This window comes from Pinus tabuliformis, chromosome Q, assembly GCF_031772625.1.
Source record: "Pinus tabuliformis cultivar Carrire ecotype Pingquan chromosome Q, CPIR1, whole genome shotgun sequence".
In the NCBI taxonomy this organism is placed as follows: domain Eukaryota; kingdom Viridiplantae; phylum Streptophyta; class Pinopsida; order Pinales; family Pinaceae; genus Pinus; species Pinus tabuliformis.
Genome location: NC_142296.1, coordinates 480,800,504 through 480,944,682, shown reverse-complemented (window position 1 = coordinate 480,944,682; position 144,179 = coordinate 480,800,504). Strand labels below are relative to the sequence as shown.

The following is a 144,179-nucleotide window of genomic DNA, read 5'->3' as shown; positions in this document are numbered from 1 at the left end:
AGGGCTCGGTCGCCCCAGAATTCCAAAAAAACGTCGTTTAGGGCCTCAAAACGGCTCCGGAAGTTCAGGACCCGAAAAACTGCTAAAAATAGTAAATTGTGCTACAATTAAGGAAACTGAAAATGCTGAGAAAGACAATGGTGGGGGTCCAGGTGGACCTGGCAGGTGGCCACCAATATCCACCTGGATCATTCCTCCCCCCTTAGGAAGCAATGGTCCCCATTGCGTTGAGCTCCTCCATGAGATGAGGAAACCTCTGCTGAACTTGTTCCCTGGTGAGCCACTTGCCCTGCTGAAGGAGTTGGCCTGCTTTGACAACTCGATACAGTTGGATATGCTGTTGGCGAGTGTTCTTGATCTGTGTGTCCATGATCCGATCAGTTGCAGCTTGTTCCATGCAATCGGGATTTAATTCTGTGGGTTTGAGCTGTTCTGCAATGTCGGATGTGTCTAGCAATGGTGGAAAGTATGGCCGAAGGCGGTCCACATTGAACACTGGGTGCAGGCCAAGGAATGGGGGAATGCTGAGCTCAAATGCATTGTCTCCCATAGCCTTAGTAATGGTGTAAGGACCATATCAAAGTGGTCTCAATTTCCGATAGGCTCCAGTAAGGCGTTCCTTTTGCAAATGCAACCAGACTTTGTCGCCCACCTGAAACTTGTGTGGCACCCGGTGTTGATCATGTCGCTGCTTGTACTTGGCATTTGATTTCTCAAGAATGTCATGGACCTGCTGGCGAATATGTTGGATGCGCTCAATGAAGCTGGTGGCCTTATCTGTTTCGGACTGGACATGAGCTGAATTCATGTGAGTAGCTGCAAGTGGCATGGCCACATCAATGGGGCATAGTGGCTGGAATCCTAAACCCACCTGAAAAGGGCTATGGCCAGTGGAGCTGTGAAGAGCTCGGTTGTAGCTGTGCTGAACATAGGGGAGGCTCTCGTCCCATGTGCGTGGATGCTTTGAGTTATACATGCGCAGAATGTGCACAATCATCCTGTTGACAACCTCTGTCTGGCCATCAGTTTGAGGATGGAAGGCTGTGGACTTCGTGAGTTTGGTGTCCAGCATTGACCAGAGACTGGACCAAAATGTGCTGAGAAACCGACTGTCCCGATCTGAGATGATAGACTGTGGGATCCCAAAGTGCACCCACACTCGTTCAAAGAAGAGTTTAGCAGTGGCTTCTGCTGTGATATTCTTCTTGCAGGCCATCATAATGGCCATCTTTGAGAACCTGTCGACGACCACAAAAACACAGTCATTTCCATGCTTAGTGGAAGGAAGGCCTGACATGTAATCCATGGAGATGGATTCCCAAGGTCGACTAGGGGTAGGCAATGGGGTATAGAGGCCTTGCTTCTTAATGGTCGGTTTGGCAATGGCACAGGCAGTACATGATCGGATGTACTTCCCAACATCCTGTCGAAGATTCGGCCAATAGAAATAGTTTTGCAGTATTGCCACTGTTTTCTCGACCCCGAAATGCCCAGCAGCCCGACTGTAGTGTGCTTCCCAAATCATCTTGGCACGCTCGCTTGAAGGAACACAAAGGTGACCGAGGTGGCATAATAGGGCATCCTGGAGGTGAAAATCTGCAACCTGCCGACCCTCCAAGAGTGTCTGGTATGTGTGGCCGAATTCTGGGTCGCTTTTGTAGAGAAGTGGCCAATCAGAAGTCTCGTGCCCGCAAGAGTTGAGCACGGTGGTTAGCGCCATGATCGGTGGTCGACTGAGGCAATCTGCAACATTATTGGTGCTGCCCTTTTTATACTTGATATTCAAGTGAAACTGTTGCAGGTATGTAGACCACTTCTGATGGCGATCATTCTGCAATTTCCCTTGGGTCTGTATGAATTGCAGAGGTCGGTGGTCTGTGTGGATGACCGTTTCCTTCCCCAAAATGTAATGCTTCCATTGTCGGCAGGCCTGTACAATGGAATACATCTCTTTATCATAAGTGGGGTACTTCCGGACTGTGTCTGAAAGTGTTTCACTGTGATATGCCACTGGATGTCCATGTTGAGTAAGGACTGCCCCAATAGCATAGTCAGAGGCATCTGTCTCGACCTCAAATGGTTGTTGTAAATCTGGTAACGCGAGCACTGGTGCCGTGCAGAGGCGATCCTTCAACTCCCTGAATGCCTTCTGTTGAGATTCAGACCAAAAGAATTTTGCTTTCGCCCCGCCCTTGGTGACTTGACTCAAGGGCCAAGAAATATGAGAAAATCCCAACACAAACCTGCGGTAGAAGTTGGCAAGACCTAGAAAGCTGCGGAGCTCTGTTAGAGTGGTTGGAGAGGGCCAATCCCGAATGACTTGGACCTTGGCTGGATCGACATGCACCCCCTGTTCATCAATGATGTATCCCAGATACTGGACCTCGGTCATGCCAAAAGTGCATTTCTCCAAATTGGCACATAGCTTGTGTTGCCGCAGTGTTTGGAGAACCTGTCGGATGTGGTGGAGGTGCTCTTCCCAACTCTGGCTGAAGATCAGAATGTCATCCAAGTATACTACTACAAAGGAGTTGGTGAATGGCCGCAAGATGTCATCCATTAGCCTCATAAAGGTTGCAGGAGCATTCGTCAATCCGAAAGGCATGACCAACCATTCGAAGAGGCCCTCCTTGGATTTGAAGGCAGTCTTCCACACATCTGAGGGTTCAATTGGTACCTGGTGATATCCTGACTTCAGATCGATCTTGCTGAAATATTTCGCCCCCTTTAGTTGGTCTAGGAGGTCATCAATCCGCGGGATCGGGTACCTATTACGGACAGTGATCTTGTTCAGCGCCCGATAGTCAATACAGAGTCTCCACGTCCCATCCTTCTTCTGTACCAACACTATCGGGCTCCCACAGGGCGAAGAACTCGGACGGATGTGACCTTTCTGTAGGAGCTCCTGAATCTGCCTCTTGATTTCATTGTTCTCCAGAAAGGAGCGCCGATAAATTGGTCCATTGGGTAGCGGCGCACCTGGGGTCAGATCAATGGAGTGCTTGACTTGACAGTGCAGAGGAACCCCTGCCGGGGAGGTGAAGATGTCTTTGTACTCCTCCACAATCTTGTCCATTTGTAGCTGCCGTGCAGAGGGACCTCGTTTGGAGGCCGCGGCCACTGTCTTCTTCTTCCCTTGAGGGCGTATCATCAGGAAAACAAATTTCCTGGTTTTGGAAATGATCTTACTGCATTGTTTTGCAGTAATCAAAGAGATGGCGGCAGGTGGTGGTACCTCTGGTATCCTGAACAACTTATTTCCCAATGTAATAATAACAGCACGGGGCCTTGATTCATACACAGCATGTCGCTTCCACAAGTATGGTTGTCCTAGTAATACATCACAAACTTCAAGGGGAGCAATGTCACACAATACCTCATCCGTGAAGGGCTTGATGTTGTATGGAAGGCGACACTGCTGGCTCACGCGAAGATCTCGCCCTTGGTAAAGCCACCCAATGGTGTATGGTTGTGGATGTGCTGTGGTCGGTAAGCCCAACCGCTTCACGACCTCTGCCGAAATGAGGTTCTTTTGACTCCCACTATCAACAATGAACTGTATCGGGGAGCCCTTGACCCACATCTGGGAGTGGAAGAGACGCTCCTCCTCCTCTGGATCTTCGGGTTCATTTTTCTGGATCTTTGCGGTAGCAACAGTGGCGCTGGGATCCGCATCAATGATCTGCTTCCCTTTTTCATACCCCTTATCGGGTTCTGACTCAGAGTCGGAACATGCATCTGATTCTGAAACCTTTAGCTCAGCCACCAGTGACTGTTTGGCCCGACACTCACTTGTGTTGTGAGTGGAGCTCTTATGGAACTCGCACCATTTTCCAGTGTCCTTTCTCGGCTTCGCGGCATTGCTCTTTGCTTGCAGCTTCAGCTGGTTGTCTTGGGCTGTCCCGCCTTGGCTTTGTCCTTTGTTCTGTGGTTTAGGGGCACCTTTCCCCTGCTTTGGATTCGCAGATCCAAAGTCTCGCTTCTTTTGTTTAAACTTCTGCTCGACCTTGACGGCATACCGGTATGCTGCGCCGAGCGAGGGGATGTTTAGGAACTGTATTTCTTCCTGGATGTACTTGTGCAGGCAGCCACGGTATTTGAGTATCAAATGTTGCTCCGAATCCTTGATACCCAACTTTGTGCGAAGGGTATGGAAAAGATTGGTGAACTCCGGCACATCTTGGTCCCTTCCCTGCCGCAGCGTGGTCCACTTTATGTATTCATCCTCATAGCTTCCGACAGGGTAGTACTGCTCCTTGATGGCATCCCGGAACGAATCCCAGGTGGGTGCGGCTGAAAATAGTGAGCCAGTACTTTCATCCTTCTGCTCGCAGTAGGTTTCCCACCAGTCCTTGACGTGGGGGGCTGCTTTGAGAAGAGCAAAAACAATCTTTTCCCGACTCGAAAATTCATGAACAGAAAAATAACCCTCTAGCAGATTTAACCATTTATCTACGGCATCGGTGTCTATCTGACCCTCGAATATGGGGATTTCAAAATTAACTTGTACCTTAAAGGGTGTGGCGTTTCCAGAGGAGCTGCTGGAAGCCGATGCGCCGCTTCTGGGTAGCCGCTGAAGGATCTGCGCAAAGCTGTCCATCATCGCGTTCCGTTGTCGCTCGAGCGCTTCTTCGAGCAAGATTTTGATGGGATCTCCTGCCCCCTCGTCTTTCTTCTCGTCCGCCATGGGAGGCCGTCGGGATTTGCGAGGCTGGTCTTGCAAAGGTTCAACCAGTTCAAGCCCTAACTCCTTATATCCCGACCTTGTTGGGGACATGCAAAGAAAAACAGAGAAAAAGCAGACCGCTCTGATACCACTGATCCAGATTTAAACAGGAACGCAACAAATTACAGAGATAACCATATACAAAAAGATGCAGCGGAAATAATACTTCATTTCATTAATGGAAAATACTGACATATGCTTACAAACAGAAATGGCAATAAACTAGCTAGGGCGATGGTAGCTTATCTCTGAGAAGAGATGTGATGGCTACATGCCTCTGAATTGTTCTGAACTGTATTACAATGAGGCTCGAAGGCCTATTTATTGTTGAGAAACAATGGAAAACCCTTCACATACCGAAACCTAACCCTAGAAGATGAAACGCCAAATTGTGGGCCCCGTTTGGGTAAATTGGTACATCAATTTCCCGGGGTCGTAACTTTGGCATACGATCTCCGTTTGACGCGTACGATAGCTCGTTAGAAAGATCTATCCGAGTACTACCACTTTGGGAGTCAACATAGGGCTCGGTCGCCCCAGAATTCCAAAAAAACGTCGTTTAGGGCCTCAAAACGGCTCCGGAAGTTCAGGACCCGAAAAACTGCTAAAAATAGTAAACTGTGCTATAATTAAGGAAACTGAAAATGCTGAGAAAGACAATGGTGGGGGTCCAGGTGGACCTGGCAGGTGGCCACCAATATCCACCTGGATCAGCTTGGGTCAAAATTGCGGCATAGGATTTCTCTGAGGCAAAAGTGTATAAGATGAAAGATTCTGAAAAATTTGGGGTGGCCAAAGATGGAGCATTGATGATAGCTTGTTTGATTAAGTTAAATGCTTCGTGCTCATCTAGACCCCATTTGAAAGTTGAATTCTTTTTTATCATATTTTGTAAGGGAGAAATAATACGTGAAAAATCCGGGACAAATCTTTTGACAAAATTGATCTGTCCAAGGAAGGATTGCATGGCTTTCTTGTTATGCGGTATGGATATTTCGGAAATTTCCTTGATTCTGTCGGGTTCTATGTGAATACCGGATTTCGACACTATGAATCCGAGCAATTTCCCTTCGCTTAACGCAAAGAAAGATTTCTTTGGGTTGAGCGAAATCCCATACCTCAAGCATCTTTGAAAGATTTGCTTCAAATCTTTGAGGTGGTTGTTTCGATTTTTGGAGTACACTGTTATATCATCCAGGTAAATCACTACTGATTTATTGACTAACCCTTTAAACGCGATGTCCATGGCTCTCTGAAAGGTAGCTCCGACATTGATCAGACCAAATCGCATCTTCCGATATGCATAAGTGCCCCATTTGGTTCGGAACGTAGTCTTTAACTGATCATCGGGATGCACCAGTACTTGATTGTATCCTGAGAATCCATCCAGGAATGACATTAATTCTGAGCCTACTACTGCCTGTAGAATTTGCTCCATAGGTGGGAGGGGAAAGTTATCTTTCTGACAGGCTTTGTTGAGATTTCGGAAATCAATACAGATTCTAATGTCTCCGTTTTTCTTCCTAACGGGCACCATATTGGATACCCATCTAGAATGCCTGACGGGGAAGATTATTCTAGCTCTCAACAACTTATTAAGCTCAGTTTTTATCTGATTTTCTAGGTTAGGGTGTATTTTTCTGAGCTTCTGCTGGACAGGTTTTTCATTGTCAATCATAGGGATAACATGTTGAATGATAGAAGTGTTGCAAGTCTTCAGCTCATCGTAATTCTAGGCAAAAACGTTTTTGTATTGTCTCAGAAGACGGATATATGCTGATTTTTCTTCAGGGGCTAGGCCCTGGCCTAGGTTAACGTTCTGTGGCTTCTGATCGGTCCCTAGGTTTACTAATTCATAGTTTAGGGTAGAACTGCAAAGTTTAGCATTGGCGGACCTTTTAAACCGACTTTTCAAATCATATAGATCTTCTAGCTTGACCACCGATTTCGGTATAGCATTGTCAGAGCTATTTTGTTGTATTTGATGATCATGATGGTCTTCGTTGATTATCTGATTTGAGTAGGATCCTTCAGAAGTAAGGAAATTTACGATGTCAGGATCGTCGTTGAACACTCTCCAATTGGTGATATTGTCAAGGATGGATGGTTTAAAGATCAATTCTATTGAAAACCTATCAGGACTAAAATCTTCAGAAGGGATAAGTCTAGAGGCTATGTTAGCTAACAGGTCTGCGCTCGCGTTTTGAATTCTTGGAATTGACGAGATGTTGAATGCTACGAAATGTACAGTGAGATCTTGAACTAATGATTGATAATGCTTTAAATGACTTGACAGGCAATGTATGGTGTTACGTACCTGTTTTACAACGATCTCCGAATCTCCAAAGACTTGAAGATACTTAACGTTCAATCTGATTGCTTTGTATAGGCCTTGAACCAAGGCTTCGTACTCCGCTGTGTTGTTCGTGCAATCGAACTCAAGTCTGCATGTGAGCATAATCTTGTTCCCGTCTGGGTTAATCAGAACGCATCCTGCTCCTGCTCCTGCTCCCTCATTTGATTTAGATCCGTCAAAATATAATTTCCAAAATAAAGATGTATTTACAGAATTATCTAAAAAACTAAAACATTTTGAGTCATCAGTTTGTGAGAAATTTTGAACTTGGGATAAAACTGAATTCTCTAAGTATGGTGAAATATGAGCATTGAAATTACCTAGGAAAGAATCTATTACGTAATTGCCTACAATGCTGCTATTGTACGTTATGGCCTCATTTTCTCCTTCCAGTTCTGTCACTATGTATTTTTGGTGCAACTCTCGTTCAACCTTTATCTGATTTGGTTTACCATTGTATGGTAACCACATGTGCGACCAATCGGTTGAAAAATATCCGTGGAGTTTTTCCGACCAATCCCTGCTAAGAATCAAACCATAGAACTCAGGGATATCAGCTACTAGAATGTCGATAACCTGACACACTTTCGGGTTAGACGACAATCTTATGGTCACCTGATTGAGTTCACCAATCACTTCGACTTGGGATCGATCAAGTTGAACTATGCGTACTGCGGATTTTTGAGGTTGCACATTCAATTTAGCACATATTGACCTGGGTAAAATATTCGTTGAAGCACCAGAATCGACCAAGCAATTGTGCACGTTTTTGTTGAAGATTTCATATGTGAGAAGAAAAGGAGGAGTATGAGATCTTGATCTTCCTCCAATCAAGGCGATGTCATTTGGATCAATTTTAATGATCGTGTTGGTTGGAGGCCTTCCCAGATTGTGGGAAGCTACCGCTGTAGGTAAAGATGTAGTAGGCACAGCATGTAATTCTTTCATCATTATTTTCTGCTGGTGTTTCAATTTACTCAATTCATACAAAGTGATATTAGCCCTAGTCTTCTTCATGCCATCAATGATGTTATACTCCATTTCATCCGACACTATTAGTGTTCTTGATGGAGGCGTTTGATCAGATTGGACTGGGCTAATCTGGGTCGCTTTAGTAGTTGTCTTTTTTGTTGCGACCTTTTCTTTTGTTGCAGGGCTTGCGCCCTTTTGTTTTGGGGTAGTTATGGGAGGATCAAGTTGATTTTTGCTTCTCGTGCTAACAGGAAATGCTTCTTGATCCTCTTCTTGTGGGAGGATGAAGTCCCACATTCCTTGTAGTTCTACGATCTCTTCCTCGTCGGTCTGCCCTTCAGTGGTATTCTCTTCTTCTTCGTCTTCTTCAGATTCAACGTTTGAGACAACACTAGGTGGTCTTACCTCCACGAGAGGATTTCTTTTAAAAGTCCTAAAGGGCTTTTTCGAAGAAGTCTCTGCTACTTGTTTCTTAATATCAATCATCTCATTTGACATGGCTTTCAACACTTTTTGTAATCCTTCCAAATCGAAAGGATCTTTCGTTTGCTTCTTCTTGGTGTCTTCTTTGAAAGAGATCTTCTTAGATTTGTGTTCTTCTATAGCAGATCTCTTTTCTAGGGCTACCACGCGTTTTTCCACTGCTAACGCTTCTGTCAAGTTGTCGACTAAGGTGGTCTTGTTTTCCCTATCTACGAAGATAGCCAAGTTTGGAGGTAAAGCCGTGATGTACCATTCACATCTTACTTCCTCGCTGGGTTGTGAGGTGGCGGGGATTTTGTTGAGGATCTTAATGAACCGTAAGTTAAAATCTTTAATGGGTTCTCTAGCCTCAGCCTTAAGATTAGATAGGTCACTGATCAATGTCGCCGTGGATCTGTCATCACCAAACTTGGTGAGGAACTGACTTTGAAAAATGTCCCAGCTAGTGATGGATCCGGAAGGTAACGAAAAGTACCATGACCCGGCTGTTCCTTGCAATGTATAAGGGAACAGCCGGACAACAGCGTCTTCGTTAGTGACTCCATTGAGATTAACAGAAAGCATGAAATTATCGATATGTTCCTCGGCTAGCATGCCTGCTTCCGGATTGAATTTAGGCAGCCATTTCTCAGGATGGGCCGGTATAGGGCTCAGGGGTGGAGGCATTAAAACCGCCCCAGGATTGTTCCATGGAGACTGGGCCATCGTTGAGCTACTAGTTAATGGAAGTGTAGAAGATGAATTCTGATGCTGAGAAGATGAAGATATTAAGATCTTTGATGTTTGAAGAGGAAGGTTTGTAGAAGATGGGTGAGTGAGTTGGAATGAAAGAGTGGGTGGTTGACTTCACGGTGAGGGAGTTGATATGGACGAAGTGGATGAAGGAGTCTGACTGTCAGACTCTGGTGGTGTTTTCCTTGCTCTTTTCCTGGTAGGGAGAGGGAGTTCACTTGGTTGTATGCCAAATTTTTCACTCTTTGATCTGGTAAGGGGATGAGCAGGGTTATACTGCGAAGTCACTTGCTTTTAGATTTATCAGACTTCTGGTTAAAAATAGAAAATCCCCGGAGTTTACGAATCAAAGTCCGAATTTCAGGGGGTTCAATGATAGATTGGTCTGATATATTCGAATATGTAGCAGTGGTAGATACTCGAGCGACTTCAAATTCCGGGTTTAACTGTGTTGGAGAAGTCGAGGGAGTTGATGAGGGTGTATTACTCTCAGAATGGTATTTAGATATTTCTTTAGGTGCCATTCATAGTTCGGGTCCTCCTTCTAGCACCAAATATGTTGAGGGCCCTGAAATCGGGTCAACAACAAGGGGGATACCCACCCGGTCGGGAACCTGGTTGGCGGCTCTGTGCCCGTTTGGTGTAGCGGGTCTGACTGGGGATAACGGGACCAGCTTCCCGTTCTAAGGGGGTGTGTGTGTGTAGAGTTTGGTGATGTGTGTGTGTGTAGAATATGATAATGAAAATATGGAATTATTTCTAAGCTAATCTAGTTCTGAACTCTGAGAGTGAATTTTATACTACTTTAATCTACAAAGAATAACACATCTAATCTATGCTAACCCGGGATAGAACTTTTTCCATTATGCGATCTAGAAAGGTTTCACACAATAACTGGTAATGAAGATTATTCAGCTATTATGAGAATATAAATCAATTAAGATGAACCATCCTGCATAAAAAGTTAAGTAGAACGATTGTGAACAACATATCGCATAATCAGTTATTCATGTATTAAGCACAAATCAATGACTCCACCGTACAAAAGTGCCAAATGGTAGTCCACTCATTCATACGTTAACATATAAACAACATCAGCTATATATTACTCTAAGAATGCAAGAAGAAACTCGTCAAGAGATAAAAGTACCATTTATGACTGACTTTATACTCACAGACCTGAAGCAATAATGATATATTTATACTTACTTCTAATGCCTACTAAGAGTACAGAAGTGCAACATCAGTAGCAGGTATTAAAATGCAAACATAAATAAATCTTGATCCGTCCATTCATCAAAAACCCCCTCCGAGGGTGCAAAAGTGCATGTTCTGAGGACACGTTTTTTGACAAATTTCCGGACCCTTCTCCAATGCAACGAGAAGGGTTAAATACTACTAACCGGCTAATTTTAATTACACAAATTGAGGGAACGGCTTCAAATGACCGCCCTTTTACTAAAAGCAAATTTATTTCTAAAAATCAAATCTAATTTCTAACCATTTCTGTATCTGTTCTTTAGTGCTATAAGCAATGCGCTGTTCGCCCTGAAAGAGTCGGCTGGTTGTCCTTTCCTTTTGTTCGAGCTTGATAATTAGAAATAACAAGAGCTGGCACCTCTTTCTGATAGGCTAGAAGATATTTTCGAAAACCTTTCTCTGGCTGGGTGTATTCGCTGTGCGCACACTTAGTACAACCCAGTTTCTTTTCGAACTGATTTTGTTGTTACTATTTCGGTTTCTGGTCATGCGAATGACTCAATGAGTTAGAAGTCGCGTTGTATGGACAATCCCCTGTTTCGAGAATTGTTTCCGTTCTTTGTTCCAGGCCTTTCTGGAGCGTCTTCCTTCTCTTGCGCTTCTTTCTCTGCTTTACCAAGTCTGAGCTTCAGGACCTTTTGTAAACACGCTGCTTTTGTGCGCCTTTGACTCTGAGTCTTGGACAGTCTATTTTCATCAGTGCCTGTTGGGCGATACTCTGGAATCCGCGGTTCTGCTGCATGCGGCATCCAATTGCGGAGGCATCTTCTCTCTGTTGTCTTATTGGCGCTCTTCCCTTAGATGTTTCCTGCATATAGATTTATATCAGTCGCATGTCTTGCAGTTTACGCAAAGAAGAAGGGAAATGACGAAAAGATTGACATGAAAGCATTAAATTCTAATGAATGCGTAATTCTGACATTCATCATGACTTGACTCTTCGATAAATGCGATGCAATCATTTCTGGATACTCAAGCATGCGGTCATTAATTTCCCGTAAGGTGAGCGCCTAATTTTGGGCTCACAGATCATGCTGAGGAATGCCTGCGATGAATGATTTCTGTGATCTACATCGCAGTCTTGAAAATTGCGATGTAAATAGGTGGCGTCGCAGCAATTGACAGTCTCATTCGTCGCAAACCATAGATCGCAGATCGTAGCTTTGCATGGTCGCAGATCGCATATCGCAATATCACAAGATCGCAAGGTTTTCGCTTTGTCACTTTGTGCTGCTCATGCGACATTGCCACGTGCGACGTCGTATATCGACCGTCGGCATTTCTTCAGGTTTTCCCTTTTCAAGTGCTTTTAATGCTCGCGATGCGATGTGTTCTCGCGTTGCTCGTTTTCAGCGCGTTTATGCGCTTTGGGCAAGCGCTCCTTTTTCCATTCGATGCGATATAGCTCTTAGGTAGTTGATACAAAAGATTTTTTCAAACAAAAATATTTTTTTGGATTTTTGGCTAAGGGTCCCCCTTTGCTTGATGTTATTACTAATATCAAACGAAGAGGGGGGTTGTTGATGACCACAACAGATGCTAGTACATTTTATTGTGTACATACATGTACTTTAGTGTGTTGTGTGTGTGTGTCAGTTTTCAAGACATAGCTACCACTTATTGTGTTTTTCGCTTCTTGTGCAGATGTCGGATGAACCTTATGTTGGTTTTGTTGATGGTGCCTGCCGCAGTACTCGCGATTTGTCCTCTGCGGCATGGGTGATCTACGATCCTCATGGCGAGCTAATAGATTGTCAGGGTGTGTGTTTAGGTCGTACTACTAACAATGTCGCCGAATACTGTGCTGTAATCGAGCTACTTGCTAAAGCAATTAATTTCGGCATTCGCGCATTGGTAGTGAACCTGGACTCTCAACTTGTTGTCCACCAGCTCAACGGGCAATATTCTGTCAGAAACCATCATATTCTAAGGTTGTATTTACGTGTAAGATTGTTAGAAAGGAATTTTGATTTTATCACATATCAACATGTTCCAAGACAATTAAACACATTATCTGATGCATTGGCCAATCATGTATTAAATAGACATTTGCATAATTTGTAATCAAAACAGTATATAAGCAAACACATGAAAACGCAATAATAAACCATAGAAATATGTATATATATACGTGTGTGTCATAATGTTTGCGCCACGCGCATTACATAACCCAAAAAATAATACATGTCCAAGTCCCATACAGCCGCTGATAACATGTCTCTCAAAAATATGCAAAAATGAAACCTAGGCGTCTAAGCACGGTGATGCTCATGATAGCATGTCACCGCCCGCACCAAATGTCTCAACAGACGATGGACGCGAGTAGATACTCCCACCGTGTGCCTCTGGTACGCTCTAGGCACGTTGGCCAATCTGCCATAATCTGGAATTGCTCGAGTAAGTGCCTCAAGGTTCTGAACTAGATCGTCATCACCCTCTACCGGAGGGTCTGCTGCAGGTTGTGCTCTCCGTACGTTATGAGGCAAGTCAGCTGGTCGCTCTGTACCAACATCTGCATACATATAGATGCTGTAAGAAACAAGCATGTATTATACAAAAAAAAAAAAAAAAAAACTGAAATACATAAAAAACGTTAAAAACACAAAGAGTTCTTACCTAGCTCCTCGTCCCACTCCTCTCCTGCAGGCAGTGGGAGATTGGGATCTCTAGTGAAATCCGTGCCCGCATAGGGCCAGTCCTCTATGACGATCATCTGGTGACGGAGCCAGATAAAGAACTCTGGCCTCCAGGCCATCTGCTGGCCCCCTCCTCCTCTGGGCATGAGTTCTGCCCATCGATTCAACCTCGGCTCCCGTGGCACTGGATCTGCCACTATACCCCCCTGTACCCGGAATATCGGCAGTCGCTCCAGGAAGAAAGTCACTATGATAGATCCGTAGCCGAACTGTTTGTTCCCATCACGCTTACACTTGGTAAGCTGCCTTTTGATGTTTGTTGTCACTGCCGTGGCCCAATCAAACAATGTAGGATTCAGACACTCAGTTGCCAGCAGCAAGTGATTCTTGCTGGCCTCGTGGGGTGCCTGTACCCCAGCCGTCCGAGTGATAGTGAATAGTACCACTCGTAGCACCAAGTCCAGAATAGTGACAATATCTACCTTGGCACTGTTGGATCCAGTCTGTGCCCCAGGACAAACTCTTGCCATCACCTCTCCCATCTTTTCCCCGGAAGGCCTGCTTCCAGTCAAGATGGGTCGTGCACCCCGCCGTGATAGTCCAGTAATAAAGTAGACATCGGAGACATCCAACTCCAATGTCTGGTCCTTCAGGCGGAATACCTGATCTTCCGTGTCCCAAGCATCCACAATAAATCTCAGTAACTCAAGTTGTGCACGCAAATATGAGGTAAGGAAGAATTTCTTCAAGCCGCAATCTCTCAAAGCATCCATGCATGCATCATCCTCCAATGCCATGGCATCTATGGCCTCATGTTCCCTTTCTCTCCATTCTATAGCCATTCTGACCAAACCCTGCAACCAAAGAGTCGAAAATGTCATCATTAGATCAATGGTGAAGACAAAAACCAGGAAAAATTGCAAATTCAACGGTCAAAATCGTGTGCAAAATTGGTTCGCGCGATTGGCGCGACTGTTTTCAAAACAGTCGCGAAAATGTCGCGCCTCCTTTTAGGAAAATATCCCATTGGCGCGAACCCGCGCAGGAAACTCGCGCCAATGGGCGCAACCCTAGTTTTTGCAATCCCCCTTGCAGAGGATCATTCTGTGGATGGAAAACTGAATAAATGGAATGAAAATAAAGCTAAGGATGAGGCCTCTTACCTGCTTCAGACGGCGGCTCGAATGGTTTCCTAGATTGATCGCAATCAACACTTAAACTTTGCACCCAAAACCCTCCAATGGTAAACTCACAAGGTAAAAAGTGAAAAGTAAATTTATTTTTTACCATTTCACTATTTATAGCATTTTTGACCTAAAAATACATTAAAAATGATATTTTTTGAGTATTTTTGGAATATATTTATGTCAAAGTGGGTTTTACGCTGTTCTTTGTATGATGACAGGGGTTGGTGCAACTCAAGCAACAAAACGAGCTCATTTTCCTACTTTTTCAGGCTCAGTAAAATAAATGAAAAGGTTACTCTAAGGTCTGCTTTCAGCTCTTTTTCTGACCGTTTAAAAAGGAAAAGATTGCCGAGTTACTCCTCTTGACTCGTTAAACGTTAATAAGGGGCGGTCGTTTTAAGTTCTTTTTATCGACCGTTAAAACATAAAAAGATTACCGGGTTTTGTCATTTCAAACTCGTTAATGGTCATGAAACGACGTGATTTCGACCACTTTTTTACTTTTTCAAGTCGGAATCACTATTTATGAAAAGTACTCCTCGATCGTAATGGTCGGGCGGTTCTTTCGAGCATTGTTTTATACTTTTTCGGGCTCGAGAGACACAACTTTACGAAAAAAGACACCCCTGGAGTTTCCTTTTCTCCTGTCTTTTCAAACTCTCTAAACATGAAAAGACGCCGAGTTCTTCCTTTGTCAGACTCGTTAAAACCTGATGACATCGGATTTTGTCGAAATGACACACCACAAGCATATGCTATCCCCATCAAGCTTGTTAAAAATAATCGGGGTACTCGCCAGAAATGGCGGGGGAAAAGAAAATTTTGGAACCATAATTATTGTCGTGTCGGCAGTATGTCGCTCTTGAACATGGCACTTTTCTGCTTTCGTGTCTGGGTGGGGATATCTCATCTCATTTTTCACTGGCCTCCATGGATTTGGGTAATCCTATTTGACCTCTCATCTGCTCATTGCCTCGTCATCATGACCTCTGATCCATTGATGTCAAATACTGCCAATTCCACTGCCGTGCCGCCGATATGTTCAAGAGAAGTTGACCTCTGAAAAGAAACAACCTCCATATGATAATTCACATGATCTTGATTCACAACATTATCTCTCTGTCTCGTGTCGATGATGTGGGAAACGTTATGGCCCACCTTCGATCAAGGTCACTTCCTGTCGACTTCAGCTCATTATCCAGGAAGCTGATCTAGAGACTCCCTTCCGGTGCCTTGGAGCCTGCATGCCTCAATGGCAGGTTCTTCGTGTTCGACGTGAGGTTTTCATCATTGGCCTCCGATCGAATGATTCTACGGGTGTTCGACGTCAGCTCATTAATTCACACACTGTAGATTGTACCTATAGTACCTTGAGGGCCATTGTCATTATTGGTGGTACCTCTCGTGTCTGTTAACAGTTTCCATTATTGGCTGGTAATCAGACGATGTTCATGCATGTTCGACTTCAGCTCATATATTAGCATGCTTGAACTTGTACTCTTGTTCGGGTCGAGATGGAGCGCAAGACACTGGATTGTGTCTATTGTAATCCAGGCGTGATTCTTGATACATGACTCATTCACTGGATGATTGCGACCATACCTGAGTCAATTCATTGATCCTAACCAGATGGCTGCATCCATACTATGGATCCAGATTATTTATGTACTCTCTTATGGATGGCTGCGACCATACCATGTACATCATGTAATTGAACTATCAGTCGTTCCTCTCAATGCAGATCCTCGGCGGCAGCTATATGTGTTCTTGTAAAGCATTTCACCCCTCTCTCCCTCTCGGGCCTCATGCTTTGGGGGGCATCTGTTACACAGTAATTTGTCACCATTGGTCACCGTCCCTATCGCCCCATTTCCGTACATTGGAGGACGCATTTCGGGACCTGTGAGCAGTGACATAACCCAAAAATACTTGCATTATGTTCCCCTGAGTATGTACTTCATGTTCCCTGAAGACACCTTCTGCAAATTATCCCTGAAAAGTGCTCTTTTTCCATTGGCGCAGGTCCACAGTGTCCTACCTGCGCCAATCACTGAGATCCTCAAAAGGGGGTGCGACCATTGGCGCTCTGTCACAGAACAACACCTGCGCCAACCCAGTTTGGTAATGATTTTTGACAAACGCGCGCCCATATGTTTTTTCCCTTCAGATCACGAAGTCTTTTGAGGGTAAAATCCATCGGATAGAGGTCGAGAGTCATCATCTATCCTTGACATCTATCCTTTCAGAGATAATGCCAATCCACAATGGGTGTCCTGGTTCATTGAATCTTCCTCCCTTCTCCATCTATAAATGTCTGTCCTCATGCATTAGACAAGCTAGTTTTTGAGTAATGCTAGTTGTGATTATGCTTGTCGTGAGTGATAGTGAAGCATAGAGAGGTTATGCTGCCGGAGAGGAGGTATATTGCAAGACACACATAGCTGCTCGCCCAGCCAGAGGAGAGGTTCAACGTCAGAACCTTGGTTGTAACTTTTCCCGTCTATTATTCATTAATGAACGACTGCTGTTATGGTTCCAATCTCATTATCTACTATAATGATGTTTGATTTATTTCCTTTCCGACTGAAATATAGTTGTACTTTGGTGGATTTTATGCTTGTATCTGTTTCTTCCTTTGCATGTGCAGGTGTCCGTTCGCGAGGATCGCAAGGATTGTGACCTGCTGGAGCAAGGGAGCGGGAATCTCAACTCTACTTCAACATTAGCGTTGGACTCCAGGTTGGTCTTCTTAATTCACCTTCGATGTACAACTAGGAACTTGCGTAGCAGCGTGAATTGATTGTGGCTAGTTCTGTTTTAGGCTAGTGGGATCACCTCTGTCCGCAGAGGGGATTTACCTATCCAACAGTCATTCGATGGTCAAAAAGTGGAGATTGGAGATTTGAAGCTCACGGTGACCGAAACAACAGTAACAGCTGCCACAGGCTTACCTCAGGAAGGTGAGAGATAGTTCAAAAATAAAAGCGTGGATGAATATGCATGGAGAATTATGCTAAGAAACCCAGGTATGGACACCACTGTGTTTACTAAAGGAATTCCTATTCATGCATTGAAGGAAGAATGGGCTAGTCTGCTGTTAGTTATCCAAAAATTTGTCAGTTGTGAAGGACGCTTTGGTTCGATGTACATGTACCATGCTAGACTGTTGATGAATTTCTTAGAGAATCAGACTCTTAATTTGTCTTATTTCTTACTCTTGAGTTTGAAGAAGATGAGCATTACAGTCCAAAAACACATAGGCAATATAGACCCTCATCTATACCATCATGGACTTATAAAAATTCTTATTGAAGACCAACTAAAGAAAAACAAAGATACATGGGAACAATTCTTGATAAGAAACTACTTCCAAGAGCCATCTGAGGCCTCTGAAAGTAGCACACCAAAGAAACCAAGAAAAAGTAGGAGAAGAGAAAAGAGCACCACAGTCCAAGACACCCCTACTATAGAAACTCAAGAAATTGGTCAAAAAGAAGAAGAAGACAGAACTAAAGACAAGAAACAGAAGAAAGAAAAAGGCAAAAGGACCATCCAAGAAGTCTACCAATCACCTGAGCAATCCATAGAGGAGTATTGTCAACCACTATCAGAAAGATTAGTACATCTTCAGACTGTTGCTATAGCAAAGAAAAAGGCAAAAGGAAAACAGAGTATACAAGAAAAGAGTACTAGTCCACAATACTTAAGGAGAAGCACAATGTTAAGAGGAAAAGGGAGTAAAACACAAATAAAACGACCCCACTTCATTGACTTGGGTGGAGAGACACCTAAGAAAAATCTAGTTGGACGTAGTCCACCTTGTCCTCAGCCAAGCATTGAAATCAGTCCTCCACATGATGAAATCCCTTCTCGGCCAGAGCTAGAGAGCAGTCCTCCTCCTCCACCAGATTTTGAACTCAGTCCAAGAAAGACACCTGAAGTAGACCCCAATCAACAGGAAGTATATGACTACTTGGAATCATTAGAAAAATCAGCTGCAGGTCCAAGTACCACTCTGCCACTAGATGCACAAGTTCAGTCCTTAAAACAGGAGGTATTTGAATTAGAGGTCCTAACCATGCATATCAAGCAGGAAAATGAATCACTCAAAGAGCAGAGCAAAGTAGATAAAATTATTCATGATAACACTATGCTTCATTTAGGACTATGGCAAAAGAAAAACAAGAAACTGAAGAAAAAGTGCAAAGAGTTAAGCAGAGCATTGATCAATCTCAAGTTCAGGTGTCTAATAAGGAAACCAAGAATGGTGGTAGCACCAAAGAAGAAGAAAAGAGGGCTAGATGTCCTAGCAGAAGCATCAGAACATATGGATTAGAGAGGAGTGACTAAATTTTGGTTGCATGAGGACATGCAACACCTTCACAGTGGGGGTATGTTAAGTCCCAAACCTGCACTTCCTTATATACCCTTTCAGCCTTCTTTTTCCATTTACTTCATCCACCAAGCTGTCAAATCGTTGCATATTAGTCTAAAAATAGCTTATGAAATGGTTTCCTAACTATGTTTATGACTGTTGTTTGATTGAGATTTTTGTTCAAGCAGCTGCGAAAACTTGTCACTTTCCGCAGCTAGCCAAAGTTTCCGCAGCCATTTTGTTAAAGGCTATGCTACATGTGTCCAATGGAGAAATCGACCACATGGGTAAGCTGCAAGTGACGTGTACATGGAGTGTGTCCCCTTAGATCAACCAAATCACTCGTAAACGGTCGTGGTCAACGATGGTCAAAGGAAGGGCCAAACGAGGAGTTTTGCGGTGGCACGGCTTTGTTTTGCCCACATGAAGGTTTGTGTGGCACGATCCTTAGTTTTCGGAGGTACTGGCACACCTGGAGAGCAGCCTGTGCACTGAATCAAGCAGCCACCACTCCATGGATTCAACTGTCATGATGAACATCACGCTAGATCTCGGGTCAAGGAGATTTACGTGTCTCTTGGCAACATAAAATCTAGGAATTAGTTGCAGCACCTTTACTTATAAATAACGCGTTGAGATATGCTGAATAGTTAGCTTTTGAAATGTAATTTTGACTATTGTCATCAGCCCACTGTACTGTGTTTCACTTCCTTTTATTACTACACTTTAAATACATGAGAAGACAACTTTCCTAAATCTGATTTGTGACTAAGTGATTGACTGGCCGAGGTTGCAGAGGGCCCCTATACACCAAAGCTTTGTATAGTTTCTTACTTGCTTTCATTTACTGTTTTTAAATCATTGTTTGTATATATATTGTGCTGTTCTGATGTTCATTCCCTCCATGTTTCCTTTATGTTTTCCTTTATAACTGTTAGCTGATTAGTGCTTCTTTTACAGGTTTTGTTGTAGGTAGCCCGAGCAGATTTACATTTTTTTTTTGATAACTACTGACATGAGATCATCTTGTCCTTTCTGCTGATTTTCATTTCCTGAGTTCAATTCCAGCACTGTCATTTTTCAAATTTCATTTTGCTTATTTACTTTTCTGCTACTTAGACATCATATTACTCATCTGTTTATGATTTCCTTTCTATAGTCAAGTGACTCTATTAGTAAGGAATCAGAATATTACTTATTGTGGTATGATTTAGTTTTCTTTCCTGCAAGTTAGAGATTGAATTATTTATGTCATTTTCAAGAGTTGAAATATGAATGAGTAGTTAAATCTTAGTTTCCTTTTATGCAATTTAATTTCCTGCAATTTAGATATCATATTACTCAACTTGTTTATGATTACTTCCTATAGACAGATTGAGTTGAAAGGTGAAGTGTCAGAACGGGGGTTGAATTAGTGTGATTTAGTTGCTTTGCTTTCAATTTTTGAGTTGCTTTAAGTTTAGTTTTTACTTTCTTTTTCATACAGCAGTAAGGATACTGGGCCATTGTCACTAGTTCACTGTTTTGTTACATTTACTTCCTTTTGAGAATTGATTTCATTACAGTCAGTTTGGAGCTTTCTTTTTGAAACTTTTAAGTTTGGAAAATCACTGTAGAAATCACCATTACCATCCATACTTAACTTTCAATCTCGCCATCACACACTAGGGAATCCATAGAAGATAAACCCAAAAACAAACTAAAAAAACTCAAAAACGACAAAAGACTAAGAAAATGGTTGTCTTGTACATATAGTACACCTTACTTCATCAGTTTACGAATCCCGGATTGACATTTTAATTAGAAATTTAGAACACACTAAATTGACCCAAACAAAAGGAGCAGAAGGGTTAGAGGAAAATGAAAAAGGATTGAAAGAAAAAATCAAACAGAAAAATTACCAGTCATGTAGAGGCTGAGTTTCCTGGAGAAGGGACCAAGAACCTATCAGAACACCAACCCAAGAAAATACATTAACCAGCAGATACATGAAATTGAATAACAGCTCGAAAGCAGTAAGGTCAAAGTGACGGTAGAAGTAAAACAATTACCCAATGCGAGGTTAAAGGTTGCAGGGAGCAATGTAGCCACCGGAGGGCTGAAGCCAAAATCTATTTTGCATGCTTGAAACCAGAGAACAAAGTATAGGCACAAGGATGAAGTTCTGCCCCCATAGCCTCACCAGAGCGACAACGAATACCAACATTGAAAATCACAAAACCCTATGTCTAATTTTCGTCAATGAACTTTTGAATTGTAACTTAAGCCTTCGATTTTGAGCACAAGGTCACATTGGAAATGATTTGATAAGGCTTAGGATTTTAGAGTTATATTAACAAGCTTTTAAATACAATTGCATATTGTAAGTGCAAGTACTTAAGGTTTCACATCCCACGGTCCCACCATGAGCACTTTGACTATAGTTGTCCATGTTCACTATGTTTAAACATCGATTACTATGAATGACTATGGTTAATGATCATATGAATATGGTTAACCATGGTTTGACTATGGTTGATCATGATTGACTATGGTTGAACATGGTTTAACTATGATTGGCCAACATTTGATCATGGTTTGACTATGTTCAACCACAGTTGAATATGATTGACTATAACTGACCATGGTTTGAATACGGTTTGACTATGGTTGACCATATTTTGACTATGGTTTGTCTATTGTTGATCATGATTTGATTATAATTACCATTGCAATGGTGGTTTTTTATAGTTATGGTTAACCTTAGCCATCCACTTTAGGCCTCCATAGTTAACACTTGGCAATAGGTTTTGAAACTGAAAAGTATTGTAGGTTCACACAAATTGGAGACCATTAAAAACTATAGTGGAAACATATTATTATTAAGATGTTTTCAATATTAATGTGAATTTTGTTGTTTTTTTTATTATTATAATTAATTTTTTAACATAAAAGAGTGAAGTTTCTATTAAAACCTTATTCCCAAATGCAACCAATACACGGGAAATATGGTACAATATTTCTTCTTGCAGAGGATCCTCCTAGGAGAGACTAACAAGAGAAACAAGAAGACTAAACTAAAAAGTAATTGCTACAAAACACTAACATACATAGACATTACAAAATTGGCCAAGTAGAAAAACACATTTACAATAAGAGATCATCATAGATAAGGAGAGAGAACTTCTACCGGAGTCTTGTAGAGATCAAACTACAATTTAGTAATGTGGTAGCTAGATGTTGTACTTGTGGAATTCTAGTTTTCATTTGTCTTAATCAACAATTTCAAGTCGTCCAGGTAACTATGCAGTGGATAAAATTCATGGTCTTGGTGAGATATTTTATCTTTAAGGGATTGGATCTCCTCCATAAGAGAGATGGAGATTGTCCAACTATGCACAAATAACCATGCTTCTCCCTTCAAATCAAACACAAAGTTGCTCTCCTCCTTGAACGAAGAACGCAGCCACTAGTTTGTTTCCTTAGCAACAGATGCATTCATCGATTTATTTTTATTTTTTAATTGGTGCAGTGAAGCCAACGTGAGAGTCGTGCCAGCCAGGGATGTTGAAAAGAAAATCTCTGATACCATGATAAAATTTGATATTGTCTTTATCTCCTTAATAAAATGCAATTACATATATGCATGCATACACAATCTATTGGTTGAGAGAATATCTCAACCACACACCAATGTAGGAAATATATCCTAACTACTAGGAACAGATTCCTTTACTTATTAAGAATCACAACTAGAAACAAGTAGGAATTAGATATTCCAACAATTCGACCCCTCATGCATGTGTATTGTGCCCATGCACTTTGCAAAAAAAAGCAGCAACCAAAAACATCCCATAATTAAATTGCTCTGGTTACATTTAAGAAAAAAGGACACATTTATTACCTATTTTATTACATATTTTCACATGAGGATAGCAAGAACAAGGTAAAAAAAACCCTTGGGGTTAACCCCAAAAAGGAAAATGGATAAGTGATTCCTTATTACAAGTCTTCTATAAAATGAGCTATTCATACATAGATATAAATAGATTCCTTCACAAAATTTCCAAAACGTTTATCCCGTCTTAAATGTTGTACTTTCGAGATCAACTTTCCTCTCATTTTCTGTTGCCTTCTTTTAAGAAGATTACACCAAATATCTGCTACTCAACAATGGTTAAAAACACTAGCGAGCCTATTAATCCAAACCTCATCAACAATAACTAGCTGGTCATCCTGGTTACGGTGCAATGCCCAATGTTCATGTATTGCATTGTCTATCACAAATTCACTGTGTCTAAAACTTGCTTCACGAAATAATGACAAAGGAGATTTCGGATCCAAGTAAATGTTCTCATTTCACAAAAATATTTAACTAGCATTTTCACCACATGTTGCAAAAGAAACGTTGTAAGGCAATGGCATAAGAAACATTAGAAATTTTGTTTCTTTTTATCATATGTTATGTTTTAGGGAGATTCCAACTAGGATATGTTCAAAGTGAAGGTAATGAAGAACACTTCACTTGAAAGGATTTATGAAAATTCTCTTCATTAAGATTCTAGAACTGTTATAAGTAAATGTTTTAAATTAAACATTTCATAACAAAGCAATATCATATCACCTTAATTCACAAGGCAATGGATAATAATTTTTGTTGATTAAAAATTGGCCTAATTTTCCGAGGAAAACTTAATAGAAAGGCTTTAGTAGTAAGGGGAACATTAATAAACTCCCTCATTATTTGTTATATAATGTTGTTAATTTGGCTACTTGTTGCTTCTTATCCTTATTTCAGTCATGTAATATGTGAAAACTATAAAATAATGGTATTATTTATTCTCTTTGGACCATTGTATTATTACTTGTTATTGATTCATGAAATTTTGTATCCTCTCTTTTTGTTCTTTTAATTTGTGTCATCCCAAAAAAATGTTTCTCCAATAACCTATATTATTGCTATCTTAGCAGTGACATTGCCATTAAGTTTGCACAACTAAGTTTGTAGTTTCAATTGCAAATTTAATGCCTCCATTTTTGCTATATATGAAATTGATATTCATATAAATTGATTAATATAGATCTTCAAATAATTTATTTAAATAACATGTTAAAATATTTTTGAGAAATATAAGGTTTAAACATCTTACTCACATCAACTCATGTCTACAGATTCTAGCAACATTTTGTAGTTACAATTTCTTATTTTATAGAAAATTCTATTTCAACTATTAAGACAACAAGTACACTTTTCAACTCAATATTATAAAATAACATCTATACCAAACAATAAACAAACAACCATAAAGTTTATAAAGTGATAACTTTGTATTTCTATTTTATTTCATGTTTGTATCACACTAATAAACATGTGTATTTTTTAAAGAAATTATTTGTATTAACACATGTATCTAACAGATTTGAAAGTATAAGAAGCGAGCCAACAACGTGGTGGATGTGAAATTTTTCTTTAGTTTGTTGTACACAGTTTTTCCCTCTATCATTATCACACCTGCTCATTATCACACCGGCTCACGCAAGGAATTGTCATCATAATTTAATTCATAATATAGTATTTGAAAAAAATATTCATAGATTGGAAATTTCAACGAACATGGCATACGCTGAATATTAAAATTTGAATGCGCTGAAGCTCATATTCTATTAACGAGAGACATATAAAAAGCCTTTTAAGTTGAAATTAGCAAAGTATAAAATAAACGGTTAATTCACTGATAATACTCTTTATCTTCTTCGTGCTGAAATTCAAGTACAATACTTTCATCCTCATCATTATCAATGTTTCCCTCATCTTTCAAGCAACGTGACGATCCCAATCCATTTTATTGGATTTGAATAGCTTTATCATCGTCTTTGATATTCTCCTTAACAATGGGCAATGTTTCCCTCATCTTTCAAGCAATGTGACGATCCCAATCCATTTTATTGGATTTGAATAGCTTTATCATCATCTTTGATATTCTCCTTAACAATGGGCAATTACGTATGGTTACATTTTCAAGTTTTGATATTGCCTTTTCCTTCCACACACCATTTGACGATATGATGCTCTGTAAGTGCTCTAAAGACCATTCCTTTAACATTGGAAAATCACCATTTCCAATGTCCAACTCTTTTAAGCCATGACAACTCCGTATGTGTAATACCTGTAAACTAGGTAGCCACATTCCCGATAGCAATGGCAATTTCAGCAATTTCATCAACACTCGGCAACAATACATGGTCAACTTTTGGAGTTTGGACATGGATTTTTTATTACACACGTTTGATGTTCTTGAAAGACTCTCGAACTAGATTTATGACTATATTACCATAAAAGTTAATACAATGTCAGCATTGATTATAAAATACCACACCAATTTATGACCTACCCAACCAATCTCAACGCCCACTGACCCAAAATAGAAAAATAAAAAATATAATTACTCTTTCATTACGATTCTTATTAGTCCCTGTTGTCCAGGCATGGACTATAGTAATCGAAAATGAGCACTTTAGCATTATTACTGCTGCTTTTACTCCTCACTTATCAACTATAAATGAAGTTTGCAGCCCTATCAACTATAAACAAAGTTTGTAGAGACATATTGATAAATCATGTTATTTGGACTTTTCCCAAGGACCGAAGCTAATCCCGAAGCTAAAGCATAAGTTATATTTGTGTTTGCATGATATTTTCAAACTGGTAAAAATACCAACTAATCTAATGTTGGCATTAGTTCGACGGCACTAAATGTTAGCTCCGTTATTTTAGATTTCCATGGGCTTCATGGTATAATAGAGTAACAGAGGCTCCATTAAGGAACTATCAGCCCTGCTTGTACGCCAGGGTACACCTTCCAGTTTCTACGCCTGCCACTCCTGCCTGCCACAACTTCCAAGTGCCATCTCTTATGTTTGCATGTAAGGAGGTGTCCATAAGGTGTCCATTGAATGGATGAAGACATTTAATGGATTATGCGTGGGCTTAGCATTAGCGTTCCTGAGTTTCTCAGAGGCTATCGATGCAACTTCCTTCATGGCGCTTTCTTCATTGGTAGCTATGTCCTTGGTATTCCTACTATCCATTTCTTCCAATTCAACATTTCTTTTCTGTCTCTTATTTTTTTCCTTTTCTTCTAAGTCTAGGCACCAGTCACATACATTTAAGCTATCTGATTTCAGCTGATCAGAGTACAATTTGCTACAATATCTACAAGAGTGATGGCATATGCACAAACAAGAAAAACAGTGTATCATATCCATGTAGAGAAAAGAATATTAGACACTATGATTCTTGAAATTGTTGTGGAACAGAGACTCACATATGTGTTGAAATCGAAATTGCTGTGAAACAGAGACTCACGGGTTGAATTCAGTGGTTGCATCTTTGGAATCATGATGGAGTTTCCTCTGTCGGTTTGATCTGGTGTAATGCATCTGGTGCAGGTTGGTTGTTCTTATGGTCTTACCCAGCGGATTTCGGAGCCTGCTCGGCGTAGGACTAGCTTAGTATTTGAAAGAGAAATCCGTGTTCAAATTTCCCAATAATGACTCTATTGTTTCTTGTATTTGAAAATATCAACAACAGCTCGACTTGGTGGCAAACTATTTCGGCCATAACATATTAGTAAAGTGAAAAATACTTCCCTGGACTCGACAAGCGATCTCTCAGAATTAGGCTCCTGTCCCCAGTGCATGCAAAGTGGAAGTGTCTTTAACTCAAGCTCCCCCTCTGCGGTGAGATAAAATGAACAAGGTGAGACTTCAAACCTCAATGTTGAGGGCAAGTGTAATACATGCAACAGATTTTAATAAGTGTTATCTATCCTATCAAAATGGCCAGGTTATTAGTCGAGCTCAGATTTCGCAGAACACCTGCTAACCTGTAAGTGTTATACCTGCCATGTAACCTGCCTTATATTCCACCTCATTTCTCTACTGCTCTTCGACCTAGCTTGGCTAGCTCTTCTGCCCTGCATCTGGTTTCCATCCTTCTATAAGTGCAATTTCCCAATACGCATGCAAATTAATTGAGGGATCTTCTGCCCTGCATCTAGTTTCCAGCCTTTTTGTAATTGAGAGCAAATTACTTGAGGGATCTCAAATTTTTTTAGCAAACAGATGCCCAGCACAGTAGCAAATCGCTGATGCCCAGCGCCTACCTTCTTCAACCGGCCCCTCCCTTATTTCTTATCTAGCTCGAGCATGCTTGCATTTTAGCTAGCCTACACCCCCGGGTTCTACAGCGTGAACGTGATCCAGTTGCCATCAATAGGTATCACTGTGTAAAATAGTGATATGTATGCATGTTGGTGCTCATCACTGATAGATACGTGGTTGTAACATGGGCCAACTTTTACATTTTAATTCATATTTAATTAAATTAATATATTTCCTTTAATATACGTGGTTGTAGCATGGGCCGGCTTTTATATTTTAATTCATATTTAATTAAATTAATATATTTCCTTTAATAACTAGTTAACTGTAACAATTATCACCATGCACTCTGCCCGATATTAGATTTCGGATGCATTGCAGGGTCTCTCGGCCACATGCGTTAAGTTTATACATGCACTTTGCCAGATGTATTACAGGGTCTCGTCACCACATGTTCTGGCCAACATGATATTCTGGTATGCCAATGTCGCTGGCCTAATATACCGAAAAATGATGGGATAATTCCCATTTGTTAACAAATTTTTGGGAACATTGGGTATCAGGGGTTCTGCATGGATATTTCAATGAAGTGCCAATCTTTAACTCGGTCGAGTACTAATAAATCATTTTTACAGGTCGACTGTTCTATACGATGGGTGTACATCCTAGAAGATGCAAAGTAAGTTTTCCATTCTTCTGCGTTTCTGTGTCTTTTAAATTTTGTTGTTTATGGAACCCATGTGTGAAAACCTCATCCTTGAAGTAGATTTTCATGCATCTTGATGAGTTTGTCCTTGGCCGTCTCCACACTTCGATAGATGAATGGAGGTACAACATAGCCTTCCTTCCATCTATTGAATATGCATCCTCGGTGCCTGCTGATGTAGCCCCTACCTAAACTGGTCTAAATCTGCTTAGTACAGGCCATACCCCTTCGTATCTAAAATTACATTCAGGTGTAAATTAGGCGGTTCCTAAATGGTTAGGGTAGTCGACATCCTCACTTTTGTATCTGCGATTCTCATGGTCCTCTTTGGAATGTTGTTCCAGTTCAATTTTTTACTCAAGAACAGATTCTCAATTTTGTTACTTTTGTTCTTTATCTTTCAGTTCAACATGGTGAGGACATGAACATCCATCCCAGTTATTTTCGAACCTGCAGAGTAAAGACTGATTTTCTTTTTAAAAAAATGGACTGAGAATTGGGATGGGACAAATTGGTCATCCTAATGTTGTCACACTGAATGTTATTCATGAAGATGCAAATACTCTGTATCTTGTGGTGAAGCTATGCTCCGGGGACGCCTGATCGATGACATGTCCAAAAACGGATGCTACTCTCAACATCAGGCTGCAAAATTGATCAAAAACTTAATTGCCACTGAAAAAGAAAAGGAGTACCATCAGTTAGTAAATGATATCTATTGATAAGTAACAGTGAACTACGACATGCTTTCAAAATTATGTGTATAAGAATATCTTTGTATTAGATTGCCACCAGCATCTCTTGCTTGAGCCTTTTAATTTTCTAAGTCCTTTTACTCAGCTTCAACTCCAACTCCATTTCATTTTTTATAGTGGACTCGTTTTGAATGTTGGCTTATAATTGAAATGCTTTTGTTGCATTCTGGTATCACAAAGCAAAGTCTTGGCAAGGAAGCAAGGACAGAAGTACTACGTAGAGGTGTATATTTCCTTTCCTCTATCTAATAGAGGGGTGCTTTTTTTGTGTCCCCTGATGTGAAATTTTAGCCCTTGGGCCCTGAACTCGTAACATTTTATGGAATCAAACTTAATACCATTTTTAATGTGAAGGAAAAAGAGGATTTACGGTTTATGTTTTTGTTTGGTGCTTCTTAATATGTGAGCAACTTGTGTTTCAGCCCTTTTATATATTCTTATGCATAGCATATCTCTCTTATAATTGGAGACCTTTTCCAGCCATTAATTCTTGCTTGGTTTTCCAATAGCTAAAGTTTTGGAAGATGGAACTTCAATAACAAGGTATTTGTCTTTTAAGAAGTTTTGCAAAATCTGATAGCAAGTTGGTGAGAGTCAGATTGCTGAATGGTCTCTTTGACAACAGTCATGGGTGCAATGCATTGAGATGCTACTTACACATATATGTAGATATAGATATCAGGGTCTAAATAGTGGAGACATGTAGAGCTAGAATACTGAGCCCCCTTTGATGAAGAGTTTACTGTGTGATGAAGAGTTTACCATTTTGAGGGCTCATGTTTACCATGCCTTATCCTTCAATTTTTTCCTTAATAAATACTAAGTAGTGACAATAAACCGATAGGTCTCTTCTACTGAGCATGCATTTGCTCTTGAAAATAGAACAAAATGATGCCCGAAATACCAAAATATCTTGGATAAGTGCTATATCTGTTATAGACATTTTTGGGCACTGCAACCCCATGCATGAAATGTCCATAAACCAAGGGCTCCTAAGTCCCTAAAAGTGTTTTTCTAACCCCTAAAGGAACAAGGTCAACTGATTACAGCTTCTCCTAGACGTTCTCCATGAAAAAATGCTCAAAACTGGTCAAAACAGGATCATTTCAGCTGCTCCATAGGCAAAGTGCGTTGCATCTCACCTAAGTACACTCTGTGGGTGCATTGAATTTAAAAAAGCCCTTCTATGGGGTGCGATGGGTGAGAAGTGACAAATGGCAGTGTCATTCTGCGAGGTGGAGAGGCATGGAATCTTCTAGAAACTTCTCTTGTGACACTTGCCTCTCCGAATTCGACCAAGGATGAGTAAGACATCATCAATCTCCAAGTGGAAGCAAGAACTATCAGAGGGAAGACACTAATCAAATCACAAGCTGACTCATCTCCCTCACAGATATCTATATATGGATCCCTCATCCCAGAGATCCGGAGGCTAGAATTTTGCATCTTGTAAGGAATTATTGTTGGTTTCTTGAGACAACATCATAGTGTTGTGTGATCTAAGCTTTGTATGAGGTGAAGAAGGGATTACTTGCTGAGAGGATGATGCTGGGTCAGAACAACTGGTTGTAACTCCATTGGCTCTTTCTTGATTATCAATAAAAGCTATTCAAGTTTTCCTCCATACTCTTGTGTCATTTATGTTTTATGCATTTGTATGGTCAATTTACATCTGATCCTAGATTGTTTATGATTATAGATCCATATTCTTGTATAGTGTTATGCTACTTTGATCCTACAGGTACTTTGTGAAGCTGGGCGTACAAGGGAGCAAGTAGCGAAAGACTATCAAGAAAGAGAGGAATCAAACTAGGAGATAAGCGCAAGACAAAGGTTGGTCTCCTTTGTTCTTCTCTCATCTATATTTCATAAAGGAAAAAAAAAAGTAGCTTTACTTTGTTTGTTTCTAAGGTAGCTACCACACCTTAGTGGGATAAGCAGTTATGTGTAAACACTTTTCCCTGTAACAAAATGGCGACTCCGCTCGGGAGCAACTAGGTTGTTTTTTTATCTTCTTTGTAGTTTATTTTATAAACTTACAGACAGAGCCTAAAGTCGAGCCAGGTAGCTTTTGAACTGCATTTGCTATGCAAATGCAAAGTAGATAAATGCTGCTTTAGTCAATCTCCAGGATTTGTTTATGAATTAAACAACTGATTCACAAACTCTCTAATTGCCCTCGTGGTAGCTCTTGGAACCTCCTTAGGTCCACCCCTGATTATTGATTTACTGATTACCATTTGCCCGGCAAAAACCCCTGAACTGAACTGCAAACTGTGACCCGGATCCCAAGCAAAGTCTCATCTCTGTCCCAGCGTAGGCTCTGTTCTGTGAATCTGAAATTCAGCGCACTTCCCGAGTGTAGTAGGTGTGCTACATTTCAACTTCCCTATGTTACAGGTGCGCTGATCAGACTAGGCATTGTTCCTCAGTTTTGGTTTCTGTGTTCATTCTTTTCAGTTCTATTCATGAGTTTTTCTGTTTGTAATCAATATATCTCTGTTTGAAACCCCTTTCCTTGCTGATATTCCTCCTCCATTATTCAAAATAACTGTAAATGTTTTTGTGTATTTTTTGAGTCATTTTCAGTTCTCCTTTGCAAAAAGTAATGTAATTGTACTATCGTTCCTTGATTTGAAAGTGTCGCAAGTGTCGTTTTCAGTCATAGGAGAGAGTTTGGTTGCTCTTGATAGTCGATTACCCTGTTGCTATTGTATTTGGTCTGAATTTGTAGTTTTTCTAGTGTTGAAAGCAAGTATTCATTTCCGAATCGTAAAGTGTTGTGATTGTCTCCATTTTTTATTTTGAAAAGAAACTTGTTAGTAATTGTCGCTTGAAAAGTAATTCAGATTTGCGCATTAGCTTTCTTTTTACCATCCACATACTAAGAAAGCCGAAAACAAATACATACATGTGCATTTGCATTTAGACTGTTTGATTGGTTTGATTTAGGACAGTGCATTTAGTGTGTACTCTTTGCTCTTTGTGAAAGAATAATGTCTCTCTTTCCTTAGTAGCTAGGATTTTCATTGCACAAAGAAGGTAAAAGACTGTTTATCATCTTAGATTGCATTTTAGGAGTTGTACATCTACATCTCGCGGTGAACCTGAAAGGCAAATTTCTTAAGAAAGATAAACTATAAAATAAATTTAATGAATCTAACAACGCTTTGGAACCTAACGCACAACATCTAGAAGTCTAGGCTAGAGACATATTCCAGCATCGTAAAGCCTGGTAACTGTTGTTCTCACTAATGGTTGGGTGATTCCTCCACTTTGATATGATAAGTGCCAGTACAGACTTGTGCTCCCACGTACCGTCGAGTATATTTTGGGAGACCACAATAGGCTTAATCCTTTATCTATAGGAAGCCGTGTCTGCCGCCCTATCGATCGCAATGCACTGAACACAGCATTCGGGAAGATTGACTGCCATACCGTAAAAAGTATTCTGCAGTTTTGTGATCGGTTTGGTAATCCCTCTACATAGATTTCTAGAGCAGTCCCTTTCGTTCCTTTTCAGACTCCTTAACGGAAAAGGTCCATCTAAGCACTTGTCACTTTAGGCTCATTAAAAATTGAAGGTGACTAGAGTCATCTTTTGTTTTTTCTCGACTCTTAAAAATTGAGAAAACAAGTTGTGTCAAAGCGTATAAAATTTATTTTAATCAGAATAACGTCATTGTTCCCTTGTTGGTCTTAGAAGTTAGTCTCCTTTCATCGCGAAGTTCTTGTAGAATCGCTAGAAAATCTTTTGGATAGACTAGATATGTCTGAATAACCGTCGAAATCGAGGACTGTGTCATTCAACGCAGCAGTAGCAGAGCCTCCTGCTGCTACTCCAACGATGTTTGATGGTATACCATCTGTCCCGACAAGTTATCAACAGCAAGCCGGAGTCCAATCAGGGACTGTTTCGACGACATGGTCAGTTCCTATTTCTTCATCCGGATTATCATCTGGTATTTCTTATGTTGAAACTCAACAAATTGATCCAATGTGTCTTCAAAGGCCAATCTACCCTTTAAGTACTGGATTTCCACCATATCGAGGGAAGTATGCCTTTTCATTGTTCCCTCCCAGAGAACAACCATATGGGAGTTTACAACAAAGTTCAGGTCAAACTGGAATTACATCCAGCGGTTGGGTACCAATACTGCCTCAGCAACCAAGGATTGTATATTCAATGCAACTAGTCCACCCTGTGTTGAATATTCCCACTATACCTGCTATGGTGACTGCATCGTAAGTACAAGCGCTACCTGTTGTAGGTCAACCCCAAGTTTCTCAGGTTGCAATACAACAGCCTCTTGTCTCAATGACTCAATCACAATCTCAGGTTAGTGCCTCCTTATCTGGAGCGACTCAGGCTCAAACAAGTACTATGACTCCTCATCTTGGTCAATCATCCAGTATTGGGCAACAGCGAATGGTCCAACAACCATGGCTGATTCAATCTCAACAACTGCCATTCCAGGAATCATATCAAGGACCTGAGCAACAAGTCTTTGTAAGTAATAGGGAAACGCATTTCCAAAGTGGTTATCAACAACCATATTATAATGGTTATGCCCATCAACCTTATCAAAGTTACGCATCAAATACATTATGTTGGTATGCAAAGACCCACTGCTCAGGTGATTCCATCTTATCCTGGGTATGCTTCGCCTAACCTGAATCAACAATTACCCTTTGTAGCAACTCTAGAATTACCAGATCTAAACCGACTGACGAATGATCCAATTGCTTATGCCCCTTGGTGGCTGGCGATTCCACATAAACTTACGTCAGATATTCCTAAATTTAATGGAAATCCCGGTGAAGACCCGTTGAATCATGTGATGACCTTTCATATGTGGTGTTCATCTAACACTCTAAACGACGATTCGATTAGGCTTCGCCTTTTTCAATGAACGTTAATTGGTTCAGCAGCAAAATGGTATATCGAATTGCCTAGAGCTTCATTTGATAACTTCAGCACCCTAGGAACGACCTTTTTAACCCATTTTCAGTTACCAATAAGGTACGAAACAGGAACAGAGCTTCTTACCAATTTCAAACAGACAACGGCCACTCACATATTTGATCATATTCATGAGTGGCGACGTCGTCGTAGAATGGTAAAAACGTACGTTCCTGATTAGCTTTTAGCTGAATGGTTTATTAAGTCATTATTACCTTCCATTACAGAAGATGTGGCAAAGGGAGGAGTCGCCACTGAAGAGCAAGTTATTGCTCGTGCGCAATATTTAGACTTGATTTATACTCAGTCTGGCACGCTCTATGATAAAATCCCTGACGCTCCTAGACCAGAATTTTCTGTTCCACCTCCTCCTAAATCGAACAATGACTCTCATGTCGGCGATGGCATGATTGGCGCAACAGACACGAAATCTACAAAGGCTACATCTAAAAAGGCCCGTAAAGTTTCTAGTCAAAATGCAAATGAGGAACTTCTTGCCTCGGAAGTAAATGCCATGTCGACCGACAAGGGCAAACAACTAAAGCAACCAGGGGGAAAGAAGAAAAATAAAGGGAGAAAAAAGAAGCAGGATGAGTCATCTCCTGAAAAACCTTCTGCAAACCCTTCTGGGCAAAGGAAACCCCCTGCAGGGTGTCATATATGCGATGAGGATCATCAGACGAGAGATTGTCCACATAAAGATGAAGTTAAGAAACTCTTTAAGAGTTCAAAAACCTCAGCAGTATTGACTGATCCGTTTCCAAGCCCGAGAACCAAACTGGTTGCTAATCAAAATGCTTCCTGATCCCAAGTGCTTATGTTGTATATCTCAAAGCAGCAAAATGATGCTTTGACAAGGAATAAAGATTACGAGAATTCACGGCTGTCGAATAACAAGGCTAATGAACAACCTAGTAGTTCGAAAAAAACTTTGACCGAAGTTGTGCCACCCATCATTCCTGAGCCAATGATAAATCCGCCAAAGGGAGTAGTACACAAATCGACATTTAATCCTCGTGCCAAAGTAGCACAGAATTATAATATAGTAGAGGACCTGGCCCAATCGCCGTCCACTATGTCGACACTTGAGGTACTGCAAAATTTCCCCTCCCAAAAGCAGGATCTATTATCAGCAATAGGTGGGATTGACCCAATGGATTCCAATCTTGTGGCCTTTGATCATAAAGGATATGACCCTCAGTTACCAGCTCAACTAGCTTTCCTTATTCAAGTGAAAGCCCTCAACAAAACTGTTCATTGAACAATTATTGATGACGGGGCATCTACATGTATTATGTCGATGTGTTGCTGGAAAAATTTAGGCTCACCACCCTTATCAAGATCGTCAACGACGTTAAAAGCATTTGATGGACGATCATACACCCCATATGGGATTTTAAGTAACTTGCAAGTTGAACTAGGGGGAAAAACAGTAGAAATAGATGTTGAAGTAATTGACGGAAACCTCGATTACAACATCCTACTGGGAAGGCCCTGGATATATGCCATGGCCATAGTTGTGTCGACCTACTTCAGGAATATTTCATTTCCCTTCCAAGGAGGAATTACAATCGTCGACCAACAAACATTTCTCCCCAACAGTTCACAAGTTACGGGAAGCATTCCAGTGGTCCATGGAAGCAATCATTCACTTCAAAATATTGGAGTAGGCCTCCTAAAAGACCCTACCTTAATGGGTACTTTTGCCCTACCGCCTCCGAGTAATTTGGCAGAAGTGGCCACAGTGGAAACCTGCAATATGAAATCTTCTATATCTAATGTATTCGGAAGATTCCTAAACATTGTGTCAGCATGGATCATCGCCATTTTAGAAATATTGTAGCAATCAATTTTCTTGGCTTGGGGGGAAAACCCAAATCAACGCTCATTGAGTGTTTGGATAGATAGGTCTAAGGAATATGGCACCTCTTCAGATCCTTGGTCGCATGTACATTCTACAGAGGAAGGAATCATTCAATCAATGATGATAGGAGAGGCACCATGGGAAGATTACCACCATCGCTCCCATATTCCAGATTACCACGAAGATTATTCCAACAACCTTAATCATCCATCAGTTTTTGATTTTCTATCAAATACTGTAAATACGGTGGATTTCGAGGATGGTTCTTATCTCGTGTCGACCTCGTTAAAAAATGAAACAAGGAGTCATGAGGATAGCTCTTTTACTATGTCAACCTCATTAAAAAATGAAACGACTCCCATTCCAAATTGAGTCTTTGATTACGATATCGTAAAATCAAAGTCGAGTCTTTCGAAGATCTCGAAGATAAACCTTTATTCCAACCACTGAGATGAATGAAATGAAGCTTGGGGGGCATGCACCTCAATTTGTGTTATTATGCTGGGGGCATGCAAACTTATCACGAGCAGTGTTACTGCAGGGTTCAAGCTCGTTAAAAAATAAACCTGCATCGAGCAGTTTTAACACAGACTTCATGCTCATTAAAAAATAAACATAAGCAATGACCAAATGTTTCCCCCAGCGTTTAAGCTCAATAAAAAATAAACCAATTCCCGGTAAATAATCATCGTGAATGTAGTACTTCAGCCTTTAAAGCCTTGGTCGTGTTCCCATCATCACCTCCACTCTGTATTGGCCGATCATTCACCTCCATTTGATTGTTTACCCCTTTTGAGGAACAGCTGCGAAGAGTGATCCCACTAGCCATCCTTGTAACACTGCTGTGATTGGAAAATTCCAAACCTTACCTAGAATCAGCTGCTACCCAATTTTATCACTCGTTCCTCAAAAACGAGTCTCCTTTAAGCTCTTTTCAACTGACTCGTAAAATATGAAAAGATTGTCGATCCATTGGCCTCTCCAGCTCGTTAAAGGGACCGGAAGTGCTATCCCTCTTTTAGATTTTAATCTTTTTGGACCTGAAGGATTATTACACAAAAAGATCAAGCGCTTGTTTTGTTCGGCTCGTTAAAAGTATCGAAAATTCATCCCTTCTCTATTGTTTTATACTTTTTCGGACTTAAGGGATTAGATGACGAAAAAGGAATTTTGGAGTTTCCTTTACGTCCCTTTTCAGACTCTCTAAAATTGAAAAGGACCGAGTTATCTTTGTCGTTAAACTCGCTAAAACTTAATAGCGACAAACTTGTCCATAGCAGACAAGAACGAGTTTCACTATCGCTAAGCTCGTTAAAGCATAGCGATGGGTTTGCCTGAAGGGAAAATTATAAAACAAGCATATGTTATCCTCCTCAAGCTTGACAAAAATAAAGAGGTACTGGTCAGCAATGCCTGGGGAAAATTGGGAAGAAAACTTGAAGAAACTTTGTTGGTAGCAAGTCGCTCTTGAACATGACACTTTCACTCCGCATCCAAGTCGGGTTGGGTTGTTTCATTCACCGGTCACATCGCCATGGTCCCATCACACCATCCACATTTGGAGTTAATGCTACCAATCCATCACGTCAGTGTTGCCGATATGTTCAAGAGAAGTCATTCAGAGAATTCGCCCGTGTCTCACCCGCTACAATACATTTACACTCCATTCCTTCATGACCACCACCCTGAACCTTATGTCATCAGATCGTTTTCACCTCCATTAAAATCATTTGCTCCGTTCTGTGTCATTGATGTGGGATTCATTAAGGCCCTCCTGTGACAGATCACTTCTTGTCGACATCAGCTCATTATCCAAGAAGTCGATCTAGGAACACCCCATTCAGTACTTTGAAGCTTGCATGACTCAATGGCAAGTTTCTCACTTCCGGCGACAGGTTTACATGAATGACCTTCGACCGAAAGATTTTGCGTGGTGTTCGACACCAAGTCCTTTTATTCACACCATGTGAATTGTACTACAGTACCTTGAGGGTCATTATCATTATCGGTGATTCCTCTCGTGCCTGTTAATAGCTTACATCATTGGCTGGTAATCAGGTGATGTCTTTCCATGTTCGACTCCAGAACATCTCTCACATGGATAGACTTGTACTTCGAGTGAAGATTGAACGAGATTGAAGACCCCGGATCTAGTTTCATCCATCCGGGCTGCGATATATATTCAGGGAAATAAAGACATCAAATGTACATTATTGCTGCACAGATAATCATCCAATTAAAGGGATGATGACTCTACCAGAATCATCAGTCTACACTCAGACGATTGTCTGTCCTATACATAAAAATGAATTTATAAAGCTAAGCATGGGAATGCCCACCTCAGCTAGATCATGAAAATATTATGAAGATAATGTATTGTATTGTATCTTATTACAGGTCTCCTCCCAGCTTGAAAGAACTTCGGATCCTCATAATAAAGCATTTCACCCGACATCAAAAGATTAACGACCTCATGCTTTAGGGGGCAACTGTTGTAGACATTTTTGGGCACTGCAACCCCAAGCATGAAATGTCCATAAATGAAGGGCTCCTAAGTCCCTAAAAGTGTTGTTCTAACCCCTAAAGGAACAAGGTCAACTGATTATAGCTTCTTCTAGAAGTTCTCCATCAAAAACTGCTCAAAATTGGTCAAAACAGGATCATTTCAGCTGCTCCATAGGTAAAGTGCGTTGCATCTCACCTAAGTACACTCTGTGGGTGCGTTGCATTTCAAAAAGCCCTTCTATGGGGTGTGATGGGCAAGAAGTGACAAATGGCAGTGTCATTCCGTGAGGTGGAGAGGCATGGAATCTTCCAGAAAATTCTCCTATGACACTTGCCTCTCCGAATTCGACCAAGGATGAGTAAGAGATCATCAATCTCCAAGTGGAAGCAAGAACTATCAGAGGGAAGACACTAATCAAATCACAAGCTGACTCATCTCCCTTACATATATCTATATATGGATCCCTCATCCCAGAGATCCGGAGGCTGGAATTTTGCATCTTGTAAGGAATTTCTATTGGTTTCTTGAGACAACATCATAGTGTTGGGTGATCTAAGCTTTGTATGAGGTGAAGAATGGCTTACTTGCTGAGAGGATGATGCTGGGTCAGAACAACTGGTTGTAACTCCCTTGGCTCTTTCTTGATTATCAATAAAAGCTATTGAAGTTTTCCTCCATACTCTTATGTCATTTATGTTTTATGCATTTTTATGGTAAATTTACATCTAATCCTAGATTGTTTATGATTATAGATCCATATTCTTGTATAGTGTTATGCTACTTTGATCCTACAGGTACTTTGTGAAGCTGGGCGTACAAGGGAGCAAGTAGCGAAAGATTATCAAGAGAGAGAGGAATCGAACTAGGAGATAAGTGCAAGACAGAGGTTGGTCTCCTTTGTTCTTCTCTCATCTATATTTCATAAAGGAAAAACGAAAGTAGCTTTACTTTGTTTGTTTCTAAGGTAGCTACCACACCTTAGTGGGATAAGCAGTTCTGTGTAGACACTTTTCCCTGTAACAATATCCTAACCATTTATTATGCTATAATAATTCATCAAAACATCCCTTGAAATCTTGGAAAAGTAAACTGAAAACAACTCTACAGAAGGTACCATTTCCTAGCCATGCAATCATTCATCATGGTTACACTTGAATGAGCTTAGGGTTAGATTCTATAATTGGTAAAAATATCCCTCAAGTACTTAGCAGGAGGCCAAGTTCTATGTATATGTGTAACCATATATCATTGTCAGATTTCACGTGTATCTTACATTACAGAGCAGAAATAGCAACTCTGCCATTACAACCAACTATTTCAAGTAACATATCATACACAGATTTGAGGTAAAACCCGTGTAAAGATGCATGACAGGGTGGCACAGAGTAGGGAATAATTATAATCAAAGGAAACATTCCCGTTGTCATACAATAAACTGATATGTTGCCAATACTATGCACAATTTTCTTTAGTACAAGCATGGTGAGGCAAATGCAGAAAACAAGTGAGAATAATCAAATTGCTATGGGGTTGGCCTGTACGCTGCCCCTAGCATCTACAAAATACATACAACATCCTCTATACCAGGTATATGAGAACTTTTGGCAACCCTCTGACCATAGCGTCAATCAAAAAGAGTGTCATCCACATTTCTTACTAAGAAGCAACCACCACTGGCTTCTATTAGAATAAGACACTCCCACTGGCTGAACATACTCCCTCAACTCATACACAGATAGCATGTTGGTGAGAGTCAGATTGCTGAATGGTCTCTTTGAAAACAGGCATGGGTTCAATGCATTGAGATGCTACTTACACATATATGCAGATATAGATATTAGGTTCTAAATAGTGGAGACATGTACAGCCAGAATACCGAGCCCCCTGTAATGAATATTTTACCGTGTGACGAAGAGTTTACCATTTTGAGGGCTCATGTTTACCATGCCTTATCCTTCAATTGTTTCGTTAATAAATACTGAGTAGTGACAATAAATTGATATGTCTCTTCTACTGAGCATGCATTTGCTCTTGAAAATAGAACAAAATCATGCCCGAAATACCAAAATATCTTGGATAAGCAAGTTGAAATACTGAGCAGTGACAATAAACTCATAGGTCTCTTCTACTGAGCATGCATTTGCTCTTGAAAATAGAACAAAATCATGCCCGAAATACCAAAATATCTTGGATAAGTGCCATATCCTAACCATTTAATATGCTATAATCATTCATCAAAACATCCCTTGAAATCTTGGAAAAGTAAACTGAAAACAACTCTACAGAAGGTACCATTTCCCAGCCATGCAATCATTCATCATGATTACACTTGAATGAGCTTAGGGTTAGATTCTATAATTGGTAAAAATTTCCCTCAAGTACTTAGCACGAGGCCAAGTTCTACGTATATGTGTAACCATATATCATTGTCAGATTTCAGGTGTACCTTACATTACAGAGCAGAAATAGCAACTCTGCCATTACAACCAGCTATTTCAAGTAACATATCATACTCAGATTTGAGGTAAAACCCGTGTAAAGATGCATGACAGGGTAGCACAGAGTAGGGAATAATTCTAATCAAAGGAAACATTCCCATTGTCATACAATAAACTGATATGTTGCCAATACTATGCACAATTTTCTTTAGTACAAGCATGGTGAGGCAAATGCAGAAAACAAGTGAGAACAATCAGATTGCTATGGGGCTGGCCTGTATGCTGCCCCTAGCATCTACAAAATACATACAACATCCTCTATACCAGGTATATGAGAAATTTAAGAATGATTGAGTAGAAAACAACTGAAATCACTCCAGATTCCCACTGCCAAATGCATTGGAATGAGGTGCCTACATTAACTGTACTTACTACTTATGCATGGAAAAGTACTCATAATAGACAAAGGATCATGGGATTGCTATGCTGAGCTCTGTATGAACCCTACAAATTTGGCATTATCTTTTTTTTTCTACAATTGAGAATCTTGGGCATTCCAAAGAGGATAAGTAGGAATTATCGAATTTAGAAATAGTCCATAAATACAACCATGAAGGCCATTATTAAAATAAGGACAATTAAGAATTGTTTGTTGCTTCATTAACATCGTATTTTCATAGCCATATTTCTGCAATATTCATATTTCTTGCCAAAACATTAATTGACCACTCAATGCTAATTAAATGCGGTTGCATGTATCAATGACTGAATTCTAACTGTTGTCGCTGGTCGCGAGTGAGTCAGTCGCACCATGTAACATCCAAAAACAGACCAAATGGAGGCCATACTATAGCATTTCCATGACCTTTTTGTATTATAACATTAGTAGACAAATAACTATTTCAATAAGATGTACATGCCACCTCTCCAATAAGTTAAAGATGTACTACATGCAATCACCTTTTGTTAGATGCAGCTTGCTGGTTGCTCTTTGTGTAAGATGCACTTTGATATTACTGTTTTGGTAGTATTGGGGATGTTGGTTGCAAGGCTAGTGTTAAGGTTTAGATATAAGATATGCTATTTTAGCTTTAGCTTTTGGAAATGCTACCAATGACCTAATGCCATGCCAGAATTCTTCTTAATAATTCCTAATGTCAACGGTGTGCAATTGCATCTCTAATGGTGCATTATGAGATCACTGTGTCCACTTCATGCAATCACAATGGATCGATATCTCTCCTCTTGATACAGAGATCTTTCCTCTTGATTGAGAAAGCACTTAGACTTTATTTAAGACGATGAAAAGAACCACTAAGTTAACGATGACCAATGCTCTCTACTATTAGAAAATAGGAGGTTTCTCTATAGGTAGGACCAGGAGAACTCATACAGAGGACTCTGAGGCCCCATCACAGCCCACCTCTCCATGAAATCCATGGACCATTCACAGTTTCTCATAAGAAAAACCCCGCATTGATTCCCAACCAGCTCCTTTTCTTATAAACATTTTCCTCCCATCCATGGACTATGAAATTGAAGTCCTTGTACTTCTCCAATGGGTGCTCAACTTCAATGTCTGTGATCATAGCATCTGAGTCCATCCACCATATCCATATCCATATCAAAGGAATTTTGGCCTAGAAAGTGTACATTTTCTGATTAAGGAGGATTGTGTTGTAAAACATGTCCAAGCCATGGATCCTGCAATAATCCTGCTTGTTCTTGAAGCACCTCAGAAGCAGATGATCCCAATTGGGTTCTTACAGGAATCAAAACCAAGATATGAGGCCTCCCTCCTTCTGTATAGTTCTTTATATGAGGATGGGTCTTCAACCATTTTTGTCTCTTGAGGTCCCAGTTTTTCACAGTGCTCCCCACAGTGTAACTAAAGTCAGAATCAACATAGAAATTATCACAACTTTTCTCCCACTCATCCATTGACCGATACAAGGATTCCTCTTGTTTGCCATTCATTTCATGTTCATTGCTCTGATTCTGTTGAACTCACATTTTGATTTTCTTGAGTACCAGCAGTCACATTGGTATCATCAAACCTCTGGATCCTGAAATTGCATTGTGCTGAAGATTGTTGTGCTTCAATTGTGACAGCTCTATAAGCAATTCCATAAGAGAAAATTCTCCATAAACTCCAACAAAGTACCAGAGCAACAATGACCAGTGCGCAAAACACGAAAAAATCACAAAGTTTCTTTTTCATCACATTTACAGGGAAAGAAACGAATAAGTGGATGGTCTCTCTAACACGGGTTTGAAGCTGGACCTGGGTACATGCCATATCCAAGAACGCAAGGAAGATCAGATTTTTGAGGATTTTCATTCATATTTTTCTAGATCTGGGTTCATGCTGTTTGTATGTTGCTTAAGAGCCCTAAGACAAGGATTTGTTTGAAGGCTTTTTCTTTAGCTCTATATAGAAGAGGTTATAAGCTCTGTCTAGGACAGCATTAAGCTACACATGGACCTATCCACATGTTTATGTTTCCCGGTTGATCCTGAAAGTGGTTCCAATGCATTCCTACTTGGAGGAGTTTCAGGACATGCTGGCCTATTTTCCACAGTAAAAGATGTCTGTCTGCAGGGTATTAAATACTGATCCTTACCTCCAACGTTATTTATGTAGTAGGTTGCGCTGAAATAATGGTATACTGCCATGGCCCATATGTATTTCTGGTGGTGTTTCTTTTCTTGAAGCCCGCTCATGGTAGGACTTGCTGCCATGCAGCTTCTCTTGTTAATCAATAAATGATTGTAGTACTTCAACCATAATAATCCGTTCCGTTGCCATTCTCATTCTCAACTGTATAAGCCATGGTCGTTTATACGGAGGATTTGATTAATAAATTGGAATCCAGGAAATTTCTTCTTTCCCACATCAATGAAATATAACTTATATGACAGCAAATGCCTAAGTTTGCATGAACATCACATACTATGGTAGAATACAAACACCATTAGTTACAATGCATAGAAGCTCTATTGATATTAGTATTGGACATTAAGTTATTGTATAGTAGAATAGTTTATAAATCAAAATGCATACTTTCTGTGTTATCGATCTTAGGACAATGTCAACTATTTACCTATCTATCTATTCTTTTGAATTAATGATACCATAAAAACATTCATCCAAAAATAGGCAAGTTGTACGTTTAGCATTCCTTTCGTCAACATATGCATACAAATCTGAAATTGTTTTTTCTTTTCCTGTTTTTGGTAAGTTGGGCGGCTGAAATATCATAACAGTACAGAAAATAAATGTTTTCCTGTACCTAGTCGTTTGCTGCTTTTTTTATGACTCAAAAACTTGGAACCATGTCACAAAACCTATCAAATACCAAATATAGCTATCATATAGTTTTAGCTTACTGCTTAGGGTGGCTTATACTAATTCTAACCAGATAACAAGATTGTAAATATAACTAAAAGCAGACTGAAAACAGAAATTGTCCATCAGATAAGCAGTGGGGGAGTCCACCTAGATAGTTTTAGGCCGACCAGCATCCTGTGAGTCTGAAAATACAAAGTTATACAATTTTGCTCAGTTTCTTTACCAGAACCGTGATCTTACAATCCAGTTTCCCATGCTGAAATTGTATTATTCCAAATTTTGAAATGAATCTTAACCACAAACTGACCCATGTATTCATGCATGCCATCACAATACGTAGATAGTTCAACTAAATAATACTATATTTACATCTATTTTTACTGATAGCACAGACTGTCTGGTAAGAGAATCCAAGAGAAATGCCAGCAAGTACATAGGACGAAAATGTCAGAATCAAGAGCAAGAAGAAAATATATTCAGATGGTAGAAAACTCCAGCAGAATATGTACAATATTCTTCCATCACTGTCTGAGAAGCAGCAAGGGCTTTCTTTCTAAGTTAGGTAAGAATGCCTGGTCTTTATCATCAAAATTAATCCCGTTGAGGTGGGTTTAAAAGTATCGACCACGATTGCTGGCAGTGGGAATGTTGCATGATGCAGCACTGCTGAATGTATATGTTTCACAACATTGTCGCCAGCAGATCCTTCAGTAGAGCACCATCTTTTCCCAGTATGATCCTTGAGGTCAACAGCTAACTTGGGACCTGCAAAGTAGGCTTACTATATATCAGAAGCAGACAGTGGACACCATGTTCATTCCATATTAAGAGAGCAGACAGTGGAAACCATGCTCATTCCATATTGAGAAAGCCATAAATCAGAGCAATACCCCTACTTATATACCCTCTTGTATAGCCTAGCTGAGGGGATACCACCGTATTAATTCATGTCTAGTAGTTAGCAAGGTTACGCCCAGTTATTAGTCAGCTGTTAGCAGAACGATTGGTTACTTTATGGATCTTCTTGAAAATGTCTTTTATAGTTCGTGTTTAATTATGTTAGAGTGATAGGTTCATTGGGTTAGAGAGGAAGTACGTGAAACTTTTAAGACGCTATCTTAGAGGTGGATCCACCGAGATATTGTAAAAGACCAATTGAAAATAATAAAGTCAAGAGTATTTTTCGAGACATTGTTATCTATATGGAAATAGTCAGGAAGATAAACAAAAGTGAAAGTTATCAAGCCTAAGCGATCATACCTTGTCATGTGAGGAGACTCAGGCAGATTAAATGCTGACAGCGCTTGTCGAGTCAACGTTTTTTGAGAAGGGCGCTTCATCAGTATGAATATCATCATGTTGTTGAATCACTAATATTGATGCACTGATTGGAACAGTTGGTGAGGCCAGCAAATCCCCAATTGGACCTAGTTCTAGACAGTCCGCAGTTTGATCTGCCAAGTCTGCCACTAGCGGGGATGGAAAATGCCCCCTTCCCACCAAAAACAGGTCGTACTTGTTGTTCTTTGCAATTGCCAGAACTGAATGCACCGTGTTGCTGATCACCTGCTCTTCATACACAATGGGTTTCCCTGCATCACTACCATCAGATGAGTGGGTTTTCTTCGTGATAGGGACTAAGGCATCTTCATCCAGAATACTCTCATGCTCTCTGTTCATTTCTGCAGTGGAAAATTTGTACTGTTGTTGTGTCTCATGCTCATGGGCGGGCAGAGGAGTAAGGTTGACAAGAGTGTGGTTGAATTCTGTTCCAGGCAGGAACCTTATGACTGTGAGCGCAATGCCTGGATGCTCTGCCATTCTTCTTCCAAACACCAGAGCCTCACGATCATCTGGACCTCTGAAGAAGAGAACCGCAATGTTATGGTCTACATTGGAAGGCGCCAACTGGGACTGACCCCCGAGGCCCCTATCCACCAGGATGCCGACTGAGCAGGGTGAGTTCTTCAATATCTTCTCGTTCACCGTCCTGAATCCTAGGTTCACAGACTCCAGGACACCATCAACGCGCTGGTATTTGTGGAAAGGGAGGACGATCATGGCAGCCCGTTTCTGGTCCGCAATTTTGCAGATATCCTCATGCATGTCCTGAAATTGAGAGATTGCTATCATGGGTCTGACCGCCACTTTTCTCAGCTGTCCGTACGCCTCGAATGCAACCACAATCTGGTCTTCTTCTGATCGGTTGTGGTTCCAAAACGGAAGACCATTTTTCCTTGCCTTGTGAACCATCATGATGGCAGAAGACCTTTCGGACAACTCCACTAGGTGCATAATGTAGAGGCGCAGGGCATATTTTCCAACCCCTCTGGAGGCCTCTATTAGGTTTATCATGGCTGGGATGTTCCTCGAACCATGTACACAGGCTACAATTCTCAACTCATCTGGTTTATCTCTTTGTATCTTTCTGTGCTTGTATGGGACTTGTTTCCATGCTGGTTTGTATATGGCCATTACTATTGGGATCGTGATGAATGTCGTGACCAGAGCCATCAATACAAGGATTGCAAATGTTTCTTCATTCAGCACCTGTTAAAATAAAACAAACAAGGAAATGATACTCTTGTCCAGAAGATATGGAAATCACGGATCAAATATATTGCTCTGTTAAAGAAATAGATGATAGGCAACTAATACGCAATTCATTCATCGCAGAATCTAAAAGTAAAATAAGCTCCAAAAGATAACCTCAGGGATCATACTGGGAAAAGATGGTGCTCTGTATGTCTATACCCATAATACTGGAAAAACTAGTAATAATTTAACAGAAATAAGAGGCCCTACAATATGGGAGGATGCTGAAAATTTCTTCTGTCGCTCATTCAACTCTTCCCTGGGCGCTCTGCCTCCGAAAAACCTAGTGAGGGTTTCACGAACCCTTCTTACTGCTCAGGTTTCATTGAAACTGAAACTGAAACGATATTTAAACTGTTAAAACTGTGAAAATGTATTAAAACTAAACTATGAAACTGTATTAAAACTATATTAATCTAACGACACATTATTCTTGAATCGTCTAACATTTGATCGGATGGTGCAGACTTGTGCCAAGTGGCAATTTTGGGGTGTTCATTTCAAAGGGAAACGCCTTACGGCGTAAATATGGGAGGATGCTGAAAATTTCTTCTGTCGCTCATTCAACTCTTCCCTGGGCGCTCTGCCTCCGAAAAACCTAGTGAGGGTTTCACGAACCCTTCTTACTGCTCAGGTTTCATTGAAACTGAAACTGAAACGATATTTAAACTGTTAAAACTGTGAAAATGTATTAAAACTAAACTATGAAACTGTATTAAAACTATATTAATCTGACGACACATTATTCTTGAATCGTCTAACATTTGATCGGATGGTGCAGACTTGTGCCAAGTGGCAATTTTGGGGTGTTCATTTCAAAGGGAAACGCCTTACGGCGTAATTAGATTCTTCCCTTAGTGATTATTCTTTTCCAATTCAATTGAAAAACTAGGCCGATAATTACTTACTGGTTTTCCAAGCTCTATATACTTCCAATTCAATGTTAATCTAAATTAAAAAGCGAATACTCTGGAGCAAGGCCTTCTCGATTCCCTCCATCTCATATAGTGATATGCACAGATTGACATGGGTTGGCTTGGTTACCAAATACCTGCATCTGAAACATCCAACTCATTGTTAGCCTATGATCAGACAATTAGTGTTTCATAAAATTGAATACCTGCGGAGGAAAATGGAAGGAATTTGTGATGGTAGCATACAAAGTGTTCATAAGCATGAGCATGGCCAACGAAAACAATGTTAACTTTTGTGTCATGAAGTAGTTGTTCCAGTGCATCCTTCATGTCATCACCCTCACCCTGATGATCGGTATTTGCGTTATACCAGGGTGCATGGTTTAGAGAAATAAGTGTTCACTCGCCATAGGTCATTCTAATTTCAAAAAAAAAAATTCACCCAAAAAAATTGTGGTTAGGCCAGTTTTCAACTAATACATAATCTTATTCAAAATTGACAATAAAACTTATCAAAACTAAATCCCCACCTTTAACTAATAAACCACATTCTATAGACATATTCCTTTAGAATGAATCTAAAAATGAGATCCACACCAGCAGGAGGGTGTGGTCTATAACATTCAATGTGAAAAATTTCCACCCAGAATTTTGTTATATAATTCAGTGTTTATATGGTAATTAGGCCGATAGGCATCTCTCCTATTAGAATTGAGCACTTTAATCATTTTCTTAATTAAAAAAATGATTAGATTGTTTGAATTTAAAGATGCTATTATATTCTTGTCATTGCCACAATATCAATGGATTGAATTCATAGATGCCAATATATTCTTGTGGTTGCCACAATATCAATGGATTGAATTCACACCACTAACTTTGCTGCATATCTAAATCGCATGATTAAACCTTGTTTAAATTAAGTTTTTACAAAGCTTCATTAAAAATTTACCATGCCATTTGTTAATTTACACCTATGAGGATTAACCATAATGGGAAGACTACAAAATGTAGCACACACCTTACACATACACTTGGCATAGTAGTGGAAAGGTGTATTTCCGAATAAGATAATCATCCGTTTCAAACCATTGGTAACATGTGTCCAATTCTAAATAACAGGTGTCTGTAAGTTAAAAACTAACTTAGGAAGGTAAAGGGCCTTTTCTCTTACAATATGTTTTACACTTCTTTAAATTGCCTTGTAAAATAACCTATTATACATTTAGTTAGGAAGGAGAAATTTTCCTTTATCTCTTTCTTATTAAGCTAGAAAACATATGTTATAATTTAATCTTTAACTTTTTCCCTAGCAATAAACTTTGTGAATGTAACTATCTTCACATTCTTTTAGGATGAAAAGTTACAATGCCAATTAATTTGTATTTTTTTAAGAAAGATTATTTCCAATATGATTAAGTTTTTTGGCATTCACACATTTTATGAATCTTTTAATAATTTCTTTTGTGTTGATTTATATATTTGATTGTACCAACTATTATAAGCTATCTTATTGTATATTTTTGTACCTATCTTGAAAGCATTCTTTCTTTACCCATATCAAAAGATTTCATAAAATTGCATATATTTACACATAGGTTATTTTCACTATTTTTACATAATTAACTTTATATATAATGTTTTTAGTAACTATTTTTTGTTTCATCTATGTTTAAAAGGAAAAATTTAACATTTAAAGAAATTTGAAAAGCTTATCCCTAATTATTAAATTCACTATTTAATTAAATATTCTCTTATATTATTTTCCAATAAATATAATCATTTTATACTATATACAAATAGTCTAGAATCCCTCATTACTAAATTCACCATTTAACTAAATATTATCTTATATTATTTTCCAATAAATATAATCACTTTATACTATATACAAACAGTCCAGAAATCTTTAGATAAACAATAATTAGATACACTATTAAAACACTCCAAATATTAATTTATAGCAATTACTCTTTCTCTCTCCATGGGAATCTGCATAGTTCATTAGACTTATTTTGAATCGTTCTTGTGAAAATAATCTGTAGATTTGGAGCATATAAATTATGTAATTATAAAATTACTTCAAATATAATATAAAATATAATTAGATATTGAGATAAACTAATGATGAAATATTGTGAATATGTAGATATTGGAATAAAATAATGAAGAAATGTGTTGAATATGCATATGTAGATATTGATATATAATGAGATGTCAATATATAATAATTTAATGATTATGAAGTTTTTAAGTTGTTAGAAAATTTAATTTAAAGGAAGGACAAATTAATTTTTTAAATTAATTTTTGAGTTTATGGATGAACTAATATATTAATAAAAAATGATAAGGGATTTTTATTTAGGGTAAGATTAAAAGAAAACAAACGTTAAAATTAATAGTGTGTATATTTGTAATTATTTAAAAATTTCAGTAATAAGAGGGATAATGTGTATATTATTAATTATTTAAAAATTTTGAGTGATAAGAGGGATAGTGATAGTGATGAAAGATTTTTTTACCAATTTAAAATTTAGATATGAAAGTATTGTATATGTTGTTTTTGGATTTAACTATCTTCGAATGAGATGATCATCCATTTCAAACCATTTGGTGACATGTATCCAATTTGGAATAACATTTGTTGGTAATTTCATTAAATTTTACATCAATTTCACCATTTCTCGCTGTTAATAATAACTCCAAAAAACAGGTGTCTGTAGCTTCATTAACTTGTCCATTAATTTTTGTTAAGTCCCTATACTACTAGTGTAAGCCCTTATTTTTATTAGTGAAACCCCGTTATTATATTGTTGCTTCCATGTAGTGCCCATATTGTTATTATTGTGCCCCATAGAAGTCCATTAATGTTATTTTTGTGCCCTGACATTATTATTGTTATGTCGGCTTTGATTACATTATGACCCCTTATACTCCTATATATAGAAAGGAGGCCTTGTCATTTGTATCATCAAAGAAGTGTTCATTTGTGTAATGTAAATGAGGTTGCCCCCTTGAAGAGGCTGAATTTTAAGGCATTTATATTTCTTTTCTATCTTTTTGTGAGCTTGTTTCATAACATTTGGTATCATAGCTTTGGATTCTAGGGTTTCACTGCTCCAAATAGGCCCCATCGTGGAATTTTCTCTATAACTCTTTTTCTGCGACGTTTCAAAAGATAATTTTTTTTTTTGAGTTGAAATCATTCTGAACCTTGAGTCCGAATTTCAGATCTTGTCTCATTATATTTTTGGAGATATGATTTGAGGAAGTTAGGGTTTTTGCAAGCTCCAGAATTCCATCTCAAACAGGTCATCGTGGAATTTTTTCTATAATTTGTTTTCTACGAAGGTTAATATTATGAAATTAAAACCCATTTGAGCCAAAATCGGGTTGAAGCTTGGGCTGGAATTTTAGATCTTGTTTCACTATATTGTCGGAGATACAGTCCAAGACATTTATGGTTTCTGCAGGATCCCAAATTACATCTCAAACAAGTAAGAAGCTACAAAAAGAGGATAAATGGTAATTTGTTTTGTATTGTTTTCAAGTTTTAAGGTTGAAACAGTATGATGTGGCACTTCGTACAAGTTCACTCTACTGAAAAAATATATAAGAAGGTCGTCTTGGGAGATTTGGCATAACCCTTTCTTGGAGAATCCAATTTTGATTAGACTGGTGGCATTGGAAAGAGGATGTAGAGGGCTACTGTAGCTTGCAATTTCAGACCTTGGAGATCTGAAATTACATAGTTACAATCGTTTCAAAATAGATCTCCTAAAATCAAGAAAAGGCGATATGAGGAAGTTCGATGGAAAGGACCCGATAAATTGGATACTATAGATGGAACATTATTTTGGTCTACATGATGTACAACTATTACAAAAGTTATATATTGCATCTTTATATTTAGAATCGAATCAATTTTTATGGTATAAAGAGCTTTGTTCTCATAAAGCACTTGTCACTTGGTCAATTTTCACGGAGGAAATGATAGCACATTATGAGGATACAAAGAGCAACACCTTCTTTATCCAATTGATAAATCTCAAACAGAAGGGTTCAATGACAAAGCAATTAAGGACTTCCAAAATTTGAATATAAGGGTAAATGATATTCTAGAGAAGAAAAGGATTGATGTCTTCATAGGGACTTTAAAAGATAACATTCAACATGAGGTTCGTCTTTGGGAACCTGATTCATTGGAGAAGGCATTTAGGTTGGTAAGAAAAATTGAAAGCGGAATTATGGAAACAAGGAATCCTACCACTCACAACTATAAATATGGAAGTGTTTTTTCTCCTAGCATTCCACAACCTACAAGGTTTACACCACAACAATTGGAAGAAAAAAGAGAAAAAGGGCTTTCTTACATTTGTGATAGCAAATACACTAAAGGTCATAAGTGTGATGAGAAGAATTTTTTTTACATAGATTGCGAAGAGGAGGAAGAAAGGATTAAAAAAAATCAAAAGAATAGGATATATATGGGGAAAAAACCCTATATAAAGAAGAAATGAATCTGATCATATCTTGTAAAGAATTCGCAAGAATTACCACTCCTCAAACTCTCAAGATAGAAGGACATAACAAGAAGAAAAAGGTTCAAGAAATAAAATATCACATCCAACATCAATAAATGAGTCTGACCATATATTGTAATACATTGGCAGGAATTACCACTCCTCAAACTATCAAGATAGAAGGACATATCAAGAAGAAAAAGGTAATAGTGTTGATTGATTCAAGAAGTACCCATAATTTTATTCATTGTAAGATAGCAAAGCAATTGAATTGGTTCCTATATCCAGCACGAGAGTTTCAAGTGATGGTTACAAATGGAAGAACCATAAGTTTCTCTGGAAAATGCCATAATATCAAGCTATCCATGTGAGAATATGTTTTGAATAGTCCAATTCTTTCCATTCCAATGGGTGGTGCTCATGTTGTACTAGGAATCCAATGGCTACAATCTTTGGGTACGATAACTTTTAATTTTCAAGAACTATTCTTGAAACCTTTTTCAAAAGGAAAGGAAATTGAATTGAGGGATATCGCAGAGAAACCGAGAAACATAATCATCTCTAACGGCATGGAAAAGATTCTAAAGGAAGAACAACGTGGTGTAAGTGCACAATTATGTTCACTAGAGGTTCCCACGTTGAAATCATATATTTCTCCAGATATCCAAAAAATCTTGGACAATCATTCCAAGGTATTTGAGACTCCCAAAGGCTTCCCACCTATTTATGATCATGATCATGCTATTCATTTTATAGGAAATGTTCCTCCAAATATCAGTCCTTACAGATATTCCCTTGCACAAAATAGTGAAATTGAACGTATGGTTGCAGAAATGCTAGAGACTGGTATAATTCAAGCTAGTCAAGTTATTTCTCTACTCCATTAGTATTGGTGCACAAGAAGGATGGATCAGGGCGTATGTGTCTAGATTATAGAGAGCTCAACAAGATCACAATTAAGGATAAATTTCCCATTCCTCTCATTGATGAATTATTGGATTAATTGCATGGATAAATTTACTTCAGCAAGTTGGACCTTCATGCAGGATATCATCAAATCGGAATGAAGACTGAAGACATTATGAAAACAACATTTAGAACTCATGAGGGTCATTATGAATTTTTGGTCATGCCTTTTTGCCTTACCAATGCACCTTCTACATTCCAAGCTTTGATGAATTCCATTTTCAAACCCTTCCTTAGAAAATTTGTGTTAGTATTTTTTGATGATATACTAATCTACAACAAGTATTGGAAGGATCATCTTCAACATGTTGATAGAGAGCTCATAATATTGGACGAGAAGCAATTATATGCAAAAACCTCCAAATATTTCTTTGGAGTATAAGAGGTGTAATACTTGGGTCATATTGTATCACATGAAGGTGTTAAGGTAGACACTCAATAATAAAAATTTCTCCAACTCTTAAAGGATACCTCACTTTGGCACAAAATTGAATGAAACAATAGGAAGATCAACATCGTAGTGAAATAAGTTTTGATATATGTGACTAGGTATTTTTACAAATACAGTCATACAAACAAATGTCCCTCAAGCAAGCTAAGAAGGACAATAAATGATGGGACGAGAATTTGGGGGTTGCCCATAATCCCAATTCCCAGATAAAATTCAATCATAGACCGTGGGTTATGGCCCACTAAGTCCCCATGGAAGCGTTCTAAATAACTTTAAACTCTTCAATTTTTTTTTAAACCCATGGATTTTCATTACTATCGAGCCATCCCTTTAATCTCTTAAAACAGTATTGGGCGCTTTTGAAATACCCACATGCATATAAGATATGTGTTATGTAATAAACCTCTGTTGTAAATTAGAATACAACATACAGAGACATCGGCGACCTCCGACTCCATTAACGCATGCAGTTCAAACACCACGGAGGGGACGAATTCTGAATCGAATGTCAACCATGCCATCGAATGAACCTGCATCTTTGTCATACAACAAAATTATTTAAATGGAAATTAGGTTAGGAGACATCGATTCTGCACTTAGGTTCATAGATATCGGTGGCCCACATCATTAGGATTGCACTTAGCTGTCGCCGACTTCACCCTTCCGGTCCATTGCAACCTCTATACTCCCACTGCGCATAGATATGATACCAATGACTGGTTAAAGAGATCCAATTTCTAACTTGCGCCAATTTCACAACGGTAATGTAATTCTCCATGGCTCAGGTCCGAGGTTCAACTGAGGTAATTTGATATTAAAAAGAACAGCATCATACACTCACAATTATATTCGGTCAACATAGATATATACAACAGTTACGCAACAAACCAGATCGCCATCGATACAAAAGACAGAATTTAACTTCTTTACGAAAAACAAACACAACTAAATCAATTATAAAATGCACATAAACGTAATCACAAAACCCAGGTTTATATTAAATAACATAATTACAAAATTAAGGCATTTCAGCCTTAAACCAAGCTCAGTCACGGCTACATCTTGCCACTCACAAATTACCTCACAAATAACATATCCATTACATGCCTATCACATTATATTTATATAAGAAGTATTGGGAAGGATTGATCCTATCCTCTCCTGCTTTTCCTCCAACAAAAGATGCATGCATGCTTTAAATCTGCTTTAAGTCTACTTTATCTGCTTTAAATCTATCTTTTCTGCTTTAAGGCAGACTTTCCTTTGTTCTGCTTCTGTGGCCCATGTTTGCTCGTTTTGTTGTTGGGTGCTCCCGCATCATACTCCCAAGGCACAAAAATTTATGACCTCCTGGTCATATGCTTCTGGTCTTCGTAATAAATTTAACTTGTGAGCTGCAATCTACCTCTGCAACAGCAAGCCCTCCTTGCTGCCTCTTACCTCACCAAGCTCTCCTCTAGACTTGGTCTTTTGGTAAATGCTCTAGGCTATTGCAATCCTCTCAATTTCCTCTGCAACCTTCTGACCTTCCTCTGCTGCTACCTACATAAAATATAAAGACCAGACATACTTTATCAAAACTGTACCTCCTTCCGCAGAATCTTTTTCTCGCTCTGATACCAAACTGATGGGACGAGAATTTGGGGGTTGCCCAAAATCCCAATTCCCAGATAAAATTCGATCTTGGACCGTGGGTTATGGCCCACTAAGTCCCCATGGAAGCGTTCTAAATAACTTTAAACTCTTCAATTTTTTTTTAAACCCATGGATTTTCATTACTATCGAGCCATCCCTTTAATCTCTTAAAACAGTATCGGGCACTTTTGAAATACCCACATGCATATAAGATATGTGTTATGTAACAAACCTCTGTTGTAAATTAGAATACAACATACAGAGACATCGGTGACCTCCGACTCCATTAACACATGCAGTTCAAACACCACGGAGGGGACGAATTCTGAACCGAATTTCAACCATGCCATCGAATGAGCCTGCATCTTTGTCATACAACAAAATTATTTAAATGGAAATTCGGTTAGGAGACATCGATTCTGCACTTAGGTTCATAGATATCGGCGGCCCACATCATTAGGATTGCACTTAGCTGTCACTGACTTCACCCTTCCGGTCCATTGCAACCTCTATACTCCCACTGCGCACAGATATGATACCAATGACTGGTTAAAGAGATCCAATTTCTAACTTGCGCCAATTTCACAACGGTAATGTAATTCTCCATGGCTCAGGTCCGAGGTTCAACTGAGGTAATTTGATATTAAACCGAACAACATCATACACTCACAATTATATTCGGTCAACATAGATATATACAACAGTTATGCAACAAACCAAATCGCCATTGATACAAAAGACATAATTTAACTTCTTTACGAAAGACACACACAACTAAATCAATTATAAAACGCACATAAACGTAATCACAAAACCCAGGTTTATATTAAACAACATAATTACAAAATTAAGGCATTTCAGCCTTAAACCAAGCTCACTCTCGGCTACATCTTGCCACTCACAAATTACCTCACAAATAACATATCCATTACATGCCTATCGCATTATATTTATATAAGAAGTCTTGGGAAGGATTGATCCTATCCTCTCCTGCTTTTCCTCCAACAAAAGATGCATGCATGCTTTAAATCTGCTTTAAGTCTACTTTATCCGCTTTAAATCTATCTTTTCTGCTTTAAGGCAGACTTTCCTTTGTTCTGCTTCTGTGGCCCATGTTTGCTCGCTTTATTGCTGGGTGCTCCCGCATCAATAAATTATCACCAAAGTTCTATGGTCCTTACAAGGCGCTGCAAAAGATTAGTACTATGGCATAAAAATTGGAGCTTCCTGCATCTTCCCAAGTTCCCCCAGTTTTCCATGTTTCATGCTTAAAGAAATTTATAAGTGACAAGCTCCCAGTTCACACAATATTGTCTGAACTTGACGAGGAATGGAAAATCATATTGGAACCTAAAGTAGTCACGAAAAAAAGAACTCGATAGCTATGAAATCGATAAATTTCAGAGTATCTCATCAAGTGGAAGAACTTTCCCATTGAAGATTCCACATGGGAGGACGAGAATTTTATAAAGAAGCATACATAACTACTCAAGCATTGAGGACAACACTTTTTGAAGGAGAGGGGCATGTTAGGTCCCTGTACTTCTAGTGCAACCCCTTATTTTTATTAGTGCTAACCCCTTATTATATTGTTGTTCCCATGTAGTGCCCATATTGTTATTATTTTTCCCCATAGAAGCCCACTATTGTTACTGTCGTGCCCTTACATTATTATTGTTACGTTGACTCTGATTTCATTATGACCCCTTAGACTCCAATATATGGAAAGTAGGTCTTGTCATTTCTATCATCCAAGAATTGTTCATTTGTGTAATGTAAAGGAGGTTTTCGCCTCAAAGAGGCTGAATTATAAGGCATTTATATTTATTTTATATCTTTTTGTGAGCTAGTTTCATAACAATTTCACCATTCATTCTCTCAATAAATAGAATAACTCCGCCATTCTATCTCAGATTGTAACCTTGAGGAATAAAAGAATAACTCTACCACTCCATCTGGGATTACAACATGGAGGATGTTGGGTGTAGGAATTACACTTAAGCAAACTCCTCAACACTTAATTTGTCAACCCGGGGGATCCGTAAAATTAGAGAGGAAGCACAAGCAATGCCAGAGATGGTATGAATCTTCCTGATATAAATCCCTACTTTCTTAAAGGAAATATTGCAGAATCAAACTAAAAAGAGAAAAAGGCAACTTGAACCATCAAAATCATCTAAGACTGGAACAAGGAAGAATGCATTTTCAAGAGGGAATTAAAGATAAAGGGAAATCACTCTAGCTAATCATTGTTTAACTACTGAGTGTGTGTTTTTCTTTAGCAGAGACACTTAGCAGTCTCATCAGATGGACCATTAAACCTGCTCTTTTAGGGATTTCCTTCTTGCACTAATCTATCCTGTACTATCACAGTCCGCTTGCACTACTGCAGGAATAGAGATTTATGCAAAAGGTATAAGTGGTGTCTTTACTAAAGGCTTTTTACTCCCTGCAAGGGCTTGAACTTTTCCATGTTCAAAGCACTCAGATCCTATGGCAAAAAACTAGTTCTTGCACCAAACTAGAGCTTCTTGCACTTAACATTTAATTCTTAAAATGAGTGCTTAGTTATTGCAAGTGCTATTATAATGTTAAATCAAATTGCACACATCAAAATGAATGCTTTTAATCTTGACAGAGTGCAAGAATAAAGAAACAATCCATATACATTTATTCGGTCATAAGCATTTAATGAAAGAAAGAAGATTGTGGAAAGTAGACTAAGAAGGCTTGTTGCATCACACCAACGTGCACTGGTGCAAGTTAATTTATCCTGCTTGGACCAGGCGAGGAAAACCAACAAAACAGAATGGGAGAAAAGGAAATATCATACCAATGAGCACTGGTGCAGGTTTATTTCTCCTACTTGGACCAGGCAGAGGAAACCAATTTGAAATCAAGTGTAGGAAAGGAAATTATCTACTTCACACAACAGATCCGCTTTCACTCAGATAGGAATGCATGTGCTTAAAATTAAATCACACTTGACAATGTAAACACAAATTACAGGAAACGGGAAATGGGGTAAACATGCTGGGTTGGTTGGGCCCTAGCCAACCAATGCATTTCCCTTTTAAATAAAATTGTTGCTCAGTACTTTAATCAATTCATCAGCTCAAATACAGAAATACGATTTGTGAAACATGAGGCGGAGCTCCCTGTTATTAATTCACTAAGGCAAGTACATACGTTAATACATCATCCAACCCAGATTCAGGCGATAACAAAATAGAACAACATGTTCACACCTCTCTGGCTGTGTCTCTATTCTATCCAAAAAAACTCCTTTAGTCCTATTTACATTCTACATTATATAGATCTTTGGCCAAGGGCCAAAATAGGTCATTCAACCAATTGCATAACCAATCGCAGAATTTAGATTTTCAGCCTTTAAACTTAGACAGTTACCAAACTGGCTATAGCCAATCTCCAGCTTTCGTTGTTCACATATTCGATCTCGGTTGCCTTTGGATCATCTTGCTGTTGTGGTTGAAGCCGCTCAAAATAGGGCAATTCAATCTCGGCTGTCTTTGGATTGATCTTGCTATTGTGGTTGAAGCTTCTCAAAATGAGGCGATGATCAAGGAGGTTCAGATTTGCTGCAAGGATTTGTTGTGCTGGAAATGGTGCAAGGTCCGATCCTGCACTAGGATCAGCGATCACATTAAGTACTGTAACTACCGAATAAATGTTGGAGATATCGATAAGTTAGAAAGAGTGATTAAAAGTAAGAAATCATGTAATAAATGATTAGTTAATGCTAAGTTAAATTAAAAATATGAAAAATAAAGTTTATATGGAATACGTCACCGTGCTTGGACTGGTGCAAGATGAGGGTGTATAAAAGAGGTAAAACAACGGTAAATGGTTATGATTTAGGAAGGGGAAAATGGAAAAAAGAGAGAAAATTAGGGGGCTAACATCCTCCCATCCCTAAGTTGTTGTGTGTCCTCACACAACTCTTTACCTTTGTAAAAAACCTTCAAAACTTTGAGCATTTCAGCTCAATCCTATTTTGGCATACTGACATCAGCCTGCAATGTTTTAGAATTCTTCTTTCTGATGTTCTTTAGTTTCTTTGTCACCTTTTTAAGTCACTTGAAACATTGCATAGCTCAGTACTTCCAAACTTTAACTTCTCTTTTCTTTTTCTGGATCTTTGTAGTTAATTCTTCCTTACTCTATTCTTTATCCTCATGTGCTTTAGCTATGAGCTGTTCTAAGTTCGGCACTTGAAGATCTACTTCAACTACCCGAGCAGCAACAGTTACCAACTCTTCTTCTTTTCATGTCTCAACAAGGGATGTGTCTTCCTCAGGGACCTCAGTATCCCTCATGGTTACACTGGGAAATTCTTCTTCTTTTGGTTCTTCTTCTTTTGGTTCTTCTTCTTCTGCTTCTTCTTCTTCTACTTCTTCTTCTTGCATTGGTGTAGAAGGGGATTCAACGTCCTGTGGGGACTATGGTTCTTTGCCTACACCAGATTATTTATTCTTTTTCTAGGGATTTTTAATGAAATCTGCCAACAGAGTGTCATCTTCAACCTCTGCAAATATTTTTGCGTCTGCAAGGACTGACAGGTTGTCTTCTTTGGGGGTTTGTGCTTGTACTGGTGGCGTAGAAGGAGTCTCTTCAACACGTGCACTAGCTGTCTTCTTATTTGGAGATGTGGCCCTTTCTTCTTTTGATTTTTCATGTTGTTTCCTTTTTGCATTGGTGCAAGAAGGACTCCCTTTACATTCTCACTCGGACCCTTGCTTGTGCTAGCGGGGTCCTATGTCTCCTTTCCAACAGTTGTCTTTTTATGTAGTTATTTTAACAGTGCCTCCCAAGTCATGCCTTTAACTTCTAATTGTTTCTAGACCAAAATATTTATCAGGCCGTGGTGATATAATTTTTTTTCGGCCTGGTCTACCCGTCCATCTTGCACACCTTTCGCCATTTTTTCCAAAGCTCTTAAGCAAAAAATAGGGGAAATTCATCCTCCACCGGATGTGCGGGGCAGCTTCAAAATGTTGTAACATCCTAAAATGGTACATAAAAGTGTGGGAGTACCTTCCCTCCTAGGTTACGAATTTCTGTAAGATGAAAAGGAGGTCCTGCCACTGTCCTAGCAGGGCGCTGCGTGGAACTCCTTCCTTCCAATCTACCTTCATATTTTTGTCGACAACGAAATGCTACCATCAATTCCTTTCTACCTTCCCGGTTTTTAAACCACTACTCACCAGTATTTTCCAAGCCTATCGCTACTACTACAAACTCTTCTATAACTTCAAATTTTAGAGGCCCAATTTTTACTCAGCCATTTTTGAAACTTCTGGCAAACTATAAGGCCACTTCTCTGTCGTGCCTGTCAAACTTTTGCAAGAACTGAAGAAATCCCGAGTCTCACAATAGTGCAAGACTATTTCGATACTCAACAGTCTGCTCTACCCTATTAAGAAATGAGGGTTCGCTTCGAACAGGTGGCATCACTGCTTAATAGTTATGAGCAGTCGATAATTTACATGCAACACTGAGAAAATTGGTCCTTATAGATAGGGATCCAACTATCCACCATCCCTTTCATATTATCACCCATTCATTCCACTGAAATAGCCATGGATGGACAACATCTTTGAGATCCAGCTGGATTGGTACTTGCAGCGGCATTTTAACAGTTAGGTGATGTAATCATTATGAGTGAAGGACATCTAGGATTATGGTAGAAAGGGGAAATTATATCCAAGCAACGGTTAAGCACTTCCGCATTCCTTCATAATTCAAAAAATATAACTTAGCATTCATTACAAAATGATCATGATTCTTAACTTAAAAACACCTTGTACTTTAAATAATTTTCTCCTAGTTAATATGATAGCATAAGTACTCATCGACTAAGTGAAAGGACTTCTTACCAACTTTCATGATGACCACTTTCCTATGATGTATGCTATGAAAATAACAAATTGTACTATGTTTCTGACATGGTGCATGCTTGCACCAATCTGCTTGCACCGCCTAAGCTATGTTATTCTGCTGGTACCATTCGTCTTGAATTATTATATAGGATGACATGCTTGCACTAGTGCAAGCATAATATCTGAAAAAAGAACAGGGATTTTAAGTAAAATATAGGTTGGACTTCCAACATGGCTTCCTCAATTTATAGTGGAAATTTGCTTCGCCCTTTCTTGACGCTTCAGAGCATATCCTTTTTCTCTTTGTGCATGAGATCCTACAATAAATTCATGAGGGAAAAAAGAAGTGGGAAAAGGGAAATTTTATAATGGGAAGGAATTTTGTTACATGGATTCCGGGAATAGTACCACAAGAGGGAATAAACAGAAGTGGGAAGGAAAAAATTCAAGGGTAAAGTGGGGTTTTTTACGAATGGATAGGGTAAATTAAAAAGAATATGGGATGGTTAATCATTCTGGGATTGAAGAAGAAAACTGAGGGAATATTACGAAAGTGGAATATGAAGAAAGGCAGAAAATTTTCTGGAAGGTCTGCCTGCACTGGTGCAAGAAAAATAATTGCAGTGAAAATTAAGCATTACTTGAATAAAAATATCCATGCTAATTACCCCAATTCTATAAAGGTTGGTTCTGCTAAACCTGCTTTTACTTGGTGGTTGTGAGCATATCTAAAGGTCAAGCAACATTTTCTTTTTATAAGAAATTTTTTATCTTCCTGCCAGCAAGCTGGTTTTCAAGTTGATCCTTCTGCAATCATGTCAGCGAACTGATTTTCATAATTACAGGAACATGTTTTTTTCTTTACATTTTGTATTATTATTATTATTATTATTATTTTAAGAAGAAGAATTCATGTTTTCAAAAGGTTGGTATTACCATTTACCACTACCATCCCAAATTTCTGTTGGACTTGCTGTGTAAAATATTTCTTGGTAAGTGGCTGAAAATACTTCTCTAATCTGTGTCCATTTACCAAGAATACTAAATTTTGTCCATCAATAGTTTTAACTTCTACTTGCTCCATTCTCAAATACTCGGATCACTTCATAAAGTCCCATCCAACGTGTATGGAATTGCCCTTTAAAGGTTTTAAATCTAGAATCATAAAGGAGGACCTAATCACCTGGTTGGAATTGTTTTTTCTGAATAGACTTGTCATGCCACTTTTTGCGTTGCTGCTGAATTAGTATGTTTTTTTGAACAACATCCCTATGAAATTCATCTAACTCATTTAATTGGAGAAGATGTTGTTGTTGTGCCTCAGAGAGATCTAGTCCTAACTGAACTGTAGTTCTGAAAGTTTTGATCTGGAGTTCAATTTATAACAGAACCTATTTTCCATATACCAACTCATATGGTGTATGCCCCATGCTATTTCTCCAAGTGGTTATGTATGCCCACAAAGCTTCTAGTAATCTTTCAGCCTAGTATTTTCAATGCATATTTACTGTCTTTGTAAGAATGGACTCGATCACTTTGTTTTTGGATTCCACCTGGCCATTTTCTTACGGGTGATACGGTGTGGACTTCCTGTGCCAGATCTTGTATTGCTCCATCAATCCCTATACCAAATTAGAAATAAACTACAGACCATTGTCAGAAACAATTTCTCTAGGCACACCAAATCTAGTAAAGATTTCAGTAAAAAGAAAATCAGCAACACTTTTTCTGTAGAAAAGGAAACAACTTTAGCTTCTACCCATTTCGTAACAAAATTTGTACAAACCAAGATATGCTTTTTACTTAATGACATTGGATTTATTGGCCCTGTAAAATCAATAGCCCATTTTTCAAATGGCTCGATCATAACTTGGGGGAATAAAGGCATTTCATTGGTTTGATTAGGCTAGCCCATTCGCTAACAGCTATCACATCACCTAACATACTGTTTGGCATCCTTAAACAAGGAAGGCCAAAAGTAACCACCACACAATACTTTATATGCAGTCTGCTTATCAACGAAGTGGCCTCCATAAGGTTCATTATGAGTAGATTTCAATATGTCAAACACTTCCTCCTCTCTTACACACCTACAGATATTCAAATCTGGACTAGTGTAAAAGAGATCTCCTTGAATCCAGGAGTATGCAACACTTTTCTGAATAATATTCTTCTTTTCATGAGCAGACAAGTGGGGTGGTGATTTCCCAATAACCAAGTAATTAGCAATGTCAACAAACCACAGAGAATCTATTGACATAGCAAAAAGATGTTCATCTTGAAAATCATCATTAACAGGAGTTGCTTCACCAGGATTATCTAATCTAGAAAGAAAATTTGCTACAACATTAGATTTTCCTAGTCTATCAACAATATTAATATTAAATTCCTGCAACAATAGTAACCACCTAGTCACTCTACCGCTAGTCAATGGTTTGTTCATCAAATATTTAATCATGGAATGATTAGTATGTACGAATAATTCATATCCTATAATATAGTGCCTGAACTTATTAATTGCAAAAATTACAGCTAAAAACTCTTTCTCTGTAACTGTATAATTTAATTCAGTGGAAGACAAATTCTTACTAATATAATAAATAGCATAGGATTGCTTATTTTCCTCTTGTCCTAACCCTGCGCCAATAGCCAAATCTGAAGCATCAGAGGAAATGTGAAAAGGAAGGGACCAGTTAGGACCTCTCAAAACTAGTGCATGTACTAACTTTTCCTTCAATGTTTCAAAATATTGTTGGCAAGCTGTGGTCCAAGAAAATTTACTATCCTTAGCTAGAAGTCGAAAAAGAGGGGAAACTATCTTAGAAAAATTTTCAATGAATCTTCTATAATAACTAGCATGTCATAAAAAACCTCTTACTTCCCTTTGAGTTTTGGGTGCAGGAAGATGCAAATTGATTTCAATATTTGCTAGATCAACCTGGATATCTTTACCAGAAATCAAATGGACGAGTACCACTCTGGCTTTGCACATTAATCTACATTTCTTGTCACTCAAGGCGAGATGGGCTTCCTGAAAATGAAGAAGTACTTTCTCTAGATTTTTGAGAGCTTCCTGAAAAGAATCACCAAACACAGAAAAGTCATCCATATAAATTTCTACAAATTCTAGATCAGCAAAAATGGCCAGGAATGCCCTTTGAAAGGTAGCCGAGGCATTACATAAACCAAAGGGAAGCACTCTATAAGAAAATGTACCCCATGGACATGTAAAAGTAGTTTTATCCTGATCTTCGAGTGCAATCTCTATCTGGTTATAACCACTGAAGCCATCCAAAAAGGAAAAATATTTCCTTCCTGCAAGAGTATCAAGCACGTGGTCAATGAAAGGGAGAGGGAAATAATTTTTGAGAGAGGATTTGTTTAATTCTTGATAATCAATACAAATACACCATCTTCCATCTTTCTTAGGTACTAGCACTAATGGAGAGACCCACTGACTGTCGGAAATAGGATAGATAAAACTGACATCCAAGAGTTTATGTACTTCTTCCTTCATAATATCTCTTAGAGCTGGATTCATTCACCTTTAGGTTTTTCTGATAGGTCGAGTTCCTTTCTGAATATAGATATGATGTGTATAAGTTTCAGGGGGAATACCCTTCATATCTTCATAGCCCCATGCAAAGGCACTAAGATGGTTTTGCAACAAATTCACAAGCTGCTCCTGCTGAGATGAGTCCAAATCTGAACTATAATGCAAGGATTTACCAAGGCTAATCTCAACAAGAGTAGTATTAGGCTCAGGAGTACTCAAGGGAGTGGTCAAATGCAGTGGTACAAAAGAATCAGAATCATGATTATCTTGAAAATCTAGGCTGAAAATCTGGCTCGATAGCTCAAAATTAGGCATAGTGTCTAGATTATTAAGGGAATCTTGAATCTCATCTTCTTGTGAAGACCCAGTATAATGATGGATAAGGGAAATGGGCTGAGTCTCCTCATCACTGCTTCGTTCCAACCATAAAGTATCTCGAAGGTCCTGAATGGATCTAGCACGGGGGTATAGGGTAAATTTCTTCCTAGAATCTCCATGTGAAATATACATATCACCAGAATGACATCCAATATATGCATCGGCTGTAGCAAGCCATGGTCGACCCAAGATCAAGGGATGTCCTCCTACTGGGTTCTTTTCCTGAAGCACAATGAAATCAGAAGGATATTCCCAAGAATCTAACGAGATGATCACATCATCCAATACTCCTTCTGGATTAATTTTAGATCTATCCGCTAATTCAAGCACAGTGGGAGTAGGGTGAAGATGAGATAACCGAAGTTGATCCATGGTTTTCTTAGTCATGACATTAATGGCATCCCCTAGGTCTATAAGAACATTAGAGATAAGGGCATTACCAATCTGAACTGAGACAACAGGGTTTTTGAGATCAATATATTTTTCGATAGACACACATCCTGTCATCAACTCTGCTGCCCTACCAACAAATTGAATGGTTTGGGGTTCCAATCTCTTCCTCTTGAGTTTCTTAAGATAGAGTTCCTTAATAATATTGCTACAAATGGGGATCTCTTTGATGGCTTGAAGCAAAGGTATCTTAATGAAAAGATTTTAAAGCTCTAATGCCAAGCTAGTCTCAGTAGGCTCACTACTTTCCATTACTAGCCTCTCTGGGAAGGGAGGCTGGTTGGAAGAAGATGGCAAGGATTTAGAGGGTAAGGGCTGCTTAGTGATAGTTTTCAGAGAATGGTTAAGAGTTTCCTCTTCTCCTTTCTCTTTAACAATCACTCTTGATTGCTTCTGATTTTCTGATGTTACAGTCCTTCCCGATCTTAATTGAATATCATGAAACCCAACTGGAATAGATTGGTACTCGAATGGTAAAGGTGGGTTTGTTACATAGATCATTTGCACTACTTTATTATTGTTAGGATTGGGCATAGGTTGAGCAGGCAACTGAGGAGGTCAAAAAGGTGGAGGTAAAGGCAACAGTGGAGTAGACTGACTCAGAAGTTGAGGCATTGAATAAGGTGTATGTGTAGATGGATATGACTGCATAGGTGGCTGGTAGTATTATGGAGAATGAGTTGGCCTTCTCCAACCTTGTTGCCATGGTTGAGAAGGTTTCCCATGCTGATATAGATTCCCATACTACCACTGCTGATTAGTGTTAGGATAAGAATATGCATGTGAATTATAACCAAAATAGTGTGGAGAAAATTCAAGAGCCATACCTGCACCTACCTGAGGCCAATTCCTTCTTGCTCCCATAGCATATAAGTATTCAGCTTCAGGTTGTCCCCCTGTAAATGCAACTTTAAGTCCTGGTATAGAGGGACATTTTTCTATAACATGGTCTTCTATACAAATAACACACTTATTAGTTTCTTCCAAATTAAGAGGACACTCTTTAGGAGGATTCTTGTCTCTACATTTAGGATAGAAAATACATAATGACTCTTGTTCCTTCTTGAGTTTTTGCTGAAATTTTAAAGAGTCCAACTGTTTGGTAATAGTATTCATTATATCATTTTTCATGTTTTCCATTTTATTTTCTAGTCCAATAATCATAGCATCAGTAGATTCAGTTTTTCTATTTCTATTTTGAGTTCCTTTACCAGATCTATATTGATTTCTTGAAAATTTCCTGCATAATTCACAAATTTGTTCAAAAGTTTGCTAAGAAATATCACCTTGTCCTAACAAATTTAAATTATTTCTAGCATTATCAGTAAGTACTCTTAAGAACAAGGTTCTAATGGCACTGGGATCAAGCTTAAGTTTCGACCTTCGTAATATATATATATAAATCTTTCTAGGTAACCTTCAAGAGTTTCATCATCATCCTATATGATTGTAAAAATCTCATCCAGCATGTCCCAAGTTTTGCAATATTATTGATATTTAGAAAAAAGCACTCTCTTCATCTGATCCCAAGAGGTTATAGTGTTTCCTCCTAACCCCATAAACCAGCATAGAGCTGAGTCCTTGAGAGTAACAGGAAATAATCTTAACTTCTGAGTGTCAGTTGAATAATCATAAATTCTACACAGAATATCAAACTCGAATAGAAAAGAGTTAGGATCTTCATGAACTTTACCATGGAAATGAGTGAGAGTTGATGGTGGAATATTCTTCATTTGCACCACAGTATCAGGATCCACAATTGGAAACACAAAAGTGGATTGTTCTCCACTTACCGGGTTTTCACTAGTCCCTTCCACATGATATTCATGGTCCACCATTGTTTCCCTTTTGTTTGAACCACTCTCAACAAGCTGAACCACACCTAAATTGTTGTCACCAGAATCTAGGTGGATTGTTCCTGCGTGATGGGTTTGAATTGGATTGGGCTTCCTGCTTACAAAAGGAGAACCAATATGAGAATTGTTTTCAGAATTCTTTCGGCCCTTAGTGGGCTTTGAACCCTTACCTTTTCTAGGCATTCATTTCAAAAAAAGAAAGAAAAATAACTAGCAACTTCTAATAAAAATGTTGTTAGAAATCAATTAACACCAGCAAAATTCCTTCAAATAAGTTTTTTCAAAAAATACTGCAAAAATAAAGGAAAAATTACCTCTATTGTATAATCAGAAAATTATTACCGAATCAAATCGCCTCCCCAGCAACGGCGCCAAAATGTTGGGTGCAAGAATTACACTTAAGAAAACTCCTCAACACTTAATTTGTTAACCCAGGGGATCCATAAACTTAGAGAAAAAGCACAAGAAATGCCAGAGATGGTATGAATCTTCCTGATATAAATCCCTACTTTATTGAAAGGAAATATTGTAGAATCAAACTAAAAAGAGAAAAAGGAAACTTGAACCATCAAAATAATCTAAGACTGGAACAAGGAAGAATGCATTTGTAAGAGGGAATTAAAGATAAAGGGCAATAACTCTAGCTAATCATCATTTAACTACTGAGTGTGTGTTTTTCTTTAGAAGAGACACTTAGCAGTCTCATCAGATGGGCCCTTAAACCTACTCCATTAGAGATTTCCTTCTTGCACTAATTTGTCCTGTACTCTCGGAGTCTGCTTGCACTAGTGTAGGAACAGAGATTTATGCAGAAGGTATAAGTGGTGTCTTTACTAAAGGCTTTTTACTTCCTGCAAGGGCTTGAACTTTTCCAGGTTCAAAGCACTCAGATCCCATGGCAAGAAACTAGTTCTTACATCGGATTAGAGCTTCTTACACTTAGAATTTAATTCTTAAAATGAGTGCTTAGTTATTGCAAGTTCTATTATACTGTTAAATCAAATTGCACAAATAAAAATGAATGTTTTTGATCTTTAAAGAGTGCAATAATAAAGAAATAATCCATATACATTTATCTTGTCATAAGCATTTAATGAAAGAAAGAAGATTGTGGGAAGTAGACTAAGAAGGCTTGATGCATCACACCAATATGCACTAGTGAAGGTTCATTTCTCCTGCTTGGACTAGGTGGGGAAAACCAACCAAATAGAATTGCAGAAAAGGAAAAATCACACCAACGTGCATTGGTGCAGGTTTATTTCTCTTGCTTGGACCAGGTGGAGGAAACTAATCTGAAATCAAATGCAAGAAAGGAAATTTTTCTACTTCACACAATGGATCCACTTTCACTCAGACAGAATGCATGTGCTTAAAACTAAATCACACTTGACAATGTAAACACAAATTATAGGAAACTGGAAATGGGGTAAACATGCTGGGTTGGTTGGGCCCTAGGAAACCAACGCTTTTCCCTTTTAAATAAAAATGATGCTCAATACTTTAATCAATTCATCAGCTCAAATAAAGAAATACGATTTGTGAAACATGAGGCGGAGCTCCCTCTTATTAATTCATTGAGGCAAGTACATACGTTAATACATGGTCCAGCCCAGATTTAGGCGATAACAAAATACACTCTCTAGCTGTATCTCTATCCTATCCAAAAAATTCCTTTAGTCCTATTTACATTCTACATTATATAGATCTTTGGCCAAGGGCCAAAATAGATCATTCAACCGATTACATAACGAACCAAAAAATTTAGCTTTTTGGCCTTTAAACTTAGACAGTTAGCAAAACTGGTTGTAGCCAATCTCCAGCTTTCATTCTTCACAGATTCGATCCCAGCTGCCTTTGGATCGATCTTGCTGTCATGGTTGAAGCTGCTCAAAACGAGGTGGTGATCAAGGAGATTCAGATCTGCTGAAAGGATTTGTTGTGCTGGCAATGGTGCAAGATCTGATCCTACACTAGGATCAACGGTCACGGTAAGTACTCTAACTACCAAATAAACATTGGAGATATCGATAAGTTACAAAGAGTGATTAAAAGTAAGAAATCATGTAATAAATATTAATTAATGCTAAGTTAAATTAAAAATATGAAAAATAAATTTTATACGAAATATGTCACCGTGCTTGGACTGGTACAAGATGAGGGTGTATAAAATAGGTAAAACAGCGGTAAATGGTTATGATTTAGGAAGGGGAAAATGGCAAAAAGAGAGAAAATTAGGGGCTAACAGAGGAATAATAGAAACTTGAGCATTTCAAATTGTCATTAAATATTTAGTGTACCTATTATTCATTACCATTCCATATATTATAAGCAAAGGCTCTGTGGATGCATGCATTTCTTAGCGCTTGGGTTGTTGGAATTGTTGAAGGATTACTCGAATGATTACTGGAAGGATTATTGGAATGATTTGAAGTGGCTTCTCTCGGCTTCTATCTACTAAGAAAGGTGCACAATATTTCATAACCTTCTTTTTCTCTACCTAGTGTTTTTTCAAGGTTTCCTTCAAGATGTGTTGGAGGAACCGTTTTGGTTGAAAATGGTAATGGTAGCAACAAGAATTGAAATTCATTTATCATGAGCTGCACGAGTAGATGGTGATATGGGGATGTGGGGAAGAACCATAGTTTTCTTTTAGAATAACTTTATTGTATTTTATTTTTGTTAAAAAAAAAATAAACAAACAGAGTTGGTGGTGCCTCAAATCACCCCCTTTACATTTTTAAATTTATAATTGAGCACGTCTGTGGAGCCTGAGAGGCATACACAGTCGAGCCACCATTTTTTTCTCCGCAGCCTCCATAAAACCTAGTGCCTCCTGCATTCTAAGTGTGGCTCCATGGCCAAACAGATCCAGGTTCAAACTCGGCACAACCTAGTGGCTGTACAGTTGAGCCTTTCCCCTTTCCTTCTTTGTAGCACCCTCATCTTCCATCGGCTACCTCCTCGACCAGATTTCAACCCTGTTCAAATCACTGTGATCATCATCCACATTCTCACACAGCTGGCACACAGTCCTTCCAGGCCTCCTCCTATATATGCCAAAGCTACGTGGCATATTCTTGAAACATCTACCGAGTCACTCTGCGAGCATATATCGACTTGCAAACCCTTTGCCTTTCTGGCTGCAACCATTTTGTTTGTGCTGCCTGATATTCTTTGCACCTATTGAGTTACTCTTTCCTTGGAAATAAAGAGTAGTTGGCTTCATACATGCCCCAGGATTTCATTTTATTTATTTTGTTTTTCCTTTTAAATAAGGTAGGTTTGATATCACTATGTTGAATTTGCATAAATTTGGAGCATTCTGTAAAAAATAAATTGAGACCATTGGTGAACTAAAATCAATCGCAGATTTTAGTTTGAATTGTGTCTTAAAAATTATTATTTTAAACTTTAAATCCATATCAAAATATTTCATAAAATTGCATATATTTACACATAGGTAAATATCACTATTTTTCCATAATTTACTTTATATATAATGTTTTTAGTAACTATTTTTTGTTTCATCTATTTTTAAAAGGAAAAATTTAACATTTAAAGAAATTTGAAATACTTCTCCCTAAATATTAAATTCACCATTTAATTAAATATTCTCTTATATTATTTTCCAATAAATATAATCACTTTATACTATATACAAATAGTCCAGAATCCCTCATTACTAAATTCACCATTTAATTAAATATTATCTTATATTATTTTCCAATAAATATAATCACTTTATACTATATACAAATAGTCCAGAAAGCTTTAGATAAACAATAATTAGATACACTATTAAAACACTCCAAATATTAATTTATAGCAATTACTCTTTCTCTCTCCATGGGAATCTGCATAGTTCATTAGACTTATTTTGAATCGTTCTTGTGAAAATAATCTGTAGATTTGGAGCATATAAATTATGTAATTATAAAATTACTTCAAATATAATATAAAATATAATTAGATATTGAGATAAACTAATGATGAAATATTGTGAATATGTAGATATTGGAATAAAATAATGAAGAAATGTGTTGAATATGCATATGTAGATATTGATATATAATATCATAATTTAATGATTATGAAGTTTTTAAGTTGTTAGAAAATTTAATTTAAAGGAAGGACAAATTAATTTCTTAAAATTAATTTTTGAGTTTATGGCTGAGCTAATATATTAATAAAAAAGGATAAGGGATTTTTATTTAGGGTAACGTTAACAGAAAATAAAGGTTTAAGGTAATAGTGTGTATATTTTTAATTATTTAAAAATTTTGAGTGATAAGAGGGATAGTGATAGTGATAGTGATGAAAGATTTTTTTACCATTTTAAAATTTAGATATGAAAGTATAGTATATGTTTTTTTTGGATTTAATTATCATGAATTTAATTTTTCTATTATTAACAGTCATATTCATCTTGGAGAAAAAAAATTGGAGGATTATTAGTTACTTGGAAATGTATTAATAGCTCTTTTCCAAAAGAATAATAGCATTGGGGCCAACACAACCTACATCTTCTGGACATTCTTCTAGCTTATCAATGTATATGCCAAAAAAAAGGTATAAGGGACACCCTTACTTGACTCCTATATAGCATTTAATTTCTTCCAACCAACCCTTAGTAGTTCTAAGTTTAACATCAATTCTCAATTTAGAAAAAGCAATTATCTTTTTGAGCTTCTTGGAAAACTTTATCTTAAAACCTATGCAAAAAAAATCAAAATCAGGTATATAAAAGAGAATTAAACAATAGTTCACCTATCTAATTATAAATAATGTATTTGAAATTTTAAATAACGTTATTGCAAAATTATAAACTTTGAAAAAATAATGTATATTATAATTATTATGATTAAATATATACCATTTAAACCTAAAATTTTCCCACCAAAACAATTATGTTTGAGATTTCTTATGCAACCATGGCATCACTCTACATGGACCAATGAAGAAAAGGGATGGATTTCGTATTTTAAAAGGTCAAATTTCTTTAAAGGGAGCATTGTATGAAATTGGAAACTACACTAAATATCATAATTATTTTAACGATCGTTGTAATGCGACAATTGTTCATATTTTCTTAGGAATCTAATAATTGTTCATAATTTGAATAATTGTGTCTTCCAAAACATTCAAAGACAATATTAAAACAATCATAAAATGTGTTCAATAAATATTTTTATAGCTAATTTTAAAATTTATTCCATAGAATTAAGGAGGGTTAGTGTTGGATTGAGGGGGTCGAACCGAGGTTGAATGTTAATTAGCTAAACAAATCCCTACACTACTGGCTCTTTCGTGATCAGCGCGCAGAGTGCGGACCGAAGTCTCTCTCGAAGCAATATGCGGGATGTTGCAACCAAGTTTCTACACCCTGAGATGGTTGTGATGTCATTTGATTCCCTCTATCCCTACCTTCGTGTAGGTTGCTTCGCTCTAGGGCTTGCATGGTGAGCCCTTTATTCTGTTCTTAAATACCTTCGCGAAAGGGTATGATCGGCCTTCGCATAGCCCTAGCTTGTTGCTCAGGTACTTTCACGCTGTTATGGCAATGTGCCATGCAAATTCCCCAATTACTCTAAGTGACTAGCTTATCTTATTAAATAATTTAGTTAGCACTACGTAAATAGATAATCGTAATTGCGTTCAATTACTCAACGTAGTTGCATTCATTTGTGCATCACATAAGCACAATAAATGAAATTCATACATAACATATCAAGATGAAATAACAGAACAAAGACATAGAAATTGCAGAATATCTTTCTTTATTAATATCTTCCAATTGTTTACAAAATTTTTCCACCCTGCAAACACATCTGCAAGGGTCCGCGCACTCAGTTGCAGACTTCTACCCTAGGACTCTACACACCCAGCTGTAGAGCCTCTACCTATGGTACAACCCAAAACTTAGACTTATTATTTCAGAGCTACAACTCTCTTACATTAGTCATCATTCCAAGTCTCTAAAACTACTTAAAGCTTAGCTCTTCTTATACAATCCCATGGTCTGCAGACCATGGGTAGAACTCTTACAACCAACGTTTCTTTACAAAAGTAAGGGCAGACTACCCTTTATGACACATAACACCTTTGCATTCCGTGACCACAAAATTCGGAGACTTTACCATTTTATTACAAAATTTAACTCAAACATGGGCTTTTAGCCCTAAAACTGCCCTTGGGGGATCCCTCTCCCAACAGGCTCCCAACACAAACATTGTGACTGTACCTCGCGTCACTTAGTAGGTGTGGAGATATTTGTGTGAAGCCCATCTAGCTCAACCCGTATGGCTACTACCTCAATCATGCACTGAGTTTCCTCCTACTTCGCATCTTCCACTGTGTTCTCGGTCACTGCTCCTGCGTTGTCAGCTTGAAGCTTTTGTTGAGTCGCTTGCAAAGTCACATGATTTCATTCAATATTTCATGTGACTGTGTAAGCTTCCTCCAGCTAGGGTGTCAGTTGCGCCTTTAGCAATGCTTCCTTATGCAGTGTTGCGTCCACATGTTCCTTCATCTGCTTGGCCTCCTATAGCTTGGCTAGCCTCTGTGTTAGCGCAACGATTCACATTGTGCCCTTAAATTCATCATAGTGTTGTTGTATCTCACGCGCTTCCATCTCTAACCTCTGTATATTTGGGTCCTCCTGCAAGCCTGTTAGGACCTCAAATGATTGCTCGAACAACTGCGTGCAATGTGCTACTGCACTTTCCACCGCCACAACTGCTTCCGGATAGCAGTCGCCCATTGTTCCTCTACTTCTGGCAGTGTGGAGGGCTGGGCCCTCAACTGTAGCTTGGTAATTTTCAAGTTCAACTCCAACTGAACACATGCCATATCAGTCCGAGTGTCGCGCACCCCTGTGGCCAATTTGTGGATACGAGCCTTGACTGGCTCTTCCTCCAGAATGGTCAACTCTGGGACCACTCTGCATGCCTCCTCAACAACCTACATAATCTTCTTGCTCTAATTGGTCCCCTCAGTCTTAGCAGTGATGGCAGCATTTCTCTATAGGGTCATCTTTTCATTGTTGATCCATTGTTCACTGATCACATAGAGGGTACGGTGCTCTTGGGCCCTCATTTCTACAATTATTCCATCCTGCAAGAGGTGGAGTGCTTCGCACAGAAGCGCTGCCAGGTTTAGCCCAACTACCTTCAAGGCGCTGATAGTGGGCCTGTCAACCTCATTGTCCATGGTCAGTGCTCCATCTAGTAGCACTATTGCACTGGAAGCCTTCATGCGTAGCATATCGATAGCCTCTGAAGTGCCAATAGCCAAGCTGGTAGACACCGTACCAGCCTGCAATGCATGGGTCTACAACTCTGTCAACTCAATCTAGATATCCCCTAGTATGATCTGCTATTTTTGTTCAAATTGTTGTAGGGCCTCTGCGGTGACATCTATGACTGTGTCAACGATATCATGTAAGTCACCCTTCGTCAATGTGATAGGGTCTAGCGAGGTCTTGGTCACCTTGGATTTCTTTTTGGACCCTTCCTTCTCTAGCTCTCTTAGGCACTTAATGTGAGCAGACATCTCGTGAGGATCCACGTCGTGTTGTTCTGTGTCTTCCTCTTTGGTTTCAAGTGAAGGTGACCTTGCGCCTTTGTCAGAGCCCCGCTCTATACCACCTGTCTGTTTACCTACCTGCTATTTTGCCTATTCTGCTTGGGCCTGTTCGTGTCAATCTTTGCAGCCTTCCTCCAGTGATCAACCATGCTCTTACAAAGTGATTTTAAGGTGTCAAGGTCAAATTTTGGCGTTTCAGTGAGTTTTCAAGCAAAATTTGGTCACTAGGTATTAGGTATAGGGTTTGTTTTCACTCTTTTCAAGGTTGTCCAAATGTCTGTCCATGTAACCATTCAGCCGAGTGTACCATCATTCAGAGGGTTGTCATCATCATTTCAGGTTCCAATGGGTCATTTTACTCCTTGTTCGTGCTTCAATTGTGTCTAGGTAGAGTTCATTTCCCTCTCTTAGGGTTTTGAAGGTAATTTCTCTTGGATGGTAAAATCATCAGAAAAAATTGTATCCCGGTGTTCATACACCTTCCCCTATCCTTAATGTACCTTATTAAACACTTCCCATCACTAAGATCCCCCAAATTGCTCATTTTCACACAAACCCTAGTTTCTTGCTACCATCCCTATTTTCTAGGCTAGGCCTGTGTTTTGCCCTTTTTGACCCCTTCCCCTCACTCAATTTCTGAGATTCCACTTTCCCCTACTTCCTAACATCCCTCCCTACTTCCCAAAATTTCCTCAAGAATTTAGAAGCTCCCTATCCCCTTCATTTCACTTCATTTCGACAAATCTCTTGTTCCACACATCAGGCTAGGTTTTACTCAAATCCTGTTTCTGAGCAATAAAAGATGAAATTTGGAAACCTAAGAGAGGTTTTTGTCCACCATATTCCAAGGAATAAAAACCTCCTTCACTTTTTTCACAGGTGTGATGGTTTTAGAGAAATGACAAAAATACAGTTTCCTTGGGATAATTGATGCACCTCTGAAGTGACCTTGGGAAAATCAAGTTTTCTCTTAGCTTGGTTGGTAAAATGAGTTATTTGATGAGTCAAATGATAACGAGACACAAAGCGCTTTCCAATGAGCTATCATGAGCTCAATTTGGAGTTGAGGAAGGCATTCAAAAGTTGACTACGACAGCACTCTGCCTTTAGGCAGCTTCATTTGGCATATTTTGACCAGTCTTAGGAGATTTGATTTTTGACAGGGTAAATGAACTCCAAATTGAAAAATTCTAGTTGGGTTGAGAATTAGACTCAAAGTGATTTCCAACGAGCTATCCTGCACCCAATTTGGACACTAGGAAGGCCTCCAAAAGTCTCCTGGAAAAAGTGCTACGCATAGGGAAGGCGCGGCGCATTGGGCAGCAATTTCCAGTGTAAATTTACACTGGCACGGCACATAGGGAAGGCACGGCGCATTGGGCTAAAAAGCCTGATTTCTCTCAAAAAATCCCTCAAATTTCCAAAATCACTCAACTCTTCTAGTGTGCAAGTAATTTAAGCCCTCTTCCTTGCTAGTGAAGGAGTTTTTCATACAATTTATGGTCGTTGGGTAAAAGAAAATTCAAACCCGAATACCTTGCAATGTGTGCTCACAAACAAATGCTTAGGGTTTGTAGTTGGTGTTTTTGTTGCCAAATTCCATTCCCTCACTTCCACACTCTTTTTTTTCCCACATTCATTTTCTAGTTTCATCCCAATATCCCTAATCCCCATATCCCTAAATTCACAAACCTTATATTCCTAACTCCCACTATCCCAAACCCTAGCTACACATTCCTAAACCCTAATTGTTATCCTAAAGTCTAAAAACTATCCCTAAAACCATTCTATTCCCCAAATTCTAGTCAGCAACATTTCTAAAACCCCTCTTACCCTCTCTCTCCACAGTCCCTCATACATTCTTACCCTTGGAGGTAGAAAACTAAAATCACCATAAATCTCATCAAGAAACCTCACACATTAGCAAGCATTGGGAGTCTTGGCTTGAGAGAGTCAACATCCACTTGGAGAAACTGCTAGATAAGGCCGATAAGGACAAAGCATTGCTAAGACACAGGGCTTTCCACTACATGGCACAGAGCTTGATCGTCTTCAGATATTGGCTGAAGCCTATTTAGCCCAGCATGAAACTTGATGGAGAATCTCCAGCCCAAATTTCAAGCAATTTGGGGCATTTTTGGCATTTTTACAAATTTTGGCACAAAAAACAGGGTTTTCTTCCCTATGCGCCGCTTCACGTGGTGCGCGCTTTTGCTATGGAGCTCCAAATTGAAAAAATTTTGCATTTTTGGATTTTGCATGAAAAATCATGGTTGTTGGTTCATGGCCAAGAAATTTGGGCAGGTTTTGAGTCCTCAGGAGGCCAAAAACACCCAAAAAATGACCTCACTGCCCCTATTTTGACACACAGGAAGCAGTGTTGGGAGATTGGACATTTGGAGAGGCAAATGAACACCAAATTTAGAAATTCCACTTGGGTTGGAAAGCAGACACGGAGGGATTTCCAACAAGCTATCTTGGGCTCAATTTTGACTTTAGGAAGTGCCTCAAAATTAGCTCCAAAGTGGCGTGATGCATAGAGAATCAGGCACGGTGCATAGAGGATTTTTGCCTATTTTTCACTGTTCAGCTCAGCAATTCGCCCAGTTTTGACCATTTTTTCTTCTTGACGTTATTATTGACTTTTCCTGATGTAATTTTATAACCATGATGTAATATTGGCACATTTTTACTTGTTCTAGAGGATTCATTCACTAAAAGGTGAAAATTAAATCAATGAATCAGTTTCCTAGCATATAGGGGTAAGTTGTTTGACTACCTAGATTTCAGTTCCTTGTTTAGAATTGGTTCAAACAGCTCCTAGAATGATGAGCTAGACTCCTAGAGGCATGGGAAGGAGTTAGGCTTGTCTATATCATGTAATTTCTCAGTCATTTTCAGGGTTGGACACTTGGGATTGCTTGGCACTTCATTGTACATCTGATTTCTGCATTTTTGGCAAAGGAAAGACCAGGGTTTTGCAGCACTTGTTAGGATCCTTGTGGCTTTGTGTTTTGATGGTGTTTTTCCTCATGTAATTGTAAGTTCATTGCTGTTTTATGTATGCCATTTCCCTTCTCTTTGATTTTGAAACTAAACAAATTGAGTGACAAAGGTAAAATTCATTAGCTTATGATGCTCTGCCTGGAACTTTGTTAAGTTTTACATATTTTCATATGTTTGGAGAGGATTATTGCAGCCTCTTGCCCTCTTCAGCTCCTCAAAGGTATTTTCTATCCATTCATTTCATCTAAAGCATAAAAACTACTGCCTACCTTGCCCCAACTGGAACTCTGCAAAAATTTGGCCTAATCCCCAGACCCAAATTTGCCTTTCCCTTTTTCCAACAAAAAAACCCCTAAAAACTCAAATCAAATCCTTGCACTTCATACCTAGCCTAAGATTAGTTGTTAAATCATTCATCTCAAGCCCCATCGATTATCTTTCGTTGAGATTGACCCGAAGAGAGCCCTCTCCTATCCTCGTAGGGCTAGCTACGAGGCTAAGCGTGGTTTGATGTGGACCTAGAACCTTACCTTTTCAGCCTGACACAAATCTAGGCTCTAACATAGTGGCAACCATACTAGGGAGGAATTTATTTTCATTGTTTGGCTTTGTAGACTATCGAAAAGGCCTAAAGATTAGCCAGGTAGCCTTCAAAACACTTTTTCTTTGCATTAGTGCAAGTAGATAAAAGCTACTTCAGTCAATCTTCGGTCTAGTTTATAAACTGAACATCTGATCTAAACAATCACCCCAGTACATGTATCAAGTTTAGATCTAATGGTTGATGGTGGACAACAATCAGACATAAGAAGGCTGAAATCATTCACCTGGTGACTCCTATAAAGACTCCACTGGAGGACTAACTCTTTTCCTGAGAAAATGGAAGGATCTTACACAAAGTTCAGGTATACAAAGTGGAATGGTATTCAGGATCTAGTCCGCTTTCTTGTAAATTACTTCTTTGCTGTTCTTGAAGCTATCCTGAAAGTTTTTCAGAATTTGTTGTATGATGAAGGTGATCAAAATCTTCACTCGATCTATTCAAAAAGTGTAAATACTGAGTTTCCCTTTGATCCTGGTCTCCTTACTTTTCCCACATCTCATGATGAGTCTCTTCAGCGTGATGAGCCTAAAGAAAACAAAACTGATCCCGTAGCTCTTGTATATACTCCTACAACTTTTATAATCCCAGGTAGGTATAAACCTCATGTTTTACCTTCCGTTCTTCATGCTTTCCCCCAAAACTATGATCTATATTTGTCGAGGTTTGACGGTGAATGTAAGAATGTCAACACTGAGAAACATGTGCATAATTTTGAGTCTTTTCTAGACCTTTTTGAAGTTGATGAAGAAGATATCATTATAAGGCTTTTTTCTCTTTCTTTGAAAGGAAAAGTCAAGAGTTGGTTCAAAACCCTGCGTGATGCAAGCATCTTAGATTTCTAGCAGTTCGTAAAAGTTTTCCTCGACAGGTGGGTGGTAAGACAAAACCCTTTCTTGATTATAGAAGAGTATAATCAGCTGAAAAGGTTGCCAGGGGAGACAGTACAATAGTTTTCTGCCAGATTTAATCAAGTTTATTATTCAATGCCGGTTGATATAAGACCTCCTCCTAGATCTTCTCTCTTGCACTATCCGGGTGCCTTTGATCCGGAAATAAAGTTTCAACTGAGATAAAGGAACCTTGCAACACTTGAAGCGATGAAGAACAGTGCATTAAATGTAGAGGCTCACTTGCTGATCCGAAGGGCAAGGTTGAAGGAAGAAGAAATGAACAATGTAGATCTGGAAAAATTAACATATCTAGAGGTAAAGCTTGACATTTTGGCAAGTGCAGTGGAAGAGATGATGCAAAAGATCACCACAAGGAATGAGAATAATGTTCAAGCCCATGGCTCACTGATTGAAGATGAACAAGTTGTTGATCCAAAACATCTTCTTTCTGATCCCAGTTGTCATAGATCTAGTAATGATTATTTTATTGATCATCTTGGAGAAGAGAGATCTGTTGATATGACATGTATGCTTGATGATGTGTTTTATACTGATGATTTGCCTCAGTTTGATCAGTATGATGATGATTATGTTCTCCAAACAGAAGCTAATCTTGCAGACAAATCAGCAGCTAGTTTGTGGGAAGAGGAAGTTCGTTTTCAGCAGCTCGAGTACAGTGATCAACCGATGCATATCAGCTATGACAGTGACGAGGAAAGTGCAGCAAATTTTGAAGTAAGTGAAGGATATTTGCCTTTTTGTTTTGATTCATTTCAGTTCATCAGAGACAATTTCCATGCAATCAGAAATCAACTGTCAACAAGTCTTGATCTGGACCATCTTGAGGGCAATAAAAACCTTGTTCAAGACTTCTCATATTCAAATTTCCAACCCCAAAATGCCATTGATTGTCAAGTTGCACATGAAGACATGGAAGCTGGTACATATGATCAAACGATAGAGGATGATTCCCTACCTTTCTGTTTTGAATAATTTCAGTTTTTGAAGGGTAAATTGCACAGTAAATCTTCGAATGGGCAGCGTGTAGGAAATCAACAATCTCTAGGTTTTAAGGTTGAGGATGAAGGTCAGGTTATAGATGAAGGTGTGGCAGCCGAAATACATGATCTAATGATGCAAGAGGATTTTGTACCATTTTGTTTTGAAGCATTTCATTTTATAAGGCAAAATATTTGTAATATCTCTAAAGAAAAAGATGAATAGCCAATAGGATGTCAGACAATTTTAATGGATACATCGCAGTTGTCTTCTCAAATTTTTGATGATCCTATTGCTCGTGTGTTGGATGATGTTTGCTGTAAAAGTTCTCCTCCAATGGCTAACCATGTGACAGCAGAGAATGTTGATAATAATCTGATTCAAAGGTCACCTTCATTGTCTTTTTTAACAGAGTTTTCATTACAAAGCTCAGATCAAATTTTGCAATCATATGAGGAGATTGATAAAGGATATTTTTGTTCTGTTTCGAATTAGCAATAGAGTTTGGTTATTCATGAAATTCAGGATCCTTTTAACAGCTTGCTGCAATCATCAAAGAAAGACAGTGCAGATGTAAGAAAAAGTTTAATATCCAGCTATGAAGATTACTTGGACCAGAGAAGTAATGTGTTAATGAAAATCAATAGCTATGTTTATGAAGATCCTTTTACAGTATTCTTGAAGTCATCTAGTCAATTCATATTTTGCAAGTTTATCACCAGTCAACTTGATTCCAAGTTTCCATGGGAGTTGCCTTTCGATTCTTCCCTTTTCCTGTGCATCCGAAAGCATTTGGGAAGAAATCAAATAACAGCCAAGATGCTAACATGGTTGCATTGCCTGTTTCATTTCACTGATCGGGTGGTGAAAAGAACTGTTAGAGTAGGTTTTCATCAATAAGCTCTACTTTGAGCATCATTTCCAGTTTTTTGGTTGTGTTTAAGTATCGAGACAGTTTTTAGCTGAGTGAGAGTAAGTTTGTGTCATCAAGTCGTCAGTTTTCAGTCATGCATTTCAGCTTGAGTTTTTGACTCCATTGCCCAATGGATGAAGGCACTTGTCTACTCTCCCAAAGATCTGTCGTTCTTGGCACCTCCAAGGAGCTACCATCCCCATTGGAGCCAATGTTAGTGTCAGTCTTTGCAACCTTCCTCCAGTGATCAAACATGCTTTGACAAAGTGATTTTAAGGTGTCAAGGTCAAATTTTGTCGTTTCAGTGAGTTTTCAAGCAAAATTTAGTCACTAGGTATTAGGTCTAGGGTTTGTTTTCACTCTTTTCAATGTTGTCCAAATGTCGATCCATGTCACCATTCAGCTGAGTGTACCGTCATTCAAAGGGTTTTCATCATCATTTCAGGTTCCAATGGGTCATTTTACTCGTTCGTGCTTCAGTTGCGCCTAGGTAGAGTTCATTTCCCTCTTCTAGGGTTTTGAAGGTAATTTCTTTTAGATGGTCAAATCATCAAAAAAATTATATCCTGATGTTCATACACCTTCCCCTATCCTTAATTTACCTTATTAAACACTTCCCATCACTTAGATCCCCCAAATTCCTCATTTTTGCACAAACCCTAGTTTCTTGCTACAAACCATATTTTCTAGGCTAGGCCTGTGTTTTGCCCTTTTGGACCCCTTCCCCTCACTCAATTTCTGAGATTCCACTTTCCCCTACTTCCTAACATCCCTCCCTACTTCCCAAAATTTCCTCAAGAATTTAGAAGCTCCCTCTCCCCTTTATTTCGCTTCATTTCGACAAATCTCTTGTTCCACACTTTGGGCTAGGTTATACTCCAATGATATTTCTGAGAAATAAAAGATAAATTTGGGAAAATTGAGAGATATTTCTGTCCAAAATATGCCAAGGAAGAAAAACCTCCTTCACGTTTTGCACAGGTGTCATGGTTTTAGAGAAATGTCAAAAATACAATTGCCTTGGGAGAATTGATGCACCTCTAAAGTGACATTGGGAAAATCAAGCTTTATCCTAGCTTGGTTGGTCAAATGACTTACCTGATGAGTCAAATTCTAACTACACACAAAGATATTTCCAATGAGCTATCATGAGCTCAATTTGGAGTTGAGGAAGGCATTCAAAAGTTGACTACAACATCACTTTGCCTTTAGGGAGCCTCATTTGGCATATTTTGACCAGTCTTGGGAGATTTGATTTTTGACAGGGAAAATGAACTCCAAATTGAAAAATTCTAGTTGGGTTGGAAATTAGACTCAAAGAAATTTCCAACAAGCTATCCGGCACCGAATTTGGACACCAGGAAGGCCTCAAAAAGTCTCATGGAAAAAGAGCTATGCATAGGGAAGGTGCGGCGCACTGGGCAGCAATTTCCAGTGTAAATTTACACTGGTGCGGCACATAGGAAAGGCGTGGTGCATTGGGCTAAAAAGCCTGATTTCTCTAAAAAGCTCCCTCAAATTTCCAAAATCACTCAACTCTTCTAGTGTTCAAGTAATTTAAGCCCTCTTCCTTGCTAGTGAGGGAGTTTTTCATATTCAAACCCTAATACCTTGCAATTTGTGCTCACAAACAAATGCTTAGGGTTTATAGTTGGTGTTTTTGTTGCCAAAATCCATTCCCTCACTTCCACCTCTTTGTTTCCCACATTCATTTTCTAGTTTCATCCCCATATCCCTAATTCCCATATCCCTAAATTCACTAACCCTATATTCCTAACTCCCACTATCCCAAATCCTAGCTACACATTCCTAAACCCTAATCGTTATCCTAAAGTCTAAAAGCTATCCTTAAAACCCTTATATTCCCCAAATTCTAGTCATCATCATTTCTAAAACCCCTCTTACCCTCTCTCTCCACAGTCCCTCATACATTCTTACTCTTGGAGGCAAAAAACTAAAATCACCATAAATCTCATCAAGAAACCTCACACATTAGCAAGCATCGAGAGTCTTGGCTCGAGAGATTCAACATCCACTTGGAGAAACTACTGGACAAGGCTGATAAGGACAAATCATTGCTAAGACATAGGGCTTTCCAGTACATGGCACGGAACAGGGTTTGCAAGGCGCAAATAAGGAATCTAAAGGCAAAATTAAAGAAGCCAATAAGGAAGCAAAAGAGGCAAAAGGAGCTTGATCATCTTTAGATATTGGCCGAAGCCTCTTTAGCCCAACATGAAACTTGATGGAGAATCTCCAGCCCAAATTTCAAGAAATTTGGGGCATTTTTGGCATTTTGACAAATTTTGGCACAAAAAACAGGGTTTTCCTCCCTATGCGCCGCGCCACGTGGTGCGCGCTTTTGCTATGGAGCTCCAAATTGAAAAAATCTTGCATTTTTGGATTTGGCATGAAAAATCACGGTTGTTGGTTCATGGCCAAGAAATTTGGGCAGGTTTTGAGTCCTCAGCAATTCGCCCAGTTTTGACCAGTTTTGCTTCTTGATGTTATTCTTGACTTTTCATGATGTAATTTGATAACCATGATGTAATATTAACACATTTTTACTTGTTCTAGAGGATTCATTCACTAAAAGGTGAGAATTAAATGAATGAATCAGTTTCCTAGCATATAGGGGTAAGTTGTTTGACTACCTAGATTTCAGTTCCTTGTTTAGAATTGGTTCAAATAGCTCCTAGAATGATGAGCTCGACCCCTAGAGGCATAGGAAGGAGTTGGGCTTGTCTATATCATGTAATTTCTCAGTCATTTTCAGGGGTGGACACTTGGGATTGCTTGGCACCTCATTATACATCTGATTTCTGCATTTTTGGCAAAAGAAAGACCAGGGTTTTGCAGCACTTGTTAGGATCCTTGTGGCTCTGTGTTTTGATGGTGTTTTTCCTCATGTAATATTAAGTTCATTGATGTTTTATGTATGCCATTTCCCTTCTCTTTGCTTTTGAAACTAAACAAATTGAGTGAAAAAGGTAGAATTCATTAGCTTATGGTGCTCTGCCTGGAACTTTGTTAAGTTTTACATATTTTCAACTGTTTGGAGAGGATTCTTGCTGCCTCTTTCGCTCTTCAGCTCCTCAGCAGTATTTTCTATCCATTCATTTCATCTAAAGCATCAAAACTACTGCCTACCTTGCCCCAACTGGAACTCTGCAAAAATTTAGCCTCATCCCCGGACCCAAATTTGCCTTTCCCTTTTTCCAACAAAAAAAACCCCTAAAAACTCAAATCAAATCCTTGCACTTCTTACCTAGCCTAAGATCAGTTGTTAAATCAGTCATCTCAAGCCCCATCGATTATCTTTCACTGAGATTGACCTGGAGAGAGCCCTGTCCTGTCCTCGTAGGGCTAGCTACGAGGCTGAGCATGGTTTGATGTGGACCTAGAACCTTGCCTTTTCAGCCTGAGGCAAATCTAGGCTCTAACATAGTGGCGACCATACTGGGGAAGAAAGTTTATTTTCATTGTTTGGCTTTGTAGACTACAGAAAGAGCCTGAAGATTAGCCAGGTACCCTTCAAAATGCTTTTGATTTGCATTAGCGCAAGTACATAAAAGATACTTCAGTCAATCTCCGGTCTATTTTATAAATTGAACATCTGATCTAAACGATCACCCCAGTACATGTATCAAGTTCAGACTGATGGTTGACGGTGGACAATGATCAGACATAAGAAGGCTGAAATCATTCACCTGGTGACTCCTATAAAGACACCGCTAGAGGACTAACTCTTTCTCTGAGAAAATGGAAGGATCTTACACAAAGTTCAGGTATCCAAAGTGGATCGTATTTAGGATCTAGTCTGCTTTCTTGTAAATTACTTCTTTGCTGTTCTTGAAGATGTCCTGAAAGTTTTTCAGAATTTGTTGTATGATGAAGGTGATCAAAATCTTCACTCGATTTATTCAAAAAGTGTAAATATTGAGTTTCCCTTTGATCCTGGCCTCCTTACTTTTCCCACATCTCATGATGACTCTCTTCAGCGTGATGAGCCTAAAGAAAACAAAACTGATCTCGTAGCTCTTGTGTATACTCCTACACCTTTTATAATCCCAGATAGGTATAAACATCTTGTTTTACCTTTTGTTCTTCATGCTTTCCCCAAAAACTATGATCTATACTTGCCGAGGTTTGACAGTGAATGTAAGAATGTCAATGCTGAGAAACATGTGCATAATTTTGAGTCTTTTCCAGACCTTTTTGAAGTTGATGAAGAAGATGTCAATATAAGGCTTTTTGTTGTTTCTTTGCAAAGTCAAGAGTTGGTTAAAAACCCTGCGCTATGCAAGCATCTCAGATTTCCAGTAGTTCGTAAAAGTTTACCTCGACAGGTGGGTGGTAAGACAAAACCATTTCTTGATTATAGAAGAGTATAATCAGCTGAAAATATTGCCCGGGGAGATAGTACAACAATTTTCTGCCAGATTTAATCAAGTTTATTATTCAATGCCGGTTGATAGAAGACCTCCTCCTAGATATGATCTCTTGCACTATCCAGGTGCCTTTGATCCAGAAATGGAGTTTCAGCTAAGAGAAAGGAACCTTGCAACACTTGAAGCGATGCAGAACAGTGTAGTAAATGTAGAGGCTCACTTACTGATCCGAAGGGCAAGGTTGAAGGAAGAAGAAATGAAAAACGTAGATTCGGAAAAATTAACATCTCTAGAGGTAAAGCTTGACATTTTGGCAAGTGTAGTGGAAGAGATGATGCAAAAGATCACCACAAGGAACGAGAATAATGTTCAAGCCCATGGCTCACTGATTGAAGATGAAGAAGTTGCTGATCCAAAACATCTTCTTTCTGATCCCAGTTGTCATAGATCTGGTAATGATTGTTTTATTGATCATCTTGGAGAAGAGAGATCTGTTGATATGAAATGTATGATTGATGATGTGTTTTATGCTTGATTTGCGTCAGTTTGATCAGTATGATGATGATTATGATGATTTGCACCACATCGATAGCGTCATCTATGTCCAGATACAGTAAGTCATACAACTTCTACGTAGGGTCCTTCCATGCCCTGATGGAGACTCGATGGAAATGGCTTTGAACTCGGCATAGCTCTACAGGTTAACATACACCATGGGTGAAAATCGTGGCTTGTGATTGATGGCCATCCTGATATTCATCTCCATCAAAATCTAGAAGATCTTGCTGTCCTGAACTCACTGCTCATCTTTGGTCGCCCACAACGAAGCATACTTCACTACTTCAAGGAGGTCTAATGCAACTGAGGGGAACTTGTTGTCCTCTGGTAGCTCCCAGGCTACCAGCACAATCGAAAGCAAGAGCCACACGTAGTGGAATGTCTTTCTTTTCTCTTATGCTTCGTGACAGTTCGCCAGGAACTCTCCGCGAAGGTAGTCCAACTAGTTAAACTAGACTCCTTCTGCACACTGCTATGTGAGCGTGATGACAAGCACGACACCTCATCAGTGTGACACTTCCACATCACCTTCCTTGCAAGGATATGCATTGCTACCTTCACAGTGGGGTCGCAGATGCTGGAGATAGCTTACCCACGGGGCTTCTTCACTAGCTTGAATTTCTCCTTCATTGACACTGCGAGAGCCTGCTCACCACCCTTACCGCTGAAGATCAAAGCTGGATTCTCACATAAGCATAATAAAGGAAATTCATACATAACATATCAAGATGAAATAACAGAACAAAGGCACAAAAATCACAAAATATCTTTTTTTATTAATATCTTCCAAATGTTTACAAACTATGTCCACCCTGCGCACACAGTTGCAGGGGTCCACGCACTTAGCTGTGGACTTCTACCCTAGGCCTCTGTGCACTTAGCTGCAGAGCCTCTACCTATGCTATAACCCAACTTAGACTTAGACTTCTTTCTTTAGAGCTATGACTCTCTTATATTATTCATCATTATGTGTCTCTAAAACTACTTAGATCTTAGCTCTTTATACAATCACATGGTGTCTGGACCATGGGTAGAACTCTTACAACCGACTTTTCTTTACAAAAGTAAGGGCGGACTACACTTTATGACACATAACACCTTCACACTCTGGATACTTTGACTCAAACATGGGATTTTAGCCCCAAAACTACCCTTGGGGGATCCCGCTCCCAACAGTTACACTAAAAAGGAATTGCAAGAAAAGCACTTCAAGCAAAGCATTTCATTGGGATGATATATTAATGAAGGGATAGTATATTAAAGCAGTGTGTTCTAGTGAATATATAAGATAACAATATCTTGAAGAGAATATTTGGTGATTACATCATAATAAAGTAGGTTGAAAACCATAGAAAGGTAGCATTAATAATCCATTTGAAGGGAAACATTAAAACCAATACAAAGGCTAACATATAATTAAAGTGTGCTTATAGATTATATCCAAATACATTTTGTTGTTGCATTTAATTGTAGTGGATTGGAGGAATATATCAAATTTGGTGGATGGATATTAAAGTGTGCTTATATATTATATCCAAACACATTTTGTTGTTGCATTTAATTGTAATGGATTGGAGGAATATATCAAATTTGGTGGATGGATATGAAAGGAGTGCATGGACAAATATATTAAATGTGTTGTGAATTGGGAAATTTAACATAAGTAGCATTAAATTTCCTAATATTTATTCATTTAACCTCCATATACCACATAATCATATTCATGTAGATATTAATGTAGTCCATTACAATGATTAAGTTGTGTTATTAATGTAGTACATTACAGGATTATCTTATGATATAACAATCTATTGTTTTATTAATAAATAAGTAAAATGATTTTATATTAAGTTTAAATATGAAATAAATTAAAATAAGGATGTGTTGTTTTAGAAATTTAATAATATAATTTTAATTTGATATTTGTGGATTCATTATGATTGACTCAACAAAAAATTGTCAAATTCCAACCGAAACTTCTAAAACATCTAGGTTTTAGACAACCCATTAAAAATATTTATAAATATATAAAATAAATATAATAATATAGTTTTAAGATTAAGGTCAGCCTATATATCATTATTTTGTAAGACAATGAAGACATATAGACTTAATTGTTTTAGAAACACATTTTCTTAATGGGCAGGAACATTTAAATTATAATTATTATGATTTTATTTTTTTTGCTAAATTGGACTAATTCTATTAATAAAAAATATGGTACATAAAGATACATTCAAGAGAGACAGAAAACCGGCAACTGGAAATGATAGGACTATCAACCTTGGTTCTGGAGAAGAAGTGAAGCAAGCAAGAAGCTACAACATATGGCTGGAAGCAAAAAAAGACTGACTTCTACCCAGAATGGGTAGAAGCCTCAACACGAAGCTTTTTCCCTTTCCTTTTTTTGACTTCGACCCAACCGTCGTGGGGTGAATGAGCAATAGCAACTTGAAGATTGGGGTTCTCCATAGGGGAGCCCTCCTTTTCTGAATCAGAGGAGGAGGTCAAATGGACGCGTTTCTGAGCGGTGGCTGTATCGGAGCACTGTGCCGGACCATCAGTGGGAGGGACCCCAGAATGAGGGGCTTGATCCATTTCCGCATCGCTACCTTCATCTTCAGAGCTGGAGGAATCAAAATCCATGACTGGAGGTGGACAGCAAGGAGCCCATCGTTTGGACTTGGGCTTGGAGAGATTATCCTTATTCATTTTTGCCGAACGAGATGGGCAGGTGTTCTGCAAATGCCCTGATTAGTGGCAATGGCGGCAACAGAATGCATTGTTTTCATAATCCGATGTCTGGGACTAGACAAAGTCGTTTATCTTGAGATTGATTTGGTCTGGAAGTCCTTTGCTCAAATCTAACTCCACACATATTTTAGCACATAAGTAGAGACCTTTGGATTCCCTCCAGTAATCTCCCATAATGAAACTGCCCAAGGTGTTTCCTATAGCCCTATAGACACGAGTATGCCATAAGTGGGCAGGTAAGTTTGGAAGCCTAATCCATACAGGTGTCTTGGTAATGACTGCAGTTGCTGGATCAAAATCTGGGAACCAAGGAGTGAGGAAGAGCCCCGTAGTTCCCATGAACCAAGGGCCTTCTTCTAAGGCCTTTTCATAATGCTTACTATTATCAAATAGAACAATGAAGTAACCTTTTGAACAGAAACTGATCTTACAATGATGAGTCCAGTTTGCATGGATCCATACATAAAGGTCTTGAGATCGCGGCCATAGTCCGTTAAATCTGCAAATGATGGCTCTTTCTGCATATTCTTGAAGTTGGGTTGCAAGATCTTCATGGGTGATTTCAACAGAGGGAACTTCTTCTATCTTATCAACCAAAAAGGGCTTAGGTTTAAGGGCCTCTGGGGATTTGGGGATTTCAAAGTGTACTGCATCTTTGTATGAGAAGGAATGAGCAGAGGATGACTGTCCCGCTGCACCTCCTCTCAGACGAAGGGTTACCACCAAAGGGTTGTTCGTGGTAATGCTGTAAGAAGAGAGGGCAAGAAGGACTTCAAGTTGTTTGCCTTGAAAGAGAAGTCTTTGAAGGCCTGAAGGGATTCCAATCCGCTGTTCTAGATCCAGTTTGAGATCCAGCACCAGGTCTGAAGAACTGACCCATTGCAGGATGGTTCTGCCTGAAGGCTGAGAAATTTGGATCTGAAAGAATTCAAAGAAGAGCCTAGACCCAGTGTCAGGGCTTCTTGTGCTTCCGAGAGCAGATCTGCCATGGCGATTTTCCATCCGGGGTGTTAGACCTGCAAGATCTTGGCCAATCTGTCTATTGAAAGCCCGATCCGAAGGAGACTTTTTGTTATCAGGCATCCAGAGTTGGGTTTGGAGTGAACTGTTCTACTTATTAAGCATCATGGCAGATCTGAGTGTCTGACCTCCTTCCGTGGTCAGGATGTCTGATCCAACTCTATACATCGGCCATGCAGACGCATATTATACTAGATCTGGTATAAAGGGAGGATAAATAAAGAATGGAATTACCCTTACCGCAGATATGTTGCCTTGAGGTCTACTTGCTTCGGCTTCGTCTACGACCAGTATTTCCTCCTACCTCACATTTGACCCAGGGGTCTGGAAACTCCGATCTGGGCTATGCTCCTGGCTGATCTCCTTAACATCTGTAGTCCTGTGCATGCAGGAGGCAGAGACGGTTTTTCCAAGGTCGATGGGGTGCACGGCTTTGGGGCTAATCCGGATGAGCCCAAAAGTAATGAACTCGCCTTTCCCATGGCCAGATCGGGCATCGTAGCCATCAGATGATAGAACCTTGTCCTGGACAGGTTGTGTATAGTCAATCAGACTATGCCGAGGGTTTTCTTGGGTCCCAAGGTCCTCTATTGGGGCTCTCTGGAAGATCGATTTGTCCAGGGTCGTGCCTATGGGGTCCATCAAGGAGGCATTGACAGTACCTGCGCCTGTGTACCCCTTCCTCGTGCCGCTTCAAACCAGGGTTTCCGCCATCACCGTCCTCCTTTTCAAATCCTCAAGTCCACTAACTCTCTGGGAATGATCCTATAATTATTATGATTACTGTATGATTAAAAATTACATTATGAAATAAGAAACACTATCTTAATAAATATTAAGAAATTTAAATAATTAAAAAAAAATTAAAAATATATAAAATTATGTTGAAAAATCTCACAAACTTAAAACAAACTACATTTTTTATTATTCGAATCTCCCAATATTATTAGTTTAACCTCCATATACCCCATAATCATAATCACGTGGATAACAAAATCCAAGTTTCCTTCTAATTGATAATGTCAAATCTTATGTGTATGTGTGGTTGCTTGAGTGAGGAAATTTTGTTGGATTGAATAAAAGGGTGTGAGGTATAATTATGAATATTTACATGTGTATTGTTGAATAAAAATTTCATTGACTAATAAACAAATATAGGTTTTTAATGTAATTGGTTGTTATTAATATTATATTTATTTGGATAATGTATATGTGTCATATAGGGTTTAAATGTAATTGGTTATAGGAATTTGGATAATGTACATGTGTTTAGCTGGAATGTATTAATTTAAATAATTAAATGTATTTAATTTTTTATTGAGAGTTATTTAAACATTTTTGAAAGAAATAGAGTTATATAATTATATAAGAGAATAATGAAAAAAATCTTCTCATTATATTACATACATATTATAATATGTTAGCAAAATGAGATATGGATTTGATAAAATTATATTATAAAAAGTTATATTAAATCTCTTGGTGTAACCTTTTTTTTTTTGTTGCATAAATTATAATTACAAAAGAAACATTTTATAATAAACATATGTATAAGAATAGATTAATTAAATAAAAAAATTTATTTTCAAATTTTTAAAATAAATTTTAAATACCTTACTTAATATATGTTTAAATTCATGTGTTGTTATATTTTATATTGTTTGTAATTAGGCAAAGATTTTTTGGAATTACAAGTAAATTTGAGTTGTAAACTCTTCACAATCAATGTGTATGACTCAAAAAACCATTTTAAACAATAAAAATTAAGATTGAGTGAACAAAAAATTGTCAAATTCCAACCAAAAATTCCTAAACCTCTAGGTTTTAGACAACCAATTAAAAAATATTTATAAATAGATAAAATAAAAATAATAATTCAGTTTTAAGATTAAGAACAACTTATATATCATTATTTTTTTTAAACAATGGAGACATATATAATTATTTGTTTTAGAAACACATTTTCTTAATGGTTAAGAACATTTAAATTATAATTAGTATGATTACTATATGATTAAAAATTACATTATTAAATAATAAATACTATTTTAATAAATATTAAGAAATTCAAATAATCAAAAAAAGTTATAAATATATAAAATTATGTTGAAAAATTTCGCAAACTTAAAACATACTACATTTTTTATTATTTTAATTTCTTAATTCATTTAACCTCCATATACCACATGATCATAATCATGTAGATATTAGCGTATTCCATTAGAATGATTAAGTTGTGATATTAATGCAATCCATTACAAGGATTATCTTATGATATTAACAATCTATTGTTTTATTAATAAATAAATAAAATGACTTTAGGTTACTTCTAAATATGAAAAAAACTAAAATATAAGAATATGTTGTTTTAGAATTTAGTAATATAATTTTAATTTTATATTTTTGGATTCATTATGATTGAGTCAAGAAAATTTTGTCAAATTCCAACCAAAAATTATTTAGTTGTCTATTACACCTTAAAGACTACTCCTTATTTAGGTAGTTATTACACCTAATCACAATTGACAATAGTTCATTATGATTCACATTACATACATAATTAAAATATATAACTAAAATAAATTCACTACTATACAAAACAAGTAGCCATGTGATCTTGAATCTAGAAAAAAAAAACCAAGTTGTTCCCCAACTATTTTTTATTAGTTAATATTTCACTCTTACACAACCATTAACATCTTTTATCCTTAACACAATGCAAAATTGTGTAGTCCAGCAAAAGGATAACATGGTGTTTTCTAGACAATTTTTTGTTGGCATTATGAATTAGGTGTTGTCCTTCATGGCAACCTACCTAATGAGTTGTTCTTATTTGATATTATAAATATATTTGTAGAAACATTATAGCATCAATATTAAACATAGACCTTAATATAAACATAATTATAGGTTTACTAACATTAATAATCTTGGGTTATAGATATTAGGTTTAAAAAATTATGGAATTGTGTTCGGTGTTGTAATAATGTTATGGTTGCTCATTTGATTTTATACAATGTGTATATGTGAAGTTTTTTTGTATTTGTAAATGGTAAATTAGGTATGTATGTTACTTTTAATTTTATTCAACATTAAATTGTTTTGTTGATATCAAATGTGTTTTTTTTTACTGTTAGGTGATTTCATTGTTTGATCATGGATCTAGCTATTTGGAGTTGTCTTCCATTTGAAGTTCTTGAAATTGTCTTCCTGTGGCTCCCTTTATCAGTTGTGATAAATTTTAGCACTATTTGTAAGAAATGGAAGAATGTTTTGCAAAACCCTTCTTTCTTATTACGTTGCAAGAATGTCTCTATGAACGAATTTGGATTTCTCGTTCCTTTCCTCAATAGTGAAGACAATTGTTTTGCTTCTCAATACCTTAATCAGAATGGGCACATATCTCAGTTTCATTTGTGATTCATAGATTCAAGATACAAAGTAGAGTGTATTGTTGGACAAATGGTGGTTTTATTCTTACCAACAGAAGTCTCCCATACACACAACCATTTTGTAACGAATCCATTATAAAGGAAATTAAAAACATAGGGCCAATACGAATTGGAGACTGGGGATTCTTTTCATTATTGGAAAATGTAAGCAACAGAAAATATGGTTGGGTTGTTCTAAAACATATGTATGAGAGAATGTAGTCTTAATTTTATGTTTGCAGTAGTCTTGATAGGGTATGGAAAAGGGTTTTTGTTCCATTTCGTGGCACTTCACCCCATAATAATGTAGTGTTTTATAATAAAAATTGTTTTGGTTGTATCTGGACAAGGAGTATGAAGCTTATCCTCGGTACGGGTATACAATCTACTGGTTTGATGTAATAAAAAATGAATGGGTTTTTTCATTTGTTCCATTCAGTGACATACAGTGTATGTCATTAGAAATATACATGAATCAGTTGATATGCCTTGACAATAATGGCTCCACTTTTGTATGGTCAATTGAAGTATTAGATCATTTCCAATTTGGCCAATCGTGTCTTTAACAGATAATTGACTACTTTGAAGATGATTAGAGTTTCAGATGGAAGTTGTTGGAAGAAATTTCTACAGATATAAATATCAAATGTCTTGGTTATCTTCCATTTCGAATATTCCATGGTCTGGTTCTTATGTGCAACTGTAGTGAAGTTCCTTTCCTATTATATGACTTGATAACTCTCATATTTTTTCCAATAGATATTGACAATTCAACTAATGAACAGTTGTCTAGGTTTTGGTACCCAACGTTGGAGGATTGCAATGATTTAATTGAGTATGGAAATGTTTTTGCAATTGCTCCCTGTATGGATTCCGTTGATGAGATTCCACCATTGGATATGGATATGGACTTTTAGGATATTAGTATTCTTAGGAGTTCCTATAAATACTTCTAGTTTATATACTCTCTATGGTTGTGGAAAATATTTCCATTTTTGTCTCTATACATACTATGGGTCTTTATCGTAATACTTTAAAATTATGTTTGTATCGATCTTTATGATGTAAAATATTTCATATTGTTTCCCCTAAAGTTTTCTTATTTACATGTAAATGTGTCTCGATGTTATGCATTTTTCTTTGTTTGTATAATTATAATTTCTATGAGTTATGTTATACATATTATTTGTATTGGTTTTTGTCATTGATTCTCAAAAAATATTATATGTTTATGTACATTTTAATATTTGCATTTATATTTTGATAGTATATAGTTCCAAATTTTTAGATATACTTCCAATTCATATAATTCTTAGAGTATTGTGTCCCAATAGTATGGGTTTTGTTTTGCTTCTAATATGATACATGGAAAGTTAGACCTTCTTGTTTAAGCCATTTGGAAGAATTCATTTCTGTTTTTTTCCATTTTGAAAAATTCGTTTTTTGTTCTTAGCCATTTGGAAAATGGCTTATACAGTTTGATAAGTGTATATGATTGGAAAAAAATAGCATATATACTTTTTATGTTTTTTACGATTTCCAAAAAGGAATTGGTGCCTTTTTCATTATTTTTTGTTTGTTTATATTAGATATTTGTTATGTTCCATGTTTATGATTTCATAATGAATATTTTATGATTCATTGTAGACATGTCATATGAAGGCACAAGCAAGCGTACAAGAAAATGAAATTTGTCACCAGAATCATGTGAGAGGTCTAATGAAAGTCGTCGTCTACTGTATCAACAAAATAAGGATGCCATAAATGAGCATAGGAAAGCTACATATAATAGAGAAACAAGTGAAGCCACTCTTGAAAATGATTTTACAATTCCTTGTAAGTATCGTACTATGGATGATAGAATGGAAAGAACATTTCCTGTTGATAGTTCATTATCAGGATATGCTCCTCATCAGCATAATCTTATTGTTCGATGCTCTCCTAAAAATCTTCATAGCATTGGGAAAACGTCTTGCAATCGGGAAGAACACCATATTGATAATGTGGATGCAAATGTCCACCCTAACCCTTCCGTGTGTCCAATTGCATGTTTCAATGGCCAAAGGTTGCAACACATCCATGGTGGAGGTAATGATGACATTGTTTGTGATGATTTGGATGATAGTTTACTTGGCCATTTGTTTGATAATTTGGAGATAGTTTCTCGAAACATCGGATCTTCAAATCTCACTTCTCATAGTAATGTGGTCCCACCAAGGTAATCATCCATCCCTGATAGCATTTCACGTGGAACAATGGAGGTAACATAATGATATTTTGATTCTTGCTACAATAGTGGTGGTTTTATTACATTCCTATATTTACAAAGTTTTGTTTACTAAACTTAAAAGTTATTTTATTCTCTTGGAATAGGATACAACTCGTTTTAATAGAGGTCTAGAAATTAATTCCCAAAGTGTTCATATACCAATCTAAGAAGGGAAGATGAAGCATGTCATAACCTTCCTGTGCATTCTCCTCGAAGATCAAATTTCCAGACTAATCTAAATTTTCAATGTTTTTTATTTGCTTTTCATTTTTTAAATTTCTAGTTGGTTGGACATTGAATTTTATGGCGTATTTTATTTTCTTTGAATAGAACACAACTCATTCCAATAGAGGCATAAAAATTAACTTTGTAGATGTTCCATCTACTGATTTTAGAAGTGAAGAGGAACCATCTCATAGCCTTCATCCACATCGCCAAACAAATGTAAATGTTGAGTGCATTTGATATTTTTCTAATTTTTTCATTTACAGTTGCTTGGACATTTTATTTTGTAATCTTTTATGGAGAAAATATGATTTCATCTCATTACGTTGGAGAATTGGAATCTAGAACATCAAATTGTAAAAATAATGTATATGTTCAATGTATTTGATTTCTTTTCCATTTTTGAATCATTCTTTGGTTGACATTTAGTTTTATAACGTATTTTATTTTTTTTAAACATGAAACAACTCATTTGAATAGAGGCATAGAAAATGCATCCCAAAATGTTCCATCCACTAATGTTATAAGCCAATAGCAACCATCTCATAACCCTCATCCACATCAAGACACAAATGTAAATTTTGAATGCATTTGATTCTTTTTCAATTTTTTCATTTATAATTAGTTGGAAATTAAATTTTAAAGTCTTTTCTGAAAAAGATACCTTTACATCCTCTGATGTTTGCGGCATGCACAACATAAATTTGGAAAGACCTTCTCATAGGTCCATTGCACATGCTTCAAATTTATGAAGGGAATCTCATGTTCCTGAAGATGAAGTACATGCTAGAAGAAATTTTACTCTTCCAAATGGTTTTCAACATGGTTCGGCTAGTAGAGATCATATTCATTTTGATGAAAACATCATTGCAGTGCATAAAACATTTGAAGCAAAGATAGATAGATTGTCAGTTGTCCAAATGTGGCACATTTTCCAAGAATCATATCCTGGAATCCAAGTTTTGATACATTTTGAAGGACCTATTTGCATACAATGTAAGAGCGAAAGAGGAGCCCATTGTTTTTGTCACTACAATAACATGGGTCTTGGTGAGAAAACTCATATTTTAAGAGTTCTTACTCAAGTTGAATAAATTCTAATAGCACGTGTAAATCCTATTTTGCAAGTGACACATGCTCAAGGTGGGAAATATAAGTATAGTGGTCATACAATTAGCTTTCCTCAATATATCTCTACAATTGTACAAAGTCTTCCTCGACATGTTTAATATATTGACTTTCTAATTGTGAGGAGACATGTCGTTCAGTATAAATATTATGAATGTTATGTCAAAATATCTAGAGTGATGGCTGCATTTCTTTTGAAAATCCAACATGATCAATATTATCGAGATGTTATAATTGACTATAATTTAGTGGATGCTCTACCCAAAATATCAACAGATGTCTCCTCCAAGCTTAAATTTGTTGATTGTGATATTGAAGAATCTGAGATCAATGAAACTAATAATGAAGGGTTTCCCGTTGAGCATTTTCCCTCTCATCCTTCTTCTTTTGTTGCTCACCTACCAAACGAATGAAGAGAAGCAGAATAAATTAGATCATTTCTTGATAATGTTTATTCTTCAAATGTTCAAGACATGGATTGGCCTAGTATTGGAACCTGTCCAGTGAATGAATATAATATAGAGGGCTTATTAGATATGGCATTCCCAACATTGTTCCCCACTGGTGATGTTGATTGTTTGCAACCACAAATTTGTAGTGTTGAACTTCATTAGTATGCATTGCATCTTCTTAGGTACTATGATCAGATATTTGCAAGCTATCCCCGCTTTCGATATTACCTATTGAACATGATAATGCGACGTCGGAGCCAAGAAACTGCTGCATTTTTTGGAAAGAAACATATACCTGATAACTCAGCTACAACAATTCAAGGGTTGCATCACCAACTATCTGATTTACCAAATAATAAGTTGGCTAAGCATCTTATGCATTTTGGTTCTTCTCTGAGAGTTACAAGGGCATACTAGACTAAGTGTCGAGATGAATTGGTTGACATGATTACTCAGTTTGATTGTCCATCTTTATTTTCTACTTTGAGTGCAGCTGACACAAAGTGGCCAAAGTTGCATAACCTCATGCCGATACATTCACATTCTCGTTCTTTAAATGAGCATCACATGAAAATTGAGAATGCTATCCATTACCCTCATATTTTTGCAACATTTATGCACCATAGATTCAATATTTTTCAAGAGGAAGTTACCCAAAAATATCTTAAAGCTAAAGAATTTTGGTACATGTTTGTGTTGTTGAATTTGTATTCTAGACTTTTTCAACTTTTATTATGATTCTATTTATATTGTGTGTAATAACTATATCTTCATTTTTTTCATATATGAGTGGAAACATAGAGATTCAGCACATATCCATGGTTTTCTATGGTTATAAGGTTCTCCTAACATGGAAATACTTGATTGGTCAAATGGTTTTGATGTACAACTTACAAATATATTCTTCGAAAAATGTGTAACTACATGGAAGCCACATGACATACATTGTCGCAATATAATGGTTCCATGAAGCCTCAATGATGACCCTTGCCTACTGAATACTAGTCGGATTTTCTATTATAATCCTCATAATGATTACAAAGAATTGTTAAACTGTGTCCAAAGGTACACAAAGTATATTGTAGATTCTTGTTTATGCAAAAAGGGCACTATTCTGACATGTCAGTACAATGCTCCATGGGATCTTTGTGATGAACCAAGATTGTTCATAGATGATCAAGGAAGAAAAAAATATGAGCCAAAAAGAAATGATGACAACCTTAATATACATAACATTGAACTTCTAACAATGTGGCATTCGAATGTTGATTTCCAGCCAGTGCTTTCTCGCTATGTTGTCTTGAAATGTATTGCTAAGTATGCATCAAAAGCAGAAAAAAGGTCTGCAAGCTATAATCATATGGTAACTAGAATTTAAAATTATGTTGGCACTGAGGATCATGCTTTATGTTTATATAGAAGGTTTCTTGCACAAACTATTATTGACTGTGACATTGGAGCACAAGAAATGTGCCATATGTTTCTTAAGCTACCTCTTGTTGTTTGTAGTCGGAAGTTTGTTTCCTTAAATGTTGGAAGAAAGGTTTTAGGAAAGTCTCAAGGGATGACTTGCAGTGTTCATCTGAGAATACTTTTGTTCAACATTATCAGAAGGGACCCTTTTTCCTTGAACATATATCTTTCATAGAAACAACAAGATCTTGGACATTTGATAGCAAGCGTAAATAAGATCCATGGAAGCCTAGAGATGTTAATGCTATTGTTTTGGTTTTTCCATGGTTTTATTCTATTCCTCGTGAGGCTTTAGAGGAATTTGAAACATTTTGCTGGACATAATTGCTCTTGTACAAGCCATTTCGTGACATTCCTATAGAAATTGGCCTTTGAGCTGAAATTATTATTGAAAATTGGAAGAATTTTCGATATCGAGCATGGCATGTTGATCGAAATATCTTCATAATAAACAATATTATATATGACGAAGATGGTGAATTTTCTAACTAGGAAATGAATCTTGAAGATGATTTTCAAGAATGGAATATTTTCTCTCGCTTGGTTCCAACAAATGATGTGAAGTTTTATGATCTTCACACCCTTGGTCAGAGGGACTTTGATGTATCTTTTGACTGGGAAAGTACAACTATTTATGATGATGTTGCAAAAGAAGCTATTAATTTTATAAGGAATGAAAAATCAAGGGGTGATATTGTTGACCTTTCAAACATAACATTTTCATCTCCAGATTCTTTGACGGAAAAACAATGACTTGCTTTTGCAATCGTTTTAAGGCACTTTGTTGAATATGAGATTCATGAATCTCTTCTTATGATTTTTCAGGGCACTGTGGGCACTGGGAATTCTTTCCTTATCCATTGCATTTTTGAAGCTCTTTATAATTCGTCAAGAAATGGAAGAAGCTCATTACTTCTTCTTGCTCCAACAGGAATAGTTTCATTTAATATACATGCAAAAACAATACACTCAACTCTAAAAATTCCAATTAAAGATATGCAGCCACTATAGGTGTAGTCACTGCAGTATTCCAAGAAGAAATGTGACATGTTAGATATATATTCATTGATGAAATGAGTTTTCTAGGATCAAGGTTGTTTATGCAAATAGATTCTCGATTACAAGAGGCATTTCTAGAGAAAAAGAATTATCCTTTTGGTGGTAGATCCATCATCCTTGTGGGTGACCTTGGCCAACTACCTCCTATGAGAGATAAGCATTTGTATGCAGATAATACAATAGGGAAAGTCTTGTGGAACAAATTCAACATTATTGTTACTCTTGACACAATCTTTCGCCAACAAGGGAATACTCAGAAACAATCTTGTTTTCATAGAGTCCTCAATAACATAAGAAATGTAGAACCTGTTCTTGAAGATTGGGAGTTTCTTATGCCACGGGCTGATATGAGATTTCATCCTAGAGAAAGATATTTATTTAATGCAGCAGTTCACATGTTTCCAACAAATAATTTGGTCTCCTTCGATAATAGTCATATGTTAAAATCATTAAATTCTCCAATTGTACAATGTGTTGCTGAGCATTCAAGGCATTCCAAAATCATTGGTGTTGATGATGATCAATTGGACCATGAAGTTTTATTTTGTCATGTTCAGCATGTTATGTTGACATGTAATCTATGGGTTGAAGATTGCTTGGTGAATGGTGCACTTGGTTATGTTAAGGATATATTTTATACCCCTACCTCTAAGCCACCGCAACTTCCAATGCTCACAACTGTTGTATTTGATAAGTATGTTGGTGTTCCATTTGATGTAGCAATCCAAACATTGTCCCTATCACACCAGTGATAAGAGGAAATCGAAAACAAATTCCTTTGAAGATGGCATGGACTCTTACAATCCACAAGTCATAGCGATTGACTTTAGAACGAGTGTTAGTTGATATCGGGAATAAAGAGTAGCAATGCCTTACCTTCACAACCATATCAAGCATGAAATAAATAGATGGTTTACGCATTGTACCGCCTTTATCTTTTCAACATTATGCCAAGATGAAAGATAGCACATATGTTACAATTAGGAATAAAGAAGAGTGATTGAAGTCCATATCACTATGACATACAAATAATAACATTATGACCTTCTTTATAGTATGCTTTTTGAATTTCTTTTATTTTCCTCTTGATTTAATTTTAATATAATAATCATTTTCATATATTTATGAGATTAATAAATTCATCATATTCATAGTAATATTTGAGAAAGTTGTTTACATCATTTTTCATGTTGTTCAATTTACTTATTTTTTTTTAAGTGCCTATTGTTCTTTTCTTTGCAATAGACCATTCAGACATAAACAACGAGTTACATGAACCAATCATTCAAAATAATTTTTATAACTGGTTCATATTGATATTAATATTGTGGATTCACATTACATCATGAAATGAAAAAATGGAGGTTTTGAATATTGGCCACGGTTTTATTCTATTTCCATGGCTCCTTCTATTTTATTGTGAAATGAAGCTTATATTTGTATAAATTCTTATATCATTTGGTTCATGTAACACTAGATTGTTTTTTTTCAAGTAACATTATAACATTATTTTGCTTAACATAAATACAAATAGGGTGTTATTTTTTATGCATATACACACACACACACATGTGTGTGTGTGTGTATTCTTATTTATTTGTGCATTTCTTTATTGATTTTTCTTTTTTTTGTATTTTAAATGCAAATATGGACAATAATGATGTCATCTATTATTCCATAACAGTGTGCAATATTGTTGGAGTTATAAGTTTTATTTCCTATCTTCGAAACAAGTTTCATAGAAAAAATGGGTTCTATCCTACTTTCATTGATGCTCATATTCATGAGCTAGATGAAATGAAAACACATGTAAAATACTTGTTACATGTGCACCAAAGGGAGTCTGAGAGGAGAACAAGAAGGAATTGGTTGGAAGGCGTTAAGTATCATGATCATTACCATGTTGATTTGAATTGGTGTTGCTTTTGTTATCACTTTGGTTGTGTTTTTAAAGAGGGCACTCCATAAATGACTTTTGATGGAGTGTTTCAAGTTCAGTTTTGTAGTGGAATTATTTGATGTAAAGAAAACAAAAAATATATGTTAAGACTCAATGTTCTTTCTGTGGTTGCAATCTTGGTGAAATTGAATTTTTTTTCTCGTTATTGTTTTTATGTAGAAAAATGTATATCTCTGGTCTTAAAATATCCTATTATGTTGTTCTTCTTTAAATCCAATGTGTGAAATTTAGATGTGTTTTATGAATTTATGTTCCTTTGCTCCAATGGAGATGTTACTATTTTATTTTTTTCTCTTGCATTTGTGATTGTTGTGGTCTTTTGTGTGGATCCCTTCACTTTGTTCACGTTGTTTATAAATGAAAATATTGTTTACCTTTATAATATTATTGTTGGGCTTTCATGTTCTAGTTGTTTATACCAATATTCTTGAGATTTATACTATTAATACATTCATATATTGATGTCAATCTATTTATGGCTTAAAATTTATTTATTGTTTATAATGCAGTGATATAAATTTGTTATTATTAATGTGATGATGATTTATCATGTTTTTATGCTTTATGGTTTACAATGAGGTTCTTATATTGGTTGTAGTTTATGTTTTTTATTATTGTTTTGTGTTATAGAATTATTTATGTTTATAATATTGATGCAATGGATTTAGGGGTTAGGGGTTTTAAAATATTTAATATGACATATATTCTCTCATTTTCAAAACCAATCATTGTGAGCGTTGTCAAACATTGTGTTATAACAAAGATTGTCTTTATATGAAAACCATAATCAACTATCATGAATTATGGTCAACCATGGTCCAATGTCGCATTGTAACAAATATTGTCTCAATATGAAAACCAATGATCATTAAGGATGGTCATTGATATTTATATTTTGATTTATAATATTTATCATGGGGTTTAAACAACTTCAATTTATAATATTAATCCATTGGGGTTAAAATATCAATCCTTTCCTTTTTTAATATTGATCCCTTGCATTTTTTGATCCCTCGTGTTTATCCCTTGGGTTTATTAGCTCCATGGGTTTATAAAATTAATAATCCCTTTGGTTTATTAATCCCTTGAGTTTAAAATATTAATTCTTAGGGTTTATTAATCTCTTCAGTTCTTATATTGGTTTGGTGGGTTTATTAATTCCTCAAGTTTATCAATCCTTTGTGTTTATAATATTATCTTGTTGGGGTTACTATTTCCCTTAGGTTTACTACTTCCTTGAGTTTATAATATTAAATGATTAGGTTTATTTATTCTTTAAGTTTGTAATATTAATAATTCCTTGGGTCTATCATTTATTCCCTTTGGTTTATTAATCTCCAATATTAGGGTTTAAATAATAGTCCTAAGGTTTAATATTAATCCCTTACATTTATAATGTTTATCCCTTAAATTTATTAACGTGTTTCTTTCATAATATTAACAGTCCCTTGCATTTATTGATCCCTTAGGTTTATAATATTCATAGTCACGTGGGTTGATCAATCTGTTGGGTTTAAAATATTTATTCCTATGTTTTATTAATCCCTTATGTTTTTAATATTGATCCCTTGCCATTTTTGATCCCTTGGGTTTTTAATATTTTTCCCTTGGGTTTATTAATTCCTTAGGTTTATAATATCAAATGCTTGGGTTTCTTCACTCTTCAAGTCTTAAATATTCCTCTAGTTTATCATTTAATCCCTCGGTTTTAATAATCCTATGACCTTAAAATATTAATTCTCAGGGTTTATTAATCGTTTGGGTTTTTAATATTAGCTCAATGGGTTTATTGATTCCTTGGGTATATTGATCCCTTGCATTTATTAATAATTTTTTTTTTTAATATTAATGCCTTGGGTTTGTAATATTAATAATCCCTTCGTCTTATAAAACCCCAATATTAAGGGTTAAATATTTCTCCAACTATTTATGATTACGTCAATATCACAATAGATTAATCTAATATGGAAATAAACCATGGTCAACCATGTTTATTTTAGGGTTTATGATATCCATGTTAGGGTTTATATGCATTGGGTTTATAATTTTTATCCCTTAGGTTTATTATTCCTTGGGTTTATAATATCAATCCTTTCAGTTTATTGATCCAAGGGTTCATATTCCTAGGGTTTAATATTATTCAACAATGGTCAGCAATAAACAACCATGTTCGACCATGATCAGCCATTTTACAACATCAATCACTTGGGTTCAATATTCCTTGGTCAACGTTGGTTTATTATGATGCCAACCATGGTCAACCATGGTCCAACATGGAATTATGATAAGGATTGTCTCAATATGAAAAACAATGATGGTGAGTCATGTTTATTTTAGTGTTTATAATATTTGTCTTAAGGTTTATATAAGTTGGGTTTATAATATTAGTCCCTTGGGTTTAATATTATTCCCTTGGGTTCATAATCCCTTGGAGTTTTAGTGTTAATCCCTTGGGTTTATTACTCCCTTATGCTTACAATATAAATCATGGTCAACCATTATCAATCATATCCAACCATGGCCAACCATAGTTGAATGTCGCATTGTTACAAGGATAGTCTAACCATGAAAATAAACCATGTTTATTTTAGTGTTTGTAATATTTATATTGGGGTTTACCAATGCTAGGTTTATAATATTAGTATCTTGGGTTTAATATTATTCCCTTGGGTTCATAATCCCTTGGGTTTATTATTAGGTTGGGTTTATAATATCAATCATGGTCAGCTTTATTAATCTCTTGTGTTTGTAATATCGATCCCTTGCGCTTTTTGATCCCTTAGGTTTTTAATATTTATCCCTTGGGTTCACTAATTCGTTGGGTTTTTAATATTAAATGGTTGGGTTTATTAGTTCCTTTGGTTTGTAGTATTAATAATCCCTTTATTAATCCCTTGAGTTTAAAATTTTAATTCTTAGGGTTTATTAATTCAACCATGTTTATTTTAGTATTTTTAATATTTATCTTAGGGTTTGTATACCATGGGTTTATATTATTAGTCCCTTTTGTTTAATATTATTCCCTTAGGTTCATAATCCCTTGGGGTTTTAGTATTAATCCCTTGGGTTTATTGTTCCTTTGTGTTTATAATATCAATCGCTTGGGTTTATTATTCCCGAGTCAAACATGGTTTATTATGATGTCGACCATGGTCCAACATGGAATTGTGATAAGGATTGTCTCAATATGAAAATCAACGATGGTCAATAATGTTTATTTTAATGTTTATAATGTTTATCTTAGGGTTTATATACATTGGGTTTATAATATTAGTCCCTTGGGTTTAATATTATTCCCTTGGGTTCAAAATCCATTGGGGTTTTAGTATTAATCCCTTCGGTTTATTATTCATTTGGGTTTATCATATTAATCCATTGGGTTTATTATTCCCTCAGGTTTATAATATCAATCATGGTCCACCATTGTCAATCATATCCAACAATGGTTAACCATGGTTGAATGTCGCATTGTGACAATGATTGTCTCACCATGAAAATAAAGCATGTTTATTTTAGTGTTTGTAATATTTATATTTGGGTTTACCAATGTTATGCTTATAATATTAGTCCCATGGATTTAATATTATTCCCTTGGGTTTCTAATCTCTTTGGGTTTTAATATTACTCCCTTGGGTTTATTATTGCTTTGGGTTTATAATATCAGTCCCTTGGGTTTATTATTAGCTTAGGTTTATAATATCAATGATGTTCAACCATTGTCAATCATAGCCAACCATTGTCAACCATGGTTGATTGTCGCATTGTGACAATGATTGTCTCAGCATGAAAATAAACCATGCTTATTCTAGTATTTATAGTATTTATATTTGGGTTTACCAATGTTGGGTTTATAATAGTTGGCCCTTGGGGTTTAATATTATTCCCTTAGGTTTATAATATCAATGATGGTCAACCATTAACAATTATAGCCAACAATGGTCAACTATGGTTGAATGTCACATTGTGACAAGGATTGTCTCACCATGAAAATAAACCTTATTTATTTTAGTGTTGTAATATTTATATCTCGGTTTACCAATGTTGAGTTTTTTTATATTAGTCCCTTGGGTTTATTAATATCAATCATGGTCAACCATAATCAACTATGGTCAATTGTCATCAATCATGGTTCGATCTCACATTATGAAAAAATTTATCTCCACTTAGGGTTTATATACCTTGGGTTTATAATATTAGTCCCTTGGCTTTAATATTATTCCCTTAGGTTCATAATCATTGGGGGTTTAGTATTAATCCCTTGGGTTTACTATTCCTTGCGTTCATAATATTCATAATCCCTTTGGTTTATTAATCCCTTGAGTTTAATATATTAATTGTTAGGGTTTATTAATTCAACAATGTTTATCTTGGTATTTTTAATATTTATTTTAGGGTTTTTATACCTTGGGATTATAATATTAGTCCCTTTTGTTTAATATTATTCCCTCAGATTCATAATCCCTTGGGATTTTAGTATTAATCCCTTGGGTTTATTGTTCTTTGGGTTTATAATATCATTCTATTGGGTTTATTATTCGCCAGTTAACCATGGTTTATTATGATGTCAACCATGGTCCAACATGGAACTGTGATAAGGATTGTCTCAACATGAAAATCAACGATGGTCAATCATGTCTATTTTAGTGTTTATAATATATATCTTGGGGTTTATATAGGTTGGGTTTATAGTATTAGTCCCTTGGGTTTAATATTATTCCCTTGGGTTTAATATTATTCCCTTGGTTTCATAATCCCTTGGAGATTTAGTATTAATCTGTCAGGTTTATTATTTCTTTGGGTTTCTGATATCAATACCTTGGGTTTATTATTCCCTTGGTTTTATGATATCAATCATGGTCAATCATTGTCAATCATAGCCAACCATGGTCAACCATGGTTGAATGTCACATTGTAACAAGGATTGTCTCACCATAAAAATAAACCATGTTTATTTAGTGTTTGTAATATTTATATTTGGGTTTACAAATGTTGGTTTTGGGTGTATTATTCCCTTAGGTTTATAATATCAATCATGGTCAACCATGGTCAACCATCTTTGAATGTCGCATTGTGACAAGGATTGTTTCACCATCAAAATAAACCATGTCTATTTTAGTGTCTATAGTATTTATATTTGGATTTACCAATGTTGGGTTTATAATATTAGTCCCATGGGTTTAATATTATTCCCTTGGTTTCATAATCCCTTGGGGTTTTAGTATTAATCCCTTAGTTTTATTATTCCTTTGGGTTTATAATATCAATCCCTTGGGTTTATTATTCCCTTAGGTTTATAATATCAATGATGGTCAACCATTGTCAATCATAGCCAACCATGGTCAACCATGGTTGAATGTCGCATTTTGACAAAGATTGTCTCACCATGAAAATAAACCATGTTTATTTTAGTGTTTGTAATATTTATATTTGGGTTTACCAATGTTGGGTTTCTAATATTAGCCCCTTGGGTTTAATATTATTTCGTTGGGTTCATAATCCCTTGGGTTTATGTTTCCCTTGGGTTCATAATATCAATCCCTTGGGTTTATTAATAACTTGGTTTATAATATCAATCATGGTCAACCATAACCAACCATGGTCAATTGTGGTCAATCATGGTTTGATCTCACATTATGAAACAAATTGTCTCCAGTTAGGGTTTATACACCTTCGTTTTTAGTATTATCCCCTTGGGTTTAATATTATTCCCTTAGGTTCATAATCCCTTGGGGTTTTAGTAGTAATCCCTTGGTTTTATTGTTCCTTTGGGTTTATAATATCAATCGCTTGGGTTTATTATTCCGCAATCAGCCATGGTTTATTTTGAAGTCAACCATAGTCAACCATGGTCCAACATGGAATTGTGATAACGATTGTCTCAATACAAAAATCAATGATGGTCAATCATGTTTATTTTAGTGTTTATAATATTTATCTTAGGCTTTATATGCATTGAGTTTATAATATTAGCTCCTTGGGTTTAATAGTATTCCCTGAGGTTCATAATCCCTTGGGGTCTTAGTATTAATCCCTCGAGTATATTATTCTTTTGGGTTTATATTATTAACCACTTGGGTTTATTATTCCCTTAGGTTTATAATATCAATCATGGTAAACCTTTGACAATCATAGCCAACCATGGTTAGCAATGTTTGAATGTCACATTGTGACAAGGATTGTCTCACCATGAAAATAAACCATGTTTATTTTAGTCTTTCTAATTTTTATATTAGGGTTTACCAATGTTGGGTTTATAATATTAGTCCCTTGTGTTTAATATTATTTCCTTGGGTTCATAATCCCTTGGGGTTTTAGTATTAATCCTTAGGTTCTATTATTAACTTGGGTTTATAATATCAATCATGGTGAGCTTTATTAATCTTTTGTGTTTGTAATATCAATCCCTTGCGCTTCTTGATCCCTTAGGTTTTTAATATTTATCCCTTGGGTTCACTAATTCCCTGAGTTTATAATATTAAATGGTTGGGTTTATTAGTTCCTTGGGTAATAATATATAATGTTATTATTATTATAATAATATAATAAATATATTATGTTATTATAATAATAATACAATATAATTGTTATTATTATTATTATTACAATAATTTAATATATTATTTATTATATTATTATTATTATTATTATTATTATTATTCTATAGTCATCCATGGTTTATTGTGAAGTTAACCATAGTCAATTATGGTCCAACATGGAATTGTGATAACGATCTCAATATGAAAATCAATGATGGTCAATCATGGTTATTTTAGTGTTTATAATATTTATCTTAGGGTTTATATACATTGGGTTTATAATAGTAGTCCCTTGGGTTTAATATTATTCCGCTGAGGTTCATAATCCCTTGGGGTTTTAGTATTAACCCCTCGCATTTATTATTCCTTTTGGTTTATAATATCAATCACTTGAGTTTATTATTCCCTTCGATTTATAATATCAATCATGGTCAACCATTGACAATCATAGCCAGCCATGGTTATCCATGTTTGAATGTCACATTGTGACAAGGATTGTCTCACCATGAAAATAAACCATGTTTATTTTATCCTTTCTAATACTTTTATTAGGGTTTACCAATGTTGGGTTTATAATATTAGTCCCTTGGGTTTAATATTATTTCCTTGGGTTCATAATCCCTTGGGGTTTTAGTATTAATCCTTTGCGTTTATTATTAACTTGGGTTTATAACATCAATCATGGTGAGCTTTATTAATCTCTTGTGTTTGTAATATCAATCCCTTCCGCTTCTTGATCCCTTAGGTTTTTAATAGTTATCCCTTGGGACCACTAATTTCGGGGTTTATAATATTAAATGGTTGGGTTTATTAGTTCCTTGGGTGTATAATATTAGTCCCTTTTGTTTAATATTATTCCCTCGGGTTCATATTCCCTTGGGAGTTTAATATTAATCCTTAGGTAATAATATATAATATTATTATTATAACAATAATACAATATAGTTGTTATTATTATTATTATTATAATATAATATATTTATTATATTATTATAATAATAATAATAATAATAATTATTATTATTATTATTATTATTAGAATATAATATATTTACTATATTATTATCATAATAATAATATTATAATTTATTATCTAGGAAATGAATACTAAAGTCTTAAAGGATTATGAACCAGAGGAAATAATATTAAAGAAAAGAAACTAATATTATAAACCCAATGTATACAAACCCTAAGATAAATATTAAAAATACTAAAATAAACATGGTTCAATTAATAAACCCTAAGAATAATAATAATAATAATAATAATAATAATAATAATAATAATTATTATTATTATTATTATTATTATTATTATTATTATTATTATTATTATTATTATGAGTTTATATTATTATAATAATATTAATATAATAATCGTAAATATATAAATATATAAAAAAATTTGTTGTTATTATTTATAGAGTTATTAATAATCATAAATAGTTGGTCTTTAAAAAATTATACATAATAATTCCCTTATCACAATTCTAATTGTTATTGGATCATGGTTGTTATTATGAGTTAATATTATAATAATAATAATAATATAATATTATTACTATAATAATAATTCAATATAATTGTAATTATTGGTATTAAAGAGGAAGTAGATGAGGATACTTTAGCCTTAGCCCAGACATAATTACATAATAGATTACAAATTGAAACAATGTGTCTCACGACAACCTGGAGCGATGGAGGCGATTTTGGGACTTAGGGTTTCAGAAGGTATCCTCAGCGCCGCTGCGGTTCCAAGAGCCCTGATCTGCACTGGATCGGCTAGATGCCTGGCCGATGGAAACTATGAGCACGATGCCCCGTTTGGGTCCTGGTCGGAATCAGTTGATGGAAAAGATCTTTTCGAACTGAACCACAACAAACTGCGTTTCTCCTCCTTCAAGGGGCAGAGGGATTTCTTCATGGCGGCATCAGAAATCCTATGTCTGGAGTTTTATGCCCCAAAACAACGGATCCTCACCTTGTCTCGTCTCGTTACGCCATCGAACAAGGACTATTGGCACAGGTATGGCAAACCGGCTGGCGAATATGGAGGAAAGAGGGTTATGCCAGCTTTCATGCCCCACTGTAGCATCCCAGGGACTCGATCCACCAATCTCGGGCGGAACTTAAAGGGAAAAACCGTAGATCGGGTATGGGGTGGAAGTAAAGCCCAGGGTTCGCGGTGTTATGAAGCTCCATCGCTCTCTGCAACGCAGATCTGGGATATTACCACATCGACGCCGCCTAACAACAGAGGATTCGAAGCCTCTTTCCTGCTAACGAGCGATAAAAAATTCGGCGTCCCTAGGACTCCCGCATCTTCTCATCTCTACCCCACGCGGCAAAAGCAGGATAAGAAGGCCCTGCAAAGCCCCAGCCGTCTGTTGTCTCAGTTCGGCAGAGGCAAGCAGATCTCGGGCTTCTCTGCCCCTTATCAGATCCAGATCAAGCTTTTATCTGGAAAAACCCTGCTTCAATGGGTAAAATCGTCGGATCTAGTGCAGGACCTCAAGCAGGCTCTGAAAATCAAGCTGGGGATACCCTCTACAGCACAACGACTTCTCCATGAAGGTAAACAACTCGAGGATCTCTTCCCCTTGTCTTTTTACAGCATTCAGAGAAATTCCTCCATAGCTCTTACCCTTCGTCTAAGAGGGGGCACTGCAGGGCAGTCATCCTCAGCCAAGGCGTTTTCCTATAAAGAGGCTGTCCATGCTAAGATGCCTGAAAGAACAGTTCCACCAGCTCAAGCTCCCAAGCCTTTCCTGGTGGATAAACTGGAGGAATCCCCTTCCATAGAAATAAAACATCCATCTCTGGATGAGCAAACCCAACATTTTGCGGAACATGGCATTATCTGCAGGTTTAATGGGCTATGGCCGCGTACAGCAGACCTCTACCAATGGCTCCAATCCAACTGGACCAACAACTGCAAGACTTTGCTATGCTCAAAAGGATTTTTCATCGTCGTGTTTGCCTCTGAGGAGGACTATCAAAAAGCCTTAACTGGTGGCCCATGGTTCTGGGGTGCAGCTGGTTTATTCCTCACTCCTTGGTTCCCAGATTTCGACCCCTCTACAGCAGTTATCACCAAACTCCCCATTTGGGTCAGACTTCCAAACCTCCCAGCGAATCTTTGGCACTTTGCGGTTTTCCAAGGGATTGGCAACACACTAGGACGCCTACTCGACACGGACGTCTCCAGAGGGGAAAAGGGCCTATACACTTACGCCAGGATCTGTGCAGAAATAGACATAAGCAAAGGTCTCCCGGACCAGATCAATCTCAAAATAGGAGATTTCCATTGGACTCAGACTTTGGATTACGAGAACACAGCCTTCCGCTGCCGCATCTGCCATCATACAGGCCACCTTCAGAGTTCTTGTCCCACGATGCCAGCCCAAAAGAAGAAAGCCAATGCTAAGCAGAAATCCAAAAGCTGGAAGCCACATGATCCTCCTCCCATGGACGATTTTGACTTCAGCTCCGATGAAGAGGGAGGAAATAAGGAAGATGGGGCAGCAGCGTCAGAACCGGATCCGTTCTCGGCAGGTCCTGCGGATTCGTCAGTCATACCAGTCGCTCAGAAAAGGAACCATGAATCCTCCACCTCGGACTCAGAAAAGGAGACCTCTCCGTCGGCTCATCTAAGTTTGCAAGTCGTGACAGCTCAGCAAAATCCTCCGGAGTGGGTCAAAGTTGGGAAAAAGAAAGGGAAAAAATGCAGAATAGTGGATTCCGCACATGTGGGGTAGAATCCTCTGTTCAGTTCTTGCTCCATTGTTCCTCTGGTGTCTTCTTGCTCTTTTGCTCCTCATGTGCTCCATTCTTAGGAGCCGAGGTGGACTACCAATCCTTTCTGGCTGCCTATGTTCTTGATTCTCTTGCTTGTAACCACGCATTGTACAATATGTTTTCTTAATAGAATTAGTTTTTACCGAGAAAAAAAAAGAAACAATGTGTCTCACAAAAGCAACAAGGTTGGGGAAATTAACCGAGAATAAAGGAAGACTAATCCGCATAAAGGTGAGCTCCACTGATCATAAGTATGACATACTTAGTAAAACCTCAAGTCTAAAAGGAATGGGAATATTCATAAATGAAGATCTCATTCCAAAAGATCAAGCAGAATTAAGAAAGGAGGTTCAAAAGGTAAAAGAAGCTAGAAAGGAAGGAAAATGGGCAATAGTCAGAAATAGAAAAGCATTTATTCAAGATAGAAACCAAAAAGATAGTAATCAATAGCAATTAAACATGCTCCGGATCCTTTCTTGGAACTATCGGGGCTTCCCATGGAACAAAGGCCCCAAGCTAAGTTGGATTTCAAATGATGTTGATATTATTTTGCTTGTTGAAACTTGGGAGCACGAAGAATCTAAGGTCCCTAACATAGATGGCTTTACGCTATGGTCTACCTAGAACAAGCGATCCTCCCATAGAGGCATTGGGGGAATAGCTTGTTACATTAAGCAGAACATCTCCCCCCATGCTAGGATTTATAAAAACAACCCTCACAACCAATATAGTTGGATAGAGATCAGATACATTAATAATAAACATTCCTACATAGAAATATGTTATTTTTCCCCCATTAATTCTAACTTCTATAAGAAGAAGAATCTAGATAAAACTAACCCTTACAATGGTTTAGAGAATGATATTTCTAGACTAAGGAATGACGGTAATATCCTTTTAATAGATGACTTTGATGCTCGAAATTCAAACAACCAAGCTATTATTCTAGGCAATCATTCCAACCCTAATCCTCTTTGGTTAGACGAAGACCCTACTCTCGCTAGTAGGTACAAAAGGAGCTCTGAATACCTCTTGGAAAATCTAGTCAAGCTCTGTAGTGCTTAGGATCTCATAATTTGCAACGGTCTAAAAAAGTGGCCCAATTCCAGCAAGATGACTTGCATCCATGGACTTGGTAGCAGCGTGGTAGACTACGTTATTTCCGATCTCCCATTATACAACGAAATAATAAATTTTGACATCTTAAATGACCACGATCCTGACTCTGATCATAGGTCTTTACTTATAACTCTCAATTTTTTCATGCATAGAGTTCCCATAGAAAATAATACTTATAGCCAAAAGAACTTAATATTTGATAGAAATAAAATGATCTCTTTCTAAATGAATTAAAAACTAATTTGCTTCCTTTATCTAGTATAGACAACATAGAATACCTCTATCATAATTTTACTACAATCCTCTCATATTCTATTAACAAGTTCTGAATTGAAGTTTCAAATAATAAAAGAAATAGCAAAACCAATCCATGGTATGACAAAGATTGTAAAAGTGCGAGGAGAGCAATTAAGGAAGCTGTTGATGGATCTCTTAAAATGGAGAAGATAAAAATATACAAAGTCCTAACTAAAAGGAAAAAGAGGCAGTACATTCGTCAAAGACAGGAGAATCTCTTACACCTCTTTAAGGTAGCTCCTAAGAAATTTTGGAGGTAGATTCTGACTAGGAAGACTAAAGATAATAATAAAATTGCTCTTCAAGATTGGAATTCCTATCTTAAAAAGCTTTATGAATCTCCAAATGTCATGGATAATTTGGAAACCCTGCTCACAACGAAAGAAGTTTTGTCTTTAGAAGACATTAAGTTTGGGGTTAATCGCCTCACTAATGGGAAAACTAAGGACATTGAAGGTTACCAGGCAGAAATCTTAAAAATTGGACGTCTTGTCCTCATCCCCCACATTCACAAGCTTTTCAATCAAGCAGTCAAGCAAGGGTTCCATAAACCTTGGACTGAGAGCCTCATTATCCCTATTTTTATGGGGATACAAATAACCCCTCTAATTATCAGACAATTATGATCAGCCCTCTCTTAGCCAAGTTATATGGTAGTATTTTGGAAAAGAAGCTAATCATATGGCTTGAAAGTGAAGGTAAGCGGGCTAAAGGCAAAGCAGGTTTCAAAAGGCATCACTCAATGACAGACCACCTCATTATGCTTAGGATCATTGCGAAGGAATGTCGTAATGATAAATCCAATTTATTTTGTTTCCTTGTGGACTTTAGAAAGGCTTTCGATACGGTTCCTAGATACAACCTTTGGAATAGATTAGAAAAGCTAAAGGTTCCTCTCGAGTTGAGAGCTACCACTATAAGGTTATACGAGAATGTAATTGCCAAGCTAAAGAGCAATGAGGGGTGGTCGAAAGATATTAAGTGTAACATCGAAGTTAAACAAGGTTTCCCCCTCTCCCCTACCCTATTTGGCATTTACATCGATAAGCTTGAAGGCTATTTAGAGGAAGCAGGATGTGATGGCACGATCTTAGCTGGGATAGTTTTCATCCTTCTTCTCTATGCTGACGATATTGTTATTTTGGCAAGGTGCCCATCTGATCTTTATAAGCAACTCAGGATTCTTAAGGATTTCTGCTCTACCATGGGTATGACTGTTAACACTGACAAAACAAAAGTTATGATTATCAAATCCAAGAAGGACACTTACACTAATTTTATGTATGACAATAATAACTTGGAGGAAGTGTACTCTTACAAGTACCTAGGAATTGATATTCATCAGAAGCTCAACTGGAACCATAACATTGAGAAAAGGATTAATGGGGTGTGGAAAGCTTATTTTGGTCTTGAAAATAATTGTAAAATAGCAAACCTCGTAAATTGGGATAAAAAGAAGTTCCTCTTTGAAAATTTAGTCACTCCTGTTATCTTATATGGCTGTGAGGTTTGGGGTTGCAGCATCTCCAAAGAATCATGGAGAAAGATTGAGCAAATCCAGAAGTGTTTTATAACTTATAACCTGAAATTAAAAGTAATACACCCTATCCTATTCTCCTTATAGACGCAGGTCTTTCCCCTATTGAGAGCATAGCTATGATTAGGTTTCTGTTGTACAAGCACAAAGTCAATAACATAGACAATCATAGACTTCCTAAGCTAGCTTTAAATTCCAGCCAAAACCACCTAAGGCTCAATCGGGGGTGGCATAAAGACACAAGGGCCTGGTTAAACTATTGGGAGATTAATGAGAATGATGCATTGCAAAACATAAATAACATTAAAGATATTGTTACTTCTAAGTTCAAAGAAAAAATGTGGTGTGAGAAAGATTTAGCGGCTAAAAGAAAATTAAGTTATTATAAGAAGGTCATCAACCCCACCCTAGAAGATCAAAAGTATCTCTGTATTTTAACTAACTCAAAGAAGAAAATTAATATAGCAAAGATTAGAATGAATTCTCATGAGCTCCATAGTGAAACAAGTCATTGGGCAGTTCCTAAAACGCCATGGATGGAAAGGATCTGCCATATATGTGAGAATAGGAACATCGAGGATGAAAACCACTTCCTCTTAGAGTGCCCCACATACAACCACATTAGATCTCAGTTTCACAATCTTTGTTACAATACTGACCTTCCTAGCCTTTTACAATGTCAAAATTATAGTGAGCTCGGGAGGCTTCTCTCCAAGCTTTTCGAGCATAGGAATAAAATCTTAAATCAAAATAAATAATTTGTTTCTTTAGGTCTGATAGACCAATGTTTGGTCTCAGTGGACGTTAACCATCATCATCAATATATTATTATAATAATAGTAATAATAGAATAATTATTATTTTTATTAATATAATAACTATTATATTATTATAATAATAATATAATAATACTTATATTTTTATATTATTATAATAATATATTATTATTATCACGGATTATTATTATTAATTAATATTATTATGATTAATATCAATATTATAATTATAATTATAATATAATATTATTATAGTAATAATATAATAATACATATATTTTATTATAATAATAATAATAATACAATATAATTGTTTACAATAGATTTTCAGCATAAATCACATGGTATTCCATTTATCGACGCGTTTCGAACTAACCATTGTGGTTCATCATTAGGACAAGTTGAGGAGCAGATCAAGCTATGCATGTTAAATAGATAGAGCAGACCTCCAACGGCTATAATTCAAGATCACGCAACGGCTATAACGACTAAATTTGACTGAGGAGTAGTTAGATGGACTAGGATCATTTAATAAAAATAATTATTTATCTAATTAACCTAGAGGTTGACCTATTCAATAAATTATTGAGATTTGAAAATAATATTTTAAATATCCAGAAATAATTAATCGTATATCTAAATGTTAAATTAACTTATTATTATATAATGGTACAGGTAATAAAAATGATCAATTAGTTAAAATTATTAGGATACGGTATAATAAAAACAAGCTAAAAAATGAGGGAGGGAAGAAAAGAAAGCGACTAGGACGAGAGTGTTGGGACCCAACAACTACTAATTTTCCAACCATCCCCTTTATTGAGATTTCTCGGTCTTTTTTCAATCTCAAGGGCTTCCCTAAATTTTCAATGGTGGAATTGCGAAACCCTAGCAATCACACTAACCTCCTCAATAAAAACATGATGCTTGGTTTTTTCCGCATGTTCTGCTAAGGCAAAAGACGTGGCTATTCTATGCTTAAGGTCAGCTGCGTGCTCACTAATCCTTTGATTAATGGAGCGACCAGTCTCACCAACGTAGGGGGTCCCACAGGAACAAGGGATAATGTATACCCCTTTCATATCTCTAGGGTCGATAAGATACTTCATCGATCTGACGGATTTACGAATGGTGTTAAAGGGCCTAAAGGTCGTGGGATCATTATGCTTCTTAAGAATTCTTGAAATCTTGTCAGTAGTCCCTTGAAAAAACTAAATATGGACCCCAAGAATCCAATCCTTCGGTTCTCTTTTAGTAAGAGAATTCCTAGCACCTTTGAGGAAAGCTTTATGACCTAAGTGTCTACTATAACCATTCTCAACAAAGACGTCAAGGAGATGGGATTTTTCTTTCTCAAAGCTCTTTTTATCTGAGATCCTTAGGGCACGAGTAGCAAGGGTATTAAGAACACCCATCTTCTGAGCCGAGAAATGGTGGGAACTAGCATGAAGATACTGCTCCGTATGTGTTTTCTTTCGAAACACTTGGTGGGAGAGAGAACCATCATTATTCTTCGAAATAAGAATATCAAGGAAAGGGAGGCAATCGTCGCCTTCTTGTTCCTTAGTGAACTCAATCCTCGGCCATTAAGTTCACTAAGGAACAAGAAGTCGATGGTTGCCTCCCTTTCCTTGATATTCTTATTTCTAAGAATAATGATGGTTCCCTCTCTTGCTAGGTGTTTTGAAAGAAAACACATACAGAGCAGCATCTTCATGCTAGTTCCCACCATTTCCTAGCTCAGAAGATGGGTGTTCTTAATACCCTTACTACTCGTGCCCTAAGGATCTCAGATAAAGAGAGCTTTGAGAAAGAAAAACCCATATCCTTGACGTCTTTGTTGAGAATGGTTATAGTAGATACTTAGGTTAGAAAGCTTTCCTCAAAGCTGCCAGGAATTCTCTTACTAAAAGAGAACCGATGGATCAGATTCCTGGGGTCCATCTTCCATTTGTCCAGGAGACTACTGACAAGATTGCAAGAATTATTAAGAAGCATAATGTCCCCACGACCTTTAGGCCCTTTAACACCATTTATAAATCCCTCAGATTAGTGAAGGATCCTATCGACCCTAGAGATATGAAAGGGGTATACATTATCCCTTGTTCCTGTGGGACCCCCTACATTGGTGAGACTAGTCGCTCCATTGATCAAAGGATTAGTGAACATGCAACTGACCTTAAGCATAGAAGAACCAAGTCTTCTGGCTTCGCAGAACATGCAGAAAAAACCAAACATCATGTTTGTATTGAGAAGGCTAGTTCGATTGCTAGGGTTTCGCAATTGCATCATCGGAAATTTAGGGAAGCCCTTGAGATTGAAAAAAGGCCGAGCAATCTTAATAGAGAAGATGGTTGGAAATTTAGTAGTTGTTGGGTACCAGCACTCTCATCCTAGTCGCTTTCTTTCCTTCCCTCCCTCATTTTTTGGCTTGTTCTTATTATACTGTATCCTAATAATTTTAACTATTTGATAATTTTTATTACCTGTACTATTATATAATAATAAGTTAATTTAACATTTAGATTTAGATTAATTATTTCTAGATATTTAAAATATTATTTTCAAATCTCGATAATTTATTGAAAAGATCAACCTCTAGATTAATTAATTAAATAATTATTTTTATTAAATGATCCTAACAATTGACTTTTATATTTTATATATTTATTTATTTAATACCTTTTATAACTAACTAATAATTTAATAATCATTACTCTCTCTCTCTCTCTCTCTCTCTCTCTCTCTCTCTCTCTATATATATATATATATATATATATATATATATATAATTAAAATTCATATGCCCCTTTGACTTTTTATGATAATATAGCTTTTGATTTGATAAATTAAATTAACGTATTTTATCGCCCTAGTCCTAGTCCATCTAACTACTCCCCAGTCAAATTTAGCCATTATAGCCATTGCCTAATCTTGAATTATATCCATTGGAGGTCTACTCTGTCTATTTAACATGCATAGCTTGATATGCTCCTCAACTTGTCCTGACGATGAACCACACTAGTTGGTTTGAAACGTGTCGAAAAATGAAATACCATGTGATTTATGCCGAAAAATCTATAGTAAACTTGATATGGATCACAGAAGCCTCAATTCAACAATATAATTGTTAGTATTATTTTTATAATTTTATATTATTATATTAATAATAAAATAATAATTATATTATTATTATAATATTAATCATAATATTCACATAATAATATATATAAATATTTATATTGTTGTTATTATTTATACAGTTATAATAATTATAAATAACTGTTTCAAAAGATATTCATAATAATTGTTAATGCATTGGAAAATGTGGTTGTATAAATGTTTTATGTATGAATGTATATCAACTACATTGGTAAATGTAGTTATGCTCATAAATATGTGCTATCAATATTAACTGATCAAAATTATAAAAATCAATGAACAATTACTTTATACAATTAAAGAGAGAATGAATTTGCTATATTTTATAGTGATGATACAATCAATATATCAATAATTAAGTTAAGTTTAATTGTTTGCATAGTTAAAATTACTTCATACAATGTTAATATGCATATAGACCACATAAAAACACTAAAATTATATAAAATATATAAAACTAAATATTTTTATCTCAATTTACCAATGTTGGGTTTATAATATTAGTCCCTTGGGTTTAATATTATTTCTTTGGGTTCATAATCCCTTGGGGTTTTAGTATTAATCCTTTGGGTTTATTATTAACTTGGATTTGTAATATCAATCATGGTGAGCTTTATTAATCTCTTGTGTTTGTAATCAATCCCTTCCACTTCTTCATCCCTTAGGTTTTTAATATTTATCCCTTCGGATCACTAATTTTGGGGTTTATAATATTAAATGGTTTGGTTTATTAGTTCCTTGGGTGTATAATATTAGTCCTTTTTGTTTAATATTATTCCCTTTGTTTCATAATCCCTTGGGAGTTTAGTATTAATCCTTAGGTAATAATATATAATATAATAATAATAATAATAATAATAATAATAATAATATTATTATTATTATTATTATTATTATTATAATAATAATAATAAAATATAATAATTATTATTATTATTATTATTATAATATAATATATTTACTATATTATTATCATAATAATACTATTATAATTTATTATCCAAGGAATGAATACTAAAATCTTAAGGATTATGAACCGGAGGAAATAATGTTAAACAAAAGAAACTAATATTATAAACCCAATGTATACAAACCCTAAGATAAATATTAAAAATACTAAAATAAACATGGTTCAATTTATTTTTTCCTAGTGCAAGAGACGATCCTTTCATTAATTCAAAATTGATTTACATATTTTACACACCCCCATGAACAGAGTGGGCACCAAACCATGGTGAAGTCAACCAATGGTACAGAAAAAACAACCAAAACCAAAGGACTACAATCTCGGGAAAAGAGCCAACTAAAGTGCGTAGTTAAAAGTTAACCAAATTGGTGCTCGTTACAGAAGTCTATAAAGATAAACTTTATAATAACCCGATGGTTCGACCTATACTGATCCAGATTTAAACAGGAACGCAACAAATTACAGAGATAACCATATACACAAAGATGCAGCGGAAATAATACTTCATTTCATTAATGGAAAATACTGACATATGCTTACAAACAGAAATGGCAATAAACTAGCTAGGGCGATGGTAGCTTATCTCTGAGAAGAGATGTGATGGCTACATGCCTCTGAACTGTTCTGAACTGTATTACAATGAGGCTCGAAGGCCTATTTATTGTTGAGAAACAATGGAAAACCCTTCACATACCGAAACCTAACCCTAGAAGATGAAACGCCAAATTGTGGGCCCCGTTTGGGTAAATTGGTACATCAATTTCCGGGGTCGTAACTTTGGCATACGATCTTCGTTTGACGCGTACGATAGCTCGTTAGAAAGATCTATCCGAGTACTACCACTTTGGGAGGCAACATAGGGCTCGGTCGCCCCAGAATTCCAAAAAAACGTCGTTTAGGGCCTCAAAACGGCTCCGGAAGTTCAGGACCCGAAAAACTGCTAAAAATAGTAAACTGTGCTACAATTAAGGAAACTGAAAATGCTGAGAAAGACAATGGTGGGGGTCCAGGTGGACCTGGCAGGTGGCCACCAATATCCACCTGGATCATTCCTCCCCCCTTAGGAAGCAATGGTCCCCATTGCGTTGAGCTCCTCCATGAGATGAGGAAACCTCTGCTGAACTTGTTCCCTGGTGAGCCACTTGCCCTGCTGAAGGAGTTGGCCTGCTTTGACAACTCGATACAGTTGGATATGCTCTTGGCGAGTGTTCTTGATCTGTGTCCATGATCCGATCAGTTGCAGCTTGTTCCATGCAATCGGGATTTAATTCTGTGGGTTTGAGCTGTTCTGCAATGTCGGATGTGTCTAGCAATGGTGGAAAGTATGGCCGAAGGCGGTCCACATTGAACACTGGGTGCAGGCCAAGGAATGGGGGAATGCTGAGCTCAAATGCATTGTCTCCCATAGCCTTAGTAATGGTGTAAGGACCATATCGAAGTGGTCTCAATTTCCGATAGGCTCCAGTAAGGCGTTCCTTTTGCAAATGCAACCAGACTTTGTCGCCCACCTGAAACTTGTGTGGCACCCGGTGTTGATCATGTCGCTGCTTGTACTTGGCATTTGATTTCTCAAGAATGTCATGGACCTGCTGGCGAATATGTTGGATGCGCTCAATGAAGCTGGTGGCCTTATCTGTTTCGGACTGGACATGAGCTGAATTCATGTGAGTAGCTGCAAGTGGCATGGCCACATCAATGGGGCATAGTGGCTGGAATCCTAAACCCACCTGAAAAGGGCTATGGCCAGTGGAGCTGTGAAGAGCTCGGTTGTAGCTGTGCTGAACATAGGGGAGGCTCTCGTCCCATGTGCGTGGATGCTTTGAGTTATACATGCGCAGAATGTGCACAATCATCCTGTTGACAACCTCTGTCTGGCCATCAGTTTGAGGATGGAAGGCTGTGGACTTCTTGAGTTTGGTGTCCAGCATTGACCAGAGACTGGACCAAAATGTGCTGAGAAACCGACTGTCCCGATCTGAGATGATAGACTGTGGGATCCCAAAGTGCACCCACACTCGTTCAAAGAAGAGTTTAGCAGTGGCTTCTGCTGTGATATTCTTCTTGCAGGCCATCATAATGGCCATCTTTGAGAACCTGTCGACGACCACAAAAACACAGTCATTTCCATGCTTAGTGGAAGGAAGGCCTGACATGTAATCCATGGATATGGATTCCCAAGGTCGACTAGGGGTAGGCAACGGGGTATAGAGGCCTTGCTTCTTAATGGTCGGTTTGGCAATGGCACAGGCAGTACATGATCGGATGTACTTCCCAACATCCTGTTGAAGATTCGGCCAATAGAAATAGTTTTGCAGCACTGCCACTGTTTTCTCGACCCCGAAATGCCCAGCAGCCCGACTGTAGTGTGCTTCCCAAATCATCTTGGCACGCTCTCTTGAAGGAACACAAAGGTGACCGAGGTGGCATAATAGGGCATCCTGGAGGTGAAAATCTGCAACCTGCCGACCCTCCAAGAGTGTCTGGTATGTGTGGCCGAATTCTGGGTCGCTTTTGTAGAGAAGTGGCCAATCAGAAGTCTCGTGCCCACAAGAGTTGAGCACGGTGGTTAGCGCCATGATCGGTGGTCGACTGAGGCAATCTGCAACATTATTGGTGCTGCCCTTTTTATACTTGATATTCAAGTGAAACTGTTGCAGGTATGTAGACCACTTCTGATGGCGATCATTCTGCAATTTCCCTTGGGTCTGTATGAATTGCAGAGGTCGGTGGTCTGTGTGGATGACCGTTTCCTTCCCCAAAATGTAATGCTTCCATTGTCGGCAGGCCTGTACAATGGAATACATCTCTTTATCATAAGTGGGGTACTTCCGGACTGTGTCTGAAAGTGTTTCACTGTGATATGCCACTGGATGTCCATGTTGAGTAAGCACTGCTCCAATAGCATAGTCAGAGGCATCTGTCTCGACGTCAAATGGTTGTTGTAAATCTGGTAACGCGAGCACTGGTGCCGTGCAGAGGCGATCCTTCAACTCCCTGAATGCCTTCTGTTGAGATTCAGACCAAAAGAATTTTGCTTTCGCCCCGCCCTTGGTGACTTGACTCAAGGGCCAAGAAATATGAGAAAATCCCAACACAAACCTGCGGTAGAAGTTGGCAAGACCTAGAAAGCTGCGGAGCTCTGTTAGAGTGGTTGGAGAGGGCCAATCCTGAATGACTTGGACCTTGGCTGGATCGACATGCACCCCCTGTTCATCGATGATGTATCCCAGATACTGGACCTCGGTCATGCCAAAAGTGCATTTCTCCAAATTGGCACATAGCTTGTGTTGCCGCAGTGTTTGGAGAACCTGTCGGATGTGGTGGAGGTGCTCTTCCCAACTCTGGCTGAAGATCAAAATGTCATCCAAGTATACTACTACAAAGGAGTTGGTGAATGGCCGCAAGATGTCATCCATTAGCCTCATAAAGGTTGCAGGAGCATTCGTCAATCCGAAAGGCATGACCAACCATTCGAAGAGGCCCTCCTTGGATTTGAAGGCAGTCTTCCACACATCTGAGGGTTCAATTGGTACCTGGTGATATCCTGACTTCAGATCGATCTTGCTGAAATATTTCGCCCCCTTTAGTTGGTCTAGGAGGTCATCAATCCGCGGGATCGGGTACCTATTACGGACAGTGATCTTGTTCAGCGCCCGATAGTCAATACAGAGTCTCCACGTCCCATCCTTCTTCTGTACCAACACTATCGGGCTCCCACAGGGCGAAGAACTCGGACGGATGTGACCTTTCTGTAGGAGCTCCTGAATCTGCCTCTTGATTTCATTGTTCTCCAGAACGGAGCGCCGATAAATTGGTCCATTGGGTAGCGGCGCACCTGGGGTCAGATCAATGGAGTGCTTGACTTGACAGTGCAGAGGAACCCCTGCCGGGGAGGTGAAGATGTCTTTGTACTCCTCCACAATCTTGTCCATTTGTAGCTGCCGTGCAAAGGGACCTCGTTTGGAGGCCGCGGCCACTGTCTTCTTCTTCCCTTGAGGGCGTATCATCAGGAAAACAAATTTCCTGGTTTTGGAAATGATCTTACTGCATTGTTTTGCAGTAATCAAAGAGATGGCGGCAGGTGGTGGTACCTCTGGTATCCTGAACAACTTATTTCCCAATGTAATAATAACAGCACGGGGCCTTGATTCATACACAGCATGTCGCTTCCACAAGTATGGTTGTCCTAGTAATACATCACAAACTTCAAGGGGAGCAATGTCACACAATACCTCATCCGTGAAGGGCTTGATGTTGTATGGAAAGCGACACTGCTGGCTCACGCGAAGATCTCGCCCTTGGTAAAGCCACCCAATGGTGTATGGTTGTGGATGTGCTGTGGTCGGTAAGCCCAACCGCTTCACGACCTCTGCCGAAATGAGGTTCTTTTGACTCCCGCTATCAACAATGAACTGTATCGGGGAGCCCTTGACCCACATCTGGGAGTGGAAGAGACGCTCCTCCTCCTCTGGATCTTCGGGTTCATTTTTCTGGATCTTTGCGGTAGCAACAGTGGCGCTGGGATCCGCATCAATGATCTGCTTCCCTTTTTCATACCCCTTATCGGGTTCTGACTCAGAGTCGGAACATGCATCTGATTCTGAAACCTTTAGCTCAGCCACCAGTGACTGTTTGGCCCGACACTCACTTGTGTTGTGAGTGGAGCTCTTATGGAACTCGCACCATTTTCCAGTGTCCTTTCTCGGCTTCGCAGCGTTGCTCTTTGCTTGCAGCTTCAGCTGGTTGTCTTGGGCTGTCCCGCCTTGGCTTTGTCCTTTGTTCTGTGGTTTAGGGGCACCTTTCCCCTGCTTTGGATTCGCAGATCCAAAGTCTCGCTTCTTTTGTTTAAACTTCTGCTCGACTTTGACGGCATACCGGTATGCTGCGCCGAGCGAGGGGATGTTTAGGAACTGTATTTCTTCCTGGATGTACTTGTGCAGGCAGCCACGGTATTTGAGTATCAAATGTTGCTCCGAATCCTTGATACCCAACTTTGTGCGAAGGGTATGGAAAAGATTGGTGATCTCCGGCACATCTTGGTCCCTTCCCTGCCGCAGCGTGGTCCACTTTATGTATTCATCCTCATAGCTTCCGACAGGGTAGTACTGCTCCTTGATGGCATCCCGGAACGAATCCCAGGTGGGTGCGGCTGAAAATAGTGAGCCAGTACTTTCATCCTTCTGCTCGCAGTAGGTTTCCCACCAGTCCTTGACGTGGGGGGCTGCTTTGAGAAGAGCAAAAAAAATCTTTTCCCGACTCGAAAATTCATGAACAGAAAAATAACCCTCTAGCAGATTTAACCATTTATCTACGGCATCGGCGTCTATCTGACCCTCGAATATGGGGATTTCAAAATTAACTTGTACCTTAAAGGGTGTGGCGTTTCCAGAGGAGCTGCTGGAAGCCGATGCGCCGCTTCTGGGTAGCCGCTGAAGGATCTGCGCAAAGCTGTCCATCATCGCATTCCGTTGTCGCTCGAGCGCTTCTTCGAGCAAGATTTTGATGGGATCTCCTGCCCCCTCATCTTTCTTCTCGTCCGCCATGGGAGGCCGTCGGGATTTGCGAGGCTGGTCTTGCAAAGGTTCAACCAGTTCAAGCCCTAACTCCTTATATCCCGACCTTGTTGGGGACATGCAAAGAAAAACAGAGAAAAAGCAGACCGCTCTGATACCACTGATCCAGATTTAAACAGGAACGCAACAAATTACAGAGATAACCATATACACAAAGATGCAGCGGAAATAATACTTCATTTCATTAATGGAAAATACTGACATATGCTTACAAACAGAAATGGCAATAAACTAGCTAGGGCGATGGTAGCTTATCTCTGAGAAGAGATGTGATGGCTACATGCCTCTGAACTGTTCTGAACTGTATTACAATGAGGCTCGAAGGCCTATTTATTGTTGAGAAACAATGGAAAACCCTTCACATACCGAAACCTAACCCTAGAAGATGAAACGCCAAATTGTGGGCCCCGTTTGGGTAAATTGGTACATCAATTTCCCGGGGTCGTAACTTTGGCATACGATCTCCGTTTGACGCGTACGATAGCTCGTTAGAAAGATCTATCCGAGTACTACCACTTTGGGAGGCAACATAGGGCTCGGTTGCCCCAGAATTCCAAAAAAACGTCGTTTAGGGCCTCAAAACGGCTCCGGAAGTTCAGGACCCGAAAAACTGCTAAAAATAGTAAACTGTGCTACAATTAAGGAAACTGAAAATGCTGAGAAAGACAATGGTGGGGGTCCAGGTGGACCTGGCAGGTGGCCACCAATATCCACCTGGATCATATACACCCTGGCCCCACAAACAAGCCCGAAGAAAAGTGACCGTCGATCTTAATCGACAGATCCAACGGCGGATAGGAATATCGCTGAACCCTAAATGCCACCATTTAACGTGCAATCACGGCGGTTTTTCAAACTGTCCTTCTGCCACGTGTCCATCAATGAATGTGATCACTGCGAAAAAGAAGATACTGCTTCCCACTCACGGGGCCTGCGAAAACCGCCCGAGAAACTAGAAACTGGAAAGTCGGGGGCATCAAGAGTGCCCTGCTCCCATCCACACGACAAACCAGATTGCCGGAGATATTGTGAGAAGAGGCCTTGACTGGTCTGTCTAAAACCCTTAGAGGAGAGCCACCCGCTTTGCAGTCACAGAGGCTTTGAGTGAGCTTGCTTCTTCGACCAATAGACTGCCAAATCTTACTATACCCTATAAAACTTAAAGAGTCCACTCCTCTGCTCATTCCGCTTCTGGGTTTTTAGTATTACCTTCCAGGGTCCTATTTTTGAATATCAACCTATCTTCTTCGGCTTGATCATGGCATTTCACCTTAAGAACCAGTCCAGTTAGCTCTTGCGATTTTGTTGCAAACTTTTCCTTTGCGTAATTTACTCCTTGATTGGCAGGAGGTCCGCCAGCTTGTTGGCCATCCTTCGAACATGTTTGAAAGTGATGGTACGGAGGCCTTGAAGGTGGTTGTGGATCCTTTGAAAGATCTGATTGAGCCTCCAGTTCTTAGAGACCTTTTCTGGAGTAGTACCCCAACTGATCTTCTTGACTGAGTTAATGATTAACTCAGAATCCGCTTCCACAATCACATTGTGTTGATTATCTAGAAGCAAATATTCTAAACAATGTTCCATAGCCATAATTTCTGCCATATTGTTGGTGGCTTTTCCAAGATGGCCATGGAATATAAACAAGATATTCCCTTTTTCATCCCTTAAAACTCCGCCATGACCCGCAGTACCCGGGTTGCCCTTTGAGGCTCCGTCAATGTTGAACTTTAAAAATCCTTTGGGAGGAGGTTGCCAAAATTCAAGCTTTGAGTCTTTGAAAAGATTCTTCCCTCCCAGGCTTTGAGGAATCAACCTTTGTAGTCCAAGCTGGCAGAGAATCCTCCACTCAGAAGCCGAGGGAGGATTCATGGGAAGATTTCAGACAATGGAGCTTACAGTCTGTTGTAGTTGTTTTAGGATCTTATTATGAAGGTATAGGGGCGGTTTGTTTTTTCCTTGAATATCTTGTTATTCCTTTATTTCCATGTGTTCCAGATTATGAAGCCTGGAGTTAGAGCCCAGGCAATGCTAAGAACTTCGTTATTCATGAAATTGCTTCTCCAATTTTTCGGGGTGTTGGTGATGCTTCCAAGCTCTTTGTCCAACTGCTGGAATATGGAAGCAAAAGAATCCCACAGCTTGGACGGAAAGTAGAATTTGTTGAGAATATGCTCCATTGTTTCCTCTTGCATTTCACAAAGTTGGCACCTGGAGGGCCCCAGAATACCTCTTTTCCTAATATTGTCCCAAGTCAAAATTTTCCTGTGTTGCACCAGCCATGTGAAGAGTTTAATTTTCATCCAACCTTGTTGTCTCCAAAGTCTTTTCCAAGCTTTATCTGGATTTTGGGAAGCCAAACAAAGGAGAATTGTTTTTGCGTCCTTAAGACTATAGGCGCCCTAATTGTTATTGCCCCATCTTAGCTGGTCATTCCCTACAAAAACAAAATTTTTCCTTCTATCTAACTCTTTAATTATTACATTAGCTTCGTCTTTTAAGGGGTTGTCATTTCTAAGATCAATATTCGTCCATTGTCTCCACTTTCTTGCATTGTTGGTTCGATCCCAAAATTCCTTAACTTTGATTAATCCTTTAGTGTCTGTCTCTGCCTTCAGTTCCTTTAATTCTTCTCTTAATAGAGTGGGTTCCTGTTGCCATTTTTCCTCCCAAAACAGAGCTAAGTTTCCCTCTCTAATTTCCCAGAAGCCATTATGTTAAACTAGACATCTATTGTCCCAAACCTTGTTCCATATGTGTGATCCCTTGATATTACCATCCATTCTTATATGATCCTCACTAGGCCATGAACTAGCATATTTTTCTTTCCAAATTGTAGCCCATTGAGCCTTTGTTTCTTTTAGCCAGTGCCGCCATAATTTATCCCCTATAGCTTTGCTCAGAATTTCAGGATCATCTAATCCTAGTCCTCCATAATTTATGGGTTTGCAAATTTTTTCCCAAGCTACCAAGGCCCATTTTTCTTTACTTCCCACTTTCCCCAGAGGAAGTTTCTTTGAATGTTTCTAATAAGCTGCAGAACTCCTTTGGGAGCTGGGAGAACAAAAAGGATAAAAACTGGGATTGCTTGTAGAACAGCCTTTGTGAGTACTAGTCTACCTGTCAGGTTTAAGGATCTAATTGTCCATTTTCTGATTTTGTCTTGCAGTTTGTTGATAATTGGCTCCCAGATGCTTTTGTGTAGTGGCTTAGAAGTAAGAGGTATCCCCAAATATTTTGAGGGAAGAGAATCTCTTTGAAAGCCCAGAATTTTGGCAATGTTCTTTTGAATGGAAATATTAGTATTAAAGAAAAAGATCTTGGATTTGGTGAGATTAACTTCCACACTTGAAGCCTTGGCAAATTCATTTAGAATCTGTTTGAATGCATGAGCTTCTTTGACTGTAGGGATTCCTTGCAGCATCATGTCATCCACAAATTGTTGATGTGTCCACGCTTGGCCCTGTCAGAAAGTTGGAGACCTTTGATCTTACCAACTTCTTTGGCATGATTGATAGATCGACCCAGTCCTTCCATCATAAGGATGAAGAGAAAGGGAGAGAGTGGGTCCCCCTATTTGAGGCCTCTAGAGGGAAGAAATGTTTCAGAGGGAGAGCCATTGACCAGAATAGAGAAACTTGAGGAAGTAACCAGGGCCAAGATCCATCTTACCCAGTTGTGATCAAACCCAAAGGCAATAAGTATTTTCCTGATATAGTTCCAACTTAGTTTATCATAGGCTTTAGCAATGTCCAATTGCATGATCATACTAGCCTTTCAGTTGATAGTCAGAGAATGAACCACCTCGTGAGCTTGAATAATATTGTTGAGAATTTGCCTTCCTTCCACATAACCGGCTTGTTCCACAGAAACCAGAGATGGAAGGAGAGGTTTTAGTCTGTTGGCCACCACTTTTGATATTATCTTGTAGACCACATTACATAAAGCTATTGGTCTAAACTTGTCCGGAGTCTGAGCAGTCTCCTGCTTGGGGATAAGAGCAATGAAAGAAGTGTTCAGAGCTTTCAGAATAGTTTTATTCATCCTGGAATCTTCTACCACATTTAAAATATCCTTTTTAACAATGCTCCAGTAGGCTTTGAAGAAATCAACATTGAAACTGTTTGGGCCCGGTGCTTTACCATTTTGCATCTCTTTGAGCACCTCGCTGACTTCCTCCTCGGTTACTGGCTTGTTGAGGTTGAAATTTTCCTCATTGGACACCAGCCTAGGAATGTGTCTTGTGAAGTTTCTGATGGAATTCTCTCTGTTATAACAAGTTTCTTTGGCAATGCCTTGAAAGTGCTTGACCAAAGCTTTTTCAATTTCAGCATGAGAGTTGTGAAGAATGCCTCTCTCATCCTTGATCAATGAAATTATGTTATGAACTTTGTTCGCCATTATGGATCTATGGAAGAAGCTACTATTTCTTTATCCCTCTTTGAGCCATTGAACCCTTGATTTTTGCCTCCAAAATATTTCCTCTTCTTTGCACAATTCCTCCCATTCTTGATGGTATTTAGTGACCTGCTCATTCCTAATTTCATCAAAGCCATCTGTGATAAGGGCTTGGTTGAGTTCATGCATTTTTCCTTCTATTGCTTTTTTGGCTACAAAAATGTTGCCATGTTCATTCTTGTTCCATTCCTTGAGCTTAAGCTTAATGTGTTTTTGTATTTTTTGAAGAAGGAACATATTGGTGCCTTGGATATTCAAATATTTTTCCCAACATTTAGAAATATTACTATTGAAATCTGGATGAGAGAGCCAAATGTTTTCAAAGCGAAAAGGTCTATTTCTTTGAGTACCAATACTCTGCACCTCCAGATAAATCGTCCAGTGGTCAGATCCTACAAAGGGTAGGATTCTTGCTGAGATTTCCTTATTATTGAGCATAAGATCCTCATATATCATGAATCTGTCCAGTTTAGAAGCCACCTGAGACTCTCCTCCTCTTTTTTTGTTCCAAGTAAAAATTCCATTACTGGTTGTAATATCCACTAACTTCATAATGTCCGTGAAAGACTAAAACCTCAGAGAGTCTTGACTTTGAATTCTAGTTCCACCTTTTTTCTCTGAAAGCGATTTAATCATGCTAAAATCCCCTCCTAGTATCCATGGCTTACTTGCATGTCTATCCCTTAGTTCCTCCAGAGAATCAAGAAACTTATGTTTTCCTTCCAATCTTTGGGGTCCATACACATTGGAGATTAGATAAGTTTCCTTATCTCCGACAGGCTGGATGACCATAGAGAGATAATCTTGAGATGCTTCAGCATCTAAAATTTATATTTTCTTAGGATTCCAAAGGGTGAGAATACCTCCTGCTGTATTCTCCGCTTTGACTTCCAGAAACTCATAGTTATTGAGCCACTTGCTGTGAATCTCTTTTAATTTATGAATGGAACATTTGGTTTCCTGAATGAAGATCACATCCGAAGCTATCTGTTCCATTCTGTTACTAATCAGTCTCTGTTTCTTTTTACTACCAAGACCTCTGATATTGCAAGAAGTAAACTTCATTATTAAAGATTAGTGAAGTAGTAGCTGGTTAGATCTTTCATCTTACTTGAGTCTATCATTAACTTTCCACATTCCATTAATAGCTCATTTTGATTTTTCCTGCCTCTTTTTTTTCTTGGGTTTCTAGGTGCTAATACAGGTATGGGTCTTACCGTTTTTACCCCCTCATTGCTCTGCTTTTCCTTGCTCCTTTGCCTCTCCGGTCCTTTGTTTTGGGTTTTCCATAGATATAGCTATTGGAATTTATTGAACTCCTCTGGAGGTAAAGATTCTATCCCTTCTTTAGTTCCTTGAATCAAGAAATCTTCCAAGTCAAGATTCTCTTTCTCGAGAATCTCCTGAAGTTTTTGGCCCTCCGTTTCCATCTCACTAGGGGTCATCTCCTGATCCATTTCTGTTTCAGTATCACTCACCATCGCTTTTATCTGCATAATCTTATCTAGTGTTTGTTCCTTGTCCTCTACTTTCTTTTCTTCCATTAATTCTTCCCCTTTCTTCCGGTCTGCTGTGTTATCTTCTTCTTCCACTTCCAAGACTCGGAACCTGTTTTGGCTGGTTTGTTGTCCTTCAGATTTTTGTGTTTTTATTCCCTTCTTGTTTCCTTTTCCTTTGTATGCCATTTTGTGAAAGCCTTCGGAGTCTTTCATAGCATTAGCTTTACTCTTATTCTCTATTCTGGTGAGAGGGCAGTCCCTGAACAGGTGTCCATGTTCTTGACATTTGTGGCATCTGAACGTAATATGTTCGTAGTCTATGGTTTGAACCCATTCTTCATCATGAACTTCCAAGATTATCTCATCTAGAAGAGCTCCAGAGAGATCCATCTCCACACAGATCTAAGCAAAGGAAGTATACTTTCCCCTCCTAGTGGCTTCAGAAGCTTTAACAAACCGACCTAGCTTATTTCCTATGGCTGTTAATGATTCTATTTGCCAATAATCAAGTGGAAGAGAATAGAGCCTTACCCAAACTGGGACTGAAGTAAAGGTCTCACGTTCTGGGACAAAATTCATGATCCAAGGTTGCATATAGAGACCTGCAGCAGCAAAGAAGTATGGCCCACCTTCAAAAACTCTATCCTTGTCTTCGATATTCACAAAAACCACGGTAAAGAATCCCTTTGAACCTAGGTGTAGGTCAATGTTTCCTTTTGGTTTCCAGTGGTATCTTATCCACATTTGTAAGGCTTTTTCAGTGGGCCATAAACCCATGAATTTGCAAATGATTGCATAGGTTTGCATGTATTCCCTGTGCTCCTGCAGAGCAGGCTCATTTAACGTGACTCTGGGAATTACTGCAGCTTTGGGCTTACATGGGCCCATGTGTGCTTTGATTTTTGTTCCCTGTTCCTTGTCTTCTTCCTCATTCTCTTTAATAATACTTTTCTCCTTGGATTCCTATCCATTTTGCTCCTCTTCACTATTCTTATTCCTTCTCGTTGAAGGACCTCTGTCATTTTCCATGGGTTTTTTCCTTTGCTGTTCACGGCTTGCTTGAAGGAGGGAGTGGAGCTCCCTCCTCTGCGCCCCTCCATGGATCGCTGCCTCCGCAGCAACTCTAAAACCCTATTGTTTTATCCCGCCTTCGCTCCTGACGTCGCCGCTCCCCTTTTCTCACTTCCTAGAAATCCTTGATGTTTTTTCATAAACATGGTTCAATTAATAAAGCCTAAGAATTACAATATAATAATAATAATAATAATAATAATAATAATTATTATTATTATTATGAGTTTATATTATTATAATAATATTAGTATAATAATATTGGTCTATCGGACCTAAAGAAGCAAATTATTTATTTTGATTTAAGATTTTATTCCTATGACTAAAAAGCTTGGAGAGAAGCCTCCCGAGCTCACTATAATTTTGACATTGTAAAAGGCTAGAAAGGCGAGTATTGTGACAAAGATTATGAAACTAAGATCTTATGTGTTTGTACGCGAGGCACTCTAAAAGGAAGTGGTTTTCATCCTCGATGTTCCTATTCTCACATAGATGGCAGATCCTTTCCATCCATGGTCTTTTAGGAACTGCCCAACTACCTATTTGACTATGGAGCTCATGAAATTTCGTTCTAATCTTTGTTATATTATTATATTATTGTTATAATAATATAATAATTATCATAATATATTATTATAATAATAATAATAATAATAATAGAATAATTATTATTTTTATTAATATAATAACTATTATATTATTTTAGATATCATTTTTGGGATTCAACTGCGTTAAGTAAGTCATTCACGTATGACCATTTCCATGAGAGGTAGTCGTAACTGACTAATTTCTCATGATTTTTGAATAGTTCACTTAGCACTCATTGCATCGGGTGATGCTCACAGGGGTGAAGAAGTGGGATTGAAACTAGTGAAACGAATCACATAGCATCAATCATCACTTCCGGGGCTTGCACCCGGTAACCAGGACTTCCCAGGAGGTCACCCATCCCAGAACTCCTCTAGCTCAAGCGCGCTTAACTGTGGAGTTTTCCCCACAATCAAGCCCACTTAGCTTGCTACCCCATTTGCAAAACCTTAGCAAGTATTGTGCCTCATGAACCATTCAAGTAGAGATCCCTTGACTCTTTTTGAATTTAAGTATGAGGGTTTACGCAGTGCATTTCATAAACCCCCATACTTAAATTCAAAAAGAGTCAAGGGATCTCTACTTGAATGGTTCATGAGGCACAATACTTGCTAAGGTTTTGCAAATGGGATAGCAAGCTAAGTGGGCTTGATTGTGGGGAAAACTCCACAGTTAAGCGCGCTTGAGCCAGAGGAGTTCTGGGATGGGTGACCTCCTGGGAAGCCCTGGTTACCGGGTGCAAGCCCCGGAAGTGATGATTGATGCTATGTGATTCGTTTCACTAGTTTCAATCCCACTTCTTCACCCCTGTGAGCATCACTCGATGCAATGAGTGCTAAGTGAACTATTCAAAAATCATGAGAAATTAGACAGTTACGTCTACCTCTCATGGAAATGGTCATACGTGAATGACTTACTTAACGCAGTTGAATCCCAAAAATGATATCTAATATAATGCACACTGTGTAAACCCCCATACTTATTATATTATTATTATAATAATAATATAATAATATTTTTATTTTTATATTATTATAATAATATAATATTGTTATCACACATTATTATTATTAATTAATATTATTATGATTAATATTAATATTAATATAATAATAATAATAATAATAATATAATAATAGTAATAATATAATAATAAATATATTTTATTATTATAATAATAATACAATATAATTGTTATTATTATTTTATAATTTTATATTATTATTATAGTAATATAATAATAATTATATTATTATTATTATAATATTAATTATAATAATCATATATAAATATATATAAATATTTATATTGTTGTTATTATTTATATAGTTATAATAATTATAAATAATTGTTTAAAAAGATATTCATAATAATGATTAATGTATTGGAAATTGTGGTTGTATAAATATTTTATGTATGAGTGTATATCAACTATATTGGTAAATGTAGTTGTGCTAATAAATATGTGATCAAAATTATAAAAATCAATGAACAATTAAGTAAAATCTGCTCCCAACCTGAAGCCATTGGTATTGGTCGGAATCCGTCCCACAGTCTGCGTAGGAGCCTAGCACCAATATATGTGCCATTGGTATTGGTCGGAATCCGTCCCACAGTCTGCGTAGGAGCCTAGCACCAATATATGTGCCCCTGCAACCTCAAAGGAATAAAAGAGGTTTGAAGGGGAACCACTTTCTTGATATGGCATTTTCCAACGTGCATTGTAGGCTTTGAATGGTGTGTTAACGAGTAAGGGGATCTTCTCTACCTCATGATTTCCTTGCGTTACCATCCATGGTCTCGACCTCGCGAGCGGTTCTACAAGCATGCCGAAGGAGTCCCATAGAGGTTGACTGTCATCGGCGTATGAAAGATCCCCTGGCAAAAGCAGCACATTGTAATTCATTTGCTGCACATGCTGCAGGGTGGAAATCATCCATCCCGTCTGTCCCAGGTCGCTTGTATAACAAACCCATTAGGTAGGTTGTGTTAGTGTACATGTACATAAAGTTTTGTTAGCTGACATAGGTTATATGTACATTAAGTACATAACATAAAAAGTATTTAGTTTTATATATTTTTAACTATAATGTTTGTATGTGGTATTAACATTGTATAAAGCATAGTTACCAAATTCGAATTCGAATACGAATACGAATTCGATTCGATACAGAAAAAATTTGATTGATTAAAATTCAATACAGAAAAAATTCGAAAATATAAAACTTATAAATTCGACATATTTTTAAATTTTAAGAAAAAAATCTATATTTTTATTAGAACCAATTAGAAATATTATACTTGTATATAATATTATATAAATTGGTTTTTGGAAAAACAAATACACCCAGAAATATTATTTTCTTAAAAAATATCATTTTCTAAAAAGATGGCAACCTCAAATCAAAGAAATTTTTTTATCACTTAAAAATAAAAAATAACATGTATATTGATTAATAACTTAAAAACTAAATTGGGCCTGGAGTATGCCCTAAAACTGCTTCTGCTTGGCTAAGAGCTCGTCTTCCTCGGACGTAAGGAAACAGGTTAACGGCCCAAGACCCAGAGGCATCTGGCAGGAGTGAAAGCCTGCTCCCTTACGGACCACCAGCGGGTTATTTCAGGTGGCGTGGTTTTCCTTGATAACAGTGATGTGTCAACTGACATTCGCGGAAAGCAGCCAGAGATGGCTGTCCTCACTGTTGGTTTGACAAACTGAGTTTGATAGGTTTTTCCACCTTTTGAAAAAAAAAAAAAAAAAAAAAAAAAAAAACTTAAAAACTAAATATCTAATTAGCTCTTTTAGTGAATCCTGTTAGAAAACACATTGTTAAGGAATTATTTATGTTGTAAATTCTGTTCCTCCTGTTAAAGGCTGCAAATCCTATGTTTTTGCCATCTGTTCCCTCTACTGATTGTGGGCATGTCGAGTCCCCATTTCCTAGTCGAGCAAGGGGAAATGGAGGGAATATTACGGGACTCTCCCTCATCCATAATTCTAACTCCATCCACGTCAGTTTTGTCAGAAACAGAAACTAATTACATTCTGCATTGATCGAATCGAATTTAATCGTATTTTTCACCCAACCGAATCGAATTGCCGAATATTCTACTTTTCAGCCTGATTCCGCCGAATTTGGTATGCATATTAACATTGTATAAAGTAATTTTTGATATATTGATTCTACCATCACTATAAAATATAGCAAATTCATTTTCTCACAGTAATTTTAACTATGCAAATTCATTTACTCTTTGATTGTATAAAGTAATTTTAACTATGCAAACAATTAAACTTTAACTTAACTATTGATATATTGACTCTATCATCACTATAAAATATAGCAAATTCATTCTCTCTCTCAATTTTTACTTTAATTTTTACCAGCGCAAAGCCTAACAAAATGGCATAGGTTAAAAAACCAGATATAAACCTGATCCTATTAAAATGAATACAGTATGCTATTACATAATGGGTTTTTTATGAAACTCGCCCGCAACTGCAAACGCTATAGGAAGCTAGCCTGGTGATGTTTTGAAGGAATACTCTGATCCATTTCCTCCGCAGCGATAATAATAGACCGTACCAGGTTTAAGCGGTCCAATTACAACATGGTAGACATTTACAGATTCGTAGAACAGATAACGATAATTAGTGTTTTTCCCTTTTGAATAAGATGTGTATTTTCCAGGAGAGGTTCCATACTGAACTATTGAGCTTACAGCGTCATCACTTGGATTCTCATACGAATACTCCCTGAAAGAGAAATATGAACCTGCAAAACAAAGGCAAAACTACAAACGTTTTCTTAGTAACTGCAAGTAATGTTTTTGGACCTCCTGTCGAGAGGAACTGATAATGTTGATCGAGGAGGAGGCCGCATATATGATCTATATACATGCGATATAACGATCAGAATACAGAGTAAACGAAAATCCATTGTATTTCAACTTTGAAGAAAGCAAAGAAGAGAGCAAACTTTTGCCCAAATCAAAGGCGGTGCAATATCGGTTGTGTAATTCGATGCGATATTTAGTGATTGACAGAATGGAAAGGCGAAGTCTGAGCGAGTTCGTATCTTTATAACTGAATTATTGCGTTGACATTTTTCAATGTGAACCTGAAGGACCATTGGCTACCTATCTCAATCACATAGAATTAAATTATTACATCTACTTACTTCAATGTTAATAGCGTCTCTTCCCGGATGCGGGTGTTTGTTAGCTACAAAGGTTTGTTGGCAGCGCGGGAGATGGGCAGGTGGCAGCCCACTTGCGCGAAGCACATGACCCTTGGCAAGGACGACAGGCTTCGCACAATCGTATTTAACGCAGCATTTACTTTGCCCACCCTCTGTTTTGTCATAGCAACGATGGCGCTTTGCGTCTTTTTCATTGTCTCGGTTCTCTGGTATGCTCTCGGCTAAGTCCAGGTCGCGGTCTTGGGCTTCTCTCCTAGCGAGCGGCTGCCTGTAAGCTCTCTTGTGGCTCTGGTAACTGACGAGATTTCCTCCGGTTTTGTAAGGTCTTCGCAACTCGGGCAGGCGAGCGACGGGTGCGCGGCACGGCGGGCACACACTGGTGCAACGAACGGGCGGACATGCGACGGGCGGGCGCTCCTTATGCGACGATCCTTCGAACTTGTGCAACAAAGTGCGACAATAAGTGCGACAATAAGAAAACACTTCAAATAAACCAAGTGTTGGATCCTTGTTTATATGCGATGGCTAGATGGAGCTAGGCCGACGTATGGAGGAGCACATATGGGCGTGGAATGTTGGTTTATGGGGTCGGCCTTAAGGCTGGACACCCCCTTCCAAATACACGCAGAGATGTGTATAAATACAAAGGACTGGAGCTCATTTTGACATCGTTCATCCAACGAACTCGCAGATCTCTTCTACGCATTGAGCAGGGGTAAAAGGGCGCAGATAAGTGCGCAGTTTTACCGGAGGCAGTTGTAGGTTGACAAGAGTGCGGTTTTGAGGTGGTTGTGTGCAGAACTTAGAGGTGGAGTTCTTGGTGTCTCGGGTGAGCACCCTCCTACCGTATGAGGTTGGCACATGTATTGTAAAGGCTGTCTATGCCTTGGTTGTAAATTATTCTAAGTATAGACTTGGAGTTTTGCCAAGTATACTTGATGATGTATTATTGAAGAACTGTTATAATATATTATTGTCGGGCAGACTGTTCGGGAGTTGCCCCTCCCTTTATACTTGGTTGCAATTGTTGATGTTCTTGGTTAATTGCATATGGATAATGAATGAGTATGGGCTTCATTAAGTATAAAGGATAAATGCATTTTACTTGGTTGCAAAACACAAACTAAGTAAGGACAAGTGAATTAGGCATAGTCCATGTGCACGAGTATTGTTAAAAAGAAAGTGTTCGGTGGTGCCGCACCTCGCCGGCACGGTTGAAAGACCACCGTAGGCTTGGGGGCGTGACAGTTGGTATCAGAGCAGCTGATCCGGATATTGAAGCTGCTACACAACTTCACCGAAGTGAAGTTGGTATCAGAGCAAGGTTTGCTCGTGAAGGTTTAAAACTGATACACAACTCGAAGTTGGTATCATAGCAAGGGTTGCTCGTGACGAAGTGCAAGTGTGGGTACACTTGGAAAATTGACAATTGATATTGAGACTTGAACAAGGTTCAGGTGTTGAAACATTTGAAGATAATTTCAAGACTCGGTTTGAGCAGGGTTGCTCGTGACAGGTGCTTGCAGGTGAAGGAAATCGTTTCACACAAGTGGAACAAGGATTGGTTCTAATTGCAGGTGACTTGGTGAACATGGAGAAGGTTGAAAAGGGCATAATGGTGGATGATGGTGAATCCAACCATAATGCGGTTGAAGCTCTCCGGTACGAAGTGTTGGGACATATGAGTCGATGGAGTTCTAACTGGGTTGCAATGAGGGCTGAGAACATGAAGATTCGAGAAAGCTGCTCAGAACTAAGGAGGGAACTTGAAGAACTTAGAAGCCAATGCGGAAGTACGACGGATGTTGAATTCAATGAACTTGATGAGGAGATCCAACGAAGTGGACTTGGTCTTCAAGAGCTCTTTGATGAAAGAGCCCGGTTGAGGAAGGAAAGTGCCAAGGTGGAAGCCAAAATCAAGCAGATTGAGGAAGAGATAAAGAAGGAGCTTCTTGGTAAGAAGGTTGTTGTGATTGAGCAAGAAGAGCTCGACTACATTGACAGGTTGGGAACTCACTACCGAGAACATCCAGAGGACATTCGGAAGTTTAGTTCCATGAGCTTGATCAATGGACACTTGGTTGGTGCACTTGAGCAGAACACGGTGGAAGGAAAGCTTGAAGCAAGTCAAGCTAGACCAGGGCCGAGTTCCCTAGAAGGGCCAAGCAAGGAGGTAAAGTACCTTAAGAGGAATGTCAAGAAGGAACATAAGCCTATTGACACTTCTGAGGCCGAATTCTTGAAGAAGGTTGCTGAGATAAGGCGCAAAACAAAACCGATAAAGGAAGATGGTTCCTTGAAGCTAAGTTTTGTGCAGGTGACTGTGAAGGGCAAGAGATTTGCAGCTTTGATTGATACGGGGGCTACTCATAGCTTCGTGAGCAGGAAGGCAGCAAAGTCTTTTGGGAAGAAAGCAAAGATGGAGAGGGAATGTAGTGCTTTCAAAGCAGTTAACTCTTCCATTAGAGCTGTTGATGGTGTGTTGAAGGACACTCAGGTGAAAGTAGGATCATGGTTCGGGAAGTTGGACTTGAGAGTTGTGGACATGGATGATCATTCTATGGTGTTGGGGCTGGACTTTATGGAGCTTGCACAAGCTATACCAATGGTGAGCCGGGACATTCTCTTGATCACAGCTGGAGGGAAGACCATGATGGTACCGATGAATAGAAGAAGTTGCTTGGGGTATAGACCAAGGATGGCTTCTATGACTTTGTATCCCAAAGATCCAAATGTGAAGCATGAGGATGTGGAGCAAAGAGGACTTGGGAGTGTGGTTCAAACAACGAAGGAAAGGAAGCTTGTTGATTTCGTTGCAAGAGCTGGGAGAAAGAATGAAGGAAGTGAGAAGGGAACCTCACGAACATGGAGACACTTGGTAGGAGCATCTTCTACTGATGATCTTCACAATGGAGTTGCAAGTGAAGGGAGCCCAAGTGCTACTTCAAAGGCAGTGGTTGATGAGGATTATGAGGGTAGAGATCCTGCTGGGATAGTGGACTTTTGCAGGTATGCTATGGGCATATATGACTTTCAATTGACAAAAAACAAGCTAGGTGAGCTTGGATGTACATGTGAAGAGATTGAGGCTGTGCATAGATACTTGAGGACACAACATCAATCTGACACATGGGTGGATGAGAGTCAGGGAGGAAACTTCCTGGCCCTCCTTTCTCTATAGATAACCTTGGGGGAAGGTTGGTGTGGAGGCCTTGGTAGGGAGGAACCACATCAACTTTACAAGGGGGCTTCTTTATGACAGATGAGAACTTGGGTGCAGATGACCAAAGGTTGAGATGGAGTCTACATGGGTTGGACATCATGGACAACTAGAGTCATGGACATCAGGTTGGCTATATGGAGCATGTTGCAGATGAGATGAGGACTACTTCATGGACCTGAGCATGGTTTACTTACATGGATGGATTCTTGATTGAGTTCAGGATGTGGCAGTATGTTTTGAGAACCGACTGATGGTGACATGAGGATGTGCATTCTCATAGTTTGAGCGTGACAGTTGGACTGATCACCCGACTAGTTCAAACGTGGGGACTAGTAGTGTACAGAGATATGTTGGCATTGTGTTGGAGTATCATGGCAGCAGTTCACATGAGGGCGACACATGATGATTGATCATCATGGATTGAGATGACTTCCGATATATTGAGATGAGATGTTGACACATGGTTGAGGTGTGTTAACACTTGTAGACATAACATGGGCAGTTTTGCACATGGTGATGATGATATGATGGAGTTGACACATTGTTGTGGTGGACATGTAACTTGAGTTGGAGGGATCAACCTTCCGTGATGGAGAGCAGCATGAGGAGATTGTGACAGGGTGGTCAATGATCATAGACATCTGATATGTGACATACATTAGTATGGAGTGTCTTGGTGACAAACGGTTGCTAAGGTGAGACATGATGGAGATGGAGCTTTATATATGTTGCAGGGATGTTTGCCTTATATGGAGAAGTCAACATCATGGTTGATGATGATCTTGGTGGAGAACTACCGAGATGGTATGTTGTCAAGGACGACAACGATTTCAGGTGGAGGAGGACGTAAGGTCTTCACAACTCGGGTAGGCGAGCGACGGGCGCGCAGCACGGCGGGCGCACATGGGTGCGACGAATGGGCGGACATGCGACGGGCGGGCGCTCCTTATGCGACGATCCTCCGAACTTGTGCAACGAAGTGCGACGAACATATGTGACAATAAGTGCGACAATAAGAAAACACTTGAAATAAACTAAGTGTTGGATCCTTGTTTATATGCGATGGCTAGATGGAGCTAGGCCGACGTGTGGAGGAGCACATATGGGCGTGGTATGTTGGTTTATGGGGTCGGCCTTAAGGCTGGACACCCCCTTCCAAATACACGCAGAGATGTGTATAAATACAAAGGACTTGAGCTCATTTTGACATCGTTCATCCAACGAACTCGCAGATCTCTTCTACGCATTGAGCAGGGGTAAAAGGGCGCAGATAAGTGCGCATAACTCATGCGCTCAAGGAGGAAGTGCGCAGATTTACCAGAGGTAGTCGTAGGTTGACAAGAGTGCGGTTTTGAGGTGGTTGTGTGCAGAACTTAGAGGTGGAGTTCTTGGTGTCTCGGGTGAGCACCCTCCTACCGTATGAGGTTGGCACATGTATTGTAAAGGCTGTCTATGCCTTGGTTGTAAATTATTCTAAGTATAGACTTGGAGTTTTGCCAAGTATACTTGATGATGTATTATTGAAGAACTGTTATAATATATTATTGTCGGGCAGACTGTTCAGGAGTTGCCCCTCCCTTTATACTTGGTTGCAATTGTTGATGTTCTTGGTTAATTGCATATGGATAATGAATGAGTATGGGCTTCATTAAGTATAAAGGATAAATGCATTTTACTTGGTTGCGAAACACAAACTAAGTAAGGACAAGTGAATTAGGCATAATCCATGTGCACGAGTATTGTTAAAAAGAAAGTGTTCGGTGGTGCCGCACCTCGCCGGCATGGTTGAAAGACCATCGTAGGCTTGGGGGCGTGACAGGTTTGGTCCTGCTATGCAGAGTTTTTCATGCTTTAGACTGCTTCGGCCTCCCTTCAGCTCCTCCTCCTAAAGCCTTCTGCCTTCCTCAGGCTCAGCTTCTGGCCCCCTTGTCGATTTCGTCGCGCGACAAATCTTCCGCTTTCCCTCCTCCCTTTAATTGTTTCAATCCCGTAAGCATGCTGAAAGAAAGGATGCGTATGATTAGCCGTCGTGGAGGTTCAAGTGGTCGAGCCACCGCCCAGCATATCTCGTCCTCTCTCGATCCCCTTGAAGAAGTGTCGGCCTACCCAGCAATAAGAAGGGGTAGAGGTCAAGGTCGTGGATGGAGCAGAGGAGAAGCCTGTCAGCACCATGTGCATCCCACTGCTCGCTATCGTATTCCATGTTCGCTAGCAAATGCCTCTTTTGTCGTCTTTGTCACCATCGAAAGATGTGAGCTCAACACGGGTTCGGGTGTTGTTCATCAGGGTCCTACAGAGGAGCAGAAGGTGGCAAGTCAAACTGCCACCCCGCGCCAAGATACTGGAATCTTGCCCACCACGCACCTTGAGGCCAATGTCGGCCCAAGCACAAGAGGCAAGCCTTCCAGCTCTACAAACCGCTCCTCTGACTCCATGGACTCCAGGCACTTTGGGTGCAGGGTCATAGAGGAACAGCCAACCACTTCAGATGAAGATTGACAATGAGCGCCTCTGGTTCCAAGGTTTTGTCTCCAAAGTTAAAGCTCATGTCTGTCTCAGGCTTTTGTTCATGTCTCAGGTCAGGGTCCTTTTGCCTATCTCTATGTAAAAATCGATCCTTGAAACAGCAATGCTTCATACAGTTCGAAAACATTGTTTGGGTCAGATTTTGTGTCTGACTGGTATGAATCAATGTCCCCGGATATTATGCTCACTGTTGTAAGTCATTTTGAAGTTTCTATCCTCAGAATGCCAAATTTTTGCTACATGCCTACCTCATGGCAAGGAATCTCGAGGCCTGCCTCGCTGTAACTTTTTGTATAAATAATAGGAGTAGACCAATTGAGGAAAAAAAAATGTTAATAGCGTCTCTCATTAACTAATTAGCTATTCAATAACTTAAAAAATTTACAAATTAATTTGAAAAATAAAATCTAAAATTTGGGTTATAATTGTTAAATTTCAGTATTTTGGAATATTTTAGGCTTTTTAATGGCGTTGAATCTATTTCCACCATAATAAAAAAAACATCAACTATTCTATTTTTCTGATTTAAAAAACAAAATTACCAAATTCGACCATAAAACTACTTACGAAACAAGGTTAAAATTCTAAAGAATTATATTCTTATGTTGACTTATTCTTTCAAAAACCATGTTGAAAGATTAAAAATTTACATGGTTATAAAAAAATTATAACTAATATAAATACAAAGTCCAAATTTAAACCTAGTTCCAACATTGGACTTAAAGATTTTATTGTTAGCTCCCTTATGGCCACCAATTATAATGGAAACCATCGGCCACCGATTTATTACGAGCACCATCTGCCACCGTTTCTTTCAATTACTGAAACCAACTACAGTGAATTAATTTCTTGTTGGGAGCTCCTAGAGTGGTCCATTACTCCCTCTACAGTTCTCTACCATGATATGTAGAACACTTGACACATAGCCAACAGAAGCTTGATGGAAGCTTGGCTATAAATACTTTTGTTTGGTCCCCAAGCTCACTAACTCAATCCCCTTTAGGCTTACACCATCAAGTTACAGTGAGCAGAGCTTGGAAGTGCCACACAAAAAAAACTTGCTTGGTGCTTCCACGGTGAAGTTTCAGATGCTGGTATTTTCGAGGAACTCATTGTTATCCACGTCTAGATGAAGAGGCAGTTGCGTCTCCGTCCACCAAATTGACGAGAGCGCGAACACTGTGTAGTAGCTTCGTGGAGGTCGTGATGAGACTGAGCGTTGTTCTGTTACTTCTTCTCGCATTCATTCTCATTGCCTCCGATTCCAAGGACTACCAAGATCGGTTATGTACTTGGCCAAGTTACTCTCAAATTCACTTACTTTGACGCATTCAACTTGTGCTAGAGCTTTATCGCATGCACACAGGAGAGGTCTTGATTCTGGAAAATATTATTCTATATTTCAACTTTATATGTGATCAGACTACCATTTTTTTATCGAGCCAATGCTGTTGTAAA

At 38.0% G+C, this 144,179-nt stretch overlaps 2 pseudogenes across 1 annotated transcript; both read right to left on the bottom strand.

Annotated features, from left to right (window-relative positions):
• Positions 1-22,873: 22,873 nt before the first annotated feature.
• On the bottom strand, positions 22,874-136,543 carry LOC149220271 (purple acid phosphatase 22-like; annotated as a pseudogene).
• On the bottom strand, positions 43,631-46,547 carry LOC149220272 (cation/H(+) antiporter 19 pseudogene; annotated as a pseudogene). The gene is made up of 4 exons (XR_016249121.1): positions 46,517-46,547; positions 46,259-46,359; positions 44,714-46,003; positions 43,631-44,218 (listed from the first exon to the last, which is right to left on the bottom strand). The product of XR_016249121.1 is annotated as a cation/H(+) antiporter 19 pseudogene (transcript).
• Positions 136,544-144,179: the final 7,636 nt, after the last annotated feature.